Consider the following 144,179-nt stretch of genomic DNA (forward strand, 5'->3'; position numbering starts at 1 on the left):
TCTCAGAGCTCTACAAGAATTTCGTTCCTTAGGTGAACAGATCATACATTTTTTTAAATTTTCGTTTATTTTTCCCAATTAATATGTAAATCGAAGTGTGAAATTTACCCAGACAGTGGAGTGATCCACTGATCACACAACGCAGGGCTAGCCAAGGACAAAGCTTTCATTTGAGTCACACCAGTTTTTATAACACTTAATATTATTCTGTTTATTAAATGGTCCGAATGTGCTCTCTATAGCACTAGTATGTGCGTCAGAGAGTATGTCTACATCTATGTCCTTACTCCTTGAACTTCTTATGGTGTGTGACGAAGGGTTCTTCGTTTACAACTTACACTTCAACTCTTCCTTTTCCCTTTCTTTTTCCAGTCCCAAATGGCTCGGTGTAAGAACGACTGCTGGCAAGACGCTGTATGAGCTCTAATCTACCTAATTTTACATCCGTAGGGTTTTCGTGAGATACACAACGCCTGTCCCGCCACATCTTCTATTGCAGCTGGACGAGAATCCCGTATCAATTTAACTCTTACTAAACGAACCGATGATGAAACGCGCTACTATTCTTTCGATCTTCTCTGTGTACTGTATCAGTTCTACCTTGTAGATTTCCAAAGGAACAATGATCAAGCACAGATCTAACAAGGGTTTTGTAAACTTCCTCCTTCGTAGGAAGACTAAGCTTCCTAATGAATCTTTCAATTAATCTAAATCAGGTACTTACCAATCCTACATATAGTTTTATGTGGCCATTCTGCTTCAGATTTCTCCGAATGAATGCTGCGACATACTTAATGGACGTGACACTTTTGCAGTGATTGTTCGACAAACAGTTAATAAAAAATTGTGAGTATAGTGAGTATTTCGCGCATTTGTATGTGATAAGTTATATTTATTTTGAGTTGAGGGTCATATGCCAGTACCTGAACGAAAAATAAACCTTCTACAACTCTTTCTCCATTTCACTACAGTTCTCTAGCATTTTTAGAAGACGATTGCCAATACATGTTAGGTACTTTTTTAATGAACGTCTCACAGATTTAATTGTCTTTTACTATAATTATCGTTTTCGGTTCACACTATTATCACGGTATCTTTGTACTTTAAAACAGCACATGAAGTAAATAGAAATTCCTTATTTCCTGTCAGTTACATATTATTGTTTTAACTTAATATTTGCGAAGGATCAGATAACAATCAAATGTTATAGCACGCCAGTATGGCAAACCATGTCATTATCGACCCATCTGAAGTGTTAGATATCCACAGAATGAAAGAGGCGTAATTGCAAAGGAGTTGGTGTATCCAGTGTGAAATCAGAGTTATAACTAGTCATCACTTAAGTACAGAGCACTTCAAAGAATATCAGAACATAGATGTTTGTTATGATGTTTGCACTCGTGCAAATTCATGCATTCACTGTTAAAAGAAATTACATGTTACGTAAAATATTGACTCTAGATAAAAGAGCAGTAAAAAAGCTACTAGAAGTTACAGGTTAGTGAGTAAAGGGAAAATTAAATTAGTAACATTTAAGAACCAATAGCATAAACAACTGAAACCGAAGAATAACATAGAATAACATGTAGATGTAGATAGTAAATAGGGAAGACTTGAATAATGCATTACATGAAAGAAACGTAATTACATCTAAGTCATATAACAGGTACTGCACTTTCTTCATGTCTAGGTAATATACATAACAATTTATCATCAAGGATGAAAACATAATATAGCTTTTGGTACAGATGTGTAAACGTCTCAGTCGGTGTAAACGAAATAGATCATTCTCTTATCCTGCATACAACTGACATGAAAGGGGAGCAGATATGTCTTATCGTGTCTAATGTTACATGACTGAAATCTAGTAAAGTAGTATAGTGTAATCATCACGCAGATGAATCACATAACAAGTGTTAAAGATTGGCCAACATCAAATCCTGAGCAGACAGGAGACAGAAAAGCGAATGCCAATATGAAGGAACAAACAAAAATGTATCAGTGTCGAGCCTATCGTATCTGATGTTAGAAGTATAATATTCCGTACCAACCTAATATACGTACTAATATGAGACACAGCCTTTGTGACTAAGTCATATAACGAGTGTTGAGCATAAGGAATACAAAGCCAGTAGGAGGCTGAAGGCATAATGCAAGTGTTAGTATAAACGTACAACAATACAAATACTTTGACGAAAAAAACCAGAACACCAAAAAATTATTAATATAGAGCAATGAAATTTCTCGATTATATTTGTGTAGGTAATATATTTCAGTGATTAACCTTGCAAGATCATAGGTTAACGTATGTGCGAGATAAGGCGCTACAAATGTGAAATGCTGGTGGATTAATAATCGATGTAACCGCCAGAATACTGAATGCAAGCATGCAGACGTGCATGCATTGTGTTGTACAGGTGCCGGATGTCAGTTTGTGTGACGGAGTTGCATATCTGTTGCGCTTTGCTGTTTGACACAAGAGCGGTTAATGCTGTTGGTGGATGATTAGGTTAGTGTTGTTTAACGTCCCGTCGACAACGAGGTCATTAGAGACGGAGCGGAAGCTCGGGTTAGGGAAGGATGGGGAAGGAAATCGGCCGTGCCCTTTCAAAGGAACCATCCCGGCATTTGCCTGAAACGATTTAGGGAAATCACGGAAAACCTAAATCAGGATGGCTGGAGACGGGATTGAACCGTCGTCCTCCCGAATGCGAGTCCAGTGTGCTAACCACTGCGCCACCTCGCTCGGTTTGGTGGATGAGGCTGAAGTTGTGGTCTGATGATGTCCCATATGAGCTCTATTGGAGGCAGATCTGCTGATCGAGCAGCCCAAGGTTAATGTCGACAAACTGCAGAGCATGTTGGGTTACAACAGCGATATGTGGGCGACCGATAACCTGTTGGAGAACACCCGGTGGTATGCAGTTGATGAACGGCACCACAACAGGTTTAATCACCAGATTGACGTACAAATTTGCTGTCGGCGTGGGGCAAACATGAGATGGCTGCTGCTGTCATACGAAATCGCACGCCAGACCATAAATCCAGGTGTAGTTTCAGTGCGACTAGCACTCAGACAGGTTACTTGCAGGTCCGCAAGTGGCCTCCTTTTAATCAACATACGGCCGTCACTGGCACCGAGGCAGAACCAGCTTTCAGCAGAAAACTCAACAGACCTCCACTCTGCTCTCCAATGAGCTCTCGGTTGACACCACTGAAGTAGCAAATGGTGGTGGTTTGGGGTCAGTGGAATGCACGCTACAGTGCATCTGGCTCAAAGCTGTCCTTGAAGTAACCGATTTGTAACAGTTGGTTGTGCCACTGTGTTGCCAACTGCTGCTCAGATTTCTGCTGCAGATGCAGTACGATGCGCCAGAGCCATACGCCGAAGACGATGATCTTCCCTGTCGGTAGTGCCACGTGGCCGTCGGGAGCCAGGTCATCTTTCGACCGTACATTATCTTGACCACTGCTGCCAACAATCATGTACAGTGGCTACACTCCTGTCAAGTTTTTCTACAGTATCGCAGAAGGAGCATCCTGCTTCTCGTAGCCCCTCAGTGAGATGTAGATCATGGCGTCTTTGTCCCCTTAAAGGCGTTTTTGATTGACATCAACTCACTACATCCCGTCTCAAATGTAACTATCGCCCATGACCGTTACAGTGTGTATGTAAAGTAAACCTGACTTGCATCCACGCACTGGCGCTACTAACGCCACTCTTATGCGACTAGCACGAAATTTGAATAGACATCTTCTTTCAGGTGTAGAAACATGCCTACCACCTTTCATTTATGTAGCACAACTTGTTCTTGGTGTTGCATTTTTTCCGTCAGTGTCACACAAGACCTATTGGATATTTCCTAATAACCATTATAATGTATAAATAACAGGCTAAATCTTTTCACGTAAAGAGTAATACCATAGTTTAGGATACTGAAATGGAAATACTATAATCAACGAAAAAAGGCCGATGCCATTCACTTTATCCATCATATAAATGACGGTAAAGCGGAGCAAACAACCGTTCCTTATAAAAGTATAAAGTGAAGTATATGAAGTTTAAATATAAAAAATATCAATATAAAGAATAAGTGTTATGGACTTGATTCCGAAGGCTAATTTGATGCAGCTCTGCACGCTACTCTGTCCTGTGCGAGTCTCATCTTCTCCGAGCAACTACCCAAACACACATCCATTTGAACCTCCTTATTCTAACCGTCTTCCTCTGCAATTTTTACCCTTACACGCCCCCACCCCCACTCCACCTAAACACACACACAATTCCCTCCAATACTAAACGACGATTTCTGGATTCCTCATAGTGTATCCTATTAACAAATTCCTTCTTTTAGTCAAGTTATGTCACCAATTTCATCTGTCTTCAGTACCTCCTCACTAGTTACACGGTCTGCCTCTCTAATCTTCAGCATCCGTCTGCAGCACCACATTTCAGAAACTTCTATTCTGTTCTTGTCTGAACTGCTTATTGTCCACGTTTCACATCTGTAGAGGGCTAAACTGAAGACAAAAGCCTTTCTAATTCTTACATTTATATTAAATAGATAAACAATGTCTACTGTTGTGCAAAATTATTTTTATTCGTTCAAGAACCGAATTTTGGTTTCTTAGGCCATCTTCAGGTGACAAATAAATGTCGCAAACACAAATAAGAATGATTTTCGACTTACACAGGTGCTAATTGTACAGAGGATACCCAAAAGATGTGTAGTGTTTACCTAGGAACATATCACATTTTTTATCACATACAAATAATTAAATTAACTAAAAATGAGGGAAAGAAAGCTTTTATGTGCGGATACATTAAAAAATTTATGAGATATAAGATGAATTTACAAACTGAATCTAGTATTTGTAACGAAAATTTTTAATTTACCAACAGGGAAAAATGTAACTGAGTCTGAACATTTAATAATATGCTGGCATTCTGTGTCATGTGATTTTTGACTTCTAGTATTTCCAGTAGAGTCGTCTCTCAGCTACAGAACGTAAAACTTCACATTTTACATCAACTACCCAAACATACATTCATTTGAACCTCCTTATTCTAAATTTCTCCCTCTGCAATTTTTACCCTTACACGCACCCACCCCCACTCCACTTGCGAGGGGGCTACAGCTTCTCTCATTTTCAGATAATCTAATTGCCACAGCTCTGTCTGACTGACCAGTATATACTTTTTCACACAAACTGCATGTGATTGTATAATCATTAGACGATGCGAAAGGTAGCAAATTGTTTTTTTCTGTCAAACTAGAATTTTGATACACTATTAGTATTAAAACTCGGGAGGGTATTTGGAAGACTTTATTATATTTATATCCGATGTTAACAAATGTCTCTCTTTCAGAAATGCTTTTGTTGCCACTGTCGTTCCATATTTTATACCCTTTCTACTTCGACCATCATCAATAATTTTACTGCCCAAATAGCAAAACTCATCTGCTACTTTCAGTGTCTCATTTCCCAATGTAATTCTCTCAGCATTGTTGGTTTAATTCGGCTGCCTTCCATTCCATAGTTTTGCTTTTGTTAACGCACATCTTTCAGTTTCTTGTCAAGACACTGTCCATTCCGCTCAACTCCTCTTCCATTTCGTTTGCTGTCTCTGACAGAATTACAGTGTGATTGGCAAGCGATAAAATTTTAATTCTTCTCCCTGAACTTTAATTACTTTTCCAACTTTCTCTCTTTGTCCTTTCACAGCTTGCTCAATGTACAGTTTGAATAACAACTGGGATATTCTACAACCCTGTTAACTCCCTTCTCAACCACTGCTTCGCTTTCACACCCTTTGCGGTTCTAGGCGCTTCAGTCCGGAACCGCGTTGCTGCTACGGTCGCAGGTTCCAATCCTGCCTCGTGCATGGATGTGTGTGATGTCCTTAGGTTAGTCAGGTTTAAGTAGTTTCTAAGTCTAGGGGACTGATGATCTCTGATGTAAAGTCCCATAGTGCTTACAGCCAATTGAACCATACCCTTCGACTCTCATGACGGCCGTCTGGTTTCTGTAAAAGTTGTAGATAACGTTTAGCTCTCTCTATTTTACGTCTGACGCATTAAGAAATTTAGATAGTGCATTTCACTCAATATTATCAAAATCTTTCTCCAAATATACAAAGGCAGTTACGGTGGTTTGCCTTATCTTAATATATCTTCTAAGATAAGTCATAGGGTCTGTATTGCCTCGCGTATTACAATATTTCTGCAAAACACAAACTGTTTCTCCATGAGGATGGCTCCTACCATTTCGCCATTCTTATGTAAATAATTCGTATCAGTGTTATGGAACCATGGCTTGTTAAACTGATAGTTCGCAACCCCCCACATGATGGAAATATGTTACATGTAATGACAATAAAAGACTCAACTTCTTTGAGGATGTTTACATCGAAATTGGTATCAGTGACCATGAGACAATTACAGAAAGAATAAAAGCAAAAATACATGTATGCAAATTTGTAGGGTGTTTGCATCCTACTACACAGGCACTGTGAGATACAGTCAGTTCACTAATGTATTTCAAGCCAAAGCAAGGCCATCTGACGAGAAACACAGAATCACAAGAACGTTGGGACGTACACATATTGGACATTTGGAAGTTTGTATCGATCAGGGAGGCTTTCATGGATAGCAGTGGTTGAGGCGACCGACAACGATAAAAGGGAAATCCGGAATCGAGTCTCGGTCTGGCTCAAATTTTCATGTGGCAATAGTAAACCATACAGCTCATGTAATATCGTTTTCACAATTTGCGAATAGATTTCATAAATTAATACGGTTGTAGATCGTCAGCATTGTTTGTTCCTTGAGACATACATGCATGTCTGAATCACATCTGCGTCGGAGTGTACTGTTATATCCTACTTCTTCGAGATGCATGCCGTAGTAAATGATGATCCCAGGTTGAAATAAGGGACACACTTTATTCACAGCACAAATTCACAAATATTTGGTTCCAAAAACAACTTCAAGATCTGATTCTTGAGTTTCTCCCGGCGTATTTGATAATCAAAATATCCACGGGTGTACTGCCGGTCTACAGTGTCCAACGGGCACAATATTTCGGCGATCATACATGTCGCCATCATCAGGTAAACTGACGGACTGGGCTCCTGTGAACGTGCCGGCACGGAGATCCGTACACTATGGCTGCTCAGGGGGAACTGGGTTCGGTCGCGGCGGCGGCCGATTTAAATACCCCCCGCCCGCGGCGCGTTCACTCCACCGTCCGCGCCCCGCGCCACGGTCGCGCGGTGGAACAGATTGCGACGGCGTCTGAGATGACGTCGGTGTGATGGCTCTGTCCGCAGTGGTCGTCACAACTATACATTTGCTCGATTTACTCTTGATTAACCCAATCGCTGGTTCCCAAGCCTTGCTAAGATTATAGCCACAGTCACGGTTTATGAGGTCGTCATTGGTGCGAATTTCGATGGCCTCTCTAACAACGCTGTCCCAGTATCTCGACGTCTGTACCAGAATCCTCGTGCGTTCATACTCCATAGCGTGATTTTCCGACAAACAATGTTCAGCGACCGCCGACTTGCTCGGATACATCAGTCGAGTGTGCCTGGTGTTCACGGCATCGATCCTCGACGGTACGCATCGTCTGACCAATATACGACTTGCCACATTGACACGGAATCTGGTACACGCCGGCCTTCCTCAAACCGAGGTCATCTTTGGCGCTCCCCACCAGTGCACGAGTTTTATTCGGAGGACAAAACACAGTTCCGACCCGGTGTTTCTTCAAAATGCGGGCGATCTTCCCCGAGAGTGCGCCTGTATATGGGATAAACGTAATTTCATCCATATCCACAGGTTGTGCTGTAGTGGTTTGGCGGAAAGCACGTTGAATCTGCCACTCTGAGTACCCATTTTTTCGAAATACAGTTCTCAGATGTTCCAATTCCTGGGGTAGACTCTCTGCGTCAGAGATAGTGCGCGCCCTATGTACTAGAGTTTTAAGTACCCCATTCCTCTGTGATGAGTGGTGGCACCCTAGGTCATGGGGTGAATCGGAAGACAACGCACACTGATCTGTATTTGCACGCAGACAGCTGCCACCACCATTCACAGAGGAATACTACCGTGGTGGGCTAGTATTGTGTCTGTTAACATGTGATGCCCATGTGGTATTAGTAAACAGTCTCTGAAGGAGAGACCTCTGTGGGCGACGGGTAGGCAAACCCGTAGGTCGGAGACGTACTGGCAGTGTGCACAATATACAACATACACAGACATCTTTAAACACCAGCGCAGCACTAACTCCACTGCATAATAAAAACGAAACAAAGCATAAGGCTATAGATTGACAGTCACTTAATGAAACGCATTTGGGAATCAAGAGAGTAATACCTGAAGGCTTCAATGACTGCTGTACCAGAATACAGTAGAACGACCCAAAGAAATTCTGGTCATATGTAAAGGCTGTTTGTGGCAAAAAAGTCAGTGTCCAGTGGCAAGACAGAGACTGAAATTAGGGGAATGAAAGCAAAAGTAGAAATACTTAACCCTCTTTTCAAATGTTCCTTTACGCAAAAGTATTGATCCAATTTAATTCTCATACTACTGAAAACATGAATGAAATAGAGATCAGTATCAGTGGCTTTGAGAAACAGCTGAAATCGTTAGAATTGAACAAAGCCTCATGGGCCGATGGAATCCCTATCAGTTTCTATACATAATGTGCGGCTGAGTTAGCCCCTCTTTTTAACTATATCGTAGTTTTGGTAAGAGAACATAAAGTTTATAAATGATATTTATTTACATATTTAAATTTATGGCGTCTACATTTGATAAACTTTCAAAAATTTGAAGAGTGATCAAATGAAAAAAATTCGAAAATCTTTCCCAGAAGAGTTATTTAATCTAGTAATGAGAAAAGGTTATATCCATATGATTACATGGGTTACTGGAAAAACTCTGAAGAGACACAATTACCAGCAAAACAAGAGTTTCATAATAAAGTGAATGACTGTGAATAAGTGATGAAGATTATAAACATGCAGAAAAGTTTGGAGGAAATTTGATTTTAAAAATCTCGTTGAATGTATTGTTATTGTCTGATGTGTTTGAAAATTTTAGATACACTTGTATAAAAGAATACGCTTGTGATCCATCTTCGTAATTTACTGTGAATGGTTTATCTTGGGATGCAGTGTTGAAAATGACAAACAACCATTTGATTTATTACATGATTATTTATGATTAGGAACATGCTCCTGAACAGGTTGCATTTTTGCATTATCTTCACCCTCATAGTGCAACTGATCTGTAAATGAGAGAAAGGTAAAAATTTTTAACACAATTTACCTCATTAGTCAAAGCATTTCCCATAAAATCTTTGACATATTTATTAGATTTAGTTAGTGAAAACAATATTTGTAATAGTATAAAAAACGGAACACTATTTGACTGCGGTACCATTTTTTTTTTTGGAACCACTTACTTAACAGCTTGGAAAAAGAGTCACAGTACAGACAACATCTACATAAGTGTTTTATGCCTCCAATTTCCTTCCCAGATACTGATCTGTGGAAAATACAAGTAATTTATTTTACTGCAACAAAAATATTTAAAAATTTAGCTCAAATATAACCAAAATCATCATCATTTCAGGAAAGAGTAGGCAAGGGAGGTAGAGGATATCATACTAAATATCTGTACCAATTTTTGTGACTTTAGCTTCAGTCATTTAGAAGAGAAGTTTTCCTGACTGATGAAAATTCAAGTTTTCAGTAAATCGCAAAAGAAGATTTACAGATTTATTGACCACTATGCTCGTTTGGAACATTCCAGTTGCATACTCCAGTTGTCCTCTTGTTTTCTTATCGTCCATATTCTTTCTCTTTATCCTTGACTCTTCGGTAGCAGCTTCTGCAGCAGTCTCTAATTCGGATACCCGTCACTTATCAACAGTTTTTAGAGCTGAAGCCATATTCCTTCCCATCTGGACGTTCAGTTTCTTCACAACATTGATCTTCCAAATTCCACCTTGATTGAATGTTATTACTCGTATTTCATCCATTACACCAATATTCAGCACTGTCAGCCCAACAAATAGAGTTTTGGGTATTCTCTCCCATAAACAGCTATTGAAGCTTACATTTGCATTCTGAGAGAGACCATGCATACATTTCCTAAGTAGATTTTCATTTGCCAGATTCCTATATATAAGCCTAATTGCCTCCATTACAGCGAGTGGTAAGGAATGTTTGTGGGTATATTGTATGCCTGTACCATTGCTCAGCCAGTACTTGCACTACAAATCTTCCCCTTTTAGACATAAATCATGCTGTGGGGTTTCATCTGTTGACACTCTGTGAAACCATGTTGCCCAAACAGCTCGTCTCATGTTCTCCAAATATCTTACATTTCTCCTTATTGCTAGTCAATAATATGGAGTCAAAGAATCAATTTCACTTTTTGTAAGACGACCTGGACCACCTATGTGTTTTCTGTATGACACTATTTTGCCACTGAAAACTTTACATAGTTTTCTCAGCCGAGCTCCCATTCTTTCTTGTACATCCCCAAGACATTCAAGCTTTTCCATCAGTGTGTCCCCATATGGTCTGTCATTAACAAAAGTAGTGTGTCCTTTACAAAGTCCATCCCCAAGGTAGCCTACATACCTCACGCCACGACTGACATCTGATCTTTTAAAAATGTTTAGAACTCCTCTTGTTTCCATGTTTCCACTTGGGCCATCAAAGTTAACATGGGAACAATAAATTTACTTGAACAAACCTGGCAGTGCTTTGTTATGTCTAATATCTATATATAATCTAGTATTTTACCGGTTTCAATAAATGTGGCAGTTACAACCCCACTCAGAGAAGTATGACCTCCCTTCTGCCAAGATACATCAAATACTGCTACAATGTCTGTATTCTCATACAAGGCTACTGTTCCTTCTGCTGCTCTTTTCACTGAATGTTCATTTACACCACAAAAAGCGTTATGTATTAATTTATTGTATCTGTCAAACCTCTGTGGAACTGGAGGCAAATCCGTCACTGCAAAAAATGCTGGGCAGCTCTCCTTCCCCTTCCAATACATTGCATGGCATAAGCAAGCTGAACCTACTTGAAAGACCCTTTCTTGCTGAAACGTCAATACTATCCTCACAATTATAGAACTTACATTTCACAGCATTTTTAAAAAGTCTTGACAGCATAATTTATGTTCACATAACATTTCCGTCGTTATTGATACAATACCACAAGGTTTGTTGTTATTACACTCAGAAAGCGAAAGTTTACGTATAAAAGCACTGCCCGTGGACACAGTTTCCGTGGGTGATTTTTGAAGCAACTGATGTGTATAATTCGGATGTGATTGGAACTGGTTGCGGCGAAACATTCGTTTGGGGCTAAATTTCTTCACTCTCGGCATTTGTAGCACGGGAAACACACACACAGAAGCAAAGCAACATACAATAACTGCAAAACCACACGCGTATAACAGTCCAAAATCATATATTCTCGTATCATTGATTGCAATCGAACCATAGACTTCCAGACATGCCTGTACTTTGGTTCCAGGAGTCAGTGCCTTCTAGAATACACCTGTGTTAACGATCTGTAACTAACGATCAAAAAAACAGAAGAACAAAATAATACATCACGTATTCTAATGCACTTCAAACTAACAAATTGGCGTGGCCCCTCTGGAACATTACATTCAACTTCAATATTAGAACGAACGGAAAATAATAATGGCCATAAACTATATGTTTTTGAAATCAGCATGAAAAACTCTTCTCTATAGACCAAGAAAATTTATTTCAAATTTTTGGGCATTTTCATGAGCGTGGCTTCTTTCGTTGAAAATGGAATAAGAGGTGATACATCTCAGTTCTGTAAAAGATATGTAAAGAAAATAATAAATATATTAGGCATTATTATGTTAGGAAGATATCGAATTTTTTAGCATATTTATATGTGAATAATTTATATGATTATGCTATGACTCAATATTAGACCATATGGTAGATTTAAATGGGTGAACCAAATATTTTTAATTGTACAAAAATAGCTGGACTATCAAATACTGCTAAGGTTGGATAAATTTTTGAAATAGATTTAGAATATTCAAAAGAATTACATGATTTACATAATGGTGTACCATTAACCCTGAAAATAAAATTGTATCAGGAACTAAAATAAGCCATTGTTGACTAATCTTAATGATAAAAATAAATATGTAGTTCATTTACAGAAATCGTAAGCTGAATTTAGTGTTAGGAATGAAATTAACTAAAATATGTAGAGTTTTAAAGTTGAATTCTTTGAAGAAGTACATAGATTAAAATACAGAAATGAGAACTCAAAGTGATTTTGAAAAAGATTTCTATAAACTGATGAGTAATTCAGTATTAATGGAAAACATTAGAAAATTCCTATCATGTGGAGATTCATGTGACAAACTTATACCTAAATGATAATTTAAAGGAAGAGCTCTATCTAATGAAAATCTTGTTGCTATTCATATGAATGAAAGAAAAATGTGTTTAATAAACCCATCTATGTTGGTATGACTATACTTGACTTATCCTAACAACTGATGTATGATTATCACTATCGAATAATGAAAGTGAAATATGGAGAAAATATTGAGTTGTTTTATCAAGATACAGACAGCTACATACATATTGTAAGAACTGAATGTTTATATGATTACATAAAAACTATATTTGATTACTTTGATACTGGTGAGTATCCTGAATATAATAGTTGGTATTCCACAAGTAAACAAGAAAGTTTTAGTAAAAATGAAAGATAAATGCAATTAAAAAATAGTGGAAGAATTTTGTGGTTCGAGAGAAAAATGTAGTCTTGTAAAGTTGGTGATAAAATAGAAAAAAGTCAAACGGATTTAAGAAGTGTATTGCTAAAAATATAATAAGCCTAGATGATTATAGCAATTGTTTCTTTAACAGTAGAGAACAGTGCAGAAAAATTAATATGATTTGAAGTGAAAAACACAAAATATACACAGTTGAAATAAACAAGAAAGCATTTAGTCCTCATGATGACAAAAGATATGTTTTCGAAAATAAAATGGATACATTACCATACAGACATTACAAATTATTTAAAAAAATCTAATGAAATGTTTTCTATATAAAAGAGAGGCTAATCGAGAATCATAACAACACAAGCATCTCGAAAGAGATTCGAAAACTGAGTTAGAGTTAAATGTTTTATATAATATCGCTGGATATGAATATTAAATAGTGGATATGGAGAAAAAATTTGTATGTAGCTTAATAATGAGTTTATGATTATGTTACCAGATAGATATTATAATTTAATTACTGATTGGGATTTACAATCAACTGAAAAAGGACTGATGAAACTGAAACTAATGAATTTAAGAAACTTAAAAATAGAAATATTGGATTTCGTAATATTGAATTCACAATGTGACTTTCATAAATGTTTTTTTATTAAATTTTATATCTTTTAAATGGACGATACCAGACAGCTAATGCAGTGTTGTAACTGTGTGGATAAAGAAATAAAGAAGGCTTTCATAAAGATAAGTATCAAAAAGATTGGTATCATAATACATGTAAATAATGTAACGAATATCTGAAAATTAAAGTTACATATGAATGTGGTAGAAGTATCGTCAAGAGTCATCTCAAAAAAACATTTGAAAACAACTGTTCATAAAAATCTTATGGCTGCTCAAGAAGAAAGAATTAGGAAAATTTTAGGTAAGGAATAGATTTCTTACATTCACCATAATTCATTTTATTTATTTTCTTATGTTCACCTTTTATAAAAAATACTAAATTACTTTATTACATTCACCTTTTCTGAGAAAAATAATTAATTAATAATAAGTGATTGTGATAGTAAAAATATTCAATTTTATTAATTTTTCTAAGTAATTTATACTAAAATATGTGTTTTTAATTGAAAACAGATAATTTCGACGTAGAATAGAGGGTATACTACAAGTATAGTGTAGGCTCTAGGTAACCTGGGTCGTTCTCGGTTTGAGCTGCTGCTTGAAACCCAAGTCGCACGTTTCTCACAAGACATACTGAAAGCCATGGACCAAGACAGTCAGATAGATGCAGTATTTCTCGATTTGAGAAAAGGATTTGACTCATTAACACACTCTCGCTTGTCACAATAAGTACGATGAAATGGGATATCAGGTGAAACTTATAAGTGAATTGGGTATATCTTGGTAGGCAACACACAGCAAGTTATGCTGGATGGGGAGCCATCGACAGATGTCGCTCTAAATTCGGGTTTACCCCAGGGAAGAGTGCTTTTTTCCTTCCTGATCATGTAGTGTATTAATGACCTTATGAATAGCGTTAGTAGTAACGTAAGACGCTTCGCAGATGATGCTGTTAGTTATTACAAAGTACAATCTGAACGATGCTGCACAAGAATTTAGTCAAACCTTGATAAGATTTCAAAGTGATGTCAACGCGCTTTAAATGTTCAGAAACATTAAATTCTGTACTTCAAATGATGAAAAAAAAAACATAGTATCCTATTGACATAACATCAGTAAGTCACAGTTGGAATCAGGGACTCATGGAAATACGTGGGTGTAACACTTAATAAGGACATGAAGGGGAATGATATACGACCATTCATGGGTAAAGTAGGGAGCAGACTTGGAGTTACTGGTAAAATAATGCTATCATTCTACAAAGAAGATGGCTTAATGATCACTCGTGCAACCCGTCCTTGAATATTGTTCAGTTATGTGGGACCTGTACCAGATAGGACTAACAGGGAATACTTAATGTATACAGACAAGAGCAGCAAGAACAGTCACCAGTTTGTTTGACCCACGGGAGAGTGACACAGAGATGTTAAAGGAACCAAACTGGCAGACTCTTGAAGATAGATGGCAACTATCCCAAGATAGTCCACTAACAAAATTTCATGAACCAGCCTTAAGTGATAACTCAACGAATATACTGTAACTGCCTACATTTTGCTCCCATCTGGATCGTGAGGACATAGACATAGATGTAGAAAGGCAGTAATATTCACACCTGTCGGCATCTGCTTTCTATGAAACTGGAATTATAGTATTCTTCTTGAAGTATGAGGTTATTTCTACTGTCTCTTACATCTTGCACTCAAGTTTTGTCATGGCTGCCTATTCCAATATCAGCTGCTCTTAGGGAATATCGTCTAATCTAGGGGACTTGTTCAGCTTAGGTCTTTCAGTGCACTGTCAGATTCTTCTCGCAGTATCGTATCATATCACGTCTTCATCTACTTCCTCTTCCCTTTCTATAATATTACCTTCAGAGTCATTTCCCTTGCATATAGCCCCTCTGCATATTCTTTCATACCTTCACCTTTCCCTTCTTTGCTTAGTAGTGGTTTTCCATTTGAGCTCTTGATATTCGTACATCTCCTTCTCTTTTTCCAAAGGCCTCTGTAAGTTTCCTGTAGTCGGTATCTATCTTCCATCTACTTATCATGCTTCTATAGATTTATATTTGTCCTCTAGCCATTCTGGCTTAGTTGTTTTGCACTTCTTGTCAATCTCATTTATAGTCATCTGTTTTCCCTTCCGCCTGCTTCATTTACTGCATTTTTATATTTATTTCTTTTTCATCAATTAAATGAAATATCTGCTGTGATATCCAAGAATTTCCACCAGGCCTAGTCTTTTTACCTATTTGTAACTTCGCTGCCTTCGACATTTCATCTCTCAAAGTTACCCACTAGTCTTCTGACACAATCCTTTCCCCTATTTCAGTCAGTCATTGGCTAATGCTCCCCCTGAAGCTCTCAACAACCTCTGACTATTTCAACTTATTTAAGTCCCATCTTCTTCATTCACGAACATTTCAATCCTTCTCAAGCTATAATCTAATATTCATAACCTATAAATTATGTTCGGAGTCGACATCTGCATCTGGAAATGTCTTACGGTTCAAAACGTGGTTCCGAAATCTCGGTCGTACCGTTATACACTGAAGCGCCAAAGAAACTGATATAGACATGCGTATTCAAATACAGAGATATGTAAACAGACAGAATACGGCTCTACGGTCGGTAACGCCTATATAAGACAAGTGGCTGGCGCAGTTGTTAGATCGGTTACTGCTGCTACAGTGGCAGCTTACCAAGATTTAAGTGAGTTTGAACGTGGTGCTATAGTCGGCTGACGAGCGATGGGACACAGCCTTTCCGAAGTAACGATGAAATGGGGATTTTCCGTATGACCATTTCACGAGTGTACCATGAATATCAGGAACCCGGTAAAACGTCAAATCTCCGACATCGCTGCAGCCGGAAGAAGATCCTGCAAGAATGGGATCAACGATGACTTAAGAGAAATTTTCAACGTGACAGAAGTGCAACCCTTCCACAAATTGCTGCAGATTTCAGTGCTGGGCCGTCAGCAAGTGCCAGCGTGCGAACCATTCAATGAAACATCATCAACATGAGCTTTTGGAGCCAAAGGCCCACTCGTGTACCCTTGATGACTGCACGACACAAAGCTTTATGCCTCGCCTGGGCGCATCAACACCGACGTTGGACTGTTGATGACTGGAAACATGTTGTCTGGTCAGACGAGTCTAGTTTCCGATTGTATCGAGCCAATGGACGTGTACGGGTATGGAGACAACCTCATTAATGCATGGGCCCTGCATCTCAGTAGGGGAGTGTTCAAGCTGGTGGAGGCTCTGTAATGGTGTGGGGCGTGTGCAGTTGGAGTGATATGGGACCCCATATACGTGCAGATACGACTCTGACAGGCTACAGTTGTGTAAGCATCCTGTCTGATCAACTGCATCCATTCATGTCCATTGTGCATTCAGACGGACTTGGGCAATTCCAGTAGAGCAGTGCGACACGTCACACGTCCATAATTGCTGCACAATGTCTTCAGGAACACTATTCTGAGTTTAAACACTTCTGCTGGCTGCCAAACTCCCCATTGAGGGTAGCAGGGATGCTTTCCAGCGTGCTGTTCAGAAGGGATCTCCACCCCCTCGTACTCTTATGGATTTATGGAAAGCCCTGCAGGACTCCTGCTGTCAATTCCCTCCAGCACTACTACAGACATTAGTCGAGTTTATGCCACGTTGCCGGCCGCGGTGGTCTAGCGGTTCTAGGCGCTCAGTCAGGAACCGCGCGACTGCTACGGTCGCAGGTTCGAATCCTGCCTCGGGCATGGATGTGTGTGATGTCCTTAGGTTAGTTAGGTTTAAGTAGTTCTAAGTTCTAGGGGACTTATGACCACAGATGTTGAGTCCCATAGTGCTCAGAGCCATTTTTTTATGCCACGTCGTGTTGCGTCACTTATACTTGCTCGCGGGGGCCCTAATCGGTGTTAGGCAGGTGTACTTGTATGGCTCTTCAGTGTATAATCAGTCTAAAACTTAAAGATGTCTCCAGTTCTCCTCCACGTATACAACCTTGTTTCATGATTCATATAGAAAGATTAGAGATGACTAAATTATGTTCTGTTCAAAATGCTGCAAGGCAGCTACCTATTCCATTCTTTTGCCTCAGTCCATATTCTCCTACTACTTATCCTTGTCTTCATTTTCCTATCATCGCATTCCAGTCCCCTATCACAATTAAATTTTCCCCTCCCTTATATATTTCAAAAACCTCATTTATTTCATTATTCCTTTTTTCATCTCTTCATCATCCGCAGAGTTAGTTGGCGTATACACTCCTGGAAATTGAAATAAGAACACCGTGAATTCATTGTCCCAGGAAGGGGAAACTTTATTGACACATTCCTGGGGTCAGATACATCACATGATCACACTGACAGAACCACAGGCACATAGACACAGGCAACAGAGCATGCACAATGTCGGCACTAGTACAGTGTATATCCACCTTTCGCAGCAATGCAGGCTGCTATTCTCCCATGGAGACGATCGTAGAGATGCTGGATGTAGTCCTGTGGAACGGCTTGCCATGCCATTTCCACCTGGCGCCTCAGTTGGACCAGCGTTCGTGCTGGACGTGCAGACCGCGTGAGACGACGCTTCATCCAGTCCCAAACATGCTCAATGGGGGACAGATCTGGAGATCTTCTGGCCAGGGTAGTTGACTTACACCTTCTAGAGCACGTTGGGTGGCACGGGATACATGCGGACGTGCATTGTCCTGTTGGAACAGCAAGTTCCCTTGCCGGTCTAGGAATGGTAGAACGATGGGTTCGATGACGGTTTGGATGTACCGTGCACTATTCAGTGTCCCCTCGACGATCACCAGTGGTGTACGGCCAGTGTAGGAGATCGCTCCCCACACCATGATGCCGGGTGTTGGCCCTGTGTGCCTCGGTCGTATGCAGTCCTGATTGTGGCGCTCACCTGCACGGCGCCAAACACGCATACGACCATCATTGGCACCAAGGCAGAAGCGACTCTCATCGCTGAAGACGACACGTCTCCATTCGTCCCGCCATTCACGCCTGTCGCGACACCACTGGAGGCGGGCTGCACGATGTTGGGGCGTGAGCGGAAGACGGCCTAACGGTGTGCGGGACCGTATCCCAGCTTCATGGAGACGGTTGCGAATGGTCCTCGCCGATACCCCATGAGCAACAGTGTCCCTAATTTGCTGGGGAGTGGCGGTGCGGTCTCCTACGGCACTGCGTAGGATCCTACGGTCTTGGCGTGCATCCGTGCGTCGCTGCGGTCCGGTCCCAGGTCGACGGGCACGTGCACCTTCCGCCGACCACTGGCGACAACATCGATGTACTGTGGAGACCTCACGCCCCACGTGTTGAGCAATTCGGCGGTACGTCCACCCGGCCTCCCGCATGCCCACTATACGCCCTCGCTCAAAGTCCGTCAACTGCACATACGGTTCACGTCCACGCTGTCGCGGCATGCTACCAGTGTTAAAGACTGCGATGGAGCTCCGTATGCCACGGCAAACTGGCTGACACTGACGGCGGCGCTGCACAAATGCTGCGCAGCTAGCGCCATTCGACGGCCAACACCGTGGTTCCTGGTGTGTCCGCTGTGCCGTGCGTGTGATCATTGCTTGTACAGCCCTCTCGCAGTGTCCGAAGCAAGTATGGTGAGTCTGACACACCGGTGTCAATGTGTTCTTTTTTCATTTCCAGGAGTGTAATTTTGTATTAATGTGGTGGGTTTTGTCTGTGTCCATCTTGTCTAAGATTATGCGTTGACTATGCTATTTATAATAGCTTACCATATTCCCATTTTCCTATTCATTATCACACCTACTCCTGCATTGATTTTGTATTTATAACCCTGTACTCCCCTGATCAGAAGTCTTGTTCATCCTGCTACCGACCTTCACTAATCCCGACTATATCTAATGTAGTTTGTCCAACAGCTAACACACTATTGGGTTGGAACCATGGCGCATATGCTAATGTAAGGCAAAAGAACTGGAAATTAACATATTTCGATAGTAATGAGAATGGAAAAATTCAAGCAAGCGCTGTAGTAGGTTGCAGACAATAAAGCAAGTACTAACATGAAAAAGCAGCTAGCTTATCCAGAATTCAGACTTCTCTGTATACAACAGCATCACTCATGAAGAATGTCTTGAAACTCCCAGCCATAAAGCTGGTGTTGTTTTCCATACGCTCACATTTTGTTCGTTACCAGTCTCTGCATGACTGTATCCATCACCTTCCGTAAGTCAAGAATGACAGCATCAGATTAAAGCGAGCTGGTTTTCACAAGATGAAATTTTTGTTGTTTCCGAGACAATAGATTTTGGGTTTCGAGAGATTTCGTAATTCCCCTGGATTAAAACGTGCTTCGAAATTTTGCAACAGATTGACATCAGTGAGATAGGATTAGAGATGCACCCGCCAGGTTAGCCGAGCGCGCTAAAGCGCTGCTTCCTTTTAGGTTAGATGGCCTTGGGCAAGTACAGAAAGGGCAACAGCCTCAACGGGTGCAGGGCAAAGTCAGGACATGCGGGGACCAAGCAGCAATCGGTATTGTAATTGTAAACTGTCGAAGCTGCGTTGGTAAAGTACCGCAACTTCAAGCGCTGATAGAAAGCACCGAAGCCGAAATCGTTATAGGTACAGAAAGCTGGTTGAAGCCAGAGATAAATTCTGCCGAAATTTTTACAAAGGTACAGACGGTGTTTAGAAAGGATAGATTGCATGCAACCGGTGGTGGAGTGTTCGTCGCTGTTAGTAGTAGTTTATCCTGTAGTGAAATAGAAGTGGATAGTTCCTGTGAATTATTATGGGTGGAGGTTACACTCAACAACCGAGCTAGGTTAATAATTGGCTCCTTTTACCGACCTCCCGACTCAGCAGCATTAGTGGCAGAACAACTGAGAGAAAATTTGGAATACATTTCACATAAATTTTCTCAGCATGTTATAGTCTTAGGTGGAGATTTCAATTTACCAGATATAGACTGGGACACTCAAATGTTTAGGACGGGTGATAGGGACAGAGCATCGAGTGACATTATACTGAGTGCACTATCCGAAAATTACCTCGAGCAATTAAACAGAGAACCAACTCGTGGAGATAACGTCTTGGACCTACTGATAACAAACAGACCCGAACTTTTCGACTCTGTAAGTACAGAACAGGGAATCAGTGATCATAAGTTCGTTGCAGCATCCCTGAATATGGAAGTTAGTAGGAATATAAAAAAAAGGGAGGAAGGTTTATCTGTTTAGCAAGAGTAATAGAAGGCAGATTTCAGACTACCTAACAGATCAAAACGAAAATTTCTGTTCCGACACTGACAATGTTGAGTGTTTATGGAAAAAGATAAAGGCAATCGTAAAATGCGTTATAGACAGGTACGTGCCGAGTAAAACTGTGAGGGACGGGAAAAACTCACCGTGGTACAACAACAAAGTTAGGAAACTACTGCGAAAGCAAAGAGTGCTTCACTCCAAGTTTAAACGCAGCCAAAACCTCTCAGACAAACAGAAGCTAAACGATGTCAAAGTTAGCGTAAGGAGGGCTATGCGTGAAGCGTTCAGTGAATTCGAAAGTAAAATTCTATGTACCGACTTGACAGAAAATCCTAGGAAGTTCTGGTCTTACGTTAAATCCGTAAGTGGCTCGAAACAGCATATCCAGACACTCCGGGATGATGATGGCATTGAAACAGAGGATGACACGCGTAAAGCTGAAATACTAAACACCTTTTTCCAAAGCTGTTTCACTGAGGAAGACCGCACTGCAGTTCCTTCTCTAAATCCTCGCACAAATGAAAAAATGGCTGACATCGAAATAAGTGTCCAAGGAATAGAAAAGCAACTGAAATCACTCAACAGAGGAAAGTCCACTGGACCTGACGGGATACCAATTCGATTCTACACAGAGTACGCGAAAGAACTTGCCCCCCTTCTAACAGCCGTGTACCGCAAGTCTCTAGAACGGAAGGTTCCAAATGATTGGAAAAGAGCACAGGTAGTCCCAGTCTTCAAGAAGGGTCGTCGAGCAGATGCGCAGAACTATAGACCTATATCTCTGACGTCGATCTGTTGTAGAATTTTAGAACATGTTTTTTGCTCGAGTATCATGTCGTTTTTGGAAACCCAGAATCTACTATGTAGGAATCAACATGGATTCCGGAAACAGCGATCGTGTGAGACCCAACTCGCTTTATTTGTTCATGAGACCCAGAAAATATTAGATACAGGCTCCCAGGTAGATGCTATTTTTCTTGACTTCCGGAAGGCGTTCGATACAGTTTCGCACTGTCGCCTGATAAACAAAGTAAGAGCCTACGCAATATCAGACCAGCTGTGTGGCTGGATTGAAGAGTTTTTAGCAAACAGAACACAGCATGTTGTTATCAATGGAGAGACGTCTACAGACGTTAAAGTAACCTCTGGCGTGCCACAGGGGAGTGTTATGGGACCATTGCTTTTCACAATATATATAAATGACCTAGTAGATAGTGTCGCAAGTCCCATGCGGCTTTTCGCGGATGATGCTGTAGTATACAGAGAAGTTGCAGCATTAGAAAATTGTAGCGAAATGCAGGAAGATCTGCAGCGGATAGGCACTTAGTGCAGGGAGTGGCAACTGACCCTTAACATAGACAAATGTAATGTATTGCGAATACATAGAAAGAAGGATCCTTTATTGTATGATTATATGATAGCGGAGCAAACACTGGTAGCAGTTACTTCTGTAAAATATCTGGGAGTATGCGTGCGGAACGATTTGAAGTGGAATGATCATATAAAATTAATTGTTGGTAAGGCAGGTACCAGGTTGAGATTCATTGGGAGAATGCTAAGAAAATGTAGTCCATCAACAAAGGAGGTGGCTTACAAAACACTCGTTCGACCTATACTTGAGTATTGCTCATCAGTGTGGGATCCGTACCAGATCGGGTTGACGGAGGAGATAGAGAAGATCCAAAGAAGAGCGGCGCGTTTCGTCACAGGGTTATTTGGTAACCGTGATAGCTCCCGAGGAGATAACGAATGTAAAATTAGAGAGATTAGAGCGCGCACGGAGGCTTTCAGACAGTCGTTCTTCCCGCGAACCATACGCGACTGGAACAGGAAAGGAACGTAATGACAGTGGCACGTAAAGTGCCCCTCCGCCACACACCGTTGGGTGGCTTGCGGAGTATAAATGTAGATGTAGATGTAGATGTAGACTCCGGTAGGCGCGCCGGTCCCGGATCGAATCCGCCCGGCAGATTAACGACGAGGGCCTGGATGTGGTTTTTAGGCGGTTTTCCACATTCCACTAGGTGAATACCGGGCTGGTCCCCACGTCCCGCCTCAGTTACATGGCTCGCAGACATCTGAACATATTCGTACTATTCCATGGATTACACTAGTCGCAGACAGTTGGGGTACACTAATTCCTTCCCGGGGGGTATGGGATGGCGGCAGGAAGGGCATTCGGTCACCCCTTCCACTAACATTGCCACATCCGATTAACCATGCCGACCCTGCGTATCCGCGAGAAAAACAGCACAAACAAAAGAAAGAAAGAAGAATATAGGATTAGAGATGCGTGACTCTGTTAGGAGACCCTTCTTGATAATGGGAATGCTCTGCGCGTTTTTCCTATCAGCTGTAACATTTAATTTCTCCAATGACCTAGGATAGATTGCTGCTATTAGAGGAGTTAGCTCTTTCGCACACCCTGTGTAGTATCGTGTAGATACCCCACCAAGACCAGTCGCCTTTCTTCCGTTGAGTGATTTTCCTCATTTACTAGTGCGTCAGTCAATTTCGTATTCGGAGGAATACAGTTTTAGTCAGTGAAACAATTGTGAAATACGGAATTTAGTATTTCTGCCTTCCCTCTGTCATTCACTTTTTCGTGACGATATGGTCATTGAGTGACTAGACAGACGGGATGATTCGTTTACTGATTTAGCATAAGACCAAACCTGCTTAGGATGTTCTGTCACAACGATTGACAGAAATTCACTTTCGAATTCGTTGAACACCTTAGAAGTGTTTCCTGTTAGATCAAGTCACAACAAACCGTCGTCTGTCATTCTGTACAACACTGTCTCCATTTATTCATTCGCTATAGCCTTAAACGTCAGTACGAACTTCCAGCATGCTGGAGAAGGTTGGGTCAGCAACTTCTGTTAATCAGTAGAACGATTAACTTTTTATAAATTTCGATAACTTGTTTCGGGAAGAGACGCATTTTAAAATCGTCATAACGTAGTCGGAAATGGCATTTCCGAAGACATCAAAAACGTCATCTACAGTGCATGCAGACAACTCACAATATGGGCTGTAAATGTTCATTGCACATTTTTGACATCTCTGGAAATGCTATTTTCGACTGTGTTATGATGATTTGAAAATAGGTGTTGTCCCGAAACTAGTTATCGAATGAATAAAAAGTAAATATTTGCAACTTGGACTGGTTTTTCGTTCTACTGTTAAACGTCAGTGTTTCCACGACAAATAGATTCTACATACAGGAATGAGTGCAAGCAGTCAACTGCACAGCAGTTGCAGGAGAGAAGTGCTTTACGTGATAAAATAAGCGGACGAACGCTAAGACCAACAGTTGCGTGCAATACACGGGACGAAAATGGTAACCGTAAACGCCGATTCTTCAAAAATGACTGATGTCATCAGTCCCCTAGAACTTAGAACTACTTCAACCTAACTAACCTAAGGACATCACACACATCCATTCTCGAGGCAGGATTCGAACCTGCGACCGTAGCAGTCGCGCGGCTCCAGACTGTAGCGCCTAGAACCGCTCGGCCACTACAGCCGGCGTCGATTCTTCTATCCAGCGATTGCGCTCTATATGAGGCCAGGGACATTATTGATTTATAACTCTCTCTCTCTCTGTGCGTGTGTGTGTGTGTGTGTGTGTGTGTGTGTGTGTGTGTATGTAATGTACACACACACACACACACACACACACACACAGAGAGAGAGAGAGAGAGAGAGAGAGAGACGAATACAATATGACGCTACTACGTATGTAAATGTCTCGTACGTTTCGTACTCTCCAGCTTGAAGAAACTGTAAGTATGTCATCTTATTAATTAACTGTTCGGCGAAAGCTGCTTTGTGGTAGTACTGTATTTCACCGCACTATTTTCGGGCGTTGCCTATCATCAGCGGTATCTTAAATGTAATAGTCTCTAGCGTATTTCAAATGACAATATTTCGTTCAAATGTTCAAAAGTGTGTGAAATCTTATGGGACTTAACTGCTAAGGTCATCAGCCCCTAAGCTTACACACTACTTAACCTAAATCATCCTAAGGACAAACACACACACCCATGCCCGAGGGAGGACTCGAACCTCCGCCGGGACCGGCCGCACATCCCATGACTGCAGCGCCTTAGACAATATTTCGTAACAATACAGTTGCATAGTTTATGTATATAAATTAGCATATTGAATTTTTTACAAAATATTTGCACATAATGTTTGTACGAGTACAGGTTGTGATGCAGGAACGACGATGTATGGAAGTTTTGGTTTGGCCGTTAGTCGTGCACGGAAAGCCAAAGTGATTAAGGCAACCGCTGGCGTAAAGTATGATATCCTGTTTGGATTCCTGGTCCGGCACAAATTTTCACTGTCGTCATTCTCTTATACAGCTGATAGTTGTCCGTATTCGCAACTGCGAAAAAATTTCATGTATTTCATAGCAGCTGTATGCGTGCATGTCCGAAAGATCATTGCATCGTTCTTCTTAACAACACACGCACTACAAGATTATATTATTGAGAACCTTGCAACAAGTACGTATAAAGAAAACTGAAGTCTCACGGGACTTTACTGTCACTGCTTCCTTCCATCTACACGAAACTTTCTCAGAACTTCGTAGTTGGTTGTAACAACATTTTACTGCTACTGCTGGGACCACAATACGGATCCCATTTTTGCTTATGGCATGGAGTGCTACACAGCTCGTATATGTCACATACTCCCCACTGTCAACATTTTATATCTGATTTTTCATGGCTTATAGTCGGCTATATTGTTCAAAATGGCTAATTAATAAGGTCGAAAGATACTGGGTGGCATGGGGCGAGCGGGAAGGGGGAGGAGCGAATCGATTCTATTGTTGCAGGAAAAAGCCTTTCAGCTATATTGTAGAAAACTTGCAACGTGTCCGTGGTGGATGAGTTTACTGTTTTATTGTCCGACGCGTTATGTAATACGTCTGTTGCGTGGAGCAGCCAGCACTTACATATTTCTTTTTATGTACATAAAAAGTTACAGAGTACACTGTACAATATACTAATTTACCGTTCGCTGCAAATTACATGGAAGTGACGATGCTAGGCCAATAACCTATTATGAGAATAAGTGCAGTTCCGATAGATTTTCAAAATTGGCCCCGTTTTTGCTGTCATCTATGTAAAAGAAAGTCAACAAGTAGGTCACGAATACAGAAAGCACAAATAATGAAATGTAAAGCCTAAAATTTTAGGTACAGCTGTTTCTGATGTCAGTCTTTCACGTATGAAGTAAGTAACATGTTGGCAGAATGATGCCAAGATTTTACTTGAAAGTTTTCCTATCGTCATTGTGCTGCTCTGTTACGTACGAACTGTTACAATGCTGTATTACGGCTTATTGTACGACATTATCTCTTAACAATGATTTTCGGACCAGCTCTTTGCTCCACTAACAACGTATATTTGTAAATCTGTAGCGTCGTCTGCTATAGATTGATTTTGTTATCAGCTCTTCTCTGAGACAGCGGTCACTCGTCTGCAGAGAAGTCTTAGAACTTTACGTCTTCCGTGTACTTCCGATGAAAATTGTGAACAGCTGTCTATTATTTTTATCGAGAACCACTAACAAAGATAACATTGGATATGGCATTTGGAACATCAAATATAGAAAAATTAAGGCGCTAGTATTATTTAGAGCAGTTACTACTTTTTCTAAAAAGGTACTCGAAAGCTTCCCTTCTGGTACGATTTACATTGGTACAACAACTACAACATACGCAACTTCTCTCGCTTTAACTACGGTACACGTAAAAAAAGCTTGTTTCGGGAACATATGCCAGAGGCTATGAATTATGAAGAATAACTATCTTATTCTAAGTAGCAGGAGGTTTTATTAGTCTGTAAATTTCTACTATTTGATATTGTTTTACTTCAGCTTGGTAGACTTGTGTCAGGGAGCGACAGGCATCCCCAACGTAACCTAATATAACGTCAAAATATCTACCTATTTAACATTGAGAAAGGAGTTTTGTATTTCTTGACATTGAAAGGCAGTCTGTCTTGTGTGGGTACACTAAAACGTTACTTGCAATAGTCAATCTAGCAGGAGAAAAACAAATGCCCTGGCATCTCATCATGTTCAAATGGTTCAAATGGCTCTGAGCACTATGGGACTTAACATCTATGGTCATCAGTCCCCTAGAACTTAGAACTACTTAAACCTAACTAACCTAAGGACATCACACAACACCCAGCCATCACGAGGCAGAGAAAATCCCTGACCCCGCCGGGAATCGAACCCGGGAACCCGGGCGCGGGAAGCGAGAACGCTACCGCACGACCACGAGATGCGGGCTCTCATCATGTTAATATGGGCTTTCCCCGAAAGACAAAATTCGATTCCTGCAGTTATCACCATCTTCTCGGCTGCTTTCAGAGTATAATATTAGCTTATGTAATAATTGCAAAAGAAAGTACAGTCTCATAATTTGCTTACAGACGAAAGACAAATTTGACACGGTGTTGGAAATACGTGGCTGATTTAACGATAGAGTCGCAGAAATACCAGAGGTTCTGCACCACATCACCATGGAAGTAAATTAACAGATTTTTGTGTTAGTAAATTCCTATTCATGCAAGAGACCAAATGATATTCATTCACAATCTGTGTTTTAAATGAGTCCCATTGGAGACTCTTTAGAACAAAGTAGTTACCGTTAATTAAAACGTTTCTCCCCCGACGTCGCGATTTTCTTTAATTACAGTGGACACTCCTTCTCCGCAAGAACAGAATGTACTCCCACAAAGTCTTATTACATCGTCCTTGTGATTCCCATTATGAAGTGAAGGGCTGCTACAGGCTTTCCGGGCTCAGCGGCGCGTGCCTTTGAGGAACAAAGGAAGGCTTCGGGGCTAATTCTGGTCAACGCCGCCTCTCGCCTCCTTTGTTTCGCAAGGCTACCTGGGCCCAGAATGCATATTAGCGCCGCAGCTGTACCGCTCCCCAGCACCGGAACAACCACAGCCTTCTGCTCTACCCTCGTTAGACACCAACACTTGCTCAGTTACTCTGATACTGCACCCCTAATAGACATCAGCACTGGCGCTGCAGGAATAAGTTCTGGTGTCTAATCAATAAACGCGTGAGAAACTAATGTTGTACTCAACATTATGTTCCATTGTTGTAGAAATGACTGTGCAGAATCCTAGGAATTCGACGAAAAGGCACAAAATTATTGATTACCATAGTGACCAAGTTTATTGCTGCACTGTGGGAGAGTCATTTAGTACTGAAAGGTCAACATCTACACGTCTGCTACACCCTACATTGAAATCTGAATACGTTTGCAAATTTTAATTCAGTGACCGTAAATTCAGTGTCCGTAAATTCTTAATGTAGGTTTTTTTTTATTTTCATTTCTGTCCTTAAAGAGTGAAGATCACTTCACTATTTCACACCCTGAAATATACAGATTTCTGTGATGTGGAACTTTTCTAGTTTAACAATTTCATGTTTTATTTTACACTGTCAAATATATCATATTTATCGCAGATGACAACTTAATTGGACCACGCTACGAACCACATATCTCCTACAGTAATCGCTTTAAGCGCCTAATTTGAGTTAAAGACCTTACGTCATGAGTTACAGGTACTTCAGTCTTGTGATGTGGCTTGGCGGATGTGCATTGGAGTGTCATATTAAAATTCCAGAAACAGAGAATCGATCCTTGGTTCGCCTTATGTTTTGCTGAAAAAATGGTTCAAATGGCTCTGAGCACTATGGGACTCAACTGCTGAGGTTATTAGTCCCCTAGAACTTGGAACTACTTAAACCTAACTAACCTAAGGACATCACAAACATCCATGCCCGAGGCAGGATTCGAACCTGCGACCGTAGCGGTCTTGCGGTTCCAGACTGCAGCGCCTTTAACCGCACGGCCACTTCGGCCGGCTGTTTTGCTGATTTGTATTCTAGTCGTACAATGTGATCTTCGTAACTAACAATACATTGTGGCGGTTTCGGATTCCACATTAAAGTACTGATATTTAAAATTGATGACAAGAAGTGCATGAAGAATAATGAACGTGTTGTGTCGATTCCCTAAGGTCTCGACACAATGAGTGGCTAGGTGCACGCGAAACTAACGCAGACGGGCGTAAATTCTGAAACAGGAGACTGGATGAAAACTATAAAGAAAAGAAGAGAGATTTTAATATACTTAACTTTAATGTAGTCTTGTTCTTGTTGAAATACATCTCTTGCATAGTAGTAAGCAATTAGCAATGATACACATGGCGCCTTGCTAGGTAGTAGCGATGGACTAGCTGAAGGCTATTTAATCTGTCTCTCGGCAAATGAGAGGAAGACGTGATACGTCTTGTCGCAAGCTATGTCGTCCGTACAACTGGGGCGAGGTCATGTCCGTGTCTTGTGACCTGCCATGTGGTGGCGCTAGGATTGCGAGTACACAGTGGCGACACGCGGGTCCGACATGTACTACAGGACCGCGGCCGATTTAAGTTACCACCTAGCAAGTGTGGTGTCTAGCGGTGACACCACAGAACGTATTTCTTGTGTTCAATATACATGGACAGCCATCAGCCACCACCCTGTCAGAAGGATTTTACGCAGAAAAATAAGTTGATTTATGTTCCACAACTTATGTTAGTTCATTACGTAATGTTTGTAACACGTTAATTTTTTGTAACAAGTTCCGAAAAAAATCTGGTAGTAGCTTTGTAAATTTTATTATGCCGTACGGATATCATCGTCGGGAGTAATTGAATCAGTGTGTCAGAAAAAGTAATTTGTGAGTGGGGGAGTATTGTACCATTGCAAAACCTTTCACCTTTTGATATATTTTCTCACTCCGCTTTTAAATGATGGCATCCACTTTATGTGTGCTGCAGTCCACCTTTGAAACTACAAAATTTATTTCGTAAAAGTAGGGTTTTATCAAATGTGAAAAACTGTTCCAAGGTACAAAATGTACCTAGGAACAAATGTTATACCAAAAATTAAAATCGTTTCAATCAATGAAATATTGTCAATATTGTAAGTAATAGCCTCTGTGTTACATTTTTACTCTACTGCACTTACTGAAGTGAAACAAAATTAAGAAGATGTATAATCAAAGCTCAGATACAAGTTAAAAAAATAGAATAAAAGCTAATGATAACTAACACAAATTTACATTTTAGAGACAGGGAAACTCAGCTCATTTGCAAATATCAAGTGCTCCGTATTAATAAGCGTTCCTCTTCAAGGTGCTCATGTCTCACAACAACAAAAAACTGTAGAAAATGCCTATTGTTTACGACGGTCTCTAGTTCGCGATCCTTCATGTGATTCGAAAATTGGTCACTAGATTGAAACACCGACCAGGCAACATCATGTGTTCTTACGTACACCATCCTCCAGGTACAACATACATCCATAAACATTAACGACAAATTCACAGTTTTTCAGGGCTGTATTTTATCTCCTGATTCAATTGTCAAACATCTTGCTGTTAGCCAAAGTTATCACAGCAATCACACTTAGCGTGTAGCATTTGGGTTTCAGTTCACTTGCTACTGTTGCAGCACTTCAATAAATGAAACGCCTAACGGCAGAAGCCGTTTAATTACTTAATATTACTGTGATTCGGAAAATAGCAGTAAAGGCAAGTTTACTTTTATGGACACACGTTTGTCAAATGCATATGAGCAATGATAAATATTAAGTTTTTTTCTAAGTTAATGAGCTTAATGAAATTCTACGTTTCAAAAGGTATGCATGGTTGATGTTTGACATTGCAATTCGGTCGATATTGCACGTTTTCACAGTTTCTCACTGGCTGGTTTAAACACATGGTTAGATAGGGATCAGAATAGTGCTTGTACTGAAAAGCAGATAGATATACAGTGAATAACTGTCAGCTGAAAGAGTGTGCAAATATTGGTCAAGCAACCAGCGTACAGCTCTAAAACGTAGAACTACTTCTCTTTCTGCCTAAATGTCTATTGATGTTTGTCTTGCTTTTCGTTGCTCATGGATATTGATTATAGAAATCCTCAAATTTTAAAGGCATTTCCCTTGCCTGACTAAATATCATGATTCTTATAGTGATTAGATGGAGGCTAACAACACTAACTTTATTGAAGAAATTTGATGAAACAACATGGGGTAATTTGAACGCTATCTGTTGTAATAAAACCATCTCTTCCCCTCTGTAGTGGATATATTTGCGTGTTTGTTGCTAACAATAAAATTACATAGTGATGAGCAGTGATACTGGAATGGGCACTATAGTAGTAGAATGAATAGTCATAACGTTAGTTGGATGTAATCTGTTACATAAATTAAGGTGCACTGAAATATCCATACATCCTTACATGTTATAAAAATGAAAGTACAGTCGGTGACAGAATTCGCGAGGCCCCTGGTACCATAGTTAAGCTGAGCTGCACAGCTTTGCTGTCTGTTAAAGCAGTATAACAAGCAAGGAGAAGAAATGTAATGAACGTGTTATCTACAGCTGTAAAATCGGAAAACCATCTGAACATTGTCAAACTGGTTTAGATAGCTTGTTAGAATCCTTTCCTGCTGATTAATTTATCTCTTTTACTTATCTGCTATGTTCAATGAATTAACAAAAACGTTATTTATTATGCATTGTATTACTACAAATGAATTTCAAATTATACGTTTTAAACACTTTGGTAACTCGATGTCACAGTGGGGAGTTTCCTTCACACAATACTATCGTCATCCCAGTCCCAGTGCGAAGAAATCCTCAATTAACACCCAGAAATGTTATCGAAAAGCTGAAAGAGCACAAATGATATAGTTTCAGGAATAGAGTCAAAAAACGAAAATAAATAAGTCCACTTGAAATGAAACATGTCGGTTTTCCCGGCATGATATGGTTTAATCTTACTTTAACAAGCGTAATATCATTTAGCAGTCCTGAAGGACGCGGAATGTGGTGATTACTTTCGGTAGCATATGAGTTTCTCAATCCGTAGAAAATGGCAGAGCTACGTTTCTTGAGCGGAAATACTGAACGAACGGCATGTTACATGAGCGAGCGTAAAGTTACATCAGCAGTTTCCCTAAACTATATATTGCAAGGGAACCCGCCATAGATTGCTGTCTTAAACCTCAACAGTTTCTGAGAAAATGACAGTCAAAGCTCTGACACTGCTGCATCAGATAGCCCGCATAAAATAAAACCAAGAAAGTCGGTAGTGCAGCGGCTGAGGGCACGGTTTCGAATATTTGTGCTCTGTGTTCAAATCCAGTCTTGTCTTCTTTTTTGTTCTTGATGTGCGGTTTTCACAGAATTGATTCGTTGTCAGGGGCTCATACCGTTAGCCAATCAACACATTGCAATAAAAGTGAGAAAGTTTATTTTCGTGCAAACATACAATTTTTTAAATGAAACATTAACAACCTAAAAGCAGGGTAAATTAGAATGTCATTGGTGTTATGTGTATTATGACCAGTAATGAGACGTCTGACCGTCACAGGCTGAGTTCAAAACGACAACCGGCAGCGGCAGTACACGCTTCCAGTCTGGTATGGAACGACTGCTGCGGAGATGTCCGAGGAGTCTGAAGTGATACGTCGCTGCATATCATTGGTGTCGTTGGTATGTCCTTGTAGACAGCGTCTTTCAGCTTTCCCCACAGAAAAAGTCTTCAGTTGTCAAATCCGTGGGACTTACTTACCAAGATACAGGTCCCCTGCATCCATTCTAACGAGTTAGCAACAATTCGTGAAGACATGCTGTAGTATTCGTGCACTATGATCTGGACAGCCATCATGTCGGTACCACAGGTTCCTCCTTCTCTGCAGAAGAACGTCTTCTAACGTCCGTGGGAGATGGTCTTTTAGGAGGCTGCAATACTTGTGCGCATTCACTGTTACGAATATGAAGAACGTGCCTATGAGCTGATGATTTACTATCCCACACCACATGTTTACATTCCATGGACGCTGAAGTTCCACACGACGAAGCCAACAGACCAACAGTTTATGTTTCGGCGGTTTGCCTGGCCATGCCTGGTAAATGTAGCTTCATCACTAAACGAGATACAAACTACATCTGGAGTATCCTGTCTTAATGGCCATGTACAGAAACTAACACGATTCTCTTAATCGTTTCTGCTCAGCTTCTAATGGAGAGAGATGGGTTAGGGATGGAACCCATGTCAATTGGTACACTTGCGTGACACACGAAACTTCCTCGTGCGATTGCGCCGGAGCAAACGTGCGGATTAACTGCAGCAGCTACAAAAATATAAATTTCCATCTCTTTTGTCATCTCTTGTTTCCTTCTGTTACGTCGTATATGTGTTACGCTACCACTTTCACGTAACTGGCTGAAGAAGTTGATAAATAATTGCCGATGTGGTTGATGTCTTTTGGGATATGTTGCCAGGTACACCATACAAGAACGAACTGCATTCTTCCTATATTCCTCATACACCATGAGCTTGTCAACCTTTCCGGCATTGGTAAATCCCATCATCCACTCACGACCTACTGGTTGGACTGTCACACGCCGAGACAGGTGGCGCAGTGGTTAGAACACTGGACTCCCATTCCGGCCATCCTTATTTAGGCTTTCCGTGATTTCCCTAAATAGCTTCAGGCAAATGCCGGAATGGTTCCTTTGAAAGGGCATGGCCAATTTCCTTCCCTATCCTTCTCTAATCCGAAGTTGTGCTCCGTCTCTAACGACATCGTTGTCGACGGGACGTTAAACACTAATCTCCTCCTCCTCGTAGGACTGTATCACAATAACTGACTAGCATGTCGCAGTGCACTCGAGGACCACACAAGCATCCTGTAATCAAACATAAGAACATTGTACCTAGTAACTATTTAGGTTGAATGGAGCGAATAGGTATCGTTGTGGACATTTTTCAAAATACGATCTCTCATAAACGACTCCCACTAGAACCCGGCAACAAAAACTACTAACATTGTAATTAAAGATAATCGATCTAAATCGATAATTTCAACAGGCATTGTTGCATTTAAAAAAGTTTATATTCGTAAGAAAATACACTCTCTAATTATCATTACATTATGTTTATTGGCTAACAATATATCCTATTCTGTTTTATCTAAGTAATCCTTCAATGTATAAAACGTATTGCATAACAGGTACTTTTTAGCACCTTTTTAAATAAGTGTATTTTTCCAGTTTCCTTAATCTCTTTTGGTAATTTATTGTACAGTTTTATTCCTTGGTAGAAAATGCTAGTAGACAATGCAGTTCAGCAGAATGATAAGCTGACGGGTCTCGCGAATTCTGTATGTTTCACATTTCCTCCTGGAGCAATTTCAAGCAAACTTGGAACACGTATCACTTACTGCCTGGAAACAATCGCTGTGGGTGTGACAACCATCTACTTACGAAAGGGGTGGGGGTGGAAAAACAGTTTAGCGTATGGCGTGTGAATACCCAGACTTTATTCAACCAGTATTTGAGAAAGCACTTAGTGACGTGCAACGAACTTCACACGTAATTTCAAATATTTACGAAACTTTCTCTCGCTGACAACCTCCACAAATTGATGAACGGTAAAAAGTTCATCGCCTACTACATTTTCGCTGTTCATTCAGTAAAAGTGCCGAGAGAAACATGCAGATTCAATCTATTATTCCTTTACTACTAACTGTATTTGCGACACATATTGCAGACGGAATTTACATAGACCACTGAACCTACCTGCCAAATTATGATTATAGAATACGTAGTTCAGGAGATATGACGTCATAAACACTGAAATGAGTGAAAAATTACCCTATTGTACATGAAATCTAAATTTATTAGTTCTTTGCTACTAACTGTATTCACAACACATTTCACAGATCATATTGTCATGTGCTGCTCAATGACCGTACAAAACTGTATCATTGTACGGCACGTAGTTCAGGATATACGACGTCATTAAGAACTGAGCTCCGTCGAATTGACACAGCAGGGCGAAATTCGCTGGAGATACATGTGGAATGTGCGTATAAATACGTGTTAAATCTGTTACATATATGAGAAATATATATTTACATGTGCATACGCGGACAAAGCCACAGGTAAAAATCTCGTCCTAAACCCCTGGAATGATTGAAATCAGATTTGGTACACGTACGGTTAACGATCTGAAATAAATATTGTGTGGGTAAGAACCATCGGCCTCCTGTTGGAGTGGGAATGATAACGTGAGGAGAGAGGAGAGAAGGGAAGGAAGGGCTAATAGATGATTAAAATAAATACATACCCAAGCAACGCCGGGTATTCAGCTAGTCATTCACTAAAACTCTATACATCGTCCCAGGAATCTCCGTTAGAAGATTTTCTAAATCTGAAGAATGACTGAGTTGCTAATTTAAATACATGTATTATCGATTATTTATTTCAGTTACAGTTACTATTTGATATACGACATTGCCCATTTTTGCCGTTATCGATGACTGAGACGTCGTAAAAAAATTTAACAAAGATAACATATGTGTAGAAAGAGGCCTACTGAGGTTCTTGTGAAGAATTCATTAGATAAAGCGTTACTTTCTTCACAGATAATGAAATATAGTGGACAGCAATCGGCGGTCACTACATAAGATTTGGTATGGCCAAGCAAACAAACAGTTTAATCACATATATTTATTGGTATGTTGCGGCAGTGTTGTAGAAGTATACCTGTTGATGCGCAGCGTATCACATCGGGACTTGCTACTGGAAGGATACAGTATGTGATGCTTATAAAGCGCGCACCCACCTGCTCGCGAAGGACGCGTGTTCCTGAAGCTGCTCATTATTGAGAGTGGAACAGGTTAGTGAGGAGAAACACTTTCTCTCTTGAAAGTGCTTTTCCACAGACGGAATATTTCTGTTTTTAGTGTTGCCTACTTAGTAAATATTTCAACAGTAAAACTTGAAGGGTTAAGGAATAGTGTAATGCTATCATATATAGTAGTTTTCGGATAGCGATACGTTGATGTTGACAGGTTTGGTTGTAATTTTCTGCGTTTTAAACCATCTGAGTTACAAGCAATCCTACAAACAGTATGAACGCGTAGTGTCTATTCTTTCGGACTTGTACGGAAGAACAGATACCACGCAGAATCCTGTGATGCAAATTATGTGAATTTAAGAAAGAGGAGCAGAACGGAGACGGAAGGATAGCTATTGATATAAACTATTGATATGAGCTACATCACGACTGTGTGCGACGTCAGCGGCGACGAGTAAATATATGTGCCGGACCCCATAAACATCAACATGACACTTTTTAGAAGCTTTTTCAGCCCTCCTACTTTGCGTTCTCCTGTGGCGTGATCAAGGGGGATGCGACACCTACACATGCGTGAGTAAGACAGTTAAGGGTTCCTCTAATACTCCTCAGTTCGGCTGATCCCTCGGTGGCACCCACCCATCTTTACTGAGAATTTTAAAAATGCACCTGTAGAGACAGCACCCGTGTCGAGAGTACCAGGCGTCCGCAGGCAGGCTACGGAGCTGCTCCCTCGCCACTACGATTCAGCTCTTGCGCCTGATAGTAGATCATACGGAATCGGAGGATGGCAAATGGGTTCCCAATCTGCTCGCACCCAGGACGTCTCAATAAAGGTGGGCAGATGCCACAGAGGGTTTCACCGAGCTGGAGTATTTTAGAGGGACTCTTTGCAGTCTTATTCATGCACGTCTCAATGTCACATTTCCCCGTGATCACGCCCAGGAGGACACGAAATAGGAACACTGAAAAATCATAAGTGCCCTTAGCTTGTTCAGATCACCTTCAAATTTTGTCGAATGGTTCTGAACTCTTCCTAGTGGCTCTACCGATTACACGAGAGCAAACCTCGCTGTGGCGCTGTGCTTCAAACCGGTGCGATCACGTTCGTGGGGACGCAGCCAAATTTCAAACTTAAGCGTCACAATGAGTGGGAATTACGTGGTTTCGAAAACGTGATCATCTAATTCTCTTGTGCAGTGTATTTCTTGAAATGTGAGGCTGATTAGTGTGATGGTTGCCTTCCCCACTCCAAAATAAACTGTTTGCACCAGGCATTATCTTCCGTCGGAATACTTTGCAGAAAATATGGATCTCGATCACAGATCTTAATGAAGTTTCCAGAAGTCTCCAACCTACTTTCTCTTTCTTGGATAGTCAGTCTGTGTGGTACAAATTAGAACTCCAGATCTTTGTAATTGATGACATTAACACCGGCCACGCTAATCTCCAGTCCCTTTTATATCAATCTGAAACAGTCACCGACTTTGTGCCAGCATATGTCGCATTTTGATGATGTGTCCTTTGACATTATTTGCTGGTGATCGTGCCGGCCGGAGTTCTTCCCAAGAAGAGTCGGGAAACATATAACTTCACCCCATATACATCTCACGAAATTAACATGACGAGAACATTGAGGAAGTTAGAGATCAAACTGAGGTTTACCGATTGTCGTCCTTCCTAAGCACCATTCAGGAATGGAACTAGAAAGAGGGACATGAGATCAGGAATAGAAGTGCCCAGCACCACACACCGTAAGGTGTCTAGGTTCATCTGTATAAATGCTTTAAGCCGACTAATAATTTATTAGAGCCAGCCGGAGTGGCCGTGCGGTTCTAGGCGCTACAGTCTGGAGCCCAGCGACCGCTACGGTAACAGGTTCGAATCCTGCCTCGGGCATGGATGTGTGTGATGTCCTTAAGTTAGTTAGGTTTAATTAGTTCTACGTTCTATGCGACTGATGACCTCAGGAGTTAAGTCGCATAGTGCTCAGAGCCATTTTGCTGGTGATCAACTTCAGCGTAGCACATTACCAATAATTTTCATTAATTTTCAGAAGCATTGCAACTATTCGTAAATACATTTTGTCCTTACAGCTTCCTTTCCCTTTACTTTCATTAATATCCACTACGGTCGCAGGTTCGAATCCTGCTTCGGGCATGGATGTGTGTGATGTCCTTAGGTTCGTTAGGTTTAAGTAGTTCTAAGTTCTAGGGAACTGATGACCTCAGATGTTAAGTCCCATAGTGCTCAGAGCCATTTCATTAATATCGTATGCATCTCTGTTCCTCTCTTTTGCGTTTTTGTAAAAAAATTATATTTATTCATTACTGCTTTCACTGTGAACGAAGTATTCTCACTAACTATGTTGATAAGACTGCTGTGGGTAAATCTGTTTACATGATAATTAACCGAAACCCTAAACTGCCGACAGGTGTTATTGATATAGTCAATGGGGACAGCTGAAAATGTGTGTCCCGACCGGGACTCGAACCGGGATCTCCTTCTTACATGGCAGATGCTCTATCCATCTTCTTTTTTATTTTGTTCGTTTTTGATCATTGTATTTGGTCGTTACGGACGTCACATGACATACGTTCAAGTTCGTTTGTTGATCCTTCCACTCAGTTTTTTATTACAGAGGCCAAATAGCTCTCTGACCGAACACGCTGAGCTACCGTGCCGGCAATCCATGTGAGCCACCACGGACACAGATGAATAACGCGACTGCAGGGACTTATCACTTACACGCTTCCTGTGAGACCCACATTCCCAACTATCCACAATCTACATTCGTAATGTTCCTAATAGATATTTGCCCATCCACTCATTACTCGCGCCAACTAAGGTGACGATTCCCGTAAGAGTTCGAGTAACCTGTGCGCATTCGCATAGACGAAGGTCAGTGGCCGAGTAGCCTTTAACTACACTCCTGGAAATTGAAATAAGAACACCGTGAATTCATTGTCCCAGGAAGGGGAAACTTTATTGACACATTCCTGGGGTCAGATACATCACATGATCACACTGACAGAACCACAGGCACATAGACACAGGCAACAGAGCATGCACAATGTCGGCACTAGTACAGTGTATATCCACCTTTCGCAGCAATGCAGGCTGCTATTCTCCCATAGAGACGATCGTAGAGATGCTGGATGTAGTCCTGTGGAACGGCTTGCCATGCCATTTCCACCTGGCGCCTCCGTCGGACCAGCGTTCGTGCTGGACGTGCAGACCGCGTGAGGACGACGCTTCATCCAGTCCCAAACATGCTCAATGGGGGACAGATCCGGAGATCTTGCTGGCCAGGGTAGTTGACTTACACCTTCTAGAGAACGTTGGGTGGCACGGGATACATGCGGACGAGCATTGTCCTGTTGGAACAGCAAGTTCCCTTGCCGGTCTAGGAATGGTAGAACGATGGGTTCGATGACGGTTTGGATGTACCGTGCACTATTCAGTGTCCCCTCGACGATCACCAGTGGTGTACGGCCAGTGTAGGAGATCGCTCCCCACACCATGATGCGGGGTGTTGGCCCTGTGTGCCTCGGTCGTATGCAGTCCTGATTGTGGCGCTCACCTGCACGGCGCCAAACACGCATACGACCATCATTGGCGCCAAGGCAGAAGCGACTCTCATCGCTGAAGACGACACGTCTCCATTCGTCCCTCCATTCACGCCTGTCGCGACACCACTGGAGGCGGGCTGCACGATGTTGGGGCGTGAGCGGAAGACGGCCTAACGGTGTGCGGGACCGTAGCCCAGCTTCATGGAGACGGTTGCGAATGGTCCTCGCCGATACCCCAGGAGCAACAGTGTCCCTAATTTGCTGGGAAGTGGCGGTGCGGTCCCCTACGGCACTGCGTAGGATCCTACGGTCTTGGCGTGCATCCGTGCGTCGCTGCGCTCCGGTCCCAGGTCGACGGGCACGTGCACCTTCCGCCGACCACTGGCGACAACATCGATGTACTGTGGAGACCTCACGCCCCACGTGTTGAGCAATTCGGCGGTACGTCCACCCGGCCTCCCGCATGCCCACTATACGCCCTCGCTCAAAGTCCGTCAACTGCACATACGGTTCACGTCCACGCTGTCGCGGCATGCTACCAGTGTTAAAGACTGCGATGGAGCTCCGTATGCCACGGCAAACTGGCTGACACTGACGGCGGCGGTGCACAAATGCTGCGCAGCTAGCACCATTCGACGGCCAACACCGCGGTTCCTGGTGTGTCCGCTGTGCCGTGCGTGTGATCATTGCTTGTACAGCCCTCTCGCAGTGTCCGGAGCAAGTATGGTGGGTCTGACACACCGGTGTCAATGTGTTCTTTTTTCCATTTCCAGGAGTGTATATATGAAGATAGTAGCTATATTAATATAAATCTGTTTACGTTAGGTTATTCGATTTACGTCACGTATCTCGACATGTGTCCCCATGAGCTTGTAACTGTCCACATTTTGTCATTCCATTCACTATACTTTTTCGTCACACGTTTTACTTCTTCCTGTGTCAGTGTCTCGAAGACAATAGTGTCTTCGTGATTTCCTGAAAATTATCTTGTACAATAAAATAAGTAAAAAATCCAACTAAGCAATTAGGTATCTTAGTTTCGTATTGTTCGCGTGAAAAGACTTACTGTGTGTATGTTTGAATGTTTCTTCGTATTGAATTGTTTGTTACCGAGAAGTCAATTTAGAGAAAGTGTGAATATAGCATGTTTCTAACAATACTAATATCAGCATGGCAAAAGTTCGATTCGTTTGAGGTTTTTATGGAAAAATCTGGCAGAAAACTACATGAAAGAGAGTCTTTGAAAAGAATTAGATCTCATAGCAGCCAATTAATCCTATCTTTTCGAATCAGTAACCCTACAGGAGTACATCAGTGGTCATCAGGCAGTGATAATATTAATGCCTACATGCATGAAAACTAATGTTACGGAAGGTGGGAAAATGTATTTGCTAAGCGACAGTGAGCGAATAGAACTAGTAAAGTATCTGAGCTGTCAGTATCGAATAGTCAACTCTGAGGACGAAAATGGGGAGCACAAGTGGATAAATTTGAAAAGCGACTCATATGTGTCGAGCAAGCTTGTCAGGGTTGGGGAAGTTCCTTAGTTGTTCAATAGCCATATTAGAAAGTTGCTATGAAGTAAGAGAAAGCTTTGTCACAGATTTAAACCAAATCAAAACACTGAAGAAGTCAAGACGAGCATAAGGAGAGCAATGAAAAATGCGTTCAGTGAATTCGAATGTAAAATTTTGACCACTATTTGACCAAAAATTCTCAGAAGTTTTGGTTTTCCTAAGATCAGTATGCAGATGAATCTCATCTATCCAGTACCAAAATGAAGATGGTAGAGTCAAGGCCAAAGTACTGAATTAAGACTTCTGAAATTAATCAGAGGAATAACGACAGTACCTGCTATTGGTCATTGAATTAAATCAAAGAGTAAAGTTGAAAATCTGTGCCGGATCAGAACTGGAACCCAGATTCTTCCGTTTCCCGCGAATGGTCGCGGCCATAATATCACGGTCCCTGGCCGAGTCAAATCTCCAACTTATCCACACACTACTGCCGTAGGGCCCCTGCCTATTACCCTCACTACTCGCAGCGATCCCTGATTCCCATAGGAGTCCGGGCGTGTTTGTGCATCCACACTGAAGGGATCATTGACCATCTCGCCCTAGTAGTTCCACCGCGGAAGCACTGTAACAAACATGCCTGAAAAGTCCGCGCGCGGGTTTACGACATTAGGGGGGGGGGGGGGGGAGATCATGGTGCTCGGTTCCTATCTGAGCTAGGAACATGGCGTAAAAACTATTTATTTCAACCCGAACCAGCGGCTATTTGTATAGCCATTCTAACATGTGTCTTACTGTACCTATGTTACAGTATATTAGGCAGAACGATGAACCGGAGCTCGCCCCGACGCAAAATGTGCGAAGCGATTAATTTCTTCTGCAAAAGATTTCAATTGGGCTGAAATAAATGCTCAGCCAATACCACAATTTGTATGTGCACCATTCCGATTTTACGTGCAAAAGTATTACCATTAAATAACTGCCGAATGGAGCGAGACTGATGTTTCAAATTTGGTCCACCAATATATTGGACCTGTTTGAAAAAAAATCTTGCTTCATTTGGATTTTACGCCACAGAAAACTGGTTTTTTCTGACAGGTTTTTGCAATGCGCCACATCTCTGCGTTGAACCTGTACCATTCGGTTTAAACTTTCCACAAAGGTAGATAAATGGATAAAGTCAAAACGAAATTTTTTAAATCCAGTAATCGTTGTACTTCTGAAACAGATTCACTGTGAATTATGGTAGTACTGTTCTTCCTTTCCATCATCGACATGAAGGTTAATAAATGTAACTTATTACGTATAAATAGACGAAGATGTTCATTGCCGTTGGAGTACACTGTTCTCCATAATACACTGGAAACAATGACAACCATAAAATACTTACGAGTGGATTGACCTAAGAGAGAAAGAACACGTTGTATAAAAATCAGATGCTTGATGAGATTCATTAGAAGAATTTTACGGGAGTATAATTCACCCACGAAAGAAGTAAACTATAAAACACTTGCTCGACCGATTCTGCAAAATTATCATGAGTCTGGGCCCTTTCCCAGAGTGTGTAAAAAGAAGAGGTAGAAGTTATCCAACGAACAGCGGCGCGTTTCGTAATGGGATAATTTAGTAAGCGAGAGAGCGTGGCGGAGATGTTCAGAAAACTCTAGTGGTAGATACTACAAAAGAGGCGCTATGTAAGATGAGGAGGATTACTGTTGAAATTCCAAGGGAGTTCTTCCCAAGAAGAGTCGAGAAACATATAACTTCACCCCACGTACATCTCACGAAATTAACATGACGAGAACATTGAGGAAGTTAGAGATCAAACTCAGGTTTACCGATTGTCGTCCTTCCTAAGCATCATTCAGGAATGGAACTAGAAAGAGGGACATGGGATCAGGAATAGAAGTGCCCAGCACCACACACCGTAAGGTGTTTAGGTTCATTTGTATAAATGCTTTAAGCCGACTAATAATTTATTAGAGCCGGCCGGAGCGACCGTGCGGTTCTAGGCGCTACAGTCTGGAACCGAGCGACCTGTACGGTAACAGGTTCGAATCCTGCCTCGGGCATGGATATCTGTGATGTCCTTAGGTTAGTTAGGTTTAATTAGTTCTAAGTTCTACGCGACTGATGACCTCAGACGTTAAGTCGCATAGTGCTCAGAGCCATTTGAACCAATTTATTAGATTGTTCCTAGTGAAACTCTTCTACTTTATTTCATCAACGTGACTTCAAATTCTACGAGGGCTATTCGGAAAGTAAGTTCCGATCGGTCGCGGAAAGGAAAAAAAGGAAACCAGTGTGAAACTCCGATGAAACTTTGTACCGATGTGTTGGGCAATGTCATCAGTACGCCCGTCGATCGTGCCACGTCGCTCTGAGCGCACAGTGAGCACGGTAACATGCCTAGAAAATTTTGTCTCCCTCCTACGAGGGCCTCTTGAGAAATTTCGCGTAAACCTATGCAGCCTACATAACATAACAGTCATTGTTTCCTTCTTCAAGTCAATTCTCACCCACATTCTGCAGGGCCAATGAAGATGCTCCTGCAGAATTTTCGAAGGGAAGTGTTTGATCACCCACAATACAGCCCGTAACTGGCTCTCTCAGAGTTTCATCTCTGCTCACATGAACTGCTGTCTATGAAGACAATATTTTGGCACAGACGACGAGCTGCAGACCAGCGTATAGAATTGGTGGAAAGCACTGGCGGCTGCCCTCTATGACGAGGGAATTGGAAAGTTGGTACAAAGCTACGGCAAATGTCTAAGTCGGCGCGGCTCTATGAAGAGAAGTAGCTGTAAGGTGTAGCTAATTAATGCAAATAAAACATCTTTTATTTTCACAGTGGTTTCCATTTCGCAACCTATCGGAACTTACTTCCCGAATAGCTCTTGTATTTACTTGCAAACAAAGGATTTTTTCTAGGAGATATTGCTCATATGAAACCAGTAACTTTGAAATGAGGAAAAAAGAATAATACGCAACAGAAACCTGATGTGATGGTAAAAGACAGAGCATACTGACAAATGTTTTTGTTGTACATTCTCCTCGAGCTATGATCGCAAAAACTCAATAGGTTCAAATGGTTCAAATGGCTCTGAGTACTATAGGACTTAACTTCGGAGGTCATCAGTCCCCTAGAACTTAGAACTACTTAAACCTAACTAACCTAAGGACATCACACACATCCATGCCCGAGGCAGGATTCGAACCTGCGACCGTAGTGGTCGTGCGGCTTCAGACTGCAGCGCCTAGAACCGCTCGGCTACCCTGGCCCGCAAACTCAATAGTGGAAACGTACGTAAGTCCTCTCCTTTAAACTTTCTCCGCTCCTTTTTGCAGGAAACTGCGTTTACTAGCGCTGTATGATAACTCTGTATTGTTTCCTATTTTTACTGCAACATCCTTCTGTTTTACATTAAAAGTCAACAATTTCTGTATAAAACCCGAATAAAATATTGGCAGTTTCAATTTTGCTGTAAAAACAGTTTATTTTTAAGTAACACACGTGAAGATAACTACGCAGAACAAAAATATTCCATAGGTTATGCGACCTTTTATGTATAATCACTCAGTTTCTAGAAGATTCGCCGTTTCCGGTTTCTAAGGGTAATCTAGAAAGACACTGATCGCATATGCAAAGAGAGCGATCGAAGTGAGGTAACGCCGATAGGTACAACGATGATTCAAAACATTATGACCACCTGCTTAATAGCTTGTTTGTCCGTCTTTGGAACGAAATACGTAATTGATTCTACATATCAGGCCTCAGACAGTTTGTTGGTAGGTTTGTGGAGGTATGTGGCATTAGACGCCTACGCACAGGTCATGTAATTCGTGTAAATAACGTGCTGCGGATTTGCGTACTCAGTGATGGCACCAGAGGAAGAAGAGGAGGAGGAGGAGGAGGAGGAGGAGGAGATTGGTGTTTAACGTCCCGTCGACAACGAGGTCATTAGAGACGGAGCATAAGCTAGGATTAGGGAAGGATGGAAAAGGAAAGTGGCAGTGCCTTTTCGAACGAACGACCCTGGCATTTGCCTTAAGCGAACAAGAAGGGATGCAGGTGATTCGCAGCTGTCAGCGTGTCTTTGCTTACTACCACAGGTCCCATGCAAGCGCAGGAGAATGTCTTCCGTAGTATAATACTGCTCCCACCAGCCTGCGTCCGTGGCGCGCTGCACGTTTGGAGCCGCCGTTCACCTCGATGGCAGCGTTTGTGGAGACGACCATCGACCTAGTGTAGCAAAAATGTGTTTCACCGGAAGAGCCGACATGTTTCCGTTGATCGACGGTCTAATCCCAGTGGTCCCGTGCCCACTGTAATCTTAGCTGACGATGTCGTTGGGTCAACATGTGAACACGTACGGGCGGTCTCCTGTGGAGCTCCATGTTCAAAAATGTACGATGAAGGGTGTCCTCCGAAACGCTTGTGCGTGCACCTGCACTGTGCTTGTTTTGTGAGGATGACACAGATGGCCATTTATCCTACTTTGCAGAGCAGACAAGTGTCCGAACCCCACATTCTGTGAAGAGTAGTGAACGTCCGAACATTTAGCGCCTAGTGATAGTTTCACTGTCCTTCTACCTCTTTCCATAGATGCTGACAACAGTAGCACGTGAACTTTCTATCAATTTCACCGTTTTCCAGATACTTGTTCATAGGCTCAGTGTAATAATAATCTGCCCTTTGTCAAAGTCGCTTATCACAATGTATTTCCCCATTTGCAGCCCATATCTTCGTTAGGGTGATCCCCCGTCCGTGTCTGCTCCTCTTACATACATTTTTTACCTCATCAGGTGCCCGGAACGCCATCAGGCGGCATCCTATGTCACCGTGGACCATAGTCGTAATGTTTTGGCTTATCAGTGTATGCAACACACAGGTGACGCAGTTACGATCCTAAAGTACCAATGCTACTAGGAAAACTACGGTAGTCTACGCATACTTATGAAAGCCAACGGTAGTTTTGTAGCTCTGGGGAGAAGTCATAATATACCTCCTACGAGCGAGGTAGTGTGGTGTGCGTACTGTAAGACCTTCGGTACACACACCATCAGATTTTTTGACTTGTCGCTCTAACGAAGTAGGCGAGTGTCAGCAATATGTCTCGTAGTCTTATCGTGGCGTGTTTATTTTCTGGCGTTAGGTCAGACGATAGAAATGCCACTTGCACGCTTAGAGTAGCAGATTGACAGTGACCAACTTTAAACAGAACTTGATTAATTTTCATACACATTTATTAAAATAATAACAAGCATAAACATTACGTAACTTGATTCTGGATGCTATTTACAATTGACAATCTGAAGTTCCTTTGGTATTGGTACGTTAATCCTATTCTCACATATCTCTGATACTTGACAAAGGTGTCTATACATTTATCTTCATGGATATGTACAGGGATATGGCAATCTTATTAGGCGCAGACTGAAACTTGACTATAGACTGGTACAGACAAATGCAGACTAGTACAGACTAATGCGGACTGACTGATCGGAGGTCTGTATACTCGTTATAATTCCTCGCGCGTTAAGGAATCACTGCGCGAGTGTGATCCGCGAGGAGCAGCAGCAATCTCATTGGCTGCGTTACATATTAATACGCGGATCGGCGGAAGCAGAATTTGGTCCGTCCCTAAGGCAGCGCCATCTCGTAGTGCGGAGACGGCCGAGCGCTGCGCCTACGCTATTGTGCTTAGTGGGGCGCGCTCTAGTGGGAAAGTTGTGTACGCGCTGACTACGAGGAACTATGTACACAACAGGTAGGTTTTCTGTTCTAGAGATTAAGTATGAAGAACGATGTGGTCAGAGAGTAAAATTTGAGCACAGGAAAGAATGTAGTACTGTAATAGCTTAAGCCCCAAGTTCGCTTCGTAGGTACTTACAAAAGGTGGCAACTTGAAATGTTCATCAAATATTCGACTTATATTCTAGTGCCTTCGGCTCTCATACGTAGGAGTTAGGGATCGAGAGAAAAGCCACTTCCGACAGACTGAAGAATTCTTATTAGTTGGAGCAATTAAGACGAGAGAAATTGTGCGAGAGCGTAGGGATGCCGCAGCGTCCGCTGGTGGCTGTGGCCATACATGTTGAATGCGAGGCTGCGGTCGCCGTGAGCAGCTGGGCGCCGCCGCATGCCATAAATTCCTGAGAGTCCCCGTGACGGAAGTGGGCGCCGAAAAAGGGAAGCATCTACATCGCAGCCCTATATAACACGGGCAAGTATTGCCTCGAGAGAGCACACGGTTTTTGCAGCAACCCGTAGAACATCTGTCAACGATACAAATTCACGCACTATCCCGTGAGATGAGCGCTCCGCAGATTCCAGCAGGTCTCGTAGGATGTTTTCTTACCGTGAAGAAACACCGAGCAAAAACGTATCAAACATCGCTTCAATACCTCCTCGAGCTTATAAAAACGCGTTTCTGTTATTAATAAACAACTTTTGCATTTATGAGTAATAACAGAAGACTCTTGCCTATAATCATGATCAAGAAGTTTCTACTGAGTACAAAATAACAACAATAATTATATAAATCTTATATAGTCATGTATGTAAACTGTTTTTGCATCCAAAGTAATTGGTTTGATTACATGAAAGCGTAAAAGTGACGTGATGAATTAATTGTTATTGCTAATAAAATGTAATTTATATTTTTAAGGATATAAAACACTCAGTGGTCTAATTCTGAATGATATGCGGTTCTGATTATGTGCAAAACAATCAACCAATAAAGAGAATCTTCCTCTTCCACTTTCTCTCTGACACATTCAATTACGTTTCTTTTTCTACCAACACTACCAATACTACCGATAATCCTACAATGCACCATGTCATTTATGTAATGTACCAAAACCACCGAACCGTAGATTTGATAGACTGCATCTCTACCTCCCCCACTTCATTCCTTTATTTTGCAACACATATGTCGATTAACTTATGCTCGGTCCTCACATCTACATTTGACCTTCATCTTTTCAAATCTTTTTTTTGCAGAAGTGCGATCTGTTCGGGGAGGATCACCCAATACACACCACAGTAGTCAGTCCATAGGGGACCGGAGGTACCCATAGAATGGTACCGGAGGTACCCATAGAATGGTAGCTCCCTAGTCATGTAGGGATCGCACTATTACTGCACGAACTGTCACGTACCCTGTTTCTTGGTAGTTCCACTGAAGTCTCATACCGAAAGCAGTGAACTTAAGATCTACGTGCTACCTCTGTGCTAGGACGACGACATCACTTCTATACACCAGGTTGGTAGATATTTGAGAAATTCAGTATTTTGCTCCGATGCGGCCAGACGCAGCTAGGTCCTTTACACTTTCTGCTACTCCAGGATAACAGCAGGCAGTTACGTACCATCTGTAGTAACACAGAGAAGAGAAGCACAATTTCACTCGCACCGATGACTAGAATTTTTGTTTCGCAAGGATCGGCGTAAAGCCAGGTGACCTTTGCCCTGGCTGGATGGCGCCTGTAGGGAGAGCGTTCGTTCAGATTAGCCGGCATCATGGCGGATATTTGGTGTTACGGAAAGACGGAAGTATGCAGCGGGTGGCCGCAAGGTTGTAAAAGTCTCTTCAGACTGGCCACAATTCAGTGCAAACCGTTATGACTGTAGGAACTTTCTCTCCTCGGCCACGCCATCGGAGGAAAGCCAAACAAAGTGACTTGGAGTCACTTACTTCCCTCAGTTTCTTTTTTACACCTAACACATGGAGTGCCATTTCTCTCCACTACGATATTGTTCTTTGTAGAGAATACTGAAAATGTGTTTAGTGCACTTTCTTACCCTTCCATCTTAATTAAGATGGCAGTCCCTACCCAGTCTCTGGCGTAACTCCCTTCTAATCAGCTTGGTTATCTGCCTGATTTTATAACATCCCATGAGAACATAAACGTGGTGCAGCGTTTAATTTTTCGCTGGGACCTAATGCAGCAGGCGGGTGAAGAGCTACGGGAACATCTGGAGAGACGAGGGACTCACTTCCTTTGTTGTGCTTGCCTTTGAGGGTATTAGCTTCCAGGTAAGATCAAAATCTTGATATATCAGTGCGATAAGAGGCCATATTTACCATCCCAGCTGTGATGCTTTAAATTCTGGCGCCTTGGGATATGTCTTCCCGGTCTACTTACAACACGATTTGTGGAGAATGTGGTCGGCCCCTTCATGAAGATTCACCATGTTCGCTACGACTGGTCTTTGTAAATTGCGGGAACGAACGACTTCCCCGGTCCGCGAATTAAGGAACAGAAATATAGGAACTGAAGACATCTGATCGCTTCTGTTATTCTGAAGCTCGGGGAAAATACAGTCGTTTATACCCTGCCTCAAAGATACCAACTTTTTTCACAACCGTAGCCACGTTGTCGGCAATACCTGACATTCAGCGTCAGCTTCTGATGGCCGCGCAAGACAGTGGAGGAGATAGGCCAGCACTGTCTTCGGGAGTCAATTCCCGCCGGAGAAGCAGTATCCTATTCCGGTGTCTACGTGTGACAGTGCTTCCTTTCGTAAACTCTCACCCACTTCATCATGGCTAACATGATTTACTATAGTGAAATGATTAAAAACAAGGTCTCGTATCCCTGAACTGATTATGTGGGTTGTGTTGAGGTCTCTGTACAAAAAAACACAAACTCACAACTTAAAAGGAAAACTCGAAAAACTTTGATTCATAGCAGCTGCTGACTCCAGTTTTGCAGGTACAAGCAGAGAGCCGGACTGTTTCACCTGAAACGAAATCGAAATGTTTGTTGTGACTGACAGAAAGTAAACCGACAACGTGTTTTGACATCGCTTTTACACTTATAAACAAACCAGTATCCTTCTCTGTAATCAACAGTTTTGACAAATGGACAGTATTATGTCATAACAGGAAAAATCACGAAAACTGTGTGCCAAATAACATAAATCATGTACAGGTACCGTGCGAAGATATCAGTTTGTCCGGGCTGAACACACCTAAATAGAAGTCAAATGCTGCACTGAAACGCTTGCATTTATAGAGTTACCATTTGCTGCTGCTTCTTACTATTTGCTAGAGACGGAGGTTGCTTGATGAGCATGTACTACGGCGTCACGAAAATGCAAAACGAAGTTCTCTAATGAATTCTTTAGCTTAAAATATACCAATTCAGGAATACGGTATAGTATTCCAATAGCACCAAAACTGGTAAGCAAGGCTTAATGTATGCGGAAACGGAGAGATGAAAGAATATAATCTGGAAACGATAGATCGCGTAGTGGCTGAAGTCAGAACAAATGACTTTCTTGAGAGGAGGATTTCTGTATCACCAAATCCTATCGGTGTATCACCTGGCCGCAAATTTGTTACTATTAATTAAGACCACCTTTTTGGTATCTGAGATCCGTCCCTGCCATTTAATGAAAATTACCTCATACGCCAGCAATACACATTCCGTTTCTCTTATTATTAAACCATCGTCTGCGGCCAGCAGTACATATTTTGTTTGTATCTGAGATTTTTGTGCCTTTTTTTGGCATGTGTGTCTCAGTGAAACTGTATTTTGCTGTCCTTTACGGTTCAGTATGGCCTGTTATCAACATTCGCGGACACAAAAAAATTTCCAGTTCATGTTCTATTAGAATGTTTTTAAACGCCTGTTTACTGCCTGTAGTGTTGCCATCTGCTGCGGTGCGTTCTTGTGTTTTATTTTTTGTGCTGCGATGCAGTTCAGCTTTCGTTTTTTTTTTTTTTTTTCGTGTTGTTGAGTGTAACTCTGTGCGGAGGTGGGGGTGGTACTGAAGTGAAAAAGGGGCGGGGGGTGCATTTAGAGAGGGAGAAACGTGTGTGTGTGTGTGTGTGTGTGTGTGTGTGTGTGTGTGTGTTTGTTTGTGCGCTTTCTTTGAATAAGCATGAAATTGGTGGTGATTTGAAGTTGCGGTAAATTGTTGTTCCGTATGGTGCTGTTCTTCATATTACTCACATTGCCGCATAGAACATTGTCATAATTAAGTTAAGGAACGACAGAAGATAGCACATATTTAATTTTGGTTGATAGATCATCTTCGAAGGAGAGGAAAGTTTCATGGAGGATATGGAATCGATTTCTTTCCTTTGTAGCAGACTCATCATTTCACTAGCTTTTACAGGTAAGTAATATTCATTTTAATAAGGAGTCAGAGGCTGAGCGGAGGCATCAACGAATTCTTAATATAGTATAAAATATCTTTACCTCACTTTCAATTTCTGATTGACGTATTCAGTTCCAGTTCGTCAAATTATATTACAACTAATGTAGTGTGTTAAATACTTAATCACACTTTTCATGAAACATAATTAACGTCCAGGTCCAGGTTGGAGGAAAAGAGGTAAAAAATTTACTGCTTCGTCATCACGGATGCCATAGCCCGTGCATCAATTCGGATTCTGAAAGGATAGAGAAGGACGTCATTTATGGCCTCTGAAATGTAACCGTACTGTGTTTTATGAAAACATATTCAGGGAAACTTGAAAAACGACACGAGAAGGGAAACTGAACTTCTCTCCACACGAACACGAATACAGTTTTTAAGCAACTGAGACATCTCGCTTGTACCAAATGCAGTAGTTCATTTCTCGTTCCATTGATGACTGAAGACGTTATACGTTACAATGAAAGGTAGAGAGAGAAAGTATTTCACAACAATGTTGGTGATATTCTGTCCCATTGTATCAGCGTCTTAAGCGAGCGGAAAAAGACAATGTATATGCTTCTGCTGGCGTCCTGGACTTTCTTATCTCATTCTCTTGACTTATTCGAGCAAGGCAACAGAATGATCGCACAGTCTTTCTCGAACATAGGTTCTCTACTTCTACCCAACAGGTTTTCTCAAGAGCTACGTAACATTTCTTTCAAAATTCACCTTTAAGTTCTCTAGCATCACTGTTACACTTCCATGTGGCGTATAAAGGCCTGTTACAACCCTACTAGAGCGTCCCTTCAGATGTTCTATTTTCGTTGGCCATGCATGTGACGAAGGTCTAAAAAGTAATGCCACAGATATTTTAATGTGAAAACTGTTAAAGATTTTAAAATAAAACCGACATTATTAACAGTCTAAATCTTTATTCTTCACGTCCACATATTTATTTCTCAACAGTCACCCTTGCGACGAACACATTTCTCCCATCGAGAGACAATTTTGTTAATACCGACACTGTACAATGTTTGACTTCGTTGACGGTACAACATCACTTCTGTTCGCACCCCTTCATCACTATCGAAGTGAAGTCCTCGAAGGAATACTTTAAGTTTTGTAAACAGACTGGTATCTATGGGGTCAAGTCGGGAATGAATGGAGGATGATCGATGACAGTGAACCCAAGGTGTCGGATTGCCGCAGATGTCGCAGCACTCGTGTGCGGTCTGGCATTGCAGTGTTGAAGCAGAGGTCTGCTATGTGTGGATGAACTCTTCGAATTCGAAACTCACGCACCGACATAGTTACGTTACATATAACCATGTTACACGCTACAGTTCGGAACCCTCCAGTGGCAGAGTGCTGCAAATGTTTAGATATGAAGAATAAAGATGTAGAATGTAAGTGGCGCTTGTTTCATTTAAAAACCTTTAAGAGTTTTCGCATAAAAATTGGTAGGCACTACTTTTCAGCGCGCCCTGGTACTTGATAAGGACACCAAACGTTGGAATGGTACCATAAAATTAGCCGAATTAGGGTTTTGTATACAACTTTCTTTACAGATGCAGTTTTTGAAAGTTCTTCCAACAGATCTGTCTCTCATTTGTCTTCACTTTTACGTGTTCGTGTAATTTCTTATCACTCCTTAATATTACCCTTAAATACTTTCCCTACGTAAAGAGCTCAAGACGTCCGACATTTACCTGGTAATCGGATATTGCCGGGTTTTCTCTCGTCGATATAGTCATTATCTGGGTTACTGATGTGTATCCGGACACTCGGTAAGGCATCTTGCAGATATATCTATTTCTTTTGTTATTCAAGGATCAATTTTGGTGTAAATCTATAGATAAACTGCATGCTGTTGTATCTCAACGTGATGTTAAAAGTTATTGTTAGATCTCTACTGAAAATGTTAGCCAAAAGACTTTTTTGCTCTCTTCTTTAGTTTTTACAGTGACTAGTTTTCTGCGGTTCGGGAAGTGGAGTATTCTGTAAACAGCACCATACATCACGATTTTTTTCTTTGGAACTATCAACTTACATGCTCGTAGGTTACATTCCGTGTACTTTTCGTTACTAAAGATTCATAGTGAGGTGATCCTCTAAGATGTAGAAAATGTCAGAAAAACAAGAACACACTATAAATACCTATAAAGAAAAACAAATATTCTGATGTGAAGTCATATTCAAAAGTATCCGAACGACCTAAACAGCATTTCGCCTGATACGCATGCAACCGGCATAACGCGGCTGTCTAGCAGGTCCTCTAATCGCTCATTGGTACACTCGTTTGACTACTGAAAAAGGTTCTAACATGTCACCACTAGAAAACACTACCGCGTGTCGCAGTAACACAAGATGTAAAGTAATACCACGATGCTACAAATATCAGGGAACACCTATCACAGATAAGACTGTCCTTAAGGCTTGTAAGCTCACATTTATTACAATAAATGACATACATGAAATGTTACCACTCTCATTATTACGTCAGATACGTAATGCACGTAGTAAGTTCGTCGTATTCATGATTTCCTCTTCAAAGTAACATACAGTACTTATTATTTAACACAAAATGACATTAAAAATTTAAGATATCCACGAGCAGCTAGTTGAGAATATGTATGAACTGCAAATGACACGACGAACCGTCTCGTTCCGCATATGGATTCAAACCCAGGTCATGCAGACTAAGCAAAGATTTCGTGACTGACGCAAACTAACAGTCATTCCTGATTAGGCATACAGAGAGTGATATACCTTGATTTTAGACAGTATCAGTAAGCAAATATCAGCTTTAAATTACATAACGCAAACGTTTTTAACGGACGCGAATTCCTACCCAACATCTATTGTCCCTGTTAACGAACTACGAGAGATGCTAAATATTGCTTCTTCACAAGTAACTTACTTGGCAGGCCGTGAGGCAAAGCTTTGTAGTGGACAGGGATTCGAACACAGAACCCAATCGGCTTGATATCGAAGCACAACCAACTGTGACATATCGGATTTTCTCGGCAGTAGTTACATGTTTTAACTGAAATGACGAGACGAAACATTAATTTTTTTCCTTCCCAGGACTCCAACCAGGCACCTATCGCTGTTATATTCTAGAGAAAACGAACGTTAAACATGGGTTTGTTGCACCAGCAGCGACATGTGAGCATGTTTGAACTAGAAATAATATGACGAAGAGTTCAGTGCTCACTGGGAATAGAGCCCCACACATATCATTGTTGACTACACACAAAGAGACGTCAGCTACCGAATTTTTCTCCACCAGCAGCTCGGAATAACATCTTGAACTTACAGTGATCTCGCAAATAGTTCTGTCCCACTGGGAGTCAAAAACGTCAGATATCGTTAGTGTTGACAACGAATGAAAAAACATTAAAAATCAAAATTAGTATCCAACAGCAGATAGGTGTTCTCATGCTAGAGCTTGATAATACATAATGAAATCTCTAGTGCCGGGCCAGGATTCGAACCCATTCACGCGCAATATGTGGAGGTGTTGAGGAATCTGCAGTTTTGAACAAACAACAAATTGTAGCCGAGCTGTATTGTCACGAAGGGATCAAATTCCGCGTTAAGGGCGGTTGGTTGGTTGTTTCGGGGAAGGAGACCAGACAGCGAGGTCATCGGTCTCATCGGATTAGGGAAGGACGGGGAAGGAAGTCGGCCGTGCCCTTTCAAAGGAACCATCCCGGCATTTGCCTGGAGCGATTTAGGGAAATCACGGAAAATCTAAATCAGGATGGCCGGACGCGGGATTGAACCGTCGTCCTCCCGAATGCGAGTCCAGTGTCTAACCACTACGCCACCTCGCTCGGTGTTAAGGGCGGTCTGAGTTGCATTCTCAGTTCAGAACCAATTTTATCGACATACAGACGCTCAGATAAAAGATGTAATAAGTGTCCTGTGACCCTACATTGCGTTTGTTTCGTCACTAGAAATAAATCACTGATAGAGTTTCTACATGTCGCCACTCCAGACTTTATTGTGGTTTAACCTGCCGTCTACGTGGCAGAGAAAGAATATCATCTTTAATGTGAATTTCAGACCACACTGACATTATATCTTCTTCACTTTCTGAAGCCAGAAGAGAATGGAATCTTTCTCTCCCTATCTGAAATCATTGACAGAACTGGGAATCGAACCCAGACCATAGGTATAAGAACGTATCATCAGTCCACCAGACCACCAAATCCTCTTTTCTGTGACTCATTTTTCTATCATAACACCGTTGCGCCACACTGGATGAGAATTCTGACACACAGGTTCCCTGTAGAAAATTGCAGCATGTTCAGTAAATTCATTTACTTGGTTGACTGAATCACCATGAACTAGCTGCCTCGGCTACCCAGTGCATACATTCGACTCTATTTTGTAATCACCGAAATAAAATCACGTAACTGCCACCTACACAGAACTGCCAACAGTGTAGGATGCAGAAATTTAAATATGAAGTGTTCCTTTCCACTTGAGCTATTCTATTGCGCTATCTGTTTGTAAAAAACGTCGTGCAGCGCAAAAGAAAAGCTGTAACTGTTTCTCGCAGAAGTCTAGGCCCGGCCATTTGCATTATCTCGCTGCGCTGTGGTATGCAGAAGTTCTGGAGAAACGGTTGTTCATCTCTGGAGCTGTTGTAGCTATGTGTCAGCTAGTAGTGTAATAGTAAGTGCCGTGCACCATCGATAAGATGTCGCGAGTTCGAATACATTTATTGCAATTTTTTTTAAAAACTCAATTCTGCTGTCTGCTGAAGTTACCAATCTAATGGAACTTTGAACATAATTCCCTTCACTTCTCAACCCAAAATAGTCGCATGTGGAAAAAAGGGCTAACTTCTGTGACATTTTGTTCTTTTCAGGTTTAATAGACAGTCAGGTAGCAGATGCATCTCGAAGCTTTTGTATTATGTATGGGGAGAACGCATCGTGCCCAAATACGTCAGAAAAGTATTTTCTACATTAGCTGTCGTGTGGCAGTGGCATTTTATTCTTCTTCAAACATTGTTTGACAGCTTTAACTCAGAACAAGTTTTCTACATGCATGTAATCAATAAACTGCATGTGCATCATCAGACTGTTATAGATAACATCAGAGAATTCGCATACATCGTGGATGATTAATTTCACTCTCATGTTTACTATTGTTTCAACAACACTAAAGGAAACCTTACGAAAATTGTGTTCTGTATTATAAGAAGTGAAATAAAACTACCCACGATAACCTTACGACGAAAGTCTGTTTTAATAACACTGAGTATCTGTACACAAGCATGCCTCTATCGACACGAATTAGTAAAATACTACTCACTTAGATTTTGATGGAGTCTGTGTTTAATTGGTATGCTGTGTCATACTCAGGAGGTATGAAAATGTGGCATTTCATAAATATAGTTATGTATTCCTAGAAACCCAAAATTTGTTTGTCGGCAGCGGAAAGAGGCTTACCTCTTGTGCAGCATTGTAAGTTTTTCACCATTTCTCTATGAGCTGAAAGTATTTTCTTGCGATTTACTTATTGATGTTTGATCTGACTGCTTGTAGCTCTTTCACAGAGGGGGTAAAAACGTTGAAATCAGTGAGACTGGAAATGCGAGCCATAACAGACGCTTTTTCACAGGTAAGCACGTTACCACAGAGCTGGCGAAGACGTATGTGTCTTAGCTTCCTCTTACGAGGCCAATGGTGGATAGAACTCATAAAATGCTATTTAAAGGACGGGATTGGTTGCGATTTCCACCTGCAACGAGTTTCCTGGGCTGAAAACCGTAAGTTTACAATCTTTTGTTACACCTCAAGCGATAATAACTGAGATTATTCAGTGGAAATGACAGGTAAAATCAAGTGAACTAAGTGTAAGGTCAATGAGTCGGATACGAGTTTTGCAACTGTGAAATACACTCCTGGAAATTGAAATAAGAACACCGTGAATTCATTGTCCCAGGAAGGGGAAACTTTATTGACACATTCCTGGGGTCAGATACATCACATGATCACACTGACAGAACCACAGGCACATAGACACAGGCAACAGAGCATGCACAATGTCGGCACTAGTACAGTGTATATCCACCTTTCGCAGCAATGCAGGCTGCTATTCTCCCATGGAGACGATCGTAGAGATGCTGGATGTAGTCCTGTGGAACGGCTTGCCATGCCATTTCCACCTGGCGCCTCAGTTGGACCAGCGTTCGTACTCGACGTGCAGACCGCGTGAGACGACGCTTCATCCAGTCCCAAACATGCTCAATGGGGGACAGATCCGGAGATCTTGCTGGCCAGGGTAGTTGACTTACACCTTCTAGAGCACGTTGGGTGGCACGGGATACATGCGGACGTTCATTGTCCTGTTGGAACAGCAAGTTCCCTTGCCGGTCTAGGAATGGTAGAACGATGGGTTCGATGACGGTTTGGATGTACCGTGCACTATTCAGTGTCCCCTCGACGATCACCAGTGGTGTACGGCCAGTGTAGGAGATCGCTCCCCACACCATGATGCCGGGTGTTGGCCCCGTGTGCCTCGGTCGTATGCAGTCCTGATTGTGGCGCTCACCTGCACGGCGCCAAACACGCATACGACCATCATTGGCGCCAAGGCAGAAGCGACTCTCATCGCTGAAGACGACACGTCTCCATTCGTCCCTCCATTCACGCCTGTCGCGACACCACTGGAGGCGGGCTGCACGATGTTGGGGCGTGAGCGGAAGACGGCCTAACGGTGTGCGGGACCGTAGCCCAGCTTCATGGAGACGGTTGCGAATGGTCCTCGCCGATACCCCAGGAGCAACAGTGTCCCTAATTTGCTGGGAAGTGGCGGTGCGGTCCCCTACGGCACTGCGTAGGATCCTACGGTCTTGGCGTGCATCCGTGCGTCGCTGCGCTCCGGTCCCAGGTCGACGGGCACGTGCACCTTCCGCCGACCACTGGCGACAACATCGATGTACTGTGGAGACCTCACGCCCCACGTGTTGAGCAATTCAGCGGTACGTCCACCCGGCCTCCCGCATGCCCACTATACGCCCTCGCTCAAAGTCCGTCAACTGCACATACGGTTCACGTCCACGCTGTCGCGGCATGCTACCAGTGTTAAAGACTGCGATGGAGCTCCGTATGCCACGGCAAACTGGCTGACACTGACGGCGGCGGTGCACAAATGCTGCGCAGCTAGCGCCATTCGACGGCCAACACCGCGGTTCCTGGTGTGTCCGCTGTGCCGTGCGTGTGATCATTGCTTGTACAGCCCTCTCGCAGTGTCCGGAGCAAGTATGGTGGGTCTGACACATCGGTGTCAATGTGTTCTTTTTTCCATTTCCAGGAGTGTAATTTCCTACATTATAGAGGCGAGTATTAAATTTGAGCTAATACTGCGAAAATTTTGTACTTGGATAGCTTAGAATGAAAATCTTTCTGTTTATTTCAAAGGAAAACAATTGATTTTCTGAAACAATGGCTGTCATACACAACTCGAAACAGGTCATGTCGACCAAATCATATGGATGAACTGACAGCGACGTATATCGGAAGACAGTAAAATCTCTTGCCTTTTGGTTTGGCAGTACCGGATAGCCATTTCTAGGCGCAAGTAAATGAAGAATGGCAGAGCGTTTTTGTTATCAAGTAACGTCTCCATCAATTACTTTAGTTTTAATGTAATCTACAAGTAACTGCTGATGTTTGATATTAACACGAAAAGGATTCCGCAGTCAGGGAAAGAACCTGTTCTTGGGAAACTACATCTATAGTGACCAAAAGGCATTAAATGATCTTCAAGCACATGTGTTCCTGCAGCGGTATGAATAAAATGATAGTAATAATGACGGTAATAATCGAATTATCCGGTAACTTCACACTTCACAGTGGATTTTCTCGAACTAAGAAATTTGCTCAATTTGTGAAAATTCAAAATGGCTTTACTTCGAGCCTATGATGCCTGGAAGAGTCTTTACATCCTGCTGACATGAGAATAGCATAATCTCCGCGTCATAAGCTTGCTTCTACTTAACCATTTAATAGACTCGCATTTTTTCCACCGTGACTAATTTTGTAAGCTAAGCACATCATCCGTTTCAGCACACTCTTGAGGCTGGGAAATGTGGCCACAATGGTCTGGTGGAACGAATTATCACAGGTGCACTGCGTGAGTTCAGGAATTTACTTTTAAGAGGCAGAAACAGATTTATTTTACCTCTGGTAACCTCAAGAGAAAAACGTTATAATCCATAATCCGAATTAAACATCACGTTCCTTCATTACCAGCTGGCCAGAGCCGGTTTACGTTGAGCAATGACATAGCGGAAGTCATGGCAAACAGAAATACAGTCGCCACTAAACTTACGTACATTAGAACATTTTATTTTATTTGATGAACCGATACCCATTTAAAGGAACAGGTCTCTTATTTTACTTGTACTCGATTGAACTAGAGACGTTGAAAAATTTTGTGCTTGGCTGTGATTCGAATTCGTATCTCCTCTTTCGAGGATCTGAATCTCTCAGAACAGTATAGTTCAATCATTTCGTTCCTTTTCCCAAGACTGCAATCTTCTCTAGGTCTCCTCCAAAGGATCCGGTACAAAAATATTCATAATTTCATTTCAAGCCCTATCAAGTGCACACTCACCTGGTAGTGAAAATTAACGTGCATTTTTAATGTCTGTTCATATGTTGCCAACAATCGCAATAGAGGTCGTTGTTTCTGGCCAAACACGCACACATCTTACTGTTGGTGAGTAAGCAACTGATACTTAAGCTATATTCGTGGATGCACGGTAGGTGTGCAGTTCGACTGTAGCTTAGGCACAAAAGTTTGTATCCTTGTTTTAGATTCAAACACCTAGCAGCTCGTAAGAGAAACCGATACGTAACATTTGATTTTTCTTAGTTAACGATCCAATTACTTGTTGGGTTCGTATCTCCGTCACAGAACGTCCCATCATGCACTTCACCTTTAAATGCATGCACACCTTGTTACTTCAGAATGGAGGTATATCAGACATCTTTCGTGGTTAGCTAACCGGGACGAAAGGGTCTTGATAGGAGTCCCAGTTTATTACAAAAATTGTCGTCTTTTATTTTCAAGTTTAGATTTGCTTACTGGTATTGGTAAAAATTTCGGTAATTCATGACTCTTCATGGCTAGTCATCAATATAATGTTATCAGATTAGATTAGATTAATTCTTGTCCCATAGATCGTGCATACGATATTTCGTAATGATGTGGAACATGTCATTTTAAATGAAAGATTTCTTTACATGGCATGATTCAATTTATTTGCAACAATGTTTTACACACACACTCTCTCTCTCATGCTTTTTTATTTCTCTCTCTCTCTCTCTCTCTCTCTCTCTCTCTCCCTCTCTCTCTCTCTCTCTGTCACACACACACACACACACACACACACACACACATTCTTTTTTTTATTTTTATTTGTTGTGCTCGACTATCGGCGAGGCACGAAAACGCCTGTGAATGAGTTTCTTAGTTTTGAGTACACTTACGAAAGAAATATAAAACCAGCTATGAGAGTTACTGATTTATGATGCTTAGTTTGCAGTCAATTCTGAGTGTTATTAATAACTACGCTCCAGTCCCTAAACCTAGTTACAGAAATGCGAATCAGACGCATTACGCATTCCAGGCCGTAGCAGTTGCGACTTGGAGACACCAGCTATGGTCACTTCCCAGCCCGCTGTAGGATGACATCGGTTCGTCTTCTTCCTGCTGGGACTGTAACTGAGATTCGGCAACAAGGCAAAGTATGTTTGGCATCTCTGATCGACGAGTTACTTCCTTGTGTGCACGGAATTAGCCTCAAAGTTGCAGCGGCAGTAGTCTGCATGGTTGGCTTATTTGGCCCTCTGACATCATTCAAAACGGTCTTGCTGTGCTCGTACTGTGAATGGCTGAAATGAAAGAGATACTACACCCATAATTTTTCCCGATAGCACGCAGTTCTACTGTATGGTTGAAGGATGATAGCGTCCTCTGCTTAGCCCGGAGGTAAAATAGTCCCCTATTCGAATCTCCGTCCGGGGACTACTCAGGAGAATGTCGTCATCAAGAGAAACAAAACTGGCGGTTTACAGGTCGGAGCGTGGAATGTCAGATCCCTTAATCGGGCAGGTTAGAATATTTTAAAAATGGAAATGGATAAGTTGAAATCAGATACAATGCTAATTAGTGAAGTTTAGTGGCAGGGGAGCAGCCCTTCTGGTCAAGTGAATACAGGGTTATAAATACAAGATGAACTAGATTATGAACAGCATAGTGAGCGCATTACTGTAATCAAGATGGACAGGAAGCCTACATCCACCACAGTAGTACAAGATTTTGTGCCAAGTAGGTCCGTAAAAGATAAAGTGATTGGAGAAATGTATGATGAGATAAAAGAAATTATTCATAAAGTTAAGGGAGACGAAAATTTAATAATGGAGGAGGCTGAAATTCGATAGTAGGAAATGAAAGAAAAGAAAAAGTAGTAGGTGAATATGGAATGGGGTAAAGGCATGAAAGAGGAAGTCGCCTGGAAGACATAATGTGCCGAAATAATGCACTCATAGCTTCATAGTACACTGGTCTGGTTACGACTGACACACGCAAGGTATTTAACACATTGCACAAGTACCGTTCGTGGTCAAACACAACAGTGCAGCGTGCAGACTTTCCTAGCATCTGCATTTAGACGTTCGGAACATCGTATGGACCTACCAGCCACCTGTAAGTAAAGCCTGTATATTAAACTCTAGTTGATGTTTCGTCTGAATTGAGCAGGAGTATTTTCATCCGTCAATAAATGTTGATTATGATAATTTGCCATTCATTCTGGTCCAAACGTGGCTTTACCCGTGAACAAATCTGAAGATACCGTTAAACGACTGGTAGTTTGTAGAACAAACCACCGGCGAATTGTGTGACAGGTATTTATATCACTTAACCTTTTGAGTACCTGTGGTCTCCACCTAAAACCTCCATTTTATTAATTTTTATGTACAAGAACCGTTAGCATTGAACCACCGGTTCTGTTGCTAGACGGAGAAATGTATTGGTATGGTGAGATACTTCCACAAATTTAGTCCATCGAAGCAGTCACTCACAGCGTTCCAAGCTACAGTTGACACGGGATTGTGGTATTCGAAATGAAACTACAAGGGTACGTTATAGTTCTCATACAAAATTTATAAAATTTTTGCCTCATATTAGTTTTTTAGTACTATAATATTTTCTAGGCATTTTATGTTAATGGACATTTCGAGATGTCGGTCTGTGTCTGGGAAAAATGTGATATCGGTTTTAAATATATCACATGAAATGATGGATGGTTCAAAACTACATGTCCTAGTGGATCCAAAGTGAAACCAACTCATCAAACAATTGATTCTTTACTCTTTGCCAGTTTCTCCTTGTATTCAATGCTTATTACACTAATAAAGGTTACTTTCGTGAAAATTTTAAAATTATACTTGTGTTCATATTTTTGGGACTCAAAGGGTTAAAAATGGTAGACTCTATAACTATAACTGATGGTCCTAAATTACCACCTCCACGTTTCATATCTCAATTAACCTAGTAACAGCAAAGTATTGGGCATTTTCCGTAAACACATACACCTCCAAATGTAATTTGTTGCAATTTTACTGATCTCCAAATACGCACATAAATGTAAATATGATGTTACAACAAATACGGCAGCACATTATTTAACATATTACATCGATTTCCGGAGTTAACCAATGTCTGAAATTCGTAATTTAACAACAGATAAACTCTTTCTGAGACTTTAAATGCGTAACAGATAGCACAGCTCGATATTTAAACAAATTACGACGATGTTCTGTGTTAAACAATTTCTGTAATGGAATATTAACAACAAATATGCTCTTGCAGAGACTTTCAATTATACACAAATACCACAACACGATATTTAAACAAATATACCAAATCTGCATAACATTTGCATTACTAGTATGTGTGACATCATAATGTATGTATTAAAATGGACACCCTGTGATACTGATGGAAATGGTATAATATAATAACATCAGGGCGTTTACTGCGAGCGCTTCATGGACTTTCGCCAAACAGTATTGCTAAACACACATTCATAAATACAACACACTTTACTGTTCGTCAGTTTCCGAGATGCATTATGCAACATCAAATATTCTTTTGCCAAATGCCAAGTCCACATCATCCGTACGTTAGTAGTGTGTGACCTCACTGTAAGGCTGCCCTAGTTGACTCGTAAACAATTTTGAAGAATCCGAGTATGTACACACACAACACATTGATAACTGCACACTGTATTACCACCACTGGTATTTAAAGAAAATGACATCATAGTATGTTATGATATTAACGTACTTTAAGATTGCTCATAGCAGACTTGCAAATACCCGTTGAAAATCCAAAGTATAGTGGTCGATCAAAAAGTTGCCATTGAGGATCTTGCTGTAGCATATATGCAGTATAGTGCTACTTCGATGCAGGTGTATAAGCACCGGCATTCAGCCAAGGAATTAGTGAGGCATTCATCTCTTTCCAAAGTGCTTGCGGTAAATTTGAAAACTTGAATTAAGACGGCTTTATTGCCAAATGCTACCAAATAGGACCTACGGGCTGTTTTTGCTTTCCTGGTTGCTGAAGAACAAACGTCAGTAAATAACCATCGGAGAATGGAATGAAGAACATGTATGAAGTTAACGCGACACCTTCAGGAAAACTGTGAGAAGGGATACTGCTACTTCTCGGTAATCCACATCCCCATGTCGCATATGTCGTAACGTAGAAGTTACGCTAACTGGAGGGGGAGACACTCGAGCACCCGCTCCATAGTCCTGATCTCTCCTCATGCGATTATCACGCGTTGGTCGCCAAAAGAAGCCCTTGAAGGGTCACTATTCCTTTCGGGCAAGGATGTGGAGCGAGCAGTTGCGGACTTCTTTATTTGGCAGGACACAGTGTTTTACCAAATGGATATCTTCAACATTACGCGTCAGTGGGATGATTAACTCAATGCTCACAGCTATTTCGTCTGATTGGCATACCGAATCTTGACTATATGGTCTTCTAACAGAAACTTTTCGATTGCTCCTTGTATACACATAAACTCACAACACATCACCAGTTTTACACTATAAGCAATATCCACCGCTGGCATTGGATGGGCACTTTTTTCAAAAGAAAGAAATTTTAAAAAATGAGATCTGAAATCCCACATTTAATAGTCTCAAGGCTCCCCACGAATCTCACCATAGCATATTTCTGCGTGGTGGTCCCAGGGTAATTCTAGCAGGAGCGAATGCTCTCCTCAAAAACGCTCGTATTTGCCTGAGGGAGCCAACACCTCTATACATCACGTGCAGGCACCTTCTGGCTCAGACAATCACTGCCGTGTCTCTTTCTGCAAATAACAGGCTTCAGCTTGTGGACAACCAGAAACTGCCGAAAAATTAGCTCTGTTTTGTATCCGACAGCGATTCGGATTCCTCTCCTAGCACGGACGTGGATACGTTAAACTTACTAAGGCTGCGATGGGGCCCCTCCACGCCCGCACCAACGTGGTGACCAAACCAAAAGTTCTACTGTCACCTCCGTCAACATGTTAGTTATCTAATAGGTGGATCACAGGTTGCTGGGCTGTGATGTTATCCGTGCGTCTGGGTAAGACTACGCATTAACACGGTCCATCAGGTGATAGTGGACGAAACGCGAATGAGGGTAGCAATTTGAAGAGCAGAGGGAAAAAAGGCTCGTGCCGTGGGAAGAAAACCTCTGCGACAGTGGGATGGGTAGTAAGAGCAGTAGTGGCTTACTAGCTGCGATAGTTAATGCAAGTTGGGTTTGTTAGTATGGGTACCATGCATCATTACCACGGCAGGCGATGGCGATGTATCCGAGTTTGCTGCAGCCGCTGCAGTCCTGGAACAATCAAGATCGTTATATAGTAGTGGGAGATAGGCCGTAAATCATCTCACTGTGTGGGGGATGTGTGGAGCTTGTCTGCATACAGTGTACGGCACGGCTTCCCTGCGTGGTGCCAGTTATTCGGTAAGTGTGTTCCAGCTGGATACCCTGTAATGGCATATGATTAACAGGGGCCCGCCTGTACCGTTGTGTTTGCGTGTACTTGGCCATAGATGTTAGGTCCTTACAAGTATGTCTTTTGGTCTTTCATTTTTCCATCTATGGTTGTGGTCGTAGTTCCCTGATTTAGATTAAACGAGTTCTGCGAATGTCTGGAGTTCCTGTATAATTTGTGGTGAGTTTGTGGATTACCTCCGTGAGAGTCTCAAGTCGGTATTCCCGGTGAAGGTCCGCGATGCGTGTGTATCGTGGAGCATTGCTTATGATTTTGAGTACTTTGTTTTGTATGATCTGCAGACGGCGCAGGCGTGTGGGTGCAGCGTATCCCCAGACAGGAGCTGCGTACGTCATCAGGGGTCGAATAAGTGTCATGTACATGGACCTCGACACCCTTCTGTTCAGTGTGCTAAGCCTGTTGAGCATAGGGTAGAGCTGTTTGAGCCTCGCGCTTGTTCGGTTGGTCATGTGTTGTATGTGGTCCCCCCAGAGTAATTTCCGGTCCAACCAGACACCGAGGTATTTGACTTTCTCGCGGAAATGTATTGGGCGTGCATGTAGAGTTATTGGTCTGCAGTATCGGTGTTTGCGCAGTTGCTTCGGTCTTCTAGTGAAAAGAACGGCTTCGCACTTGTCGACGTGTACTCTAATACGCCATTTCTCCAACCAAGGCTCAGCCACTCTGAGTGCGGTCCGTAAGCGTGACGTAATGTTTTATGGATTCCAATCTTGCCCGAGGATGGCTGTGTCATCCGCGTAGATTGCCATCGTTGTGTTGTGTGTGGTTGGAAGATCGTTTATGTAGAGGTTAAACTGTAGCGGTCCTAGGATGCTTCCCTGGGGTACTCCCGCGTGTATGCCGTGTCGTGTTGATTGTTTTCCCTGCACGTCAGTGTTGAAACTCCTGTCTGTGAGGTATGAGTGTATGAGACGCACCAGCCCGTCGGGGAATCCCGCGTGGTCGAAAGCCTTTTCGATGTCCAGGAACACAGCCCCTGTTGCTTTGTTTGTGTCGAAGCCATGTGTTATATGTTCAACGACCCGTAAGAGTTGTTGTGTTGTGGAGTGGTGATTCCTGAAGCCGAATTGCTCCGGTCTCAGGATGTCATTTGTTATGCAGTGCCTAGTGATGCGTTTGAGAATCACCTTTTCAACAATCTTGCTGAGCGATCTCAGAAGGCTGATGGGTCAGTAATTTTGTGGGAGGCTGTGGTCTTTCCCCGGCTTCCAGAACATCAGGATCTTCGCCGTCTTCAAAAAGGCGGGGAATTGTTGGTGTTTTAGTATGGCATTCGCTATGTGTGTTAGGTATTTAGTGGCTTTATCCGTGAACTCCTGGAGGACACGGTTTTGAATGCCATCATGACCAGGGGCTTTTCTAGCAGCGGAATGCATTATAGTCCAGGAGACTTCGGCTGTACTAGCATGTCGAATGTCGTCGCTTGATGGTTGGGCTAAAATGCGTGTAACTTTCTGGTCAGTAGCAAGTGTGAACACTGGATCTGATGGTACCAGGTTCGGTGTGAATGACGCTGCGAGTGTGCGGGCCATTAGTTCTGTTAGTTCTGCTTTCTCCTCCGCTGAGTATGCAGGTCCGTCAGGCGCTTGTAGCGTTGGGGTGTACATTTTCTCCCTGGTGAAGTGTCGGGCTAGTTGCCACACGCCAGGTCGCGCGTTGTCCAGCCCTTCGAGTTTTTGGTTCCTGTTGTGTCCTATGTGTTTGTATTTTGTCGTGTATGATGCACTGTAGCATGTTAATGTGCCGTTTGAAGTACTGACGCCTGGTACGCTGCCATTGTCTCCTCAGGCGATTCCTTATTGAGATTAGGCCCAGGATTTCCTGGGGCAGGACCGCACTGTGTTGTTGTGAGGTGCGATCAGGTATGGTGCCCGCCATTGCGTCCTGCCCACCTGCCAGCAGCACCTACGCAACTGAGAGTAGAGGCAACGTGTATGCTATCAGAAGCAGCCAGAAACACAAAATCATGGCTGTCTTAGAAAGAGTCTAAATTGTATTTATTACACTTCTGTGAATACCGAGTATATTTCCAGTAATGAGACAGAGCAGGGGTAAAATACAAGGAGCGAAAGATTATTTACGACTTGTACAGAAACCAGACAGCAGTTATAAGAGTCGAGGGGCATGAAAATGATTCAATGATTTAGAAGGGACTGAGACAGGGTTGTAGCTTATCCCCGATCTTATTCTGTCTGTACATTGTGCAATCTGTAAAGGAAACTAAAGCAAAATGTGGAGCAGGAACTAAAGTTTATGGGGAATAAATAAAAACTTTGACGTTTGCTGATGACATTGCAGTTCTGTCAGAGACCGCAAAAGACTTGTAAGAGCAGCTGAACGGATTAGACAGTGTCTCGAAAGGAAGGTATAAGCTGAATATCAACAAAAACGGTTCAGTGAGACATTCTCATGCACATCTGGAAGTACAGTCCGCATACACCGCATGTACTGCTATCGCGTTAGTCTGTGTGGCAGAAAATATGGTCCAATTATGCGGTCTCTAAGCAGTCGTGCAGACGTTCAACGAATAACGCCCCTGAAGTCGTGATACATGTGTTGCATTAGGACTGAAATCGGCCCAAATGTGACAGCTATAGTAGTTAAAAATAGTGTAACGGGTAAATCCAGCCTCATCTGTGAACAGAATACTTCTTACAAAAGGGGATTCAGGGTACATTGTTGTTGCGGCCATTGGCAAAAATTTTCACTAGGGGGTAAGTCTGCACTGTTGAGGGCTTGCACACGCTGGAGATGATATGGACAGAGTACTTGCCGACGTAAAATCCCCACACACTGCTATGACTCAGGACACGCTCTTGTGTAGCAATCCTCCTTGTTGAAATACTATGAAGTTTGTGTACAATGTGTAACATCCTTTCCTCAACATCGGGTGTTATGGATCTGGGACGACTTTCTCGTACATGGTGTACGAAACTCCCGGTTTCTCTAAGGCGCTGATGTAACCGGATAAATGTACGCCTGTCGGGCTGCCTGCGCAGAGGAAACGCTACTTCTTGTAATCGTGCAGCCTCAAGGACACTGCCATTTGCTTTGCCATACTTGAGGTTCATGCCAGCGTACTCTTCATTAGTGTAACATCTGTCCATGATGCCTTCACGCTCGTAACTCATTGTGAGGCCGATACGGCACAGTGCACGGAGGGAAAGGGAAGTAGTGTGCATGCGTAAACAAACAGATAGTCGATCCCAAACCTTGAGTTACCAACCTAAATACCGCGATATCCAGGGTTACCAACTAGCATAAATGCGGTATCTCGGTAACGGTTGGTTCTGGGCCCAATGTTTTTTTGGCGTCTACGTCCCATGTGTGAATTATTGACTATGACTTCTGAAACACCCTGTATACATACGACTGATCATCAATTCTGTGAGTGTATTCTAATTAAAACACAAGCTGTTTTTAGAGAATACAGAAATTAACAGGTGAGAAGAATGTGATATGTGTGTAGGATTTAAGCATATCCAAATGGGTGATTGTTAAAATTATTGGCATAAAATCTGCAGAAAGTATCCTCTACCCTGTCAAACGATTGGCAAAACTGTGATGTAACAATGACGGAAACAGAGCGGCTGATGACAAGAAAGTAACTATTTTTTCAAAAGCAAGAAGAAATTTGCTGTGTGTCTTGGTGATAACAGTTTTTAATGCTGAGAATATAGGAGGAGATGTAGTTATATTTCCCCACAGCAATACCAAATAAACCATTAGTTTTAATTATACTGTGCTTAGTCCATGATCTATATGATATTAGATTCCGTCTATAGAAGACTATATCCCAAAACCTCACATGGACACTGGGCAAACTCGTCCACATGTGTGATCTACATATTTCTTATAGGGGCCTAAATGACATTCAGATCACAACAGCTTCTAGAGCCGATCCTAGTGTCTAGACATATAGCGACTGTGCTAATAAATAAGATTCGTCAAACCACATACCATTTTACGGTTTGTGTCGGAGAGTACATTAATTCTCATCCTGCTCCATTCCAATGGAAAGAACGAATGTAGGTAAGCACGTGTAAATTCCTCATTGGGGCCGTTTCACATCACATTTGTGCGAGGAAGTAATATATTGCCTGCAGCATATTACCTGCGATTTTTCAACAGTAAACATGTCCATTATACACAAGGATCCTAATGCAGCTGCTGCCGCCTTGGAAGGGAAGTTAGAGAAACATAATGTCTTGAAGTAACACTTACATCATATATGACAGTGTGTCTGTTAGTCTTACTTTATAAGTTCAGTAATGTTGTGTAGTAATATCTTCTGATGTTAGCAAATGTTCCAACTAAACTACAGTCTTCTAGGGGATATACATCCCATACTGAGTCTGAAATGCAATTTGCCTACAAGGAATAGTCATCCCTCCAGCAGTGCAATAGAATCACATGTGTAACACAGAACTTCACCAAGCGACAGTCTCCAATATGATTGTCAGTACTTTTGTATGACACCACCTTCCACCACTACCAAATGTTCCCTTAAAACAATTCTTCTGTGGTATATATGCAGCCCCTTAATTTTGAAAAGCAATTTTCTTACGAAGAGTAGTCAAAGATCCAGCAGAGCAATGGAAACAGATGCATAAGGTATACTATCATGTAGCCTCCATCAAAATCTTTGGGCAGTACTGATACAGGCAATCAGTCCATTAGAACACTCATTTTAAAGTTGACCAGTTCCAGTATGTAACAAGAGTGTGCGTGTTTGTTTAAAATAATAATGCATGATGGCAAATGTTAAACATGAAACTATTGGGCATCGACTGGCGTTTGCTGGCTGTTCCAGATAGCACTACTATCTCAGATAACAACGGATCTGATGAGGCAATGCCATCACTCTAACAAACCATACTTGTGCCTAATAAACTAAGCTCAGTTATAGATGATATATGGCAATACCTGAGGAAATGGCCGTAAATTCTGAGAATATTTGTCTCTAATGCAATACAAAGCATCCAGTACCGAATCCATCATTGTTAAAAAGTCCCAGCGAAGCCTTGCATTATTTCAACGAAGATGATGCAATAGTCCAGACACTTTATCCATAAGAATACCGGTATGCATTTTCACATTAGTCAGCTCTGCTTTATATGATATAGCCATAGCTTCTTTGTATTTACTCCAAATGGCTTCATGCAGTTCCCTACTAAAACATATTCAGATGTGTCAGTTACTGACGCAGCATGACCTACGTGTAGGAGAATATGGTAGTTTCGTCTTTTCACCATGACGTGACTTATATCTAGTGTTTTCATTAATGTCCTACAGCCTCTTCTGCAAATTCTGATTACTCCTTGCACATAACCATCTTTTTTTCATATTGTATGTGTGGTGTCATCGATCGCCTACGTTTATGTAATGTATAATCCACAAATTTCAATTTCTCCCTTTTTATAAATATATATATCCTGAATTGTGAATTCCCTTTCCTATCAGATTCTTGTCCATACTTTTCCGCATATTTCATGTTCTTAATTTTTATATTTTCTTCCGTATTTCATGATTACATGTACAAGGATATCTGTGACTATTGCTTAAATTACCAAATTTCTTTAACAGTTTTAACATTTTTTAATGTTAAGGATAATAAGTTGCCGTCTCTTTATCTAAGAATAGATGATGAATGCAGCTAGCCGCTAACTTTGTGTAATGTCTTGTCTGTATAGACGTGTATCTGTTGCCTTTAAGATCCCTTCACCTTCACACATAAATCTACACCGTAAAATAAGGGCCTCCCATTTCTTGGCTGATCCGTGATAAGACAGGCGAAAAGTTAGACTAATGGAGGATTATTAGTATTATCTCTATTCTCATTCGCTCTCTCTCTTTCTCTCCTTTATCTATGTACAGTTTTTAATATAATATTTCATTACGTGAAATCAGCCAAATAGAGTCTTTGGTGGAGTCCTTCGTCTTAGTAATCAGCGGCTGGCTTGCTGTAAGAGATCTTTACATTTATTGTTACTGTTCAACACTGCATTCAGTCGGGAGAATCAATCGTGTGGACAATTTGTTCCTTTTACGAAAGATTGCGAATTCCAGATGTGTACGAAGCCTTTTTGGACGATTTAACACAGACTCAGTGATTGCAGGCTCTCTTCGACACAGCTGAAACTTCCACACTAATTACAGGGCCAACGTGATCATCAAATGATTCAGAAAAAAACTCATTCGTTCATTCACTCCAGAACAAAAAAGTCACAAACCTTATTTAGGAAGGAAATTGTGTATTAAATCCATCTCCATTACATATCCAGATCTCCGGTGATTCCACGCCTTAATTATTTTCCTTTTACAGTCTCTTTCTCTTCAAACAAACCGCTAGCGGCACAAATGTTAATTGGCTCGCTTTAGCGAGAAGAAAAGCAGAATATGTATCTCTCAGAAACACGTCAATCCCTCAACACATACTCCAGAAGCTGTCCTCGTTACCACTCTAACAACCATGGAGAATGCATATATGCATCTCTGTTATTTCAAAGAATAAACGCACTAGAAAATACTTTGGCGTCGTCGAGCTGTCGCCGCATATGTTACGAGAAAATCAGATCAGATACTTTTCCAAAGTGAATGAATGTGGATGGTTTGATTGATAATGATTAATTGGTGCGTGGTAGAGGGTATTTTCTGTGGGGACATTACACAGTCAACAGATGCTGTCATCATACATATCTGGTGCTTATTTTACAAATTTCGATTACTCTGTCTGTATGACTGCAGACATTATGTGTTCCCATTTCGGTATCACGACTTCCCATATTTCTTCACCATACTGTAAATATTTTTACATCTAAATCTGTATTCCGTATGCCCCTTGCGGTGTGTCATGGATGGTACTTTGTGTACCACTGTCAATTTCCCCGTTTTCCTGTTCCAGTCGCGTTTGATTTGCTAGAAGAATAATTGCTGGGAAGCCTCTGTGCAGGCTTGAATCTCTGTAATTTTATCTTCATGGTCTTCTCGCGAGATACACGTGGGAAGAAGAAATATATTGGTTGACTCTTCTAGGAATGCATGTTCTTGAAAATTTTAACAGTAGACCGTAACGTGAAGCAGAATACCTCTCTTGCAGCGTCTGCCACTGGAACTGACTGATCGTGTCCGGGGCAATTTTCCGTTTACTAAATAAATCTGTAATGAAACATATTGCTTTTCTATGAATCTTCTCTATTTATTCTTTCCTTTTATGTCGAGGACGTATAAACGAAACATCATACACACGTCAAGGGAAAGGTAGAGCAGAGAGGATTTAGTGAAATCTAGGCTTTGGAAATTCCGGTTTTTCTACCGGCCATAAGTGTACCTTAGAGATAGAGACAAACTAATTCATATCAGTAACCTAAATGATACCTTCATAGAGCACCCTCAGAACTGGAGGTATCATTTAGAGTAGAAGAGTTGTGCACATATCTCACTATTTTATGTGCCGCTATCAGGTCTTCCGCAGAGTGGACGCCGAAGACCAGACGTAAAGACTAAAAGTAAACGATATTTAATGATTCAACTGGTCGAAAGGCATAATACCTTAAGTAGATGATGCCGATTTACAACTTAACGCAAACATATTTAGAAGTGATGGTATGCCTCTGCTCTCTATGCATTCCAAAATTTTTCTATGCGTCCCAGGCGTGCAATCCGCTTGCAGCTTCCGTTGCAAGTAACCTCCTTTACATATTCAACGTTCGTTGGAGAAAGCTTACCGAAGGAAACAGTATCCCGACTTTGGATAAACCCTGTAGGCACGTGACCTCATCTTTCTTGTAGTAACGTAAAGTGTGTTATGCAAGGTGAGTGAGACCGATGATGATCAAATCAGAGTATGTTCAGTTAGCTCGAAATCATTCCCTTAGGATATCGTGTGATTGGCACTTATTTGCAAGTATCGACAGAAGAAAAGAATGGCAGTAACTTGGATGCGCACACAGACCCCTTGCTGCCAAGAGGAATATTTAATTCCAAAACGACAGGACGGAATATACAGATGATTACCTAGCAAATAACGTTTATCTGCGAAATCTGCCTTATTCCTCCCATTTCGGTATAGAAACCCTTGTTGCCTTTGTACTTAAGGAGGAGAACTATGAAGATATTAGGTAGGCCGATTTGAGGAACAGTCCTAACTATCGTATTCAGCGCTATGTGAAAACCGCGGAAATATTTAATCAGCACAATCAGATGAATATTTGTATGAAATCTTCTTCACTTTGAGTACCGTTTTACTTCTTGTCACCTTTCGTTATGAAATTTTTGGTGTATCGACAACATACAGTTTCCAGTAACATGAAGGATTTATTACGTACGACATACCGAAGCGTTGTTAACGGTCAGTCCATTGCATAAAAAGCAAATTACCCTCTGGTGTTCCAGGATCCAAAGAGAATACAGTCACACAGTAACGAATCATTACAAGCCATATAACTAGAGAAGTAAATATCTCTTCATTGCAGCTACGATGGTGCATGCAGTTAACTGCCTGCAATATATCAGTATCTGTTTCAGTTGTTATTCCACAGTAAATATCAGCTCTGTAAGGAGTAGCACTATTCTTGTACAACGTCGCTTTCTATAGAAAACTGATGTTAAGAGCCGGACGGGGTGGCCGAGCGGTTCTAGGCGCTACAGTCTGGAACCGCGCGACCGCTACAGTCGCAGGATCGAATCCTGCCTCGGGCATGGATGTGTGATGTCCTTAGGTTAATTAGGTTTAAGTAGTTCTAAGTTCTAGGGGACTGATGACCTCAGAAGTTATGTTTATTTTTATTTATTTATTTATTTATTTTGACGTTAAGAAAACAGTTTGAAACCACGCTTGTCTTCGAAATTTGCAATTTGCGTTTTCATCTTTCATTATTTTTAAAAAGTGAGAAGCGTGGATTAGGGGAAGTAATTTAATTAGTAAATACTTTGTCGTTTGTAACTGGAAGGATACTTCACCATAACATTTCATTATGTTATTCATACTCCTGACAATGAGTTTTGACGACTTTTACTATACGGCTTCAACATATTACTAAAAAGGGTTCATGTATTTCAGTTTTGTGGTTCTTGCTCTTCGGTAATGACGTCATCTACGTGACTACTCTGCAGTAAGTCCCTGTCAGAGGGTTTTTCGAACTACCTTCAGAGTATTTCTCTACCCTTCCACTCTCTTATACGGTGTGGGAAAAATGAACACTTAAATCTTTCTGCACAAGCCCCAATTTCCGTTTTTTTTTTTTTTTATTCTGATGATCTTTCTTTTGTGTGTAGTAAACAGTAAAATATTTTCATTCAGATTAGAAAGCTGCCTATTGAAATTTCCTGAAGATGTTTCGTCACAGCGAAAAACGCCGTTATTTTAATGACTACCACCCCTAATCACTTATCACATCCGTGACAGTCTCTCCCCTATTTCGTGATAATAAGAAACGAGCTGTCTTTCTTTGGACTTTTTCAGTGTTCTCCATCAGTCTTGTGTGGTTTAAGGTGTAACCGAAATGAAACGGATTTATTTTCGTACGCATGTGGATAACCTCACACTTTCCCTGCTCAGAGACAATTGCCACTTTTCGTATCATTCAGATATCCTGTCTAAGTTATTTGGCCATTGGTTTTCATCTTCTGATGACTTTACAAGACGGTAAATGACAGCATAATCTGCAAATAATCTGAGAGGACTGCTCAGATTATCTCATAGATCGTTTATGTGGATTACAAACAGCAGTGGATCTATAACACTTCATTGAGGAACGCCGGATATTACTTCTGCTTTATTGTTGTTGCGGACTTCAGTCCAGAGACTGGTTTGATGCAGCTCTCCATGGTACTCTATCCTGTGCAAGCTTCTTCTTCTCCGAGTAACTACTGCAACCAACATCCTTCTGAATCTGCTTAGTGTATTCACGTCTTGGCCTCCCTCTGCGATTTCTTCTTTAATCGATGGTTTTCTGTCGATTACTACGTACTGTGATCTTTCTGACAGGAAATTACGAATCTAGTTGCACAACTGAGGAAATAGTTCGTAGACATGCAATTTGGTAATAAGTCTCTTGTGAGGAACGCTGTCTATAAATATGGAACTATGGAATCAATTTCAGATCCCTTGTCTACAGTATTCATTACTTCGTGCGAATAAAGAGGTAGCTGTATTTCACAAGAACGAAATTTTCTGAATGTGTGCTCACTGTGTGTCACTATGTGTCACCTTCGAGACAATTCGTAATGTTCGAACGCAGTATATGTTCCAAATTCCTCCTACAAATCAATGACAGTGTCATGGGTCTCGAATTCATCTAATTACTTTCATTTCCTTCTGGAGTATTGTTGTAACCTGTGTACCTTTTCAGTCTTTTGGTATGGATCTTACGTCGGGCCAACGTTTGTACATGTTTTCGAATTACGGAACTATTGATTCAGTGTACTATGAAAGGAACCTAACTGGTATACTATCTGTACTGGAAGATTTGCCTTAAGTGATTAGCTGTTTCGCTGCACGGGGAATATCTGTTTCTAAGTTACTCTTCTTGACAGTTGTTCTGTATTCAAGTTGTGGAATATTTACTTCGTCTTATTTGAAGAAAGAATTTTGGAAAACTGTGGTTAATAACTCCGCTTTAGTAGCGCTGTCATCGGTAACAGTATAATTGGTATCACACAGAAAAGGTGTTGATTGTGTCTCTCTGCTAGTTTACTTTAGATACGACCGGAATCTCTTTGTATTTTCTGTCAGATATGGAGATAAAGAGGACTGTATTAAAAGCATATCGAATTGAAGCCCATGCTAAGTTTCCAACTTCAGTAAAACATCTCCAACCTTGGATTCTTTCTGGTTTCTCTTTTTGTTTTTTTTGCATGCTTTCCTCGTTGCTTCAGCAACAGTGTCCTTTACTGTTTTGCCAACTATGTGTATCAGTACTATCTTCTATTAATTCATGCGGTGTAGCTCTCTCAATTGCCACAGATACTATTCCTTTCTATTTAAGCCACATCTGGTCTACACTTACATAGTTAGGTGGGACGGACTGGAGATTGTCTCTCAGGAAGGCGCCAAGACTGGCAGTCCTTACCATTTCAGCTAGCAACTGAAAACCAGAGAGAATCTCTTGTGATCAAAAGCGACACATATCATTCTTAACGACATGTGCCATTAACTGCAGTTGGAGGCACCCTGTGTTCTTCACGGCATCCAGAATCACTCGTTCCACATCAGGAATGACCCCTCCGAGCATGCACGCAGAGTACACACTGCACTTCTTCCCCTCCCTGTAAGCCCTATCTCTAAGGCGCCTCATTACGCGCCTGACAGTGTAGCTCCCATTCTACAAGTACTCCCACCGACTGTGAATGTCGAGATCTAGCGCGCCGATAGGCTTACTTTGGAACAGGACAAACGACTGCATCTGGCTCAGGATCTTGGTCAGCCACAGACAGCGCATGAAACCCATTTTTCAGACGAACTGGGGAGACCTTTTGATTGCTCTCCTGAAAAGTGTTTCGCTGCCTGCCACACCTTGAAACGACCTCCCCCTGGACCACAGGTGAGGGGTAATCATCAATGAGATCAGTCAATGGGGCAGTCACAGTAGCTCACTCATTTGGAGAAATACGGGAGACGGCCGCTGTGGCTGAGCGGTTCTAGGCGCTTCAGTCCGGAAACACGCTGCTTCTACGGTCGCAAGTTCGAATCCTGCATCGGGCATGGCTGTGTGTGATGTCCTTAGGTTGATTAAGTTTAAGTAGTTTTAAGTCTAGGGGACTGATAACCTCAGATGTTAAGTTCCATAGTGCTTAGAGTCATTTGAACCATTTGAACATGAGGGACGTGTTGGATGTACCTTGCATCTTTACGTGTAGCCCTCCACAGCAATGCCTATTGGCAACAGCCTCAAGCTACGTGACAAAAGGCAGCACTGCCTGGAGCTGTGAGCGAAGGGTCACAAACATAGCTCACATCTGGACGCAGCAACCACAGTTCCTGTCCATACTAAAGACGGCAAAACTATACACTAGACAGCTGCTGAAGTGGGGAACTGTAGCTAAAAACACGCTGCTGCTGCAAAGACGGGATCTGCCACTCAACTAGCGAGTGTGACAGCTGTAACTGTCTGCTCACACGAAATCGAGGACTATCCGTATAAAAACGGCGGAAAAAAAGCATAACTGTGGCTACTATCTACACAAAGGTGCAAGAAATTTTAGAATTTAGCCTAAAATGCACACAGTAATTAAAAAAAAGTCGTATCTAGTTACTAGGTGTATATCTCCATGTGCGAGCAAGCAATGTATTGGCACAAAAGTTGTGCTGTTAATCACTAAAATATCACTATGACTGTAGGTGGTGGTGGTGGTGGTGGTAAGTTTCTACAGCACCAAACTGCTGAGGTCATACGTCACTAGGCTTGCACACTACTTAATCTAACTTAAACTAACTTAGTCTAAGGACAACACACATACCCATGCTCAAGAGAGGACTCAAACTTCCGACGGGGGGAGCCACACGAACCGTGGCAAGGCGCCTCAGACCGCACAGCTAACCCACACAGCTCTCTGAGTGTAGCACAGTCATAAATAGTGTGGTAGCACACTCCATGACATCAGGTCTGCACAAGTATCCATCACGTTGTGGGCCAGCCAGCAGCCAACTCCGATCTGGACAGCCATCTTCACCATAACAGTTCTCAGCAGAAAACGAAACGTTCGATGAGCCATCCCAGGCTCCACAGTACGTAAGGAACTCCTGTCTGTAGCCAGAATGGTAGTATCGTCATCCACCTGTGATAGGGCATGCTTCTAACCTGGTAGCAGCGGAGACCTATGACAGTTAAGTGGGCTTTTGCGTCACTGTCACTGCTCACTCAGTGCCACATATTGCTATCTCAGGCATGTGCTGCCAAGTGGGGTAAACAGCGTCAGAAAAGCAGGATGCGGTCCTGAGACGACCATCACTGTTACTACAAGTAAACCATGCACCTGAAGAGCACATATCTGGGGTTGTCAGAGCGGTTGAGCATTGTAGCTCAAGACTAAATAAAATGTTATAACTTGTAACAGAGTTTTCGTAGCCACTTCTGCACAGCACCACCATCTACAAAACTCACCACTCCACGACTTCTACACTGCAGTGGCCACTCATCCCGGGCCCGCTACACAACACACGAACAAAAATGCTGTGCTCTGATGTGCTGCTGACGACATGGGAGCTGCCATCCAGTTGACAGTTTAACAAACCGAAACAGTGTCCTTCAGAACTATAGTTTGGGATGGTCATTGCAAAAAGTGAGTCCAGCACTGCGTAGTAAAGTGCTTACGTCATTGTCAGCACTTCCATATCTGTCATGTCATATTACAGCTGACACAACTGTTCTTGTCATATTTCGCTGACATCAGCATCAGCATTTCCTTATCTGGCCTAGTGCTGTCACGCTTGTGCCCCTGCCCCCCTCCCTCACTTCCCACCATCCTCTAGGTAGCTAATTGCATGCAATGCAGTAGAGAATCTGTTATCTGGTGGCATAATTTATCAAACATTTTCTCTGCAATGTTTGTGTTAATGACTTCCAACAATACTTTTAAGGATTACCTCACCAGTCACATGGGTAAATTTCGTTTGAGGCTACATATCATTCACCATGGAATATTGGGAACGAGTAGGTAGCATATTTCTCTACAAACAATTAAAAACCAGCAGTTGCTTATAAAATATATAGGGGGTGGAGAAAAATTGTGTCACGAAATTTTAACCCTGGATAGCTGATGCCAGTAGGAACCGAAATTACTAATGTTGTGTAGGTCGACAACACACACTTTTTAAACTACGGAAACTTGGCGCCACGCGCTCTGATTGGCCGTGTGATTGCCCTGTTGTGATTGGGCGGTTGTCGGGCAGCGCTACGGTTGTCGGCTCACACATAAAAACATCCCTCGCCTCGTCACTGCCCCAACGTGATACGCACTCGTGTCGAATAGGTATTGCTGTTAGTTTCCACCTCACATCAGAGGAATTCACACGTAAGCTTCGCTTCGGACCACACGTCACACTAAGCGTGGCAGCACAGTATTCATTTGAAGCACAACGAGATGTGGTTTTTGTTTATGGACTATCCGACGGTAATGCGCATGAAGCTCGACGGTTGTATGAGGAACGGTACCCAGCAAGACGGCAACTTGGTGAAACAGCCTCGTTAGCCGGACATCATGGTGATGCTGGAAGACTGTAGCGTCTAGAACCGCACAGCCGGCTACAACACTAGAAACGTTCATTACTGGGCAAGGGGAAATCCTCACGTCACGCACGTCCACGGACACCAGGAACGATTTTCGCTCAATATTTGGGTAGGCATTGTGGGTGACCATCTGACTGGGCCGATCTACCTACCTCCTCGACTTAACGAGGCAAATTACCTCACTTTTTGCAAGCAACTTTACCCAGCCCCCTGGAAAATGTTCCCCTGGATATACGGCTACGCATGGTGTTGCAGCATGATGGGGCGCCAGCACGTAACAGTCCTGCTGTGAGGAGATATTTAAATGAACTCTTCGACGGCCGGGTAATTGGCAGAGGTGCTCGTAGGACATGGTCCCCGCGATCACCAGACCTCACGCCACCGGACTTTACACTGTGGGGATTCTTCCATGTTCTAGTTCACCCACCCGGACGCGGACAACATAGAAATGAAGAGGAATTAATGGATTGCATTCAACATGCCGTTCTTCCATGTTCTAGTTCACCCACCCGGACGCGAACAACATAGAAATGAAGAGGAATTAATGGATTGCATTCAACATGCCGCCAATCACATCAGGGTAATGCCAGGAATCTTTGAAAGAGTTCGACAAAACACAATTCGACGTACCAAGCTTGTGTCGCGTCAGAGGATCGCCAGTTCGAGCACTTGTTTTAAGTAAGCAATGTCCTAGCCACAAAAAAAGGCCCTTTTCGTGACCGACACAATTTGTAAAACACTTTCTGCACGCGAACTGACAACTGTTGACGGGTTTGTTCCCGGTACGTCTTATCTTGAAACTACTGAGGATGTGTTGGGACCCCGGCGGATTCGACCCCAGGCCCCCAGATTGGAAGGTTGGCGCGCTAGCACCGAGCGTACGGGCCGCCATGGATACATCTCTGGCAGGCAAAGCATTCGCGGTCATGAGTTGTCCAGAGCATCTGGCAACAGGGCATTACAGCAGCCAATCTGAGCACGTGGTGCCAAGTTTCCGTAGTTTAAAAATTGGGCGTTGTCGACCTGCACAACATTAGTAATTTTGGTTCCTACTGGCATCAGCTATCCAGGATTAAAATTTCGTGATACAATTTATCTCCATCCTGTATAGTGAATTAGGAACGTATCTTTACTGATCATGAGTTATAACTTGACTACTATCAGCAATCCATGAAAAAGGGAAATAAAATCGAGTCGTGTTTCACATCCCACTTGCTCCTGCCACTAGCAGATGTATTTTCTGTATAAAAGGAGCATAGTTCGATTTTATAACACGATTTTCCTACTGTCACGAACAAATAACTGCACTGTAGAAAACATGCAGTGTTCGCTTGTTGTACTATGAGTTCTTTACTGTCGCCAGCAGATGGCTGCACTGTAGAAAACGATGTCTGCACTCGTAAAAACGATAATTGTTCTTTTCTAAGTACAACACTTGATTTAACAGGCAACAGAGTAATAAATTACTTATTTTCCACATCCTTGCTGCAGTGGAAACACTGGTTCCCATCAGATCACTGAAGTTAAACGCTGCCGGGCTTGGCTAGCACTTGGATGGGTCACTGTCTGGATCTGCAGATTGCTGTTGGCAAGTCAGCTGCATTCAGACCTTGTGAGGTCACTAGACAAAATATAACTGATGATACTAATGTCAATTTTTGCTATAGCTGGGGGCTATGTACTACAGCACCTTTTGACAAACACTGTAAACAGATCTGTTGGGGCAAGGCTCTCTAAAAGCTTTATAGACTGTATTTACTATCTCATTTTCCGCATCTATGACGTCACAATATTCTAAAATTTCACCAAAGTACGTCAGCAACTGCAAAAGTGCGATGTTAACGTCGATTATCTAGGACCTAGTTGAAGGTAGGTACATGAAAAAACGCAGTAACCCTGAGAGCAATAACTTTACAAATCTACGATACGACAATACTCTAAAATGCGACAGAAAATGTAATGTTTACATTGCAGCAGGATTTAAATACATAGAATGTGTATTCAATCTGCGCATCTGCATTTCAGGAAATTGTAGCTCTCCAAAATAAAACATGTAACCAGCTACACCAACAGCTAATCAAAGTACCACCACATATACACATACACATACACATACACATACACACACACACACACACACACACACACACACACACACACACACACACACACACACACACAATTGTCTTATGAGGTAAGAAACGAGTAAGGTGTAATAAGGTGCTTTATTGTGATAAATCACTTAAACTGCCGAACGGTAGGAACTGTTTAAAAACAGACAGTCACGTGTAAGACTGCTGAAGATAACAGTGGGGGTTGTCACATCTAAAAAGACAGCGTCAAGGTCGATATCTCAGAAACAAGTTAAATTTCTTACCTCTTACTGTGAGACGTTTCACACTTCATAAACCCAATGAAGCTCCAAAAATTAAATATTGCCACATCTGAATTGCCTGTATAGCACATTAATGTGCATGCTTATCATTTAATATACACAAGACGTCTACAAAAATATGAGCAAAAATAAAGTTGTATTATATGTGAGGATTCGCACACCGTGAAAGCAAAAAGAGGCATTAAATATGTCTAGCGCCTAACGCAAGACATTCCCTCTAAGCATATCATTGTATGAGTACCCTCCACTACTATAGATACTAAACAAATCCCGTAATATGTGATGTTATTCTCTACAACGTTCTGATTCGTGGATGTAGATGCGGAAGTAGTTGCATTTTAAACTTTGGCGGGTCACAACCAGAAATGAAGTAAGAGATTCTACCAACCATTGATGCTGTTAAAGCTGAAATGTACGCCTAATATCAAGTCCTCCATCACATCGTTCATTTTTGGACCCCAACAATCAAAGTTTAAACCAAACGGCTGAAAGTATTATCAGCTATGGTACTTCAACATTGCAGTGTGTGCGAGAGTGACGGCAAGACATTTCCGGTTTGCAGATACAATGATATCGACATCGTAATGCACACAAAACAAGGACGAAATAATGTGATTACAGCAGAGATAGCTCTGGGGAATTACCAGTAATTGTTGAAGTATCATAATTATTTTCCATAACAGAGTAATTGAGAAGAAAGGTGAAAGTCATTGTGTACATATCTAAATAGTGTTGCACAGGGATGAAACACACGCTCTGTACCATAGTGGTCTCCTGCCTCACAATAACGTATTATTTAGCCACGAACACGCAAAAGTTTCCTGTAGTCGCGTGTCTGTTCACTTTATAAAATCTATAAGGTGGTTACTAATAACTTTGCTCACTCCTGAGCTTGTGATTTGACCTATAACTACATTGAATAAGTTTTACTCTACACTTGGAGGTCATTTACACTAAACAGTTAACCCCAACTATCTTACCGAATAGTATAACTCTAGGTGTCGTTTTATATGTGAGATGTCACCTCCAAGCAGACGTTATGCTCCACCCAGGAAAATTTATACTATTACTGAAGCAGGGCTCGTTCCTACGATTGCTGCATGGCAATGAAGAGTCATGTAGAGCGTCTCAAATCCGTTGAAGTAACTTTATAGTGCAGCTTTGTGAGGCAGAATATATGTGAATCCCAAATGCGATGTGCATAAATTAATGACATCGCAGTTTATTTCGCAAAATAGCGGCGAGTAATAAAGTAACGGAATAATTTAATTTGTGTGTGACAGAGCTCCAACTCATTACGGACAGCCTGTGCCGCTGCAGTGTCGTGGAGAACAGTGTTATCCCCCTGTTCTAATATAGCATCTTTATGTCGTATTTGTCTAAGTCAGAGTGCATTTATTGAAGCTGTATACAGATAGAATGTAGTTGATGGTTTACCAGTATATAAACTGCGGAAACGTTAAACACACAGCGGCTTTTCTGTAAGTCACTCGTTAACTGACATAACATGGAATTTGCTGATACAGAGTGGAGAGGACTACATTGGAAATACTGTTTGCTGGTGTTTAATACACTTAATGGGTCTTGCACAGGGTCAAAATCATAATCCATCCTGTTCCCAGCTATATGATTCCTGCGATGAGAGAGACTACTTGCTGCCAGGGGCGCCGACTCATAAAAAATATTGGTGCGGCCCATACTGGGGGTCTTGCCCCGGGATATTTTCTAAATTTTAGATGTAAAATAGTGAGTTTTAAAGATTTTTAAGCATTTTAGAGTCATATTATCAGTGAATATATAGCTCTGAAAAGATTGAAATTATATTTAAATAAATCCTAAACTATCATTAAAAGAATAAAACATAAAATAATGCTGTCACACAGTAACAGCACTTTGATTAATAAATGAAATAGCTAATTTAAGCTTACTTTTAATAAGGCTCAGGGTTCATTAAATAAAAATAATATCTCAAAGTTAATGCTTTAATACAGTTAATATAGTCAAAACAGTATGCCTAATACTTTCAGCCAAAAAGTATGTAAATAGCGGGTTTTCTTTGGGTCTCACACCTAAAAATACTTAAGTATTTGAATATAACTAATACAGTACTATAGTAATATAGAATTAAACTAGTACAAATATTTCGAAACTGAAAATTTAACATTACATATGTATTTAATTCTCTATTTTATAAAGATTTTTAATATTTCTGTAAATGCCATTATTAGGGCTATAGTGTCTTTAGAAAGGTGCAAATGTCGACCGTCTGACTGGATTACTGAATATGAAGTCGTTGATGACTGGTCGGATATCCAATTCATCCAAAACATCCCGGTGGGCATGAAGATCAGCCAAGTTGTTCAGTCGCTTCTGTCCCATTGTTTATCGAAGATAGGACTTCAGACGTCTAAGTGCGCTTAAAGATCGTTCTGTTGCTGTCGTGATCGGAACTACTTGGAGAAGCTTAATGGACTTCACTACATCATTTAACATTTCTCCAACTGCAGGCACTTATGTAATGTACTTTCTTACATCAATCATGTTTTTTAAGACCAGTTGTTTTTTATTAGCGATATCGGCTAACAAGCGCAGTCTCTCAATGTCTAGCTCATTTTTTAAAAACTCAGTTGAGTTTTCCAAATTTGTTTCATCTCTGTTTACTAAAAGCAAGCACTCCTGTTTATCTACAATGACATGTGAGAGTCCAGTTGAAGCAAACCGCTCAGTAATGCAAGATTGCACCGTTTCACAAACTTCAGTGTAAACACCGTTGAAGTATTCCTTTGGGGTTTTGAAAGTGTGCGGTGAGCTGGCTTCGTTGTTTTCATACTTCTTTGGTATACTCAGATTCCGAGGAAGCGGAGGATCATCAACTTGTGAAGGTTTTTCTTTTAAGCATAATTCCCAAAAGTGTTCAAGACTATCACGCCTTCCATTCAATATACAAATCAAGCCGTCATATATTTGTTCCAAATCAGCAACACATAGAAGAGGGCATTGAATTTTTTCATTGACGTCCTGTACTGGGTTCACTGCATGGCAATAAAGACGTAAAAAGAAAGAAGTCTTGAATTGTGACATTGACGCAAGGTAGCCTGCAAATTTGTAACCTGCCTCTGTATTGTGCTCTGCAGAAAATGTTTCAAAAATCTCTAAAAGTTCTTCGGAGTTTTCCAATATTCTCAAGATACTAGAATCTCGCATAGTCCATCGAGTCGGGCAAAGGGATCGTAAACCAGCTTGGTCGTTAGCGCTCTCACAGCGTATGCTTCTGAAAAGTACCAGCCTTTTGTTAGATTTATTTACGGTGTTTATTAAGTCCTTGGCTAAAGCCATACTATCCCTCGTAGACGTAAGATGGCGGAGACTGTCTACAACCGCCAAGTTTAAACTGTGAGCAGTGCAGTGCATATAACGTGCTTTTGGTTGTATATCCAAAATTAACTTTTTTAGTTCTTTGAACTTACCTCTCATATTCGAGGCACCTTCATACCACTGTCCACTTAAGTTACCCATTGACAAATCAAGACAAGCAAAAATGTCTTTTAAAAGTTTAAGAGTTTGTGATTCACTGTCGAGGATCTCGTATAAGCCAATAAAGTCTTCATTGATGATTATGGAGTCATCGACAGTACGAATACAAAATGACACTTGTTCGTGAATCGAAGTATCACTTTTTTCGTCAACCATAATAGAAAAATGTTCAGTCTTCTTGATTGAAGCCAATAACTTTCTCTACACAGACTTTCCTAGTAGATCAATGATCTCGTTTTGAATATCGTGGGTCGTCCACCTATACCCCGAATTCCCCAACCAGTCTTTAAACTAAGGCATGTCATTCTTTCGGAGTTCCAACAATTGAAAAAAAATTGAGTTTACATCTTCGTGCCCTCTAATTGCTGGTTCTTGTCGGCGTAGAAATTGCACAGTAGTAAAAATTGCCTCATGAGCTAAACGGCCTTTCTTCATATCTCTATCTACCTGTTCATTCAATTGGGAGGCCACACTTCAGTTAGTGATCGAATTTAGTTTCAGAACACCTTCTTTATGCGCAAACGTATTTTCATGAAGACGGAATTTTTCAAAAGCCTTTTCCCAGTTAGAAAACCCTACGGAAGTAAATGCATCTTCTTTTTTTTTAAGAAAATTATAATAGATTATTAGCACATGCCTCTTTGCAGGTATTGCAAAAAACTTTTTTCGGTAGTTGCTTCATATTCTATCCATGTATATTTGATCAACCAAGACTTCTGAAATGATCTTCCCTTACCGGTTTGTCCAGGTTTTGGCTGTGAACGGTTCTCGCCTGAAGACGACAAAGCAATTGACGACACAATAATTGTTGGAGGTTGACTTGCAGTATCATCAACTTTAAAGCGCGCCTTTTTGGTAACAAATTTATCCATTGCAAACTTAATTCACAATACACTAAGAGACTAAAGTAAACAAATAAAATATAGTCATACTAAATATCCACTAGACACTAAATTCTGAACACTAAACACGTCTGCAGCATGCACTGAACTAAACCATCCACACTTAAGGACTGCGACAGCAGGGTGGGCTTTATGTAGCCGCGGCGTCGTAATGTCTCGAAGTGTCAAGACGACTTGAGGCGGAGGCTTCCAGGTGCTCTGCTCCAGTCCTTTTGAGGTCACCGTGGCCGCAGCACTGGCCCGCCGGCGCCAGACTTTACCCGAATGTTCGGGCACCGGGACAAATTCTAAGTACGTCCGCAGAACCGTAACACTATCATAATTCACACCACTCGTTTTCAGTTAACCTGCTTACTGCCGTAATAATTATTTGTTTTAACTCATTACTGAATGTATTTTAAAAGGTAACTATCGTCAAACAAGGAAAATAAAAAATTCCAATATAATTTTGTGATTTTACAAAGCATATTATAACTAATAATTTTTTAAAGGGGCTCGGGCCCCCTCAGGCCCCATGGAGTCGGCACCTGTGCTTGCTACATCATATGTGGAGATTCATCATCACATATCAGACACTCCTTACAGTCAGTGAGAGGCTATTAGTCCACACCATGCACACCCTTAGCCATTTGATCACGTTTCTTGCATTGTATGTTGACACTATCATACTTTCCAAAACGCAAAGTTTCTATCTCTACAAACACTCTTTTTGGAATCCTAACCCAAATCAAATTTTTCACACTTTCATTGGGAAGTTTGTGTTTTTCCATATGGGCACTTTTCCAATAAACTTGGCTGTGATAAATCCTTAAATATTGGTTTGCTTACATCAATTACAACATCTGCCAAACTGTTTTGTGGTCATATTTCTTTTGTGATTGGTACTTACACCAAGAGTCATCACCTGTGGGTCTCAGTGAGTGTTGTGGATACTCATTTGTTGATTCAGTATGAAAAAATAGTGCCTATACTGCTCTCTTCATATGCTCAACACTATCTGTGTTCTATCTATTTGAACAACCATAATATCTCTGCAATCTATCAGTTGACTCATCTCTTAGGCTCATGTATCGTAATGTCTGCTTCAGTATACTTCAGTGTAATTCTGCATATGTGAAATGTATTCCTGATTGCTATTGTGACCTTCATTGCCATAATGTTTGAGTTCCTCTACAGTTGTATGTCTGTTAGAATCACTATTCCATAGATTGTTACTGTATTGTATATTATACCACTCCTCTGATCTGGAAAAAAATTCTTTTCTCTCCCTCTACTTCAACTGCTGCACTTGTGCCATGAAAATTTACTTCACAAACTTCATTGTGTTCTTTGTAATTCTCCTTACATCTCTAATGTTTGGAGGGAACAGCAACACCAAGAATTTTACAACTGACACCACTAAGAGCTGTCACTACTCCATTTAGAGATTTATGACCCATCTGAAGCAACAGTCAGTTCTCTAGTCCAATTTCTATTACCTGACAGAGATTATTCAAATGCATTCTTCATTGTTACCCATGCAACATCTTCAGCAGCAGATCATAACAGGTCGTTGTAAACTCCAAGCTTGGCTGGTTGTTTTGTCAAAGTCGTAATTCCACATAATCATTATTTCTGGAGCACAGTCCTTTCACGTACAACCCATGACATACACTAGCATAACATTTACTTCATACAATTTTTTCCACTGTTATCAATACGAAAAATACTATTTGAATTAGAAAATTAAACTTCTACACCACATTTGCCACACTTCAATAACGTATTACATGCCAAACCAATGTGTGAAATAATGTTTAACTCGAGAACTCTTTCTTTACAAACATGGCATAATACGCTGTTTCAAGATTTTAAATAGCAATAAAATGTCATTATTTCATTTACATCATCGTTCCTTTCGTGTTTTTCAAATTTTTTATGCAGCCAACAAGTTTCTTGCTGGAAGAAGTTTACTCGCACAGATTTGTAGAGGTTAGTGAAATAGAATGAACAGAACTCCCATCGAAACCACAAAAGCTTTACTCTTCCACTCATTGCTACTATTCTTATATGCTTCGTTGCAAAAATAGGGCATATTTACAGCAATAAACAGAATACGTAAATCAGTTATGAGCAGAATTCGTCAACTACGCAAAATCTCATGTGTAAATAATGAAAAGAGAGAAAACTCTACAAGTCAAGAAACACCGCATGCCTTCAGTGTCAACGCATCTGAATGTTCATTAGTCACTGATACCAAGGCCTAACACGTTGAAAAAAAATTGCCAAATTCTACAAAAAAAAAACCCTTGCTAAAGAAAATGAATGGTGCTGTCCGAGTTGAGGCACTGGTGCACCACGGCCACTTACGCATCAACAACTAACAGAAGACTCCAAATGTTTTATAACATAAAAACCCAAAAATTATTAATTTTTTCATTTTTATTGTTCCGGCTTGGCTTCAGTTAGAGTGCAATATTTAATTTTTTGAGCTTCATTGCGCTCGAAAAACGTGGGACACCTCAAAATCAGTGGTAAATAATTGTATTTATTTCTGAGATATCGACTCTGACATTGTCTTTGTAAATATCATATCTTTCACTGTTACCGTCTTTGGTAGTCTCCCCCGTGAGTGTGTATTTACAAACAGTTCCTGTATTCTGCAGTTGAAGTGATATATCGGAATGAAGCATCTTGTTCCTTCCTAAAATCAAACACTTATCCCTTTATTTCCCAACGAGACAATTGTGTGTGTGTGTGTGTGTGTGTGTGTTGTACATTAATTAGTTGTTGGTGTAGCTGATTACAGGTTTTATTTTCAGGAATCATAGTTTCCTGTAATGCAGCCGCACAGATCGAACACACAGTTTATGCATTTAGATACTGATGCAACGCTAACATTACACATTCTGACGCATTTTAGTATATTGTGACTTTATAGATGTGGTAAAGTAATTTATTTGAGTCTTCTACCGTTTTTTTCTTGTGCTTAACCTCAATCAGGACACGGATAATCAATGTGAATGTCCCACTTTTCACGCTGCTAATGTATTTTGTTGACATTTTATAATATTGAAACATATTAGATGTGGAAAATAAGGTAGTAAAGCTTTTAGAGAGCCTTGCCACTGTTGCTCTGATTCAGACTCTTCGAAAGTTGTTATTATACATATCCTCCTGTAGGCCAGTGTCATTTGTAACAGTAGGAAAAATCGACAATCAGTATCATCAATTATATTTTTTCTACTGAACAACATGATGCTTTACCTTTGACCTTCCTAAAAGGATGCTTGAAAACAAGTTAATTTCGAAATTTGAGGGGTGTATTGTGACTTCCACCAAGAGTAGTCGTAATTGGTTACATTCAGACTGTCAGTTTGCTTGTGTGCTTGCCTACATAGCTTAGAATTCTATCTAACAAGTTTTTTTCTGCAGTTATAAGTATAGACAGGTTAGTTTCAGAAGTTCGGTTCCTTCGGCCTACCTTCCTAAGTATCAACTGTTATCAGTCATGGAAAACAAACATTGGAGTACGTAGAATTTGGGAGCTAATTCTACTAGTATATATATATATATATATATATATATATATATATATATATATATATATATATATAGCTCCGTATGAGCTCTAACCTCTTGTATCTTATCTTCATGGGACTTAACGCGTAATGTATGTTGGCTGCAGTAGAATCGTTCAGCAATCAGCTTCAAATGCCGGTTCTCCAAACTTTCTCCAAAATGTTTCTCGAAAAGACGTCGCCTTCCCTCCAGGGATTCCCATTTGAGTTCTCGAAGCATCTCCGTAGCAGTTAGGTGTTGTTCGAACCTACCGCTAACAAACCTAGAAGCCCACCTCTGAATTGCTTCCATGTGTTCCTTGAATTTTACCGGGTACGGATCCAAAACACTCAAGCAGTACTCAAGAATACGTCCCATCAGCGTCCCATATGCGGTCTCGTTCACAGCTGAGCCACTCTTTCTTAAATTCTCCCAATAAAGGGAAGTCGACCATTCGCCCTTCCTAACACAGTTCGCACATGCTCGCTCCACCACATATCTCTTTGAAACGTTATGCCCAGATATTTAAACGACTTGACTTTGTCAAACAGTAATGCCGTATTCGAACATTACGGGTTTATTTTCCTTACTCATCCGCTTTAACTTACAGTTTTCCACATTTAGAGCTAGCTGCCATTGATCACACCAACCGGAAATTTTGTCTAAGTCATCTTGTGTCTTCCTACAGTCACTCAACTTTGATACCTTAGCGTACACCATGGCACATCAGCAAACAACCGCAGGTTGCTGCCCACCCTGTCCGTCAAATTATTTATGTATACAGAGTGGTCCTATCACACTTCCGTAGGGCACTCCTGACGATACTCTTGTCTTCAATGAACGATCACTATCGAGGACAACATATTGGGTTGTGTAAGTAGGCTGTTTATGTTTTCTTATTGGCAACGTTACGTAGCGCTCTGTATGAAAATCACTAGCTGTGCTGTGTGCAGTCTGTGGCTAGTTTGCATTGTTGTCTGCCATTGTAGTGTTGGGCAGCTGGATGCGAACAGCGCGTAGCGTTGCGCAGTTGGAGGTGAGCCGCCAGCAGTGGTGGATGTGGGGAGAGAGATGGCGGAGTTTTGAAATTTTGTAAGACTGGATGTCATGAACTGCTATACATATGATGACTATTAAGGTAAATACATTGTTTGTTCTCTATCAAAATCTTTCATTTGCTAACTACGCCCATCAGTAGTTAGTGCCTTCAGTAGTTTCAATCTTTTATTTAGCTGGCAGTAGTGGCGCTCGCTGTATTTCAGTAGTTCGAGTAACGAAGATTTTTGGTGAGGTAAGTTATTTGTGAAAGGTATAGGTTAATGTTAGTCAGGGCCATTCTTTTGTAGAGATTTTTGAAAGTCAGATTGCGTTGCGCTAAAAAATATTGTGTGTCAGCTTAAGCACAGTTATGTATAATTTTTCTAATGACTGTGCTTAAACTGACACACAAGGGGCGCTGATGACCGCGCAGTTGAACGCCTCGCAAACCAAACATCATCATCATCATCATCTGTACCGTGCTGCATCGTGTCGTGGCTGCAAAGATGGACTTCGCCATGGACGTTGGGAGTGAAGTTGCGCATCATGCAACCTATTGCGTACCGGTTGAGTTGTAACACGACGTCCTGTGGCTGCACGAAAAGCATTAGTGAACGTGGTGGCGTTGCTGCCAGGGTTCCTCCGAGCCATAATCCGTAGGTAGCGGTCATCCACTGCAGTAGTAGCCCTTGGGTGGCCTCAGCGAGGCATGTCGTCGACAGTTCCTGTCTCTCTGTATCTCCTTCATATCTGAACAACATCGTTTTGGTTCACTCCGAGATGCCTCGACACTTCCCTAGATGAGAGCCCTTCCTGGCACACACCGCGTTATAGACCGTCTAGGCATGGTTGAACTACAGACAGCATGAACAATGTACCTCCTTCCTGGTGGAATGACTGAAACTGATCGGCTGTCGGACCCACTTCGTCTAATATGCGCTGCTCATGCATGGTTGTTTACATCTTTGGGCTGGTTTAGTGACATCTCTGAACAGTCAAAGGGACTGCGTCTGCGATACAATATCCAAAGTCAAAGTCTATCTTCTGGAGTTTTGGAAACTGGGGTGATGCAATACTTTTTTGATGTGTGTATTTCTTATAAAACAAATGTATGCTATAAATCACGTTGCAGACGATCAAAGATGTGACTAGATATCTCAGTTGTTTAATTTCTTAAGTGTAGTACTCTGAAAGTCTTTTCGTTATGTGGCAAAGGAAATGCTTTTGATGTCATTTGTTTGCAACCGACAGGGCTACCTAAATTCTCATAAATGTTAAGCACATAGCAATGAAATTCACTATTTTTAGTGGAAATAGTGACGGATTCACAATTTTTAAAAGTAATTTTTTTGTGTTTTACTCGTTTACATCAAGAAATTCTCCCCCCTGCAGTGAAATCAAATCTGCCGGTACTGCTATCTTAATTGGCTCTTGTAACAGCTCATACAGCTTATATATAGCTTTAAATATGTTGCTGTATTAAACTGGGTGGCCCAATTCCACCTCGGAATTCTGTAACAAGCAGATGTCTTCCATCTCTGAGGCTCCCCGCACTGTGAGAGAGCTAAGAGCTATGTACCCTGCCAGCGAGGAACTTGAGGCCAGTTATGTACCAAAGCAGTCGCGGTTGGTCACGTGCATTCTGTCACTGCGGAAGCACATCCCTTTGCATGCGCTCCGGAAGTGCAGGGCAGGAGGTAGCTGCCGTACCACTAAACTACAGCTCATACGCAGGGGGCTGTCGTCTGTCCGCCTTACATCTCTGCCGTCATGGAGTCTGATGCGTTCCGCTTCTGCCGGCCGCGGTGGTCTCGCGGTTCCAGGCGCGCAGTCCGGAACCGTGCGACTGCTACGGTCGCAGGTTCGAATCCTGCCTCGGGCATGGATGTGTGTGATGTCCTTAGGTTAGTTAGGTTTAAGTAGTTCTAAGTTCTAGGGGACTGATAACCACAGCAGTTGAGTCCCATAGTGCTCAGAACCATTTGAACCATCGTTCCGCTTCTGTAGCATTAGATGTAGAAATAGATTAGATACGCTGCACGTGCTTCCTAAGTCGAGGGAAATGGCGAGCACCTCTGTAAGCTCTGTCGGCATTAACTGGGCACTGCCAGATCTCTGCTACCGGAACTTATGTTCATGCTTTAGTGACAATTTACCTAACCGCGGATCGTTTTGTTCCGTAGTAGTCGTACATTTTGATTAAACTGCCAGAACTGCAAATACGATACAACCGCTACATAAAATTCAAAATTGTAGGGTGAGCTTTGTATCAGTGGTGACGATGGCTATCGATGCCAGCTGTCCCAAGCTTACGCAGACAAGCGTACACATCTCTTAGACTCAAACTGAAGGATGTTAATTTTTCCATAAAATGACTGAACCTTTAATAGAGGTGTTAGTTTTTCCTGCACACGGCTGCAGGAGAGTAGCCAAGCGTTTGGCAGTCCCTTAGATCGGACTATCAGTCCAGGTAATGATAAGCCTTAATGGAATGGTAGGATTGTGAATTTTTGGTAAACCATAGAATCTTCATAGCAACACTTCTGATTTGATGACACACTTTTTTGAAAATAAATTCCCTTGCACATTCAGTCAAGTGTACATAGGAACTAGAAAAAGAAACCTTAATATCCACCTTAAGAAACAAAAGAACAATTGTCCTTTTGAAAAAATGGATAAATAGACAGTAGCAGATCATGCACTGAGGCCAGAGAACTACCAAATTTGTTTCTCCGATAGTACGCATATCGGTCTATATCTACTCATTTGTGACGTTCGTACTTGACTGGTATTTTTGATTTATGCGTCCTGCCTGCTATGGGAATCAGCGACTTGGTTTTTCATAGTCAACAAAGAATGGACAAGGAAAATTGTGTCATCTATCAATGTCAAACGCTTTTGCGCTACTTCAAATTTCTAGCGAAATGCGAAATCATTTCGTCACATGAATATTGCATTCTAAGCGTTTAAACAGTTTCCACTTACCAACTCACAACACAAGCAATCAAACACATCCATTCCTGCTCTCTCAAGAAACGAGGTAGAAGATTTTATGCCTTATGAAGCAATATCGTACCAAGTATTACGAACCACTACGTCTCTAGCCTCCAGAATGAATGTTTCATCATTTATTTAAATTTATGTGCCGCATTGTTTCATTTCTTACACAACTTTTTGAAGTCTGAGAGATTTATTATATGTGTTTCTTGTCTTACGTGACAGGTAAATTTTGTCAAGTATGAGAGGGATATGACCTTCTTCGTTTTCAACTCATAAACTGTAAATGAGATTGTTGAAAAATCTCTGATAGATATTTAAAATCTCAAACAGTTGCTCAGCAGTATTCGATGGTCATTTTCACAAATGTTGGGCCCATCTTTTTTAATCAATCACATACACTAAACAAATATACAAATATTACCGCACGTATTTTAAACAATTATCTGACTCTCAAGTAGACTACATTTACGTTCCAAGTGAGTTGGCTTACATGCACTTGCAGATTGGACTGCAAGTATTAAGAGAGCAAGAGCAAGTGATCTCTCTAGAAGAAATTTCGCCGCTAGTAATACAGCAAGTGGTAAAGGCGAGTCTGTGCTTTGTGGTACAAACTACAGTGAATATTGGCTGGAAGTTATGAAGCTTTAATAGAAACATACGTCTTCAATCTCAAGAAACAGTCACTACATACGCTCCAGACATAGTAGTATGAATTAGAATGTGTCATTGTTTCATTAGCGTAATAAAATTTATCACTAAGGCGCCATTACACCAGACATATTATCCAGACTCTACTGGGAAAAATCTTATATCCTCTGTTCACCTTAGATTACCCCAAGTAACTGCAAAAGGTGACTGAAGGAAGTAATGTGTTGGAAATTAAAGATACATCAGTTGGAATAAAAACGTTTATCCTTTAATAAGTCAATGAAATGTGTCTTAGAACCTTCACGTACGGCACCAAAAGTGGTGTTTTGCCACAAGACAGTGTATTCCGCAGGAAGTGTTCAGTTCATTTGCATACAGAGGTACTGCAGACTGTATTTAATCAAGCATCTGTATGCTGGCATTGTTATTCCTCCATAAACTCGCTTGTTTCGGTACCTCCTGTGTAGCTAAGACTGCCTAAACAAACAGAGGCTGTCAGAGTCGCTGAATTACTGGGTTCCACAATCATCCAGATACGTAAAACAAATACCGCGTGTTGCAAGTGTATAGGGAGAAGTACCCAGTAAAATTCTAAGACAGTGAAACTAGATGGCCAGTGAAAAGACAAAATTGCGGTAAATATCAAGTCGGTGGATACAACACATGTTATATGTAACAGTAGCTGAGACATAGAATTTTCCAGGAAAAAAGTAAGCTGTGTTACGTTAAAATTACAGGAAATTCATATGTGCTTATTGTACTAAGATAAAAATAAAATCAAACAATGGAAATCCAGGATGGGTCAGCATCTCCGTTATATGCCAAGTTAAAAATAAGATTTATATTTCAAGCTGTTGGAAACAGCTAGTCTTGGCAAAATTTTCACAGTAAGTCATTTGTAGTAAATTGAAAGGGTACTGCAGTCGCAGTCTGTAAGTATCTTTCGCTTGTCATGTACCAGCATGTTTTAACTTGTTTTACTCCCTTTTCGTATTATGCAAGTCACTGAATCTCAGTGGTATATATATCCTACGTCTCCCCCCCCCCCCCATCCCCCACCGCCTCCACTCCCACAATCCCCCTTGCTGCCACAATGTCCAGTTTCGACTATTATCGTGTACTGATTTCCGATGGTGTGATTACGAATATGAATTTGTGTATTGAACGGAAACCTCAGTACTTAACTCTCCAAACATTTGTTATTTTCTTTTGTTTTTTAAAATTTCACAACTTCAACGTCTTTAGCATTTTCACACCTCATAAGTGTTACTCAAATGTATCATCATCAGTTGCCTTGCGTGGTCGAGTTTCTAAAACTTGCAGACTTCAGTAACTCTGCACTATTATGTTCATAGCACATTACTACGTTAGAAACGTATAGGCCTACAGCAGAAGATATATATATATATATATATATATATATATATATATATATATATATATATATATTAGTATGCCCGTCTCTTGTTGCTGCTGTTGCTCATACCTGGTCCGTCATTTATTAAGTGTATCATGTCATATTTGCGTCGCACGTATTGAAGCCAAGAAGAGAAAATAACTACGTTTTTTAATCCTAATTTCTTTCTCGAAAGTAATTCACGAATGTCTTACCAATCTGTAAGATCTGGCCGCCCTCCAGTTTCACATGCACTCGTGGGAACTGTTCTGCTTTAAGTCATAGTGGTGTTTATTTAATGGTCTTTTTATGCATTTCTGCATAACAGCCATCTATATATTTCATCATCATCATCATCATCCTTATCAGCTAATTCGATCACTTGGTGATGTGGCCTCTTTGAGTGGGCGTGCAACGTAGGATCCCTGCAGATTATTCCCTTTCTGCCGATCTTGAATTTCTCGTTGCCAGTTCGGTCCGGCTATCTTCTTTAAGCCTCTGTCTCATCCGTACAGCGATCCTCCGCTTGGTTTTTTTTGTAAAATTGGCTCCAATCTACAATGAAGCACCAAAGAAACTCGTATAGGCATGCTTATTCAAATACAGAGATACGTAAACAGGCAGAATACAGCGTTGCGGTCAGCAACGCCAGTATAAGACAACAAGTGTCTGCCGCGGTTGTTAGATCGGTTACTGCGGCTACAATGGCAGCTTATCAAGATTAAAGTGAGTTTGAACGTGGTGTTACAGTCGGCGCAAGACCGATGGGACACAACCTCTCCGAGGCAGCGATGAAGCGGGGATTTTCCCGTATGACGTTCTCGCGAGTGTACCATGAATATGGTAAAACATCAAATGTCCGACATCGCTGCGGTCGGAAAAAGATCCTGCAAGAACGGGACCAACGACGACTGAAGAGAATCGTTCAACGTGCCAGAACTGCAACCCTTCCGCAAGTTGTTGCAGATTTCAATGCTGGGGCATCAACAAGTGACAGCGTGCGAACCATTCAACGGAACATCATCGGTAAGGGCTTTCGGAGCTGAAGGCCCACTCGTGTATCCTTGATGATTGCACGACACAAAGCTCTACACTGTCTCAGACCGTCAACACCGACATTGAACTGTCGATGACTAGAAACATTTTTCCTGGTCGGACGAGTCTCGTTTCAAATTGTATCGAGCGGATGGACGTGTACGGGTATGGAGATAACCTCATGAATCCATGGACCCTGCATGTCAGCAGGCAACTGTTGCAGCTGATGGAGGCTCTGTAATGGTGTGGGACCTGTGCAGTTGGAGTGATATGAGACCCCTGGTACGCCTAGATACGACTCTGACGGGTGACACGTACATAAACATCCTGTCTGATCACCTGCATCCATTCAAGTCCACTGTGGATTCCGACGAACTTGTGCAATTCCAGCAGGACCCCACACGTCCAGAATTGCTACAGAGTGGCTTCAGGAACACTCTTCTGAGTTTAAACACTTCCGCTGTCCACCAGACTCCCCAGACATGAACATTATTGAGAATATCTGGCATGCCTTGCAACGTGCTGTTCAGAAGAGATCTCCACCCCTCCGTACTCTTACGGATTTATGGACAGCCCTGCAGGAATCATTGTGTCAGTTACCTCCAGCACCACTTCAGACATTATTTGAGTCTATGCCACGCCATGGTGCGGCACTTCAGCGTGCTCGCGGGGGCCGTACGCGATATTAGGCAGATGTAGCAGTTTCTTTGGCTCTTCAATTTAGTACTTGTTCCGACCACCTGCCATCTTTTCTCCGAGCGACACGACCCACTCAGTGCCATTTCGAGGTATTTATCTTCCCATTATGTCACTGACCTTTGTTATCGCTGTCTGATATCAACAGCTTTCTTTGTGTCTTTCCTCGTGTAGCCAAACATTGATCTTTCCATTCCTATTTGGGCTGCTGTTAGTTTTCTGACAATGAACTCATTCCATGTCCATTTCTCACAGCCATAAGTTATTACTGGGAATATACTTTGGTCAAAGACTGTTTTATTTAGCTCCGACGACATCTTGGACTTCAAAACTGAGGAGTATGTTCCATAAGCTAGCCAGCCTAATTTGATATGTCGAAATAATTCTGGTTTTGTGCCTCCTTTCATATTTAGCTGTTGACCCAGACCATTTGAAGCTGCATGCTTCCATCAAATATGTTTCTCTCAACTTCACTAACTAGTATTTGAAGTTCTATACTATTCGCAAATAGTAAAATACCATCAGCGAACTTCAGCTTGTTTAATGTATTTTCCAGAATTTGAATTCCCTTTGTTTTCCAGTCTAATTTAGACACTGCTTTTTCGAGGACTGCTGAGAAAAGTTTTGGAGAAAGAGAGTCATCTTGTTTTACGCCCTTCTCCATGGGAAATTCTTTAGTTTCTTCAACAACATTTACAAACGCTGTGGAGCTTTTGTATATATCGTATAATACTTGTCTATAACTTAAGGACATGAAAATTCAGTTCGAAAACTGTGAAGCGGTAAGCGTGATGACACTGCCCTACACTGTTGTTGTTCCGTTCTCAGGACATGTAGTTCACACCAGTTACGCACAGACAAATTTCTCCTTTGATTTTCAGACACGTTCTAACAAGGAGCTACATGCACCCTCTCTTCACCAAACTGCTCCGTACCATTTGCAAACCGACATACGTGTAACACGAATAAACAAGATTGTTAACTTTCACCGTCCTCAGTGCACCAGCAATTTTTTTTTCAGTTCATATCGTTTGGTACTCCATGAGCGAGGTGTTTAGATGTTTAATGAATTCTTCAGTTGGGAAAGAATTTTAAATCAGCATCCAATAGAGAGGAACGTTCCGTCTGCCATTTCAGTTATCAGGAAGCCTTTCTCTGCGTGTGTTCCAGTTGTCATTTAGCAAGACCAGCTGTCACACATGTTAAAGTGTTCGGCCGACGAGGGCAGTCCTAAATTTCTTGTAGGCTTTGCGAAGTGTCTGTCACTCTTACAGAGTTCGAAACATTTGCTGCAAATACAACATGAAACCAAGTAATAAAAAGAAACCTAATACCAAGACACGCTAGCAACAACATACAGTATCGAAGATCTATTTTTATATTTTTTCTACTTTTGATATTTGCATAAAATGAGCAGCAAACGCAAAATTTCTAGGAATATTTACATAGTGTCAGAATTTCATCAGAATGTTATGCCCTTGGAGCCCTGTCTTCATTGTGTAATAGTCAGTGCCTTTCAGTTTCTTACTATTCGTGTATACTCTTATCTCGTACCTACTGCATTCTTTTCTCGGGAACTAATGCACATACCTTTGAACACAGTGTTTTGCATAAAATGCGCAACAAACGCAAAATTTCTACGAATGCATACAGAGTGTCAGAATTTCATCAGCATGTTATGCCCTAGGAGCCCTCTCATTAGTGCGGAATAGTCAGTGCCTTTCAGTTTCATACTATCTACGAGTATATTTACTCTCGTCTCTTAGCTACGGTATTCTTTTCTGGGGAACAAATACACAAATTATGAATACAGTTTTTAAGCTAAAGAAAAAGGCCATAGGAATACTAACCAAAAATAGTAATCGAGCGGCTTACGGTAAAAATTTATTCAAAAGTTGGTGGTTTTAACTGCACAAAATGAGTACATTTATCACACGAGTATCCAGATGAAAAACATTGTAATCGCTGCGCCAACAGCTCCATCCATAATGATGGAAAAAGATCTACAATGAACTTACATTTACCAGAAAAGAATAAACAGAAAACTAAAATCAAATATTCTGCCATGGAATAAAACTTCACATGACTTTCCTGAGGAGATTAAGGAGATTACTAAAACAAACTTACACAAAAATAAAATTTAAAATTACCTGTTAAGGACAAATTGTATACTGTGATAGATTACTTAGATAACTCATAGTAGAGGTTTAAAAGAAATGTGACACACTTTCATACCATAGTATTTTTTTCTGTAAAATATCGCACTTACACTCTAAAGTGCGTAGAACTAGCATCTTATCCTCTTTGTACGAGAGTGTAGACTTACCCGACATATACTGCTGACGAAATCTTTTCGGATTTCATCCGAGTGACTGCATTAACGTTCAGTGACGTTTCGTAAGCTTCTGGTGAGGTCTTCATTAGAAGATGATGAGAGTGACACTCATTGAGACGTCACAGAATTACAACACAGACACCGAGATGGATGTCCGAGAGATTTCGTCATTTTATCACCTTTCTCAGCTTGGTATGTTAATCATTACACGGGAATGCTGAAAATTTTTAGAAGAGCAAATTTGCTAGTTGTGATACTCTACACGGTAACCTAACATTATCACCTTGGTCCTAATGTCAGCTGACAGTGTTTTCACTGTGTGCAGTGACTGATGTTGAGTAAGGAATGAAACACTATAGCAATAGCTTTTTACGAGGTCGTGCTAAAAAGTACAGCTTTCGTATTGTTTGTGTGAAAACTCTTTAAGCTTTTTAAACAAAACATACGTTATTAACAATTCTCATCTATATTGTTCATGTTTGCATATTTATTTCTCAACATAGTCACCCTGGTGAGGAACACATTTCTCCCAACGACACACCAGTTTATTGATACCGTCACTGTAGAGTGTTAGCCTTTGTTGATGGAGCCATCACCTCATCAGTGCTTGGCACCGCTTTATCAATTCCATTACTCAGGGTGTGGATAGGAAGATCTGGGCTATTTTGGATTTTTCGACACTCCCTGACAAGTGCGTGTTCTCTGCGCAAATGTGGCGGCGGGATATGGCTCAATACAGGCAGCCATTGGACAGGAGTTGACCTGATCGTTCCAGAGATAATCCTCATCGTTTGGTTCAAGACTGCATCCACCTTCTTGATGTGAGCACTATTTAACCATATTGGGGAACAGTACTCTGCTGCAGAATAGACAAGTCCTAGTGCAGAGCTACGCAGAACGGAGGCAGTGGACCCCCAACTAGTGCCACAAAGCTTTTGGACAATGTTGTTTCTAGTTCTGACTTTTTCAGCAGTGTTTACAAGGTGTTGTTTATAGCTCAATGTTCTATCGAGTGTCACGCCCAGATACTTTGGTGTTCTATTGTATGGAAGAATGCCGCCATCAAAGCGGATCCTGAGCTCTTTGTTTGCTAATTTGTTATTCAGGTGGAAACAAGTGGCCTCTGTTTTGGATGGGCTGGGTTGGAGCCTCCAGTCACGGAAGTATTTTCCTAGAGTGGTCAAATCGCTGGATAGTGTGATCTCAGTTTCCTCCATCACTCGGTGTTGTGTGGCCAAGGCCCAGTCGTCCGCATATCCGAACATTTTGGATCTCGTCCTAGGCATATCGGCTATATACATGCTGAAAAGCAGTGGAGCCAGTACTGAACCTTGGGGCAGGCCATTATTAAGTTTCATGAATTTACTTCTGTTGTTACCGATGACAACCTGGAATGGTCTATTGCAGAGCATTTCGTTGATAAGGTTAGCCGTTTTTAGACATGGCACGATGCGGAGGAGCTTATAAATCAGGCCCTGTCTCCAGACAGTGTCGAACGCCGCCGTCAGGTCGACAAATACCACTGATGTTTTTTGCTGTCTTTGGAAGCCCGCCTCGATGTAGGTTGTTAGAGCGAGGACCTGATCCGTGCAGCTTCTTTTCGGCCGGAAGCCCGCCTGTTCTACCGGTACAGCCTCCAGGATGACTTCGCTCATTCTGTTGTACATGAGTCTCTCCAGTAATTTATAGATCATGCTGAGTAAGGCGATTGGGCGGTAGCTCTGAGGTTGGTCACTCGGTTTGCCCGGTTTTAATATGGCAACAATTTTAGCCTTTTTGAGAGTGTGCGGAATTTTTCCAGTTTGCAACACGTTAGAGAAGAATCGCGCAAGCCATAATCTTGCAAATTTACCACAGTGGAGCAGAAATTCTGGGTGAATCCCATCAAACCCTGGGGCCTTTCCTGGTTTTATATCGTTCAGGGCCATATATAACTCTTCGACTGAAAAGGGTTGGGAATAAGATGTATTGTTCTTTGCTGTCGATTTTAGCTCTTTAAGCTCCTTTTACATTTTTATAGTATGGGCTCGTTCCTTTGGGGCCCTGGACGTCTTGCTGATGTGAACCGCAACTGTATTTTGGGACATAGCGCTGGTCATTCGCAGATTTTTACCTCCACTTCCAAGTCTCCGAAGCAAAGACCACGCCCTTCTGCTTGATCTTGTAAAATCCATTTGTTCCACGGTCTCCATCCACTTAGCACGCCTGGCCGCGTCTAGGCTATGTAATAGGTCGTCTGCAATTTCTTTATACCCATTGTCCAGAAACTGTCTATAAAGCCGTTCACTTTCCTCGCTCCATCCTGGCACATATTCGTTTCTGAATCCTCTGGGCATACTAACTTTAGCTGAGCTGATGACGGCTCCAACAAATCTTTCGTAGTTCTTATACGTTGGGGGTATCCATCCAAGGCATTTATCAAGTTTCTCCGAGAAAGCAGCCCAATCTGCCCTCCCAAAGTTCCATCTAGGACGAGGATAAGAGGATATCAGGGGAATAGTAAGACCTATTTCTAAGAGCACTGGACGATGCTGAGAGTGGGGGAAATCCTCAATTACCCTGCGAGAGACCGGCAGGGGTTTGTTGTTCTTGTCAGTTGTAACAAAACTGAGGTCAGGGCAGGTCTCAGTTAGCCAAGCGGCTGATTTAAATGTACCTCGGTCTTTGGCGTCAAAGATTAGTTGAGTATTATGATCTTCTGTCCATTTCACCAGGTCTTCGCCGTTTTGGTCAGATATTCGATATTTCCACAGTTCATGGTGGCTATTAAAGTCACCCACGTATATTGCTGGGTGAGGCAGGATTTGAGGGGCTTGTGGGGGCCACGATTGCCCTGGAGGCTTGTATATATTATTTATTGTGACTTCACCCACTTTTATAATGACTTCGTGAATCTCGTTTGTGGTAGATGTTGATACGAGAGCCACTTCTTCGATATCTCTCCTGACGTATGTTGCCGTGCCATAATGTCTGTGGTGTGTAGCGCCTATTAGGTCATAGCCAGATATTATGCCCCTTGATCTTAGCTGCTCGTCATCTTCAGTATGGGTCTCCTGAATTGCGACTACGTCAATGTCGTTCTTTGTTAAAACTTTATGCAAGTACATGCATTTGGCTCTACTTATGCCTTCAATATTCAGGTGGCAGACTCGAATCAGCGATCCGAGTTCTCTAGTCAAAAGGTTCGTTTTGCTAGAATTCATCGTGATTTGCCGTGACCAGGAGATCAACTAAGGATTATCTGGTCGCCTGTACTTTGCTAGTTCATTTAGCGTTACCCAGGGTGCACGTGTAGTATTCTACTACGGACGCGAACTAGCTTGAGGACCGCTGGAGAGACGAATGGGAGGAAAAGATACCGCATCAGGTTAACACCTTATTGGGAACATCTAACAGACCTCGGGGCTTTGATTTGCCCCGCAAAATCTGGTCTACCCTTAACAGGATCAGGACGAGCCACGGCCGTTGTGCGGACTCCTTGTACAAATGGAGCATAGTGCCATCACCACAGTGCGACTGCGGCGCTGACAGGCAGACAATTCACCATATCGTGGTAGAATGCCCTCTGAGGGCCTACCCTGGGCCAGCAAGGGACTTCATGGATGCGACTAACAGTGCAATCGATTATATTTCTAACCTAGATGTTTGTTTGTGATATTGTAACTGTTTTGTGTGTTATGTACTTTTAGATTTTTCATACGTGATTTGTACTTGCCATACGCTAAATGTATAAACCGCTTTATCACTACCAAAGTAAAGTCCTCGAATTTGTTCCCGTGGTTTTGGAATCAGATGAAAATTGGATAGAGCCAGATCGACGACAGAGGACCCAAGGCGACGGATAGCTGCATATGTTGCAGCGCTCGTGTGTGGTGTGGCATTGTCATGCTGAAGGAAAGGGTGCTCCATGTGTGGACTCTTCCAGTTGGAAACTCGATTAGAGCACGCTGTTTCCCACGCAGTGACATAGTTACATTACACACCGCCAAGTTACATGCTATAATTCGAAGCATCCAACCGGCATAGGGCTGCAAACATGCAGACGCGAAGAATAAAGTTGTAGATTTTAATGAAGTTTGTTTCATTCAAAAGACTTTAAGAGTTTCTCTGTAAAAATGTCGGAGGCATTACTTTCAGCTCGCCCTCGTACATTATTAAATAACTTCTTTCCAAGAACACACAAAATTCAGTATTGCGCACTATGGATAAACCGATGAGACTGTATACAGCTGGATAGAGGCTCTGATCTCCTTCCAGCCACCCAGTTTAATTTTTTTCGTGAGTTTCCCTATTTACTGGAGACAAATTCCAGGATGGTACCTATTATAAAGTAACAGCCGACTACGTGTCACATTCTTGGCAAACTGGACTTGTAAGTTCATTACGTTTTCTTTTATTTTCTACTTCAACTGTCCAGTATCCCTATAGAAGTTACCGACGGATGAATAAAGCTGCTGGAAGTACTGTTACTACTACTATTATTTTGCAGTTTCTAAACATTGTAGAATCTAGTGGAATGTAAGTGTAAACCCTATCAATCATAATTTCTAAACTGTTTGTTTACTCCCTCTGATTATCCCATTCATTGATTCCTGGTTTGCTAGTGACGGACTAGGAAAAAGCCTAGCCACATGCATTGCAGCTGACGACTGGTATCTTTTAACACAAGCAGCAGTTTATAACACTATTACTGGCGTTCGCGTGCGTGTGTGCCACACTGTTTCCTAGTAACGGAACACGTCACAAGGAAGCCAAATATAACACTACCACTGAAGTTTGCCTAAATATGACTTAAACACACAGTAAATTTTACCCTCTGGGAGGATTTTTTTTAATTTGACCGTGTGGTACCTAACAGATAGAGGGAATCGGACGTGAATTTCGTAATGGTGGCAGTTAGTAGATACCAGAAAGACTAAAATTTTGCAAGAAGTTGCAGTAACAGAGTTCTTGTAAGTTAAATAATAAAATGGTCGTCAGCCTAGTTAGGCATAATAATGTGAAAACTTTATTTTGAATGAATCTATCTTTACTCTTGCTGAAGGAAATTTCATTAATTCTTTCTCATTAAAGTGCAATGAACACCTGCAATAACCAGACGAACTACACAGTGAATAGCAGTAGTTACAAACAACATACGTAAGCAATCATAAAAAATTTGGACTTTATCCCTGTTTACCGTAATCTTCACTTTTACATCCCACTACTTTAGACAGGAATTATTCCCAAATGCTTACACAAGATCAAGTGGCATCTGCTGAGAATTAAAGTTTGACTAACAAACATATACAAATCACAAATGCAATAAGATAAACAGATCACATACCTTTTTTATATATTCTTTTAAATGATTACTTCAGGTTTCTTTAGCTAGAAAACAACTAGTTAGTTTGATTTCTACCTGATAGAACAGATTGGAAGGGGGGCCCACAAAATATCCCTTCTTTATATATGCAAACAATACATACGTTTCATAAATTTTTACAATTATGATGAAAGCTGAATTACTTCCTCCCTTAAGATCGTATATCTTACGATATTTTAATACCATTAGAACCGACAATACTCCCTACAAACATCAGCAAAGACTTTAATTGAAAGTTAACTTCAAATCAGATTAAAATTTAAGTGCCTCATACCACCACTTGTGAAGCAAGTGGTTTTAAATTAACCCCAGTTTTGTTCATCAATACCATAACTTTGGCACTTTCCAACTGTAGCAATTCATAGTAAATTAAAAATATTCATCTGATAAGTATTATGTACCCCTTATATTACTCTTGAAGCGAGTAATTTTCACTGACAATTTTAATGTTCCTACACATTAAACAATGGCCCTTGTAAAGTAGAAACTATTCAAAGTAACTTGGAGTTTTTCATTAATTCAACGTAAAATAAAATAGATTAATAATAGTCTTTCACAAACAGGATACTCGGACTGAAATACTTTGAGGAAAGGACCCTGCTTGGTTAATTGAAGAGGAAAATTTCATAGTTCAAATACCAGTTTTTGCAACACTTGAATTATTATTGCAAAATTGAACACACACATACACACTGTGCAAGATCCCCTCGCTTCTAAACTGATACTGTTATTACTCAGCTTAGCCGCGAGTCCGTAGAGGGTGGTATATGTGACGTACAGTATAACTGGTCAGCATTTCCACCCAGAATTTGGGAGTGTAAGTCGGACCTTCCTTGATCCACCTTGGTGGGTCGTGTCGTCGGATTTCCTCCTACGCGGGCGCGGTGGAGCTCTCCTAAATGTCGTCCCGTGCAGATTCTTCATTGGCGCGTTGGATGTCTCTGTCGGTGGGAGCTAATTATCTGAAACTGCTGTCGATCAACTTTGGGGTATCTATTTACTCGAAATTCACATTCAGAATGCCGTAATATCACTTCTACTCCTCTTCGATCAATAATGAAACACTCATGTCACAAACTACTCGTAACCGAGAGCATGGCTACCATCGAACAAGACAGGAAGAGCTCTTAACGTCGACTGCCGACTTTGGCGCACAGTCCGTATCTCTTACTAGTTTCGTCACAGTTCGTGGATTTCCGATCAAGTTCGTACTTGCTAAGATATGCATTTTTTAATGAACGGGTGTGAATTTTAACGAGGCAAAATTATGATAAATAGTTTTAAATATCCAGAGGCCCCTCTTAGTAGTGATGTTGTCATAAATGACTTTAATTATTAAATATAAACAAACAAAATCGGTGGCTTTGACGCCAAGATGGCGGTACTTCCCGTCATGTATATTTCCCAGGCTGATGCTTGTTGCTACGGTCCAGCGCCGAGCCCCACCCCACTACGCGCGACATATGGTCGCTTCGTCACCTACCCAGCCAGCGTGGGAAATGCTCTCCGACTCGTGGCCGGCTACGGACTACAGCACTTTCTAACTATCATGAATACCTCAATAAGAGACAATAATTTATTAAAACTGGTAAAAATGTCTTCCTCACGTAAGAGGCACCTTACAACTGGTTCATACCGATATACAGTTCTAACCTCCTGAAGTTGTTGGAGCAGTGACGCAATAGCGATGGTGAGCACGAGGCAGCTACCTGGTCTCTCATCTGGCGGATTATTGCTCTATTTCATTTCTTCTTGGCGTCGTAAATATTAATTTTAGAGCAATTCCTAATGCGAGAGCACCATTTTATAGCAGTAACCCCATCCGAGGCCGTTCCATCATAGATGAGGATACCGAACGCCTGACTCGGCACCTGCGGTGTTGACTCCACAACTGCTGGCCACTGACTGACTCCTGTACTCTCTCGCTTCCCGCTCAGTCTGGCCGCCACTTCCACCTTTTCTTTGCGCGCCAAACCACTTCCGTAGCGGAGGGGAATCACTGTGTCTTTTATATCATACAATACAAAATCCCTAAGCATGAACCAGTTTTTGCATTGAAGTTTCTCATAGATAAACAAACACATTTAATAAAATTCCATTATTTAAGCACATTATTACGTTAAACAATTTATACATAATAAAGTACCACCTCCCTCCAATGATCCAAAGAACTTAACTAGTAACGCGTAAATACTTCTTAAATAAAATTGCACTGTATCGATTGCTCACAATCGATTGTGGTGTTACAAGTTCTGTGAACCGACTCTTCAGGTGAGCAAGGAGCTTCTGGTTCGAACATGGTGGCTTAGACTGAAACCGTGTTCAAGAATTAATAGAAAAAGAATTGTTGCGATCTGGACTGAATGTTTCTGTTGTCCTGTTAAAGATTATTGCTGTCGTTATACTACGACATCAGGAATTATCGAGTTATGTATCTCAGAAAGAAATTTTAACACCTTCATATACCTTACTCTGCATCACACATGATGTACAGTCACATCCCTCGGTGTTCCATCGCTGTGCCAGTTCTGCACTCAGTTGTCGCTATGTTTTGGTGGCCTTCTGGAACTCAAAAATAGTTAGAGAATTGCGTTTCTAATGTCTGAAAGGCGGTATGTGCAGTTTTTTAGAGCAATGCTGTTGATCGTACCCTCGTGTAAGTGATGATTCACTTGAAAATGACAAAGTAGGTTGAAACTGATCAGTCGTGAGCTATACATAATTCTTTGTTGCATAAAAAAAACTTGTTCTTAACGTGGTTTCTTTTCATTGAATAATTAATACAGTGTCAGTAGTTAGGTCATTGTCCAAAAAGTGGGTACCTCGCAGTTTTATTTTGATAAGTTCGTGTGAGTAAATATACATTTATCTGGTAACATACAAGTACACTAGTACTTCGAGTTGTGTTTTAACCACATATACATTTCACAAGCTACAGCAAATTGAGCAATGAGGATACACAGCGCAAAGGTGGTATTTGTTCCCCTGTCTATTTCATTCGTTAATGGTAAGGTTGAAAACCGACTGCCAGACGACCAGCTCGTGAATCCAAATTTTAAACATATTCATTTTACACTGGTCTTCATTACGTATTATATATGGGGGGCGGGGGGGGGGGGGTAGCAATTTCGTCCTAAGAGCAATACAAAAAACTGCATTGGAATTTTGACAAATAGCTTGAGGCTAATTCAAAGTAAATGAAATATATCTATGTACTCCTGTGAAGTATAAGCAGTCTTGTGGTGAATTTTTATTTGAACCTATACATATCGTAAATGTGTCATAGTAAACTGAGACAAAACTGCGGCATTCCACAGTCCACTCCAGTGTCTTTGTCAACAGAGCAACTGACTACCACAGAGAAGACGGGAATCCACAAATGTGACGACTGTAGAAGTGCCCTTTGGACAAAAGACTAAACCGGCCTCAACGGTAATACGTCACCCGCATAGAATTGTTCTCATCACACTATAAACTATGAAACGCATTTCTTCATGGGGTCTCTGTATCGCTTACATGCACTGCTACGTACGTAGCAAGAAGTTTTAAAATTATCAAAGAGCGTTTTTATTTCGGCAGTTTTCTTGACTACTTAATCCTAGTAATTTGAGACATATGGAAAAATCAGATATGTTTCTTGATGCATATGATCATCCAGCCAGGTACTGGCAACGTTCATGTACGAACGCTCTTTTTTATTCTTGAAGTAATAATGGTGTAGGCAAATAAACGAGACAGACTTGTCTGTGTGCATCATAATTTTATGTGCAACTACCGCTGACCAAAACTACGTAACATGACGCGACGTGGTTCTCCTAATTTCCCGATGTATGAATTCCAGAAAAGTGGTCTGTGAAATTAATTCTGTTAGGTGTCCTCGAAATTCACTCTGAAGTACTAGCTCCTAAGTCTTAGTAAATAGGTCAATGAAATTCAATAAACCATATTTGTTTTAGATTTCAGTGAAAACTAAATACAAACGAATGCTAAAATGACAATGTAGGTTGACGTAAGCTAAGAAACTAAAGAATTCTTTCCTAGAAATACAGTAAAATTGAGTCGGATATCTATCTGTATTTTTTTCGCTGTAGGTTCACTGTTCCACAAAGTGCTGTTATGTCACTACAACAGGGATTAAATATAATTTTCGATTGTGTTTTCGTTATATTTGGAAGTTTTATAGCCCGCTATTTATTTCATCGACTCCTTTCTCTTCCGGAGACTGATTTCACGCGGGCAAACGGAGGAAAACCAGAGCTCTCACAGCGGTGGCAGTGTCGTTGCAGTACTGGCTGAACGAGCATGTTGGCCGTTCTTTCTTACAATATTACTTCTCCCCAGCTTCCTACTCAGCTCTTCAGAGACATTGCAGCCAACTCCAGAGCGACACTCATGCTGTGTGTACTCCACCCCACGGTTTATTGCTCCGCTAACTGCCACCGTCAGCGTCTGAGTGGATGAAGTTTTTCCCCTGACGGTGATTTTTAGTGTACGCGAATTTATACCAAACAATTCGTGTAAGAGTTTTCGCCAAGAAAGAGACGGAAGATAAAGGAAAGACTCGTTGCGTAGCTGTCATTTATGTTCTAAGAAAGAGTTATTTAGGCGCTAATAGGAGCGCTCTCAAAAATGGTTCAAATGGCTCTGAGCACTATGGGACTTAACATCTATGGTCATCAGTCCCCTAGAACTTAGAACTACTTAAACCTAACTAACCTAAGGACATCACACAACACCCAGCCATCACGAGGCAGAGAAAATCCCTGACCCCGCCGGGAATCGAACCCGGGAACCCGGGCGTGGGAAGCGAGAACGCTACCGCACGACCACGAGATGCGGGCAGGAGCGCTCTAACGCAACGCTTGGACACAGGGCTAGGAGCGCAATTAAAATCACAGCTGGGTCATTTGTTTGTCCGCACTCAGTCTGGTCACATTTCAATCAGTTTTTGGCGCAGACGGCCGATCAGTGCTTCATCGTTCCTTTAGACAAATCAGGATGACACTATTGCCGCTGCACGTGCTCAGTACACGTTTCTACGGGACTATAATGTTTGTTTTGAAAGAGCAGACTTACCTTCTGTTCCATCAAGAAGTTGGTGAATTAGTCTCTCGAAAGTGAGAGGATCTAAGCCCCACCGTCCCCCATCAAGAAAAGATTCTTGCTGATACCGGAGATCGAAGCAGAGCTCTCGTGAGGTAGTAGCAGAGTCTGAACACTCATCTGCACAGGGGAATTACACTCCCACTGATGCCATAAATCACACCTAACGAACGGCAGGATGATCATCCAGAATCACCACTGCAGAATGTATCACCCAAACTTTTCATTATGGTTTCGATGTCGACGATACATTATATCCGCAATCCTCCTCTCCAAAACAAGTACAAAATGGCACGCCAAAGGAAACAAATTGTTCAGTTGTGATGAAACCGGTGACGTAATATTAAAAACAAAAGCAGAGTATTGAAACGGTGTTTAAATTATTCGGGTTTGAAATGTATTTTAACTTTCGAAGCTGAACAGTATATAGACGGGACAAGTAGCTGTGAGTATATAACTGTACAGCGCCAACCGTCGAATCTTTATTCCCCGTAAGTACCGAGAACAGTAAACGGAGTTAACACACCGTCTTTGTCAAGCTGCAGCTCCACCGGGTACCGGATCCCAGCGCTGTAGTTACTGGACACACAAATGTTCTCTTCTACCGGGGAATGACGAGGCAGCCGTAAAGTTTTCTTTTTGACGTCGATTGGTTTTCAGAGGCGCGAGAGTTGGGTTCAAAGCTTTAGCGAGCGGGGATTCAGTACGCCAGTTTGCGGAGTTGTTTGCCTGGAGTATCTCGACAAACGCTTTTTTTTTGTGTCGCATTACTTGTGGAAAGGTGAACACTATGACCTTTTTCCTTCTTTTATGCCTGTCTATGTGTGTGTGTGTGTGTGTGTGTGTGAGAGAGAGAGAGAGAGAGAGAGAGAGAGACAGACAGACAGGGAGTGTGTATTCCGTCCCATTTTGACGAGGTAAGAATCGGCCACGGGTGATAGTTCTGGTTTCCCCAGATGTTTATTACAACAGTGTTCGTAGTTCTTTATACTACAGCCACCCAACATAACGTCCTATTTCATTTCTAAACGTTATCCCATATAGTTGGACATAATCTCATTTGACTTGTGATCACTTTTTGTCTTGTCTGTTTTCTGTTGCGCTAAGTTTTTGATTACTGCGAAGATTTGTAGTCTTCCAAAGAAATAATTAACCAGTTTAATTTAATCTGATATTAGAATTACGTACGCGATATTAGCGCTATTTTACTGACCTCACTATTTCAATAAACTCAGTCGCATAAAAGCAGTAAAGAAGTCAGTCTCAGAAAAATTCATAAAATAATTTATATTTTTTCTGTGGGTTAATCTCAAGTTTTCCTTCCGTGTTTCACAACTTTTGTCATAACCCAGAAAACTTTTTTCTCACTGTTTTTTGACTAACACACATATACACATCACAAATGCAATAAGATAAACAGATCACATACCTTTTTTATATATTTTTATAAATGAATACTTCAGGTTTCTTTAGCTAGAAAACAACTATTTAGTTTGGTTTCTACCTGATATAACAGATTGGAAAGGGGGGCCCACAAACTATCCCTTCTTTATATATAGATATAGATTTAAGTGTCAGCAAAACTTTTCGGGAAGTATTTCTATGGAGTGGAGCCATGCGTGGAAGCGAAACATGGACGATAAATAGTTTACACAAGGAGAGAACAGAAGCTTTTGAAATGTGGTGCTACAGCAGAATGCTGAATATTAGGTGTGTAGATCACGTAACTAATGAGGAGACGCTGATTATAACCAAGGAGAAAAGAAATCTTTGGCACAGCTTGACTATAAGAAGGGATCGGTTGATACTACAAATTCTGAGACATCAATAGATCATCTATTTAGTACTGGAGCGAAGTGAGAGAGTTAAAAGTCGTAGAGGGAGATCAAAAGATGAATACAGTAAGCAGATTCGTAAGTATGTACGTTGCAGTAATTATTCGGAGATGAAGACGTTTGCAAAGGAAAGAGTAACATGGAGAGCTGCATCAAACTAGTCTTCCGACTGAAGACTACAACAACAACAAGTTGCAATGAAATATACAACAAGAGCAAATTAATAAAAAGGTTTTTTTATCTAGAGATAAATTGATTTACATGACACCGCAAGATTTATGCTGAGCAAACTGATGATTTATTCAGTACATCATTTCAAAGAAAAACATAGAAAATGTGGGTCTACAATAATTCATTTAAACCTTATCTCACATGGTAACTTTTCTGTTAATGTACCACAAGGTGTGGTCGCTGGGACCCCTATGTTTAAACCGAGATGTATGATGTAAATCATTTGAAGATTTTAATTATTATTTTTCAAATTAAGTGTTCTTTAAATACCCTTGGCTGATTTTATCGCAGTAAATAAATCCCGTAGTATTTTACTTTTTGTTACACAAAATCAAATACTTTTGCGAGGTTTTTTATATAGCACACATAAACAACGTGTTAGAGAACTGGTTTTACATTCTGAAAAATTATATTATCACTGTAGCAAGTAAGTTTTCACACAAAACTAAATTGTAGGGTTTAAACTTGCACATAAAAATTGCACTCGATAGGTACAAAAAGAAAGTCTACAAATTCAGTGCTCTGATCTATGTTTTCTTTTACCACCACTTTTAAGTAACAGTTTAAGTACACTATGTGATCAAAAGTATCCGGACACCTGGCTGAAAATGACTTACCAGTTCGTGGCGCCCTCCATCGGTAATGCTGGAATTCAATATCGTGTTGGCCCACCCTTAGCCTTGATGACAGCTTCCACTCTCGCGGACATACGTTCAGTCAGGTGCTGGAAGGTTTCTTGGGGAATGGCAGCCCATTCTTCACAGAGTGCTGCACTGAGGAGAGGTATCGATGTCAGTCGGTGAGTCCTGATAAGAAGTCGGCGTTCCAAAATATCCCAAAAGTGTTCTATAGGATTCAGGTCAGGACTCTGTGCAGGCTAGTCCATTACAAGGATGTTACTGTAGTGCAACCACTCCACCACAGGCCGTGCATTATGAGCAGGTGCTCGATCGTGTTGAAAGACGCAATCGCAATCCCCGAATTGCTATTCAACAGTGGTAAGCAAGAAGGTGCTTAAAACATGAATGTAGGCCTGTGCTGTGATACTGTTACGCAAAACAACAAGGGGTGCAATCCCCCTCCATGAAAAACACGACAACACCAAAACACCACCGCAGTTTACTCAAGGAGAGAACACAAGCTTTTGAAATGTGGTGCTACAACAGAATGCTGAATATTTGGTGGGCATTCGCAATACCCACCCCCCGCCATAGGATCGCCACATTGTGTACCATGATTCGTCACTCGACACAACGTTTTTCCACTGTTCAGTCGTCCAATGTTTACTCTCCTTACACCAAGCGAGGCGACGTTTGGCATTTACCGGCGTGATGTGTGGCTTATGAGCAGCCACTCGACCATGAAATCCAAGTTTTCTTACCTCTCGCCTAATTCTCATTGTACTTGCAGTGTATCGTGATGCAGTTTGGAGTTCCTGTGCGATGGTCTGGATAGATGGCTGTTACACATTAGATCCTCCTCAACTGTCGGCGGTCTCGGTCAGTCAACAGACGAGGTCGGCCTGTACGCTTTTGTTCTGTACGTGTCGCTTCACGTTTCCACTTCACTATCACATCGGAAACTGTGGACCTAGGGATGTTTAGGAGTGTGGAAATCTCGCGTACAGATGTATGAGACAAGTGACACCATCTCACCGGACCACGTTCGAAGTCTTTGAGATCGGCGGAGCTCCCCATTCTGCTCTCTCACGATGTATAATGACTACTGAGGTTGCTGATATGGAGTAGCCGCGCGGGATTAGCCGAGCGGTCTCAGGCGCTACAGTCATGGACTGTGCGGCTGGTCACGGCAGAGGTTCGAGTCCTCCTTCGGGCATGAGTGTGTGTATTTGTCGTTATGATAATTTAGGTTAAGTGGTGTGTAAGCTTAGGGACTGATGAGCTTAGCAGTTAAGTCCCATAAGATTTCACACACATTTTGGATATGGAGTACCTGGCAGTAGGTGGCAGCATAATGCACCTAATATGAAAAACATGTTTTTGGGGGTGTCCGGATACTTTTGATCACATAGTGTATTTAACGGCTACACAGAAAGTTTCCTGTCACCATTGTCCTAAAGTTCTTCCTGTGAATCACTCTCGTGTCCGCCAGGACGGTTATGATAACTGGCTACTGCAACATCATCGTCTATTGTGTCTATTTGCTGATCTATATCACTGACTTCTTTCTCAAACGAGCGACTAACAGTTTCATCAAACTTAGGATCTTAGTCCATTCCAGTGACCAATATATCAAAGTCTGTGGATTTATGAGCAGTTTCACACAATCAATTCAGTAATAATTCCAAGAAAGCAAGGGAATGGAGTTGAAGTTCTATAACGCACATTCTGTGCAGTTTGTGAACTGTTGAAGTTCCCGTTAACTGCCAGAATCGAAGTCGTGCTTGCCTTAGAATTTATGCAAGTTGAGCGAATTTTAGAGTATTCGCGCAGCTGCTTGCCACACAAAAGCAAACACTGTACCACACTATCAGCTCCTTGACGCATTACACGAACACTGCTCTGCACCAATGCTGACTACTGAAAGCCGTTTCCAAGAGCGACTTCATGACAGAATGCTTGAGCAACTGTCATTTATCGTCGATGAGATCCCACGTTTCCGCACAAAAATGCACAACCTACTTAAAAATACAGAAAATGTACCGGCATTTGAATAGTAATCAAGTTAACAATGTCATACATGACTTCAATAAAACTCTTTCTCCTTCTGGTTCCATCAAAATCTAACGCATTATCCTATATATAGAAGCTAGGACACAAATAATTAAATCATGGATCAACTGTAACCAGGCTTATGATAAATAACAAAGAAATACACGTTAAAACACATGAAATAATAAACACGACCTGCTCTATTGATGCATCTTCTTAAGTCCAATATATTGTTGGTATCAAATCTTACGAACAGTTTACCATTTTTTAAGTTACAGGTTTTTTAATACTGCTTGACTGAACTTTTAGTACAGTACATTAGGAAGCATTTAATAACCTAGACAAATGTAATATCGATACTTATTGAGAGCTGCGAAGAATGCCATACTGTGTTCATTTGTTGTGCAACTGTGCAGAATACGATAATCTGACAAATTTACATAATTAAAAATAATTAGCATACATAAAAGTGCAGTAAATAAAGTACTACAAATGTATGGTTTCCTATGAAGACAGGTTCAGTGCTACGTTATCAGCCATCATTTTGTTTGTCATGATCGTATGAATTATCCAGTAGCTAATAGCTCTCAACGATTTTTATCAGAGTAAATTTTTGTGATAGATGTTAAGTTACTGTCTTAGTAAATGCACCTCAGCATAGTGGGTATGTTATATGATTGGATTTGGATGGTGATGAAGGGTTGTATTACCACTGAATTATGGACTGTGCGGCTGGTCTCGGCGGAGGTTCGAGTCCTCCTTCGGGCATGGGTGTATGTGTTTGTCCTTAGGATAATTTAGGTTAACTAGTATGTAAGCTTAGGGACTGATGACCTTAGCAGTTAAGTCCCATAAGATTTCACACATATTTGAACATTTTTGAACCACTGAATTACGAAGTGTTTCAAGGTAACTATATTGTATCATGCTGCAAATACCACCATTTTACAATTCACTCATACTCCAGACCAGGCTTGCTCCCGACCAACTGCTTCCCCAACTCCTGCTTCCTGGGAAAAACCGCAGATTAGCTGTTGCTAGGCGCTCGTTTGTCGGCGATCGACTGTTCCCGCGAAAGTCTTCAAGCTATCAACTTCCGCCACGGCTCATTCAGCAGACACAATACTTAAAATCCAAAACTCAAAAGTTTTACCTAGCTGATATTTCCTAGCATATGCTTTTCGTTGCACCAGTCAAAGATCTGTACATTCCTGAACACCGTTTCTGTTTCCCCCAGTGTGAAATTTTCGGCTTCAATCTGTTTTTTCTCTCGCTTTGATACTTCTTGTTGTGTCAACTTTGTAACTTTTTCCACATTGTCCTAACTGAGAGTCATGTGTGAATGTAACGTTTTATTATCATTCTGAGTATAGGGAGGGATAAAGGCTAGATTCTATGTGACATTCACAAGAAGAAAGTGAATACACCAGCACAGTTACACGTATTGTTTCGTCATTGTTATGTAAGTCTGTTATTTCATATTGCTTCATAAGAGTTTTTCGCGCTCACTTTTCTCACTCTCTCTCTTGTAAGTTGATTAAGTCGTAAGTAGTCTGTGTTGAAAATGCGAAATAATGACTGTGCTGACCCTAGCGTTTGTTACATGTTCTGAAATTCATTTCTCCACTTTATTTATTTATTCTGTTGTAGCCTGTTAGATACAATTTAAACACCAGTTATATCGGTTCTTACATACGAGGGTTGGAACTTTAATAGTGGCAACTATTTATTTACGTCTCATACAAAATAGATACGTGTTTCAAAGTTTTACTGACCTTCAAAGGAGTCACCAGCATTGTATATAACCCGTTGCCAGCGATGTGGAGGTCGTAGGATGCTCTTAGCAGTACCAGCTGTGTTGACAGTTCGAGCGGCACGGTCTATTGCCCGACGAATTTGTAGCAGTTCTGAAGCGAATGCCGTGAGGTGTTTCCTTCAATTTAGGAATCGAGTTGAACTTACGAGGGCTTAAGTCAGGGGAGTGCAATAGGGGGTATAGCACTTAGCAGCCCCATCAGTCAAACAAATCAGTAACAGCTTGCACTGTACGTGCTTGAGCATTGTCCCGCAAAATGATGATCAGGTCCTGCAGAAAGTGTTATAACTTCTGTCTTTATGCTGTTCATTTTTGGAACACAACCTACCACCAGCTTAGAGACAGAAGTGATGACACTTTCCGCAGGACCAGACCATTATTTTGTAGGACAATGCTCAGGCACGTATAGTGCAAGCTGTTACCTACGACCTCCACATCGCTGGCAACGGGTTATACACAATGCTGGTGACTCCTTTGAAGCTCAGTAAAACTTTGGAACACGTATCTATTTTGCACGAGCTGTAAATAAATAGTTGCCACTGTTAAAGTTCCAACCCTCGTATATTCTTATACAAATTTTGCAATATACGTTATTATCTTATGTACAATTCTGCCGTCCATCGCCCGAACTATTTCTACTGGTACTACTACAACTAATAACAACAACAACAACAATAATAATAATAATAATAATAATTACAAAAACTATTTCATCTATAAACTACCCCTACTAAAAAATTTAACTGCATTTGCTACGATTATAATGACGTCAGTTTCTGTCACAGTCCACAATGCAGTTATTCGCTCTCGGTCCGTACGCATGCTCTGCAGGTTCTTTGAGCCCAGAGAAAGGCGTTGTCAAAATGGCTCTGGGCACTATGGGACGTAACATCTGAGGTCATCAGTCCCCAAGATCTTAGAACTACTTAAACCTAACTAACCTAAGGACATCACACACATCCATGCCGGAGGAGGATTCGAGCCTGCGACCGTAGCGGTCGCGCGGTTCCAGACTGAAGCGCCTAGAACCACTCGGCCACACCGGCCGGCAACGCGTTATCGTTGCCTGTGCCTTTCCGTTGTTTATTCTCTCCCTGGTTACAGAGGACGACTCCCCTGTTCTGAGGGAGCATCGTTGGTGCCGATAAAGCTGCCCGTACACGGGACCAGGCAGCTAACGTTGACGTGCATGCTGTCGGGATATCGAATGTCACGAGACACAGCGTCATTGGCACGTGGGGCGAGCTGGCTAACATGATTTTGCGCTCTCAGCGTTCTGCAGCGGCAGTTGGCTTTATTTGGATCGCAAACCATACAGTTTTTTCACAAAATTGGACGAGCTTAGAATTCCTATGTTAGCCCTATTAAAATTCACGTTTCCTCCCTTGACCATATGCTAGTCACGTTATGTCTGTTGTATACATAAATGAAAACTGCAATATCTGAGAACATGTAATAAGAAGAAATGGAAGGTACATGTCTACCCAGTAAGGACATAATCATATTAAAGTTCCCCAAATCAAACAAACTACTTACGTAGAGCGCACTAATATTTACATAATATCAAATGCTACGGAAATATTTCCATAAATTTCATAGAAAGCCCCACAACCTTTTAGAAAACGCGAAGGTGAGAAACATAAATTTGATACAACAGGATGCAAAACATCCACTGATCGCCCCCCCCCCCTCTCTCCCTCTCTGTACTGGTGTGTCAGTCAACTGCGCCATACTGAAACTCAGCTAGCAGTGACTTCGTACTTTATTTTACAGCCTTCTAGACGCTTTAATCGCCAAAATGTAATTAATTGGCACTTAATTGTAACAAATCGTAACAAGAACTACATGTTTATCATGAATCATCAAATGATGTTCAAATGTGTGTGAAATCTTATGGGACTTAACTGCTAAGGTCATCAGTTCCTAAGCTTACACACTACTTAACCTAAATTATCCTAAGGACAAACACACCGAGGGAGGACTCGAACCACCGCCGGGACCAGCCGCACAGTCCATGACTGCAGCGCCCCAGACCGCTCGACTAATCCCGCGCGGCATGAATCATCAGTGGATCATTGCGTTAAAATGGCTTACTCTTATAACACAAGACCTATAACACGAAAATTAAATACGGAAGATAGTTAACCACCAATATGACGTTTCTCGTCATTCCATTACAACAAATCGTACCAATAACGATTTGTTCTCTAGAAATTCAATGTGCTTGTGCTTCAAAACAGCGTATATTTATACGGTGTAACGCATAACATCAACCCCACCGATTATGAGCTTCTGGTGAACACGAAATATACAGTATGGCGTCTTCATTTCTGCTTGTGACGTAGGGAGAGTTGTTGCTTCCTATTGTTTCTACTTTATGTGGTACGTTGTCGAAATGTTGCAGGAATTATTTTGTGTTTCACGTCAAGAAACAGCTCCTCAACGTGAAACAGCAGGAAGTGATCTCACAAAACCTGTAGAGCGCCACGTCGCTGTTAGGTATAGCTCGTCACGTGAACCGACGGCCTAAGGAGTGCACCCGCACGGCGGCCTACGTCACCCCGGTTCTAGCAAGGCCCACAAGGGGGACAGGCCTTGATGCGTACGTCACACCACATGAGACTGCAAGACGTATCAGCGCCAGCAGCCGTCTCAGGTGGGGAGCAAGTGACTATTTCAGACAAGTTTAAAAATTCTTGACTGCGTGTTTAAATCCATGCAAATTCTCAACAGAACACGACAGAGTTAAGACCTTTAGTGGGTACCTTTTCAATTACATATTGATTACCTGTGGGCCTTGCACGGAGCGGAATGTTCGCGAAGTGTGGCTCCAGTTGAGGCATGGTTCATGGCTGCATTTCTCTCTGGCGTTCTTACGGTGGCCGTGCATCCAGTGTTGGCTGTTACTCTGAAGCAGCTATAGACTTCGGGAGCCTTGACTATGTTGCATCTCGATCTCCTGGCGTAAACTCTAGATAAAGAGATACCCAACCATGTTTTGAAATGGAGTCAGCATTTTTGTCCACGTTCTTCCATTCTGTTTCAGAAAGTAGTATCTCCTTGACAGCGAGTCTTCCATGCCATTTCTATTGCTGCCGATCAGTATTAGCAAATCGGCATACAGCGGACATCCCCAGATGGTTTGTTGTGACGTAACTCCTTCACCACAGGCACACTAGGAGTTTTTTCTTCTACCAAATCGGTGGCGCTGTAGGGCCCATGACCGGTCAAGAAGTCTGTCACGCCTCTTGAGGAATTCGGTTGCTTAAATCCCATACTCTCTTTAATACTTCGTCTAAAACTATAAGTGTGCATCGCTGTATAGGCACCATCCCATCGTTTCTGCCGTAGATGAAGTATCTGATAGTGTATTCCTATTAAATTCAGCACTTCACGCTATTGTTCTTTATTCAGCGAATACAAAGCCGCTTTTTGTATCTAGACATCAAATGGGCATCTTCCAAGTATTCTTCAAAACCTCAACTGACACAGTGCCAAAAGTTCCTGTCAATCGAAGTTTTCCGCGATAGATTCTGTTAATTGCCCGTGCTGGCACTATGAACTGAAGTCTGCGTGCTTGAGCAATCGCACAGTATCCCACTATCGACTTAAGATAGCGTTATGACATGTTCTTTCTGTTTGCACTGGAAGATTATAATCGTAACAGGTTAGACTAATAATTTTGTTCACCTTGTTACAGCATCTCTTGCTCATTTCTTCAATACGTGTACTATAATTTTGTCGTTCGTCCAAAAAGACGGCTAAGTATCTATGGGCCTGTCACTTAATTTCATGATCGGGTCTCTTAAGATACCCTTTCAATAGCATGTACGTGGTCTTTTCAGGCGCTAAAGACAACTGGCGCAAAAGACAACTTGGCACCACTGATGTCATTCATACAATACATTCACAGTTCCGAATACGGACAACTATCAGCTGTATACTGGAATGACGATAATGAATATTATGCCGGACTGTTAGTCGAACCCGGATTTCCCGCTTTAAACGAGCGAACCTGTTTCGCTGCTTTATATATTCTTCGCAGCATTAGAACGAATAGACCTTTGTGGTCAGCGTTCTTATTGTTCAACATTAAAACGAATTCAACTGTAGCACGCAGAATCTGACCTATATATTTCTTACTGAAAATTAACGATTATATTTTGCCAGCTTTTCATTATTCACTGATTCCGTATATTTGGACACTCACTAAGACGTTACAAATAATACGTATACATAACTGCGTGCTGTAGAACTCCGTTTCCCACATTAGCCTAACAGTAGTAAATTGAACATAATTTCTCGGTTATGTGATCACAGAAACCAATAAATATACCAGAATTCATTGATCCGTATTTTTGTGATAGTTTTACTTGAGAATTAGTGTGTGGTGTTTGTTGGCTGTGTGCTAGGGCCTAAAGATAGCTACCTGAGGACATAATCAACGTCTTAGTACGAACCCGTTTATTCTGCGATATAGCTGTCATTCAGTTAACAGTGGGACATGCAGGGTAGATCAGAGGACGAGTATTTGTCAATTTTATAGATTTTTTAATGAGACATATTAATTTCGGTGAACGTTAACTCACCCCATATTTCAGCGCTGACATCCGACTAGCTTCGGCTTAAAATCACAACGAACAAAATCTACATTTCTGTCGCATTTATCAACTCCTAGAAACCTGTATCACAAAATGCGAACACAGTACGAGAGACTATGTGACTTTAGCAGAGTCTCAGATAATAGTTTCATGCTTCCTAGTGCTTTCGACCTCTCAAAAAATACAATCACACAACGCAGAAATCTAATATTCATCTGTGCCTCCTTTCTTACCAGACAGCTCTTTTTGCTTAAGAGATGTTCGTGCGTTGAAAGGCTCTGCAGATCTCTCTTTCCCAATATCCTTTACGATGGAGAAGAGTGTCAAGCGAGCTATCGGAATCCGAGGTTGGGAGTGGTCTCTGACGATTCTTTTAGCACTCCACTGCGTCTCTAAAGCATAGTCGCCGGCAAATAAAAAGCAGCGTACGAGTTCCGAACTCACAGTTTTCACACGTTCTGCTATATGTGGCAGTGTTTCTGTGATAAATGTACGAGCCCAACCGACGCGTTGAGGCTAGAAGAAGAACTTGCACAACAACTGCTCAAAATAAAATATTGCTCCACAACGAATGATTGTACGACCTGCATGTAGTGAACATTTAAAAAAGCATTGCTGGCCGTTAAAGCTGAAATACCATGAAGGTGGTATGCAACAAATCGCCATGAAGTGTACTACAAACTTGGATAGGTCGTTACGAGTAAGGCAAGTAGACTGTAGAAAAGGGAAGATTAAAGAGAGGGTTTCTAATTCATAAATCACATTTGAATGTTAGGACATGTGATAAGACCATGTTATGCCGCATGTAAGAAGGAGAAACTTCTACCAGCTGGTACTGGAACTGAACTGTCACAGAATCATGGCAGCAGCTTATCCTTCGCAGTTTATCGTTCGCAGTTTATAGTTCCGAAATATTTCTGCTCGTATCGGTCGGTATCCTATGACTGTCATGGAAATACAGAAACGATGGGTTCAGAAGAGCCTTGCTCAAAGCCACACAGGATCCTTACGGCCCTATGCGACTAGCACTCAAGAGGACTGGCATATTTTTCGCTGGATTGTGCAGGATCGTACAGCCACGTCACTCTCCTTGAGTCATGAAATTAGCTGGTGTGTGCCAACAGAAGTATCCACACCGATAGAGCGATAACATCTGGAGCACATGCAGGACGGAGACCATTCTTGCGCTTTTCCATGACGCGGTTGGTGTTGCACGCAATGGCAACACAGGTTAAGGAGCGGCACGACGTCGTCATTGCAGTATAGTCCAGGTTCTGCGTGAACGAATTAATATGTGCACGATACGAGGGGAGTGAATGTTGCTATACAGCATTCGTCATCGATATACAGGCCCGTAACCTGTCGTCACGGTATGGGATGCCATTGAGTCCACATAGCCTGTAACTTTATAAGTGGCGCCCATTTCTGGCATGTTAAGGCCAATGGCTGCGCCCTGTCCTGGGGGGTGTCTGTGACATTATATTTAAACAAGATACTGCAATACAGTATGCTGCCTTGCTGTCCAGAGCTACCTCATACAGAGGGTGTTCGATTTTTGCGCTGGGCTCCACCTTCTCCAAATCTTTCACCCACTGAAAACACTGTACCCGTATCTTTTATCCAAATTAGTTCGATTCGATGTCCATTCGGGTTTGACCAATAGTTGGGGCCAGAGGTGGCACAACTGTATACTAAATTTCTGACCCTGCATATCCACAAATTACCTTATAATTCAATCATGTGTACTTTCTACTCTACTGTATACGCGCGACAAGTAAAATTTCGTTACTTGCTATCCTTCTTCTTCTTGTATTTTCAATGACCAGGTGTGTACATTTGACTGTAAATCCATTAAGTCCTACACGAAAACGTAAGAAATTCGAATTAATCACGATCTTACCCTCTTCCTGCTTAGCACTTGCTAAAGTATAGTTTTCTTAGTTGTATATGAACACTGTAGTTAATCTCCTACACATTTACGACACAAAGCTGCAGATAAGAAGATTAGCTTTATGTGGAATGACAGTCTTTATATTGCCGGCCGCGGTGGTCTCGCGGTTCTAGGCGCGCAGTCCGGAACCGCGCGACTGCTACGGTCACAGGTTCGAATCCTGCCTCGGGCATGGATGTGTGTGATGTCCTTAAAAATCACGTGATTAGGACGCTGGCAAATGTGTGGAGGGCAGGATGGCCAAGATGCACGATATCAGAACATCTGACAGAGTCAGGAGACACACCATCCCCGTAGTTAAAAAATGGTGCAGATGGCTCTAAGCGCTATGGGACTTAACTTCTAAGGTCATCAGTCCCCTAGAACTTAGAACTACTTAAACCCAACTAACCTAAGGACATCACACACAGCCATGCCCGTGGCAGGATTCGAACCTGAGACCGTAGCGGTCGCGCGGTTCCGGACTGTAGCGCCTAGAACCGCTCGGCCACCCCGGCCGGCTATCCCCGTAGTAAAAAACGTGTTTACATCAGAAGGTGCTGTCGTATATCGGGCATTATAGCGTTGGATATACACTCGTAAGCCGTAGTACAGTAAAACACACACTAATTAACACGTTGGCTGCCACGGCCGGCCGCGGTGGCCGAGCGGCTCTAGGCGCTTCAGTCCGGAACCACGCGGCTGCTACCGTCACAGGTTCGAATCCTGCCTCGGGCATGGATGTGTGAGATGTCGTTAGGTTAGTTGGGTTTAAGTAGTTCTAAGTTTAGGGGACTGATGACCTCAGAAGTTAAGTCGCATAGTGCTCAGAGCCATTTGAACCATTTTGGCTGCCGCGAGGCGCCAGCGGACATACTACAGCAGGGCCTCTAATGGTGTTTGTGCCAGCGCATCGGGCAGTGTAGAGTCCAGAGGACGCCTTCACTATGTTGACGACGGAGCAAAACCCCACTCCCCGACTTTGCACAGTGGTGCCGTCTCTCTCTTTCCTTACGCTTTCCCCGCTCGCTCCGCCTGTCTCGACCTTTCCAAAACTTCACCTCAGTTTTCTCGTTATAGCCAAATGTTTACGGGCAGTGCGCGGAGAGATTAGTTTGGAGGTCAAGATTACGGGTGAAAAAGAAATTTAAATGATAATAGCAATGATGATGATGACGATGATGATGATGATGATGATGATGATGATGACGATAATGATGATTATGATGACGATAATGATGATTATGATAGTAATAATAATTTTAAATTTGGTTTCAACACAAAATTATCTCTTCTATTTTCCCCTTTTTTCTATTTGCAGTTATGCTACAAAGATCTGGAACGAGAGATCGCCTGACAGCAATTCTTAGAGCATTTTTAAAATTACAGTCAGAAATACTTGCACGCAGTCTAGTTTTCGCACATGACAAAACAGAAAACAAACATTTCACATACACATGTAGAACCAGGCATATAAATAATCTTCGCTCCTTCTCTGTGCAGTTTGGCAAATTCGTCCTTCGCCGGCCGCGGTGGTCTAGCGGTTCTAGGCGCTCAGACAGGAACCGCGCGACTGCGACGGTCGCAGGTTCGAATCCTGCCTCGGGCATGGATATGTTTGATGTCCTTAGGTTAGTTAGGTTTAAGTAGTTCTAAGTTCTAGGGGACTTATGACCACCGATGTTGAGTCCCATAGTGCTCAGAGCCATTTTTGAAATTCTTCCTTCGACAAATTCTGATAGAATTCGAGAAAATCTTTGATGTCGTACAATACGTCTTTTTGGTGATCATACGTTTGCAAATTTATTAGCTGGAAACGTAAATCGAGAGACGTACTTGTCTCAGTTGCTATGGAAAATGGCTTTACAAACACATCAGTTATTGGCTGAAAGTTAGTAATTTTCCATAACGAAAACACCAATAAATGAAATTAATGTGTAAACTTGCTTTGAAGTACTAAAAGGAGAAATGTTTTAACAATCAGTTACTGTGGACTGTAGCCTTTAATATATTGTAACACTTGTACATTTAATAAAATCGACTCTATTTTGCTGTTAGTGACGTATCGATACATTACCTGGTATCGGTTGGTGAACTAATTTTCAATGGATTGTAGCACCACGACGTATTTTTCAAAGCACGTTTCATCCCACACAGATGCTGTCAGAAGAAAAAAAAATCATAGTACCATTCTGAATAAAGCAATTTTCAAAATACGGATGCCCTAATAAAGGCAAAATTTATGTACCGCTTACCTAGCTCTATAAAGCGTTGCATACTTTTCTCTGAACGGTTGGTTTTGAGGAGCTAAAGTTTACGTTGTAAAGCTTTTATTTTGCCCGCCATATCGTGGATGAGATTATTTTATTTTTGGAGTTTAAGTCTCAAGCCGGTTAGGACAGCCATAATGTCTGCCAAAAATCCTAAATCAACTATCGATTCAGGGTCATGCAATAGTGGCTCCAGACGTCCTATGATCTCGAAAAACTGAGCCACGGCGTGGCGTAGTCGAAAAATTCGGGAAATCACTTTCCCTTTGCTCAGCCACCGTACCTCAGCATGGATTCTCCTCTTCAAATGAAATCAAAAATTCTTTGAACTGACGATGATTGAGCCCTTCAGAACGAATATAGTTCACGATACGCACCACTACGTTCATCAGCTATTGAAGACCAATACCCTATGCACAAAAAGCCTCTTGGTGTATGAAACAATGAACGGAAGGTAAATTCGGCATGTTAACTTTTTCCCTCTGTAAACCAATAATACCTTTTACTTTACCGTACATTGCTGGCGACCCATCTGTGGTTACCGCTTTCAAAATATCCGCCCCTGTTATAGTGTCCTTCATCGAAATCACATCCAGGAGCTCTTCCGTTACGTGTAGGTCGTCGTCCACACTGCGCAAAAAATGACTAACTGATATGTGTCGCTAATATCCGTGGACTCATGAAGTACGATAGGAGGTTTTCAATATTGGCTGCCAACTGTCCATGCAAATTTTCAGCAGAGTCACTGATTCGGCGAGATATTGTCATACTGGGAAGTGGAATGCTGCTGTATACGGGAACTAATGAGGGATTCACTGTCTCTTCTACATCCAACAAAATATACTTTATTAATGGCCCTTCAATGAACGGCTTCCCACCTCTTGCAAGATTTAAAGCGACTTTATACCAGCTATAAGAGTCCTTTCGCAGCATCCTTCATCTTCTTCGCCCTAAATTATAGAAAAAAGTTGTGTTGGTAATAATATAAGCGAAACCGAAACCGAACACAAATTTGAGAGGGATTTAAACGAACTTCAGAGTGTTTTGCAGGATCTTCAACCAACATGAACATGCTAAAGCAATGTTACAAACCTCATTTTTGGATTAGAATTCTCTTCTGCTGGAGTTTAAAATATTCTTAATTCTTCTTCTCTGGCATCCCCTATAATTTCACTATACTTTTCTGAATGCAATTTGCTGTAGTGTCCTTCAGCAGACGATTTTCTTACACACGTCATGACTGTACTGTAGATTAAGCATTTGGCTTTATCGTCACAACTAACAAAAACACAAGGAATTTTCCACTCCAGTTTAAATAGAATTTTGGAAATCTTTTCTTTTTTCGTAGCAGGATGTTCCATTATTCTAGAAACTGTCTTGCGCTTATCTACTTCAGTTTGAGTTAGCTCTCAATCAACACACTCGGCAGCGCTCCACGGCGGCTTCACCATGAAAGCCGAGTAGGCCGAATTAAGTCGAGTTGCATCTATGCACCGTGCAGGCACTCTCTGCCCCTCCCTTTGCACGCGCTCTATTTTCTGTGCGTGAGATTCCCTGTACTAGAAGACAAAACAGAGAGTATACAGAATGGAAACTCAGCTGCAATTCATGCGCTAAAATGTAGTGCGCATGCGAGAAGTCTGCCATATTGAAACTGAGTGGACAGTCATGTCTGAAGCCAAAGACTAACGCAGACGTTTCGTTTATTTTATTAATTGTGCGTTTTAGCTGATGAGCCTACCTAAAAGTAAACAGTTGTTTGATGTACTATTAATGTTATAAATATATAATGTACAGTGGTGAGAGAAATGCCACATAATCAAGTAACGAATGGTTCCCACGAAGCAGCTGAAGACCCTACATGAGAAAAATGAGTTTTACGATTTTCTTGCTGTAAGGAATAACAGCTCATTAAACTGTAAAAAATACTGTATGTAAATGAAGCAAAGACATATCAACCCCTAGAGTTAGTTTTTCGGTAGAGGTTCTACTTGCGTTTTCTTCACTACTGTATATAATACCTCTCATTTAAGTGTGAGGAACCTCACTGGCACACAAAACTGATTTGTATCGTATCTTATAGTTTCATATCACAGTTCGATAGTAAAGTGTCTATTTTTTCGACATCCGTCATAGTTACTGTGATACTGAGCGAGATGGCGAGTGGCTAGCACACTGGACTCGCATTCGGGAGGACGACAGCTAAAACCCGCGACCGGCCATTCTGATTTAGGTTTTCCGTGATTTCCCTAAATCGCTTCAGGCAAATGCCGGATGGTTCCTTTGAAAGGGCACTGTCGGATTCCTTCCCCATCTTTCCCTAATCCGATGGGACCGATGACCTCGCTGTTTTGTACCCTACCCGAAATCAACCAACCAACCAACTATTGTGATATTTAACTGCGAAGTAATCTGAACATTAAATTTTAAGGGCTTGAAGTGCGAAATGTGGTCGCTGGCTAGTTTACGTTTGAGCCATATAAGGTGGACTGATGCCCTTGTAGTCCCTTTATACCCTATATAAGGTGATACGTTGCTCTGTAATAAACGTAAACTTATTGAAATTGTTGTCAAAGTTGGAAGGGAAGCCACGTCTGACTACAGCATGGAGATAACAGATGTTAAAGACGTCCTGCAGCCCATTCGTGAACAATTTGTAGAAGTAGTCGTACGTTTCTGAAATTAGTGATCGTGATTTATTATTGTACTTACTGCTGGAAGAAAATGATCAAGAAGAAGACATTCCACACCAACAGTTAGAAAATGGAAAAACTGAAACATGTCTCTTGTTTAGAACAAAGCTTGACAGAAGTTTCAATATTGGACGAATATGATCCATTTACATAATATGTTAAAGTGAACTTATAGGTCTGGGCCTAATTCAAAACATTTATATAAATTAAATTTTAATGCATCATATCGTCTTTATTTAAAGTAATGTGCGTGTGTGTTACTTTCAGGCACAAAAAATTAATGAAAAATCCATCATTGATATGAACACTGGTACTCCGACAGAATAACAGCTGTTTCTGTCGGAATTGAAGTTGATTTAGCAGCTCAAAGTCCAAGAAAAGAAAAATTAATAAGTTAAATAAAATTTCTGCAAAAAAACCGTTATTTAGAAAACAAATCAGTTTCACTGTCACCTGAATCCAAGAGCAGTGACAGTTTGCATATGTGAACAATAATGAATTTAAAAGCTTTTGTGACAGGTTCTTAGCTACAGATTTATCACAAACTGTTTTCTTACCGTTTCCTTTCGTAAATGTTTTCATTCAATCTGTTACATTACTACCGTTTCTTAGGAATGTCCATTTCGAACCGTACTTGTAAACAGCTTTCGTTTCGACTTTATACAAATCAAAGAAGCTTCCCTTTGTTTTCCTTTCTGTACACTCTTTATTTTGTGCTAGGGGCTCACGCCTGACGCCCTGTACTCTCCGGCGGCCATGCAATGCACTCTGTTTAGTACAGTTTATCTGGGGATGGTGTGATAAGTTGCAGTAAAACGAAGTTCAAAACCTTTAACAAGATAACCGTCAGGCGAGAACCTCTCTTCTGTCCGCCGGTGGCCTCATAGCAGTCAACTTGCAAAACAAAACCAGTGTACAGCCATACCATTCTGAACCAGATAGTCGCTGTGTTGTACTGAAACACCATGTCACCCGTATACCTCTCCGCATCGCAGGTCACATGACAAACAGCTTAGCATGGGAGCACGACCACTATCATTCGATTCTCGAAGTATGGATAAGAGCGGTGTGTGGACTGATCAGACACGATACTCGTTGTTACACACAAAAAACCGTGTACGAGTAAGGCGAAAAACTGTTTAGGCGTGGCAATAAGGCACCGTTTCCTCGTGTTGGAGAGGTTGGAATGGAGTTCTCGATATGTCAGCCATCATATTTCACCAGCGAACGATATAGGGATAGTGCCCAGAAATGAAGAGATAATATCACGAACGTAATCCACCAACCCACTTCCTTTCTACAGACGACCTGTACCTTATCCAGACAGCGCACCATCACACGGTTCCCAAAGCTTTCGGAATGCTTTGAGGAACGCTCCACGGACATGGGACTGCTTGTTCTTTGTCCCTCTCTTCATCATCTCTGCAGATCACCTGACATTTGAGATCGATCCTACACAGCAGTACAAATCTCGAACGACATCGGGAGACATTTCCGCACCATAAACCTCCAACCATTTGTAGACGATAGGTAACCGAGTAAAGGTCTCGATGGGTTCCCAACCCGCTCCGTATCGTTTAGCGTTCATTCCACATCGCGTCGCCACCGTCATCAGAGCTTAATGAAATGTTAAGGCTTGTGGTAGCTGCCTGTAAAATAACGGCTGATGAGTGTATTTGTATTACAGAAGTAGCATCAGCAACGCCTATTCTGAGTTTATATATGACGTGTGGAACTTTAAAACCTAACCTTTTACAACACTATGGCGGTAACGGAATATTTTCACGCAGTATAATATTCGGTGATTAATGGCCTCGTTCCCCGTTACTTTCTAATTGTTTGAGGTCAGCAAGGCTTGGCTACTACATATTTTAGGAAACTCTCTATTGCACGGGTAAACTTTGTAATCTAGGCTTTAATTTCTCGATGACGAAGACCTACCGAGGGTGTGAGAAGGCCGGCCGGAGTGGCCGAGCGGTTCTAGGCGCTACAGTCTGGAATCGCGCCACCGCTACGGTCGCAGGTTCGAATCCTGCCCTGCGCATGGATGTGTGAATTGTCCTTAGGTTAGTTAGGTTTAAGTAGTTCTAAGTTCTAGGGGACTGATGACCTTAGAAGTTAAGTCCCATAGTGCTCAGAGCCATTTGAACCATTTTTGGTGTAAGAAGAGGGAAGCCGAAGCTTGCATTCTACCAGGAATGAGAAATAACTGTAATGTTTCAAGCTGTGAGTGTTACTATCTGCTTCAGAGAAGATTCTTTCGTCGTCGTTACCATAATAAAGGTAAATGTTCATGAGAGGTGCACTCTACAAAAAAGTTGTGCATGTTTGGCGTGCGGATGTCTGTAAATCTGTGGACATTAGAGGTCCGGAAGTCTAAGTCCCCTTATTTCCGACCACACGGATTTAATCGGAACTTAAGAAACGCTGTTTTTTTGAATTGATCTGACAAAAGACTTTTTCTATCAAGCAATAGCAAATTGTAAAAGTAACTACAAAAATGGTTCAAATGGCTCTGAGCACTATGGGACATAACATCTGAGATCATCAGTCCCCTAAAACTGAGGACTACTTAACCCTAACTAACCTAAGGACATCACACACATCCATGCCCGAGGCAGGATTCGAACCTGCGACCGCAGCGGTCGCGCGGTTCCCGACTGTAGCGCCTAGAACCGCTCGGCCACCCCGAAAAGTAACTACAGCCTAAAAATTTTTGTAGTATACGACGAAGTTTAGCCAAAGCTTAGAGCACATGAAAAGGGCACAAATAGAACCCGCAGATACAGAGTCAACCAGTAAATTCTCATAATTTTGAACAAGTTTGAATTGTGTAGAATACATGCATGAGTTTGGTACAGCAAAATTGACGTCTATGTACAGAGTAGCGATGCAGACACGGGATGTGTATGCCAATCTTCTTGCGAAGCCACTTTCAATGCAGCAAGCGCATTGATAGGAAGACTGCAAGCACTAAGACGTCTTCCTCCGGTAATCGCCCTTCAGTGAAACTCGCATTCGGGAGGACGACGGTTCAATCGCTTGTCCGGCCATCCTGATTTCCCTAAATCACTCCAGGCAAATGCCGGGATGGTTCCCTTGAAAGGCACGGCCGACTTCCTTCCCCTTCTTTGCCTAATCCAATGAGACCGATGACCTCGCTGTCTGGTCTCCTTCCCCAAACAACCCAACCCTTAAGTGAATACTTGGCGAATCTTTGACCCCACATCAGTATTCTGAAGAGTCATCGAATTCATTGCAGAATCAGACGACTATGGCTCTTCCGTTATGAAATTGGGTAAAGGGCTTCGGTGGTTTAAACTTTCTACAACGTTCAGCGATATCTAACGCCAGAAAAATACGCTCCATCAAATATATTTCGTGGACAAGTAAGTAATATTTTTTCGTCCAGCAGCGTAATCTGTGTACTTAACAGAACAAAGAATCTGTCAAAAAAGGTGAACGAGTTCTTTATCGTCTAGTACAGAGTATTGTAAATCATTCATGCTACGTCTCCGCTTCATGACACCAACATTCGTATTTATGAGAAATATGGTTAATTTTTGATCTACCTGTCAGCCAAGAAAACACACTTAATAGTTTGTGAAGTTATACTTCTTAATATATTCTGACAAAGAAAAATGAGCTGGATAAGTTTTTTGGCGGTTATAAATTAATTTCATTAGTGAAATTTCCTAACTTCTGTTCAGCAGCATTGCATGACCCACACTCATTACATTTTCATAGGCCCTGTTCAGGCCGAAAATATTAATGTTTGCTCACTGTTAGAGCACCGGACATAATGGGTAACTAATGAAAATGAACAATTTAACAATATAAAGTTCCATCAAGTCTGTAAAATCGGCCTCGCTTATTAATATTGTAAGAATAAGAGAGAACTGGCGCAGTAGTATGAAATATACATGGAGAGAGGTGCAAATGTGAAGTTCAGCGTATTTCATAATATTTGTGTCAATAATTGGAGCCGGCCGGTGTGGCCGAGCGGTTCTAGGCGCTTCAATCTGGAACCACGCGACCACTACGGTCGCAGGTTCGAATCCTGCCTCGGGCATGGATATGTGGGACGTCCTTAGGTTAGTTAGGTTAGTTAGGTTTAAGTAGTTGTAAATTCTAGGTAGTGAAGGGAGACGAAAATTTAATAGTCATGGGTGACTGGAATTCGAGAGTAGGAAAAGGGAGAGAAGGAAACATAGTAGGTGCATATGGATTGGGGGGAAGAAATGAAAGAGGAAGCCGCCTTGTAGAACTTTGCACAGAGCATAACTTAATCATAGCTAACACTTGGTTCAAGAATCATGAAAGAAGGTTGTATACATGGAAGAATCCTGGAGATACTAGAAGGTATCAGATAGATTATATAATGGTAAGACAGAGATTTAGGAACCAGGTTTTAAATTGTAAGACATTTCCAGGGGCAGATGTGGACTCTGACCACAATCTATTGCTTATGAACTGTAGATTAAAACTGAAGAAACTGCAAAAAGGTGGGAATTTAAGGAGATGGGACATGGATAAACAGAGAGAACCAGAGGTTGTACAGAGTTTCAGGAAGAGCATAAGGGAACAATTGACAGTAATGGGGGAAAGAAGTACAGTAGAAGAAGAATGGGTAGCTCTGAGGGATGAAATACTGCAGGCAGCAGAGGATCAAGTTGGTAAAAAGACGAGGGCTTTGTAGACTTAGAGAATTTAATTGATGAAAGGAGAAAATAAAAAAATGCAGTAAATGAAGCAGGTAAAAAGGAATACAATTGTCTCAAAAATGAGATCGACAGGAAGTGCAAAATGGCTAAGCAGGGATGGCTAGAGGACAAATGCAAGGATGTAGAGGCTTATCTCACTAGGAGTAAGATAGATACTGCCTACAGGAAAATTAAAGAGTCCTTTGCAGAAAAGAGAACCATTTGTATGAATATCAAGAGTTCAGATGGAAACCCAGTTCTAAGCAAAGAAGGGAAAGCAGAAATGTGGAAGGAGTGTATAGAGGGTCTATACAAGAGTGATGTACTTGAGAACAATATTATGGAAATGGAAGAGGATGTAGATGAAGGTGAAATGGGAGATACGATACTGCGTGAAGAATTTGACAGAGCACTGAAAGACCTGAGTCGAAACAAGGCTCCGGGAGTAGACAACATTCCATTACAACTACTGATGGCCTTGGGAGAGCCAGTCCTGAAAAAAACTCTACCATCTGGTGAGCAAGATGTATGACACAGGTGAAATACCCTCAGACTTCAAGAAGAATACAATAATTCCAATCCCAAAGAAAGCAGGTGTTGACAGATGTGAAAATTACCGATTATCAGTTTAATAAGTTACAGCTGCAAAATGCTAATGCGAATTCTTTACAAACGAATGGAAAAACTGGTCGAAGCCGACCTCGGGAAAGGTCAGTTTGGATTCCGTAGAAATGTTGGAAAACGTGCGGCAATACTGACCTTACGACTTATCTTAGAAGAAAGATTAAGGAAAGGCAAACCTTCGTTTCTAGCGTTTGTAGACTTAGAGAAAGCTTTTGACAATGTTGACTGGAATACTCTCTTTCAAATTCTAAAGGTAGCAGGGGTAAAATACAGGGAGCGAAAGGCTATTTACAATTTGTACAGAAACCAGACGGCAGTTATAAGAGTCGAGGGACATGAAAGGGAAGCAGTGGTTTGGAAGGGAGTGAGACAGGGTTGTAGCCTCTCCCCGATGTTATTCAAAAAAATGTTCAAATGTGTGTGAAATCTTATGGTACTTAACTGCTAAGGTCATCATTCCGTAAGCTTACACACTATTTAACCTAAATTATCCTAAGGACAAACACACACACCCATGCCCGAGGGAGGACTCGAACCTCCGCCGGGATCGATGTTATTCAATCTGTATATTGAGCAAGCAGTAAAGGAAACAAAAGAAAAATTTGGAGTAGGTATTAAAATCCATGGAGAAGAAATAAAAACTTTGAGGTTCGCCGATGACATTGTAATTCTATCAGAGACAGCAAAGGACTTGGAAGAGCATTTGAACGGAATGGATAGTGTCTTGAAAGGAGGATATAAGATGAACATCAACAAAAGCAAAACGAGGATAATGGAATGTAGTCGAATTAAGTCGGGTGATGCTGAGGGAATTAGATTAGGAAGTGAGACACTTAAAGTAGTAAAGGAGTTTTGCTATTTAGGGAGCCAAATAACTGATGATGGTCGAAGTAGAGAAGATATAAAATGTAGACTGGGAATGGCAAGGAAAGAGTTTCTGAAGAAGAGAAATTTGTTAACATCGAGTATAGCTTTAAGTGTCAGGAAGTCGTTTCTGAAAGTATTTGTATGGAGTGTAGCCATGTATGGAAGTGAAAAATGGGCGATAAATAGTTCAGACAAGAAGAGAATAGAAGTTTTCGAAATGTGGTGCTACAGAAGAATGCTGAAGATTAAATGGGTAGATCACATAACTAATGATGAAGTATTGAATAGAATTGGGGAGAAGAGGAGTATGTGGCACAACTTGACAAAAAGGAGGGACCGGTTAGTAAGACATGTTCTGAGGCATCAAGGGATCACAAATTTAGCATTGGAGGGCAGCGTGGAGGGTAAAAATCATAGAGGGAGACCAAGAGATGACTACACTAAGCAGAGTCTGAAGGATGTGGGTTGCAGTAAGTACTGGGAGATGAAGAAGCTTACACAGGGTAGGGTAGCATGGAGAGCTGCGTCAAACCAGTCTCAGGACTGAAGACCAAAACAACAACAGCAAGTTCTAGGGGACTGATGACCTCAGATGTTACGTCCCATAGTGCTCAGAGCCATTTGAACCATTTCAATAATTGGAAGAAGGAGAAACAACATTAGGATCTAAGGACGAAACCATTAGAAATGGAACACAAGCTCTGATTGAGGAAGGATGGGGAGGAAATCGGCAGTGCCTCTTTAATGGAACGATGCTGCCATTTGCTTTAAACAGTTTTGCGAAATAATGGCAAATCTACTTCTGTTCTCTTGCGAGAACGACAACAAACGCATTTCAAATTGCAGTTACCTGTATCGACCAGCCACTTCCCGCAACTATACTGAAGCCACACTCTACAAGCGGTGACAGCAGGTAGAGGTCAAGGCCGCAGGCATCTCCGTGACGCTTTTGTGCATACTAACCGAACCCTCGACCAAATGGGCTGCTCATCGTAGGAGTGACAGACAACTGAGTAAATACAACTTGGAAAGAGTCCCAGACTGACGAAAAATGTTCAAATATTCAAGAATCCGTCGTTACTTGAAAATCATTCTCAATACTGATAGTGAGCGTCACCACTTGGTCAACGTAGTTACAATACTAAGTTGGAACCCAGACTTTCCAGTGGGGATTAACTTAAATTGTTTTGGACTGATCTTCTTATACATTATCTTCGCAAAGATTTTTCTCCCATGAGTAATTGTATTATAGATCACCGTTCTATTGGTGAGAGAGAGAGAGAGAGAGAGAGAGAGAGAGAGAGAGAGAGAGAGAAGAGAAAGCACTCTAGTCGTCACCAACAATGATTAGCATATCTGATCAGGCCTTCAGCTGGTAGCGGGTGAAATTACCACACTTGATAGTTGGTGACTGACGAGTGGGGCGTTATGATTTCGAACTTGCGCAGGCACTAGGATTTCTAGAGTCACGTTTCAATTATGTACCGTACCTACCTTGATTCGAGAAAAATGGTCGCTGACGTGAATAATAGCAGCGGGCAGCAACGAGTTGATGAAAGGACACGCGCGTCGACTAGGACGGATTGTAACAATGGCTAGATAAGCCAAAATACTGCAAACATAAGGGACAATAAAACAGTTTCCGTTCGAAGGACGTACGGTCCAGAATCGGTATGCCAATCAGGTAAACTTGCCGTGAGCATTGAGATAACCTTCCCACCGACGCACCAGATTGAAGACAACTGTCTGGTAAAACACTGTTTCCTGCTGCGTGAAGAAGTCCGTAACTGCCTGCTGCTCATCCTCGACAAACAGTAACCATCGACCCTTCAAGACTTTTTTTAATGGACCGAAGGCGTGATAATCACATGATGTGAGGTCAGGACTACAGGGCGGGTTGTCGAGTGTCTTCCACTTGAGTTGGCTTAACTTCTGGATTAGGACTTTTGCGATATAGGGATGTGCGTTATTATGAAGCATCGACCAGCACGGAACTTGGTGCTCATTTCACAGCCGTGGTTTTCGACAGGCATTCTGCCCCATACACGTTCCTCATTCTCCGATGGATGTCTACCGGTGTTTGTCCTTTGGCAGACAAGAAAAGAATAACAGCACGTCTCCATAGTTCGCGTTCCTGCATTTACCTAACGCAGGTGGGAAAGACACGAATGCCACACTAATCCCTGGCATACATGTCGGTGCTTATACGTATACTCGAGTTGGAGTCGCGCTACGTTGCATATACGCTGCAGCAACGCCCTCAAACAGAAACTTTTTTATCGCCCCTTATAACACGGTAATTCATTGCTAGACAACTTTTGGTGCGCATCACAGACGTCACATGGCATCTGAGAAGATCTAACAAGTCGTAGTGCATGTTGGTGCACCTTTCAAAAAAAGGAAGGAAAGAAGATTAGTGTTTAATGTCCCGCCCACAGCGAGATCATTAGAGACGCAGCACAAAATCGGATTACGACAGAATGGGGAAGGAAATCGACCGTGCCCTTTTCAAGGGAAACATGCCGAAATTTGCCTGTAGTGATTTAGGGAAATTAAGCAAAACCTAAACCAGGACGGCCGGATAGGGACACGAAGCGGTGCACTTTCCAGGCTGCCAATGGAGACACATGCCGTGAAATGGAAATCCTGACGCCTCACAGACGAATGTCACATAAAACTATTATCCGACCATGTTCATCCGTTTGCTTGCCTACAGCACAACATGGATGTATAGTACCTTCATCAGATCAGCTCGTCGCTCCCGAATTGTCTGAAAAACAAATTCTAGACTTGGGGCTTCTTCTATCACCCTGTCCCCGTCCTCGTCTCTAACCCTCCAGGCTATCTGATCGTAACACTTACTGGAAACATCTCCGACCTTAATCCTATTGACACATCACGGACACCATAGAGTGACACGTACGAGCATTACAGATTCGACAATTCTGCTGATGGTTATGGGCGTTGGTTGAATGGGTATGGGGTACTGTCCCGTCAATGCCTTTGGTGTCTCGTGGGATCTATTCCACTACGCGCCATTCCCTTCATCAGGTCGAAAGAGCTGACTGTGCCTGTATACCAGTTCCTCTTTATCTTACGTCAGAAAATAGTTTTTGTGTTGAGACTACAGACAGCACGAAATAAGAATATCGTATCTGATCAAAAGTATCCGAACAACTGTAAGTGTACATTAATATGGGATGTGTCTACACTTCGCTTTTATGATGCCTTGATATCTGTTGGGGACACCACATACAACCAGGTGTCTGAGTGTCTATTGAGGAATGGCACAGCACATCTTTCCTCAAGAGCCGAAAGCACAGAATGTAGTGATTCTGGACGCTGGGGCTGTAGCAACGTCGACCTTCTGATTGTTCCCAAAGGTGCTCCATTGGACTGAGGTTGGGACTCTGGGAAGGCTACACAATTACAGAAGTGTTATTGCCACCAAAACATTGCGTCAAAGAAAATGCTTTATGACAGGGTGCATTGCTATACTCATACAAACACTCGTCATCTCCGAATTCTTCCTCTGCTGTCTGCAGTACACGGTTCTGTAAAATGTGTCCTATCCTTCCTCTGATAGCGTTTTCTTAAGCGTAATAAAGGCACGACACCATAACCATGAAAAACACCCCAGTACCGCTTCACCACTGCCTTTGTACTTCACTGCTGGCACTACACGTGCAGGCAGCCAACGTTCTCCAAACATTCCTCAAACTACAACCGTTCCATCGGATTGCCGCAGGGTACAGCGTGAGTCATTGCTCCGAATCACTCGGTTACAGTCATCCAGTGTCCAGTGGTACCCTCTTCCACCACCTCCAGCGCCGCTTACCATCGACTACAGAAATATGTAGATTGTGAGCTTTAAAAGGGTTTAAATATCTCTGATGGATTTTTTTTATTCAGATGATATCCAGTGACTAGTCAACGTTCTAAGTCACTAAACTCTCCTGACTGACCTGTTCTGCTGTTACTGCTTCTATGCTTACAACATAATACTCTCCACCTCCTTTTATAAGGGCGGGTTCACCTCTCGTGACATGTACTGGTCAGTGCCGGATTACATAAGAATGACCGAATGGTTTTTTATCAGATATTGTATAAGTTGGTGAATTCAGGATTTTCCGGAGGTTTTGCCTGGTTTAAGCATTGCGCCAGTTTAATGTTTTTCATTGGTATGGGAGATTTTTCGCAGTCCATAAAATTGCTGAAGTATCCATCATTTTGTGGACGCATCTGGGGCTCTACTAGAGTTAGCTTCTATGAGTAGAGTTTCGATGTCAGATACAAACAATTAGAAACAGAGCTCGTCATTTCCTTCCACCCTTCTTTTTTCCCGTTACTTTGATATTGCATACCAAAAATCGATACCTACAGCGAGGAAAAAAACACAAAACGCGAAACATTTTGATTTACACTATGTGATCAAAAGTATCTGGACACCTTGCTGAAAATGACTTACAAGTTCGTGGCGCCCTCCATCGGTAATGCTTGAATTCAGTATGGTGTTGGCCCACCCTTAGCCTTGATAACAGCTTCCACTTTCGCAGGCATACGTTCAGTCAAGTGCTAGAAGATTTCTTGGGGAGTGGCAGCCCATTCTTCACGGAGTGCTACGCTGAGGAGAGATATCAATATCTGTCAGTGATGGCTGGCATGAAGTCGGAGTTCTAAAAAGTCCCAAAGGTGTTCTATAGGATTCAGGTCAGGACTCTGGCAGGCCAGTCCATCACAGGGATGTTATTGTCGTGTAACCACTTCGCCACAGGCCGTGCATTATGAACAGGTGCTGGATCATGTTGAAAGAAGCAATCGCCATCCCCGAATTGCTCTTCAACAGTGGAAAACAAGAAGGTGCTTAAAACATCAATGTAGGCCTGTGCTGTGGTAGTGTCACGCAAAACAACAAGGGGTGCAAGCCCCCTCCATGAAGAACACGACCACACCATAACACCACCGCCTCCGAATTTTACTGTTGGTACTGCGCAAGCTGGCAGATGACGTTCATCGGGTATTCGCCATAGGCACACCCTGCCATCATTGTGTACCATGATTCGTCACTCCATACATCGTTTTTTCACTGTTCAATCGTACAATGTTTACGCTCCTTACACCAAGCGAGGTGTCGTTTGGCATTTAAAGACGTGATGTGCGGCTTATGAGCAGCCACTCGACCATGAAATCCAAGTTTTCTCACTTCCGACCTAACTGTCATAGTACTTGCAGTTTGGAAGTCCTGTGTGATGGTCTGGATAGATGTCTGCCTATTACACATTACGACTCTCTTCAACTGTCGGCGGTCTCTATCAGCAAACAGACGAAGTCGGCCTGTACGCTTTTGTGCTGTCCCCCTTCACGTTTACACTTCACTATCACATCGGAAACAAGGGGGATGTTTAGGAGTGTACAAATCTCGCGTACAGACGTTTACAAAAGTGACACCGAATCACGAGTCCGTGAGTTCCACTGAGCGCCCCATTCTGCTCTCTCACAATGTCTAACGACCATTGAGGTCGCTGACATGGAGTACCTGGCAGTAGGTGGCAGCACAATGTACCTAATATGAAAAACGTATGTTTTTGGGGGTCTCCGGGTACTTTTGATCACATAGTGTGTATGTACACACAGGCAAAAAATTGAGGAATAGAGATCTGTATAAATCTGCAGCTGAGCACCCGATTCGTCCTTTTGGCACGTGGTAGTAACCCAACGCCCGACGTATGTCCACTGGCTACCACGTCTCCCTTTATCGCGGCGAGGTCGTGCGCGCAGCTGGGTTGATTTGTGACGGACAGCCACGTCACGCCTGACCAAATTGCTGTGCGGCGAACGTGACGACGCACGCCCTCCGCAAACTTTCGCAATCTCGTAGAGAGCAGCTGAGCTGCTTCTCCTTACTGCGACATTTCTCTCTCTCTCTCTCTCTCTCTCTCTCTCTCTCTCTTTCTCCCGTCTTCCTCAAGTAGTAAGAGAAAACATACGTTATCCTACGTGTGACTTTTCCAGAATAGTTGCTAGACTCATTTCCATTTTTAATATTCTGACTACTGATTGATATCTGATCTCTGTCCAACTTAAATTTTAAACTTATTTCATACTTCCCAGCGAAACTTATATTCATCCGCCTGTCACGGGAAGTTAGAAATAGTCTCGGTTCTATCTCTGAGTTAAGAATTTGAAGCACGCGCGTGAATAACGCTGTACGGCACATATTATTAAATTTACAGACAAATATGTCTGGCCTCGAAAAACAGTGACAAATAAATTAGTTGTCAACTTGTCTCTAATCGTTGTACGGGTATGTACTGCTGGTATAACATGGCAGAACTAGGTTTAATCGTGGATACTATGGACTTGTATGCCAATATTTATATTTTTGTGGTGGAATATCGATGTACAGCCTTAGATATATAACAGGGTGACGGGTGTTCATTACCGAATGTTGTAGAGTCCACTGCCGATGATTTATTCAACAACTTCAACAAGCTAACGAGAAAAAAGTGTGCAAAACATTAAACATACAAATTTCGTCATATTTGGTTACATAAATCATTAACCTATTTTGTACTTTTGAAGTCACCAATCACGTTTCAGGTGTTCATAAAATTGGTTGCATTTCGGCTCAAGAAACGCCAACAAAACTGATATATGTTGCTTCTTCTCCTACTTAATCCAAAGTGGTTCTGTGTAGAGCAGATTTCTTTCGTTTCTCTGGCTCATTTATTCCTATTCACTCCATAAAGTACAAAGACTGCCCACAGCAAATCAGATTATCGTATTCTCATTACAGTTTTAACATAACTTGCAAGTGTATTTCTGTACACTCGCTTTTAAAGTAGTTACTAGGATTGCAGACTCGATCCTGGAATCTGAACTGAAACAAGTTTTCCACTAAGTTTTGAAACGGATGTAATTTATTTCATTCATTTTCTGACACAAGGCGAGTTTCGGACTACCCAATATCTGGTTTTAGTTGTCAACCATGAAACTTTCAAGTGACTGATGTCCGTTTTATTATATTACTTTTATGTTCAAGTTATGGGCTTATATCTCTATCTTCACTGATGGGCTGTATTCATTACAACGCAACGTTATCAGTCTATTGGATGACGCAAATTTCTCTAACAGACGGTAGCGGTACAATACTCGCACACAGCGCTATTCTACTCACCTTTGTTAGAGTTTGTTTTGCCGGCACTATCCTCCCTTCTCATGATAAATGCATCAAACCGCGATAGCGAAGTCTTGTTCTTTTAATGTCTTTACCCTGGTCATTATTAATATTTCTTTAACGTAGGTTCTACGTGTGTTTCCTCTTGTTAGTAGTGAAACTCACGTTCCTGCTGTTAGCCATGTTCACAGTGAACAACATTGTTCCAACGGACGGTGTGCGTAACACGAGCGTATGTCTTAATAACTATTACCACTATCCTAAGACAATGCCGTAAATACAGAAAACTCATCGTACTACAAGATATGCCATACAGCGTTATTGCGCCTACTCGTAATTTATCGGTAGGACCTGCCAATATGAAGGTCAGTGTTGCATTAATTACTGATAAATGCAACATTTTCTTACCCTACCCGAGTTGCAGCATGATGTATTTGACTCAAGCTCATTTTCATCCAAATGTTTATTATTAGGTCTATATGGGTTGTGAGTTATGTTGATTCTATGTGGCACTCCTCATAATAGCTGTTTATTCCATATTAGTTTATTTGTGAATCTTATGGGGACAAAATATTGGCAATAATATCTACTGTGAAACGGATAACTAAACTTTGACCTCATCAGCTCGTATCTTAAAAAAATGGAGTTATTTTCTGGTCAGTGGATAGAATGCTTAAGGAATTAAAGTATTTCTCGTACTTTCTATATTATACTGCTAGCGAGTTGCACGGCATATAAGGCACGAATAACAGAGAATTTCTATTATACACTCCTGGAAATGGAAAAAAGAACACATTGACACCGGTGTGTCAGACCCACCATACTTGCTCCGGACACAGCGAGAGGGCTGTACAAGCAATGATCACACGCACGGCACAGCGGACACACCAGGAACCGCGGTGTTGGCCGTCGAATGGCGCTAGCTGCGCAGCATTTGTGCACCGCCGCCGTCAGTGTCAGCCAGTTTGCCGTGGCATACGGAGCTCCATCGCAGTCTTTAACACTGGTAGCATGCCGCGACAGCGTGGACGTGAACCGTATGTGCAGTTGACGGACTTTGAGCGAGGGCGTATAGTGGGCATGCGGGAGGCCGGGTGGACGTACCGCCGAATTGCTCAACACGTGGGGCGTGAGGTCTCCACAGTACATCGATGTTGTCGCCAGTGGTCGGCGGAAGGTGCACGTGCCCGTCGACCTGGGACCGGACCGCAGCGACGCACGGATGCACGCCAAGACCGTAGGATCCTACGCAGTGCCGTAGGGGACCGCACCGCCACTTCCCAGCAAATTAGGGACACTGTTGCTCCTGGGGTATCGGCGAGGACCATTCGCAACCGTCTCCATGAAGCTGGGCTACGGTCCCGCACACCGTTAGGCCGTCTTCCGCTCACGCCCCAACATCGTGCAGCCCGCCTCCAGTGGTGTCGCGACAGGCGTGAATGGAGGGACGAATGGAGACGTGTCGTCTTCAGCGATGAGAGTCGCTTCTGCCTTGGTGCCAATGATGGTCGTATGCGTGTTTGGCGCCGTGCAGGTGAGCGCCACAATCAGGACTGCATACGACCGAGGCACACAGGGCCAACACCCGGCATCATGGTGTGGGGAGCGATCTCCTACACTGGCCGTACACCACTGGTGATCGTCGAGGGGACACTGAATAGTGCACGGTACATCCAAACCGTCATCGAACCCATCGTTCTACCATTCCTAGACCGGCAAGGGAACTTGCTGTTCCAACAGGACAACGCACGTCCGCATGTATCCCGTGCCACCCAACGTGCTCTAGAAGGTGTAAGTCAACTACCCTGGCCAGCAAGATCTCCGGATCTGTCCCCCATTGAGCATGTTTGGGACTGGATGAAGCGTCGTCTCACGCGGTCTGCACGTCCAGCACGAACGCTGGTCCAACTGAGGCGCCAGGTGGAAATGGCATGGCAAGCCGTTCCACAGGACTACATCCAGCATCTCTACGATCGTCTCCATGGGAGAATAGCAGCCTGCATTGCTGCGAAAGGTGGATATACACTGTACTAGTGCCGACATTGTGCATGCTCTGTTGCCTGTGTCTATGTGCCTGTGGTTCTGTCAGTGTGATCATGTGATGTATCTGACCCCAGGAATGTGTCAATAAAGTTTCCCTGGGACAATGAATTCACGGTGTTCTTATTTCAATTTCCAGGAGTGTAGTTTGGACAAAATAACGCCTAATAAGAGCCCGGTTCCTTTTGATCACAAGCTAAATCCCTGTTGCCTGCCATGTAAAAGAAGAGGACGAACAGCTTTCAGCATGAAATAGTCCTTGGCGGTAGTGAGAAGTATCCACAGCTCTCCTCTTTTACCGGCTGAATTTTAATGAAACAACGTTTAGTAGACACGCTGATTACAAACGTCTGCCACGACTATTCGCACCTCTTGACAGGTATGTCGCAGTGATACAACTGTAGTACAGTTTTCGTTCTTAAAGCAACTAGAAGTTCTGTAATGGTGGAAATGCGTGTTTCATTTGACAGTCGTGCTGAAATATGCTGTCAATTAACTCGTCAGTCCGGAACCAATTTATCGCACACATTGAGATGCTGCAGTAGTTATCGGTCTCGACACCCATTCCGGAGAATTGGAAACAAATACTTGTCCGAACATCCCTAATTAGTTTTCTACAAGTTTCCCTAAACCTTTCAAGGCAAATATGGAAATGGTGTCTTTAAATGACAAACCGTTTCC

This window comes from Schistocerca nitens, chromosome 3 (genome assembly GCF_023898315.1).
Source record: "Schistocerca nitens isolate TAMUIC-IGC-003100 chromosome 3, iqSchNite1.1, whole genome shotgun sequence".
NCBI classification, from domain to species: domain Eukaryota; kingdom Metazoa; phylum Arthropoda; class Insecta; order Orthoptera; family Acrididae; genus Schistocerca; species Schistocerca nitens.